Below are 144,179 nucleotides of genomic sequence, written 5' to 3'. Positions count from 1 at the left end.
AGCTGTATACATGTAACACTATATATCTACAGAGCTGTATACATGTAACACTATATATCTACAGAGCTGTATACATGTAACACTATATTATCTACAGAGCTGTATACATGTAACACTATATATCTACAGAGCTGTATACATGTAACACTATATATCTACAGAGCTGTATACATGTAACACTATATATATCTACAGAGCTGTATACATGTAACACTATATATCTACAGAGCTGTATACATGTAACACTATATATCTACAGAGCTGTATACATGTAACACTATATATCTACAGAGCTGTATACATGTAACACACTATATCTACAGAGCTGTATACATGTAACACTATATATCTACAGAGCTGTATACATGTAACACTATATATCTACAGAGCTGTATACATGTAACACTATATAATCTACAGAGCTGTATACATGTAACACTATATATCTACAGAGCTGTATACATGTAACACTATATATATCTACAGAGCTGTATACATGTAACACTATATATCTACAGAGCTGTATACATGTAACACTATATATCTACAGAGCTGTATACATGTAACACTATATATCTACAGAGCTGTATACATGTAACACTATATATCTACAGAGCTGTATACATGTAACACTATATATCTACAGAGCTGTATACATGTAACACTATATATCTACAGAGCTGTATACATGTAACACTATATATCTACAGAGCTGTATACATGTAACACTATATATCTACAGAGCTGTATACATGTAACACTATATATCTACAGAGCTGTATACATGTAACACTATATATCTACAGAGCTGTATACATGTAACACTTATTAATATCTACAGAGCTGTATACATGTAACACTATATATCTACAGAGCTGTATACATGTAACACTATATATCTACAGAGCTGTATACATGTAACACTATATATCTACAGAGCTGTATACATGTAACACTATATATCTACAGAGCTGTATACATGTAACACTATATATCTACAGAGCTGTATACATGTAACACTATATATCTACAGAGCTGTATACATGTAACACTATATATCTACAGAGCTGTATACATGTAACACTATATATCTACAGAGCTGTATACATGTAACACTATATATCTACAGAGCTGTATACATGTAACACTATATATCTACAGAGCTGTATACATGTAACACTATATATCTACAGAGCTGTATACATGTAACACTATATATCTACAGAGCTGTATACATGTAACACTATATATCTACAGAGCTGTATACATGTAACACTATATATCTACAGAGCTGTATACATGTAACACTATATATCTACAGAGCTGTATACATGTAACACTATATATCTACAGAGCTGTATACATGTAACACTATATATCTACAGAGCTGTATACATGTAACACTATATATCTACAGAGCTGTATACATGTAACACTATATATCTACAGAGCTGTATACATGTAACACTATATATCTACAGAGCTGTATACATGTAACACTATATATCTACAGAGCTGTATACATGTAACACTATATATCTACAGAGCTGTATACATGTAACACTATATATCTACAGAGCTGTATACATGTAACACTATATATCTACAGAGCTGTATACATGTAACACTATATATCTACAGAGCTGTATACATGTAACACTATATATATCTACAGAGCTGTATACATGTAACACTATATATCTACAGAGCTGTATACATGTAACACTATATATCTACAGAGCTGTATACATGTAACACTATATATCTACAGAGCTGTATACATGTAACACTATATATCTACAGAGCTGTATACATGTAAACACTATATATCTACAGAGCTGTATACATGTAACACTATATATCTACAGAGCTGTATACATGTAACACTATATATCTACAGAGCTGTATACATGTAACACTATATATCTACAGAGCTGTATACATGTAACACTATATATCTACAGAGCTGTATACATGTAACACTATATATCTACAGAGCTGTATACATGTAAACACTATATATCTACAGAGCTGTATACATGTAACACTATATATCTACAGAGCTGTATACATGTAACACTATATATCTACAGAGCTGTATACATGTAACACTATATATCTACAGAGCTGTATACATGTAACACTATATATCTACAGAGCTGTATACATGTAACACTATATATCTACAGAGCTGTATACATGTAAACACTATATATCTACAGAGCTGTATACATGTAACACTATATATCTACAGAGCTGTATACATGTAACACTATATATCTACAGAGCTGTATACATGTAACACTATATATCTACAGAGCTGTGATACATGTAACACTATATATCTACAGAGCTGTATACATGTAACACTATATATCTACAGAGCTGTATACATGTAACACTATATATCTACAGAGCTGTATACATGTAACACTATATATCTACAGAGCTGTATACATGTAACACTATATATCTACAGAGCTGTATACATGTAACACTATATATATCTACAGAGCTGTATACATGTAACACTATATATCTACAGAGCTGTATACATGTAACACTATATATCTACAGAGCTGTATACATGTAACACTATATATCTACAGAGCTGTATACATGTAACACTATATATCTACAGAGCTGTATACATGTAACACTATATATCTACAGAGCTGTATACATGTAACACTAATATATCTACAGAGCTGTATACATGTAACACTATATATCTACAGAGCTGTATACATGTAACACTATATATCTACAGAGCTGTATACATGTAACACTATATATCTACAGAGCTGTATACATGTAACACTATATATCTACAGAGCTGTATACATGTAACACTATATATCTACAGAGCTGTATACATGTAACACTATATATCTACAGAGCTGTATACATGTAACACTATATATCTACAGAGCTGTATACATGTAACACTATATATCTACAGAGCTGTATACATGTAACACTATATATCTACAGAGCTGTATACATGTAACACTATATATCTACAGAGCTGTATACATGTAACACTATATATCTACAGAGCTGTATACATGTAACCACTATATATCTACAGAGCTGTATACATGTAACACATATATATCTACAGAGCTGTATACATGTAACACTATATATCTACAGAGCTGTATACATGTAACACTATTTATATCTACAGAGCTGTATACATGTAACACTATATATCTACAGAGCTGTATACATGTAACACTATATATCTACAGAGCTGTATACATGTAACACTATATATCTACAGAGCTGTATACATGTAACACTATATATCTACAGAGCTGTATACATGTAACACTATATATCTACAGAGCTGTATACATGTAACACTATATATCTACAGAGCTGTATACATGTAACACTATATATATCTACAGAGCTGTATACATGTAACACTATATATCTACAGAGCTGTATACATGTAACACTATATATATCTACAGAGCTGTATACATGTAACACTATATATCTAACAGAGCTGTATACATGTAACACTATATATATCTACAGAGCTGTATACATGTAACACTATATATCTACAGAGCTGTATACATGTAACACTATATATCTACAGAGCTGTATACATGTAACACTATATATCTACAGAGCTGTATACATGTAACACTATATATATCTACAGAGCTGTATACATGTAACACTATATATCTACAGAGCTGTATACATGTAACACTATATATATCTACAGAGCTGTATACATGTAACACTATATATCTACAGAGCTGTATACATGTAACACTATATATCTACAGAGCTGTATACATGTAACACTATATATCTACAGAGCTGTATACATGTAACACTATATATCTACAGAGCTGTATACATGTAACACTATATATCTACAGAGCTGTATACATGTAACACTATATATCTACAGAGCTGGTATACATGTAACACTATATATCTACAGAGCTGTATACATGTAACCTTATATATCTACAGAGCTGTATACATGTAATACTATATATCTACAGAGCTGTATACATGTAACACTATATATATCTACAGAGCTGTATACATGTAACACTATATATCTACAGATCTGTATACATGTAACACTATATATATCTACAGAGCTGTATACATGTAACACTATATATCTACAGAGCTGTATACATGTAACACTATATATCTACAGAGCTGTATACATGTAACACTATATATATCTACAGAGCTGTATACATGTAACACTATATATCTACAGAGCTGTATACATGTAACACTTTATATCTACAGAGCTGTATACATGTAACACTATATATATCTACAGAGCTGTATACATGTAACACTATATATCTACAGAGCTGTATACATGTAACACTATATATATCTACAGAGCTGTATACATGTAACACTATATATCTACAGAGCTGTATACATGTAACACTATATATATCTACAGAGCTGTATACATGTAATACTATATATCTACAGAGCTGTATACATGTAACATTATATATCTACAGAGCTGTATACATGTAACATTATATATCTACAGAGCTGTATACATGTAACACTATATATCTACAGAGCTGTATACATGTAACACTATATATATCTACAGAGCTGTATACATGTAACACTATATATATCTACAGAGCTGTATACATGTAACACTATATATCTACAGAGCTGTATACATGTAACACTATATATCTACAGAGCTGTATACATGTAACACTATATATCTACAGAGCTGTATACATGTAACACTATATATCTACAGAGCTGTATACATGTAACACTATATATCTACAGAGCTGTATACATGTAACACTATATATCTACAGAGCTGTATACATGTAACACTATATATCTATAGAGCTGTATACATGTAACACTATATATCTACAGAGCTGTATACATGTAACACTATATATCTACAGAGCTGTATACATGTAACACTATATATCTACAGAGCTGTATACATGTAACACTATATATCTACAGAGCTGTATACATGTAACACTATATATCTACAGAGCTGTATACATGTAACACTATATATCTACAGAGCTGTATACATGTAACACTATATATCTACAGAGCTGTATACATGTAACACTATATATCTACAGAGCTGTATACATGTAACACTATATATCTACAGAGCTGTATACATGTAACACTATATATCTACAGAGCTGTTATACATGTAACACTATATATATCTACAGAGCTGTATACATGTAACACTATATATCTACAGAGCTGTATACATGTAACACTATATATCTACAGAGCTGTATACATGTAACACTATATATCTACAGAGCTGTATACATGTAACACTATATATCTACAGAGCTGTATACATGTAACACTATATATCTACAGAGCTGTATACATGTAACACTATATATCTACAGAGCTGTATACATGTAACACTATATATCTACAGAGCTGTATACATATAACACTATATATCTACAGAGCTGTATACATGTAACACTATATATCTACAGAGCTGTATACATGTAACACTATATATCTACAGAGCTGTATACATGTAACACTATATATCTACAGAGCTGTATACATGTAACACTATATATATCTACAGAGCTGTATACATGTAACACTATATATCTACAGAGCTGTATACATGTAACACTTTATATCTACAGAGCTGTATACATGTAACACTATATATATCTACAGAGCTGTATACATGTAACACTATATATCTACAGAGCTGTATACATGTAACACTATATATCTATAGAGCTGTATACATGTAACACTTTATATCTACAGAGCTGTATACATGTAACACTATATATATCTACAGAGCTGTATACATGTAACACTATATATCTACAGAGCTGTATACATGTTATATTGTATATGTACACAGCTGTATACATGTAAGATCATATATACACAATGTTATGTACACATCAGGCTCATGTCAGGGCATATTCCTCCCTACACCTGGGCACAGGCTTCTCTGTATCCCCTGTGTATCCCCCCTCTTTATCTTCTGTGTATCCCCTCTTTACCCCCTGTGTATCCCCTGTGTATCCCCTCTTTATCCCCTGTGTATCCCCTCTTTATCCCCTCTGTATCCCCTGTGTATCCCCTGTGTATCCCCTTTGTACCCCCTGTGTATCCCCTCTGTACTCCCTGTGTATCCCCTCTGTACCCCCTGTGTATCCCCTTTTTAACCCCTGTGTACCCCCTGTGTATCCCCTTTTTAACCCCTGTGTACCCCCTTTGTACTCCCTGTGTATACCCTGTGTACCCCCTGTGTATCCCCTCTGTGTCCCCTGTGTATCCCCACCTGTATCCCTTGTGTACCCCTTCTGTATCCCCTCTGTACCCCCTGTGTATCCCCTCTGTACCCCCTCTGTATCCCCTGTGTACCCCCTCTGTATCCCCTGTGTATCCCCTGTGGATTCCCTCTGTACCCCTCTGTATCCCCTGTGTACCCCCTGAGAATCCCCTGTGTACCCCCTGTGGATTCCCTCTGTACCCCTCTGTATCCCCTGTGTACCCCCTGAGAATCCCCTGTGGATCCCCTCTGTACCCCTCTGTATCCCCTGTGTATCCCCTCTGTATCCCCTGTGTACTCCCTGTGAATCCCCTGTGTACCCCCTCTGTATCCCCTGTGTACCCCCTCTGTATCCCCTCTGTACCCCCTGTGAATCCCCTCTGTACCTCCTCTGTACCCCCTGTGTATCCCTTCTTCATCCCTTGTGTATCCCCTGTGTATCCCTTGTGTCTCCCCTCTTTACCCCCTGTGTATCCCCTCTGTACCCCCTCTGTATCCCCTGTGTACCCCCTCTGTATCCCCTGTGTACCCCCTCTGTACCCCCTGTGAATCCCCTCTGTACCTCCTCTGTATCCCCTGTGTATCCCCTCTGTATCCCCTGTGTACCCCCTCTGTACCCCCTGCGTATCCCCTGTGTATCCCCTCTGTACCCCCTGTGTATCCCCTTTTTAACCCCTGTGTACCCCCTGTGTATCCCCTTTTTAACCCCTGTGTACCCCCTTTGTACTCCCTGTGTATACCCTGTGTACCCCCTGTGTATCCCCTCTGTGTCCCCTGTGTATCCCCACCTGTATCCCTTGTGTACCCCTTCTGTATCCCCTCTGTACCCCCTGTGTATCCCCTCTGTACCCCCTCTGTATCCCCTGTGTACCCCCTCTGTATCCCCTGTGTATCCCCTGTGGATTCCCTCTGTACCCCTCTGTATCCCCTGTGTACCCCCTGAGAATCCCCTGTGTACCCCCTGTGGATTCCCTCTGTACCCCTCTGTATCCCCTGTGTACCCCCTGAGAATCCCCTGTGGATCCCCTCTGTACCCCTCTGTATCCCCTGTGTATCCCCTCTGTATCCCCTGTGTACTCCCTGTGAATCCCCTGTGTACCCCCTCTGTATCCCCTGTGTACCCCCTCTGTATCCCCTCTGTACCCCCTGTGAATCCCCTCTGTACCTCCTCTGTACCCCCTGTGTATCCCTTCTTCATCCCTTGTGTATCCCCTGTGTATCCCTTGTGTCTCCCCTCTTTACCCCCTGTGTATCCCCTCTGTACCCCCTCTGTATCCCCTGTGTACCCCCTCTGTATCCCCTGTGTACCCCCTCTGTACCCCCTGTGAATCCCCTCTGTACCTCCTCTGTATCCCCTGTGTATCCCCTCTGTATCCCCTGTGTACCCCCTCTGTACCCCCTGCGTATCCCCTGTGTATCCCCTCTGTACCCCCTGTGTATCCCCTGTGTATCCCCTCTGTACCCCCTGTGTATCCCCTGTGTACCCCCTCTGTACCCCCTGTGAATCCCCTCTGTACCTCCTCTGTATCCCCTGTGTATCCCCTCTGTATCCCCTGTGTACCCCCTGTGTATCCCCTCTGTACCCCCTGTGTATCCCCTGTGTATCCCCTCTGTACCCCCTGTGTATCCCCTGTGTATCCCCTCTGTACCCCCTGTGTATCCCCTCTGTACCCCCTGTGTATCCCCTCTGTACCCCCTGTGTATCCCCTCTGTACCCCCTGTGTATCCCCTGTGTATCGCAGTGTAGCCAAGTGTTGATACAAGGTGTGAGGATCAGACATGGGGACCCCGAGGCCTCTAAGACCACAACACAGACCTCACCCTCATCCATGGCCGCTGTCACTGATCCCCAATAGACATGGATCCAGATCACTACACAGGAGGGGGTTTTAACCCTTTGGCTCCCAGGCGCAGCTGGCACAACATGATGTGGGCACTGCCAAGGGGGTGGGCTGCGATGATTGGATTAGTAATATCGGGGGCAGGTGGGAATGGTGGGGTGGGGTGAGTCACATCCGTGGGAGGTGTCCTGGGAGACTTACCATGGTGGGGAGCAGTCTCCTGCTGTCTCTCTCTTGCTGTGGACTGTCTCTGTGCAGTCTCTTCTCATCCTATTGAATGTGATGCAGTCTCTGATGTGCAGGGGGTCTCTGAGCTCTGGCAGGCTGGGATGTCAATGGCTGTCACTGGCTGCATCCCTGCAGTCTCTGGTACATGGTGTCTGTCTCCCCCATGCCTGTCGTCTCATGGTCCTGGTGGGGATGTGATGGTGCCCCTCTCTCCTGCCATCACTCTCTTTGTCCCCATCTCTATTCTCTCCTTCCTTCTCCCTCTGCGGTTGGAGGGGCTTTGTGAACAGAGACCTCCCCCCTTCTCCCCTCCCTTTCCCCTTCACCCTCCCTGTGTCTGCTGTCTCTGCCTCTCACACCTCCTGCCTTCCCTTTTGCACTTTCTGTAATCTTTTAGCAAAAAGTCTATGCCCTCTCTTACCCCTGGTATCCTGGCAGCTGATGCCCTCTCTTACCTCTAGTATCCTGGCAGCTGATGCCCTCTCTTACCTCTAGTATCCTGGCAGCTGATGCCCTCTCTTACCCCTGGTATCCTGGCAGCTGATGCCCCCTCTTACCTCTAGTATCCTGGCAGCTGATGCCCTCTCTTACCTCTAGTATCCTGGCAGCTGATGCCCTCTCTTACCTCTAGTATCCTGGCAGCTGATGCCCTCTCTTACCTCTAGTATCCTGGCAGCTGATGCCCTCTCTTACCTCTAGTATCCTGGGCAGCTGATGCCCTCTCTTACCTCTAGTATCCTGGCAGCTGATACCCTCTCTTACCCCTGGTATCCTGGCAGCTGATGCCCTCTCTTACCCCTAGTGTCCTGGCAGCTGATGCCCTCTCTTACCCCTGGTATCCTGGCAGCTGATGCCCTCTCTTACCTCTAGTGTCCTGGCAGCTGATGCCCTCTCTTATCTCTAGTATCCTAGGCAGCTGATGCCCTCTCTTACCCCTGGTATCCTGGCAGCTGATGCCCTCTCTTACCTCTAGTATCCGGGCAGCTGATGCCCTCTCTTACCTCTAGTATCCGGGCAGCTGATGCCCTCTCTTACCTCTAGTATCCGGGCAGCTGATGCCCTCTCTTACCTCTACTATCCGGGCAGCTGATGCCCTCTCTTACCTCTACTATCCTGGCAGCTGATGCCCTCTCTTACCTCTAGTATCCGGGCAGCTGATGCCCTCTCTTATCTCTAGTATCCTGGGCAGCTGATGCCCTCTCTTATCTCTAGTATCCTGGCAGCTGATGCCCTCTCTTACCTCTACTATCCTGGCAGCTGATGCCCTCTCTTACCTCTAGTATCCTGGGCAGTTGATGCCCTCTCTTACCTCTAGTATCCTGGCAGCTGATGCCCTCTCTTACCCTTAGTATCCTGGCAGCTGATGCCCTCTCTTATCTCTAGTATCCGGGCAGCTGATGCCCTCTCTTACCTCTACTATCCTGGCAGCTGATGCCCTCTCTTACCTCTAGTATCCTGGGCAGCTGATGCCCTCCCTTACCCTTAGTATCCTGACAGCTGATGCCCTCTCTTATCTCTAGTATCCGGGCAGCTGATGCCCTCTCTTATCTCTAGTATCCTGGCAGCTGATGCCCTCTCTTATCTCTAGTATCCTGGGCAGCTGATGCCCTCTCTTACCTCTAGTATCCTGGCAGCTGATGCCCTCTCTTACCTCTAGTATCCTGGCAGCTGATGCCCTCTCTTACCTCTAGTATCCGGGCAGCTGATGCCCTCTCTTACCTCTAGTATCCGGGCAGCTGATGCCCTCTCTTACCTCTAGTATCCTGGCAGCTGATGCCCTCTCTTACCTCTAGTATCCTGGCAGTTGATGCCCTCTCTTACCTCTAGTATCCTGGCAGCTGATGCCCTCTCTTACCTCTAGTATCCTGGCAGCTGATGCCCTCTCTTACCTCTAGTATCCTGGCAGCTGATGCCCTCTCTTACCTCTAGTATCCTGATAGCTGATGCCCTCTCTTACCTCTAGTATCCTGGCAGCTGATGCCCTCTCTTACCTCTAGTATCCTGGCAGCTGATGCCCTCTCTTACCTCTAGTATCCTGGCAGCTGATGCCCTCTCTTACCTCTAGTATCCTGATAGCTGATGCCCTCTCTTACCTCTAGTATCCTGGCAGCTGATACCCTCTCTTACCTCTAGTATTCTGGCAGCTGATGCCCTCTCTTACCTCTAGTATCCTGGCAGCTGATGCCCTCTCTTACCTCTAGTATCCTGGGCAGCTGATGCCCTCTCTTACCTCTAGTATCCTGGCAGCTGATGCCCTCTCTTACCTCTAGTATCCTGATAGCTGATGCCCTCTCTTACCTCTAGTATCCTGGCAGCTGATACCCTCTCTTACCTCTAGTATCCTGATAGCTGATGCCCTCTCTTACCTCTAGTATCCTGGCAGCTGATACCCTCTCTTACCTCTAGTATCCTGATAGCTGATGCCCTCTCTTACCTCTAGTATCCGGGCAGCTGATGCCCTCTCTTACCCCTGATATCCTGGCAGCTGATGCCCTCTCTTACCTCTAGTATCCTGGCAGCTGATGCCCTCTCTTACCTCTAGTATCCTGATAGCTGATACCCTCTTTTACCTGATTACACTAGCAACTCATGCCCACTTTGACTCATGGGCATCTCAACTAGATGTTCAAACTCCAGTCTATACCACAAGGCTAACAACTCATGCCCCTTCTTACCCCTGAGTATACCTGCTCTTACTGCTGGGTATCTATCAGCTTATGCCCTTTCTCACCTATTTCAGCTAGCTGTTTATGATTCTGCCAACCCACATAAGCCCATTCTCACCACTGGGTATTCCAGCTAGTCCCTTATGCCCAGCTTTGCTTTGGATAGCTTGTGCTCTTTCCCAGTCCTACTTACCAATAGGTATCTGCACATATCCACTATGTATCCCAGCTAGGTAACAGCTCATGCCCTTCTTACGTCTTAGTACCCTTTGTTACTTTTGAAGCCATGTGCACCCTAGCTAACAGTTTATGCCCTTTTATGTGCCTTGGGCATGCACTTCCCATGGATTCCCATACCACTAAGCTAACTGCCTAGGACGCCATGCTCTGTAGCTGGCAGCTCAGCCCTCTTATACCCTCCGGTATGCCTCCTCCCTGGTGCCTGTCACCCCCTCTCTGTGCCAGCTGCCCCCTCTCTTACCCCCTCTCTTACTCCGACACTCACTATCTGACTCTTTCTTTACCCCTTTGTTTTTCTATATTAGTCTATGATCTCCATGTAGCTTCAGGCCTCCTCCTCCTCCTCCTCCCTTCTTCCCTCCTGATGCTGCTGGACAGCTCCTAGACTAGAAGCAGCAGGCGGGACAAACCAACCGCTGACAGCAAAGGGGGGGGGGGGGGAGCAATCACTGGGAAGAAAAACACTTGGGCTGTACCACATCCAAGCACAGGGTAGCCTGTGGCTCTCTCTTGTGTAATGGAAGAGGCGCAGAAGCAGCTGTGAGGGACAGGAGCCCGTGACATCTTCATTGGCCTCCACTAAAAAGATAATAAAATAGAAGAAAAATAAGTGTTCAGACCTCAAGGAACAATACCCAATATTGGTTGTGTTTTTGGGTATATATATATATATATATATATATATATATATAAATTATTTAGGTATCTTATCTACTAAATGAAGTATCGAGAGATGTGGCTGGTTAAAAAAAAGTATAATTTATTAATTACGATGGTGATGTATCTGGCTGTGCTCTAAGCAGGGCCCTTGCTATAGAGTCATCACACTAAATAACAATTTAAGAGCAGTAAAATATAGCCAAATGATAGTACTGGTTTGATATATGTTAAAAATATATATATATATAGATAGATAGATAGATAGATAGATATACATATATATATATATATATATATATATATAATATATATATATATATATATATTAAAATATCATAAGAATTAGTAGCAGGAGAGATGACTGTATGGAGACATGCCTATAGACATAGATACCTAAATAATTTTATCTATACAGTCATGGCTGTAAATGTTGGCACCCCTGAAATTTTTCTAGAAAATGAAGTATTTCTCACAGAAAAGGATTGCAGTAACACATGTTTTGCTATACACATGTTTATTCCCTTTGTGTGTATTGGAACTAAACCAAAAAAAAGGAGGAAAAAAAGCAAATTGGACATAATGTCACCAAACTCCAAAAATGGTCTGGACAAAATTATTGGCACCCTTACCTTAATATTTGGTTGCACACCATTTGGAAAAAATAACTGAAATCAGTCACTTCCTATAACCATCAATAAGCTTCTTACACCTCTCAGCCGGAATGTTGGACTCTTCCTTTACAAACTGCTCCCGGTCTCTCTTATTGGAAGGCGCCTTTTCCCAACAGTAATTATAAGATCTCTCCACAGGTGATCAATGGGATTTAGATCTGGACTCATTGCTGACACTTCAGAACTCTCCAGTGCTTTGTCGTCATCCATTTCTGGGGGCTTTTTGACGTATGTTTGGGGTCATTGTCCTGCTGGAAGACCCAAGATCTCAGACACAAACCCAGCTTTCTGACACTGGGCTGTACAGTGCGACCCAAAATCCATTGGTAATCCTCAGATTTCATGATGCCTTATACACATTCAAGGCCCCCCAGTGCCAGAGGCAGCAAAACAACCCAAAACATCATTGACCTCCACCATATGTCACTGTAGGTACTGTGTTCTTTTCTTTGTAGGCCTCATTCCATTTTCGGTAAACAGTAGAATGATGTGCTTTACCAAAAAGCTCTTTCTTGGTCTCATCTGTCCACAAGATGTTTTCCCAGAAGGATTTTGGTTACTCAAGTTCATTTTGGCAAAATGTAGTCTTACTTTTTTATATCTGTGTCAGCAGTGGGGTCCTCCTGGGTCTCCTGCCATAGCGTTTCATTTCATTTAAATGCAGGACAGCTTGAATATCTTTGGAACTTGTTTGGGGCTGCTTATCCACCATCCAGACTATCCTGCATTGACACCTTTCATCAATTTTTCTCTTACGTCCACGCCCAGGGAGATTATCTACAGTGCAATGGGTTGCAAACTTCTTGAAAATGTTGCGCACTGTGGACAAAGGCAAATCTAGATCTCTGGAGATGGACTTGTAACCTTGAGATTGTTGATATATTTCCACAATTTTGGTTCTCAAATCCTCAGACAGTTCTCTTCTCCTCTTTCTGTTGTCCATGCTTAGTGTGGCACACACAGACACACAATGCAAAGACTAAGTGAACTTCTCTCCTTTTTATCTGCTTTCAGGTGTGATTTTTATGCTACCCAAACCTGTTACTTGCCTTAGGTGAGTATAAAGGAGCATCACATGCTTGAAACAATCTTATTTTTCCACAATTGTGCAAGGGTGCCAATAATTTTGTCCAGCCCATTTTTGGAGTTTGGTGACATTATGTCCAATTTGCTTTTTTTCCTCCCTTTTTTGGTTTAGTTCCAATACACACAAAGGGAATAAACATGTGTATAGCAAAACCTGTGTTACTGCAATCCTTTTCTGTGAGAAATACTTCATTTTCTTGAAACATTTCAGGGGTGCCGACATTTACGGCCATGACTGTACACTCCCTTTTAAGTTTCCTCCACTAAGATAAAGCCAGGCTTATAGAAACCCCAGAATCCCTGCACTCACAGCCCACCCACCGGAGTGTATTTATATCAGGGGCTGGGGGGGGGGGTGATGGCTGCTAATTGGATAAATGCATCTGTAGAATCATTAGAACCAGACATGAAGATTCTGACGCTATTTTTATACCAGATCCAAACTATGGCTGATGGCGGAGCAGCGTGACAACAAGGAGGCGTATCAGTATACAAATATACTATGTAAATGCAACAAAACAGCAGATCGTCATGTAAAACATCTGTTATGTTCTACATCGAAGTCACCGGAGGAGAGCGGCGATGACAGCTAAAAAACAAATACACGTGATAAACATACATTTCTGTTTTATGGTACAAAGTGTCCCTCTAACTGTTGCAAAACTACAACTCCCAGCATGCCCACACAAGGGGTTGGAGACTATTGCTTTTGATGAGTGTTTTACCAAATAGTGTGTCTCCAGCTGTTGCAAAACTACAACTCCCAGCATGCCCAGAAAAGGGGTTGTAGACTATTGGTCTAGATGAGTGTTTTCCCAAACAGTGTGTCTCCAGCTGTTGCAAAACTACAAATCCCAGCATGCCCAGACAAGGGGTTGTAGACTATTGCTCTAGATCAGTGTTTTCCCAAACAGTGGGTCTCCAGCTGTTGCAAAACTACAACTCACAGCATGCCCAGACAAGGGATTGGAGACTATTGTTTTTGATGAGTGTTTTACCAAATAGTGTGTCTCCAGCTGTTGCAAAACTACAACTCCCAGCATGCCCAGACAAGGGGTTGTAGACTATTGCTCTAGATGAGTGTTTTTCCAAACAGTGTGTCTCCAGCTGTTGCAAAACTACAAATCCCAGCATGCCCGGACAGCCAGAGGCCAGAGTTGTAGTTTTGCAACAGCTGGAGACCACATGTTCAGAAAACACTACTCTAGATCAGTTTTCTCCAACCTGGGGCTCAACTGCTGTTGCAGAACTACAACTCCCAGCATGGGCGGACAGCCTTCTGCACAATTCCTGCATTCTGCACTTTTACTGTATGGAAACAGAGGAGAATCAATATTATAGTATGTAGGCACAGGGGGATATTATTCTTATATAGGGCACTATTACTATATGGGGGCTCAGGGAGCATTATTACTATTACACAAGGGGCATTGTTATTATAGGGGGGCTCTTCTACTGTATGATGGTACAGGGGGCATAATTTCCGTATGATGCACTATTCCTTTACGGGGGTTCAGGGGGGCATTATTTCTCTATGGAGGCATTACACAGGGGGCATTATTACTATATGGGGGCATTATTTTTAGGAAAATATTACCGTATGGTCACTGATGGCATGTCTTGGGGCACGTATCATAGATCTTATTATCTTTTTACATCCTAGCACCGCCCCTGATTTACACAATTGCCTGAAGGTGGCTGATCTTTTTAACATTCGCTGATACACTGTAGCAAAAATATAAGAACAGAAGAAATATTTTGTGCAGCTGATGTTTTAGCTCACAGGGGAGGATTGTGTAGACTTTATACAATTGTAGCAATGTGATACATATGTTAGTTTGGCTGACGGTTATCTCTCGGTCTCCCCATACCTGTGCATGCTCAGCCTGGCCGAGCATGCATGTGTTCTGAATAGGGAAAAGCAGGACAGGCAGCGGCAGCCGCTTATCTCCCTGAGAACAACAGGATCGGAAATGTTAAAATCTATCATTCATAATCATTCATGAGACATTATTCTACTATGTATGGGCGGCTTTAGCTGTAAGAAGTATAAGGTCTGTATAAGACAGTATGTCACCGGATGGGTCCTCACATTTTTGGATATCACAGGTTGATAGGCTTAAAATATTTTACTTATCAGTTTACAATGAGTTCCTTATCACTATTCAAATACAGCAATGAGATATCCCACTATAAGAATGAGGGGCTCATGATGTAATCAATCCAGTAAACACACAGAAGGGATTAATGACCCCGTCTCACCCACCTCCCCCTCAGGTCTGGGGGGGGGGGCATCATTTATTCTTGTGTATGAATATTAAGTTGATATTCCATCTACAGCGCCACCCTGTCCACAGGTTGTATGTCATATTGCAGTTTAGTCCTATGAAGCTGAGCTGCACTACAAGACACAACCTGTGGGCAGTGGTGGCGCTATTTTTGTCCTGCACAACCACTGTCAACCTGTATCTTGTAACAGGCCATTAAACGTGAAGTTTTCTGAGGCTGGATACAGTGTTTCCCAACCAGAGTGCCTCCAGCTGTCGCAAAACTACAACTCCCAGCATGCCCGGACAGCCTTCGGCTGCTCATACAGATCAATGCGGGACACCTGCTGAGAGTTGCAGTTTTGCAACAGCTGGAGGCACACTGGTTGGGAAACACTAGGCTGGAATGTATATTTATTGATGCTCTTCCATTTTGTAAGCCATCTCCACTGTTCATGAAGGCAAAGAGGTAAAGCGCCAGTCTGGAGATCAATGCAGGTAAAGAGGATCCAGGTTTTCAGGTTCTAGAGGTAAAAAAAAAAAAAATAATGTTTCCATTCACTGACAGCAAGTGGACATCTGAACAAATATTAGAAGTTGAAAAAGGTTTTTGTGATATGTTATTATTATTATTTCATTGTCATGTATTATTATTTTTTATTATTACTTTTTTGTTATTATTATTTTAAGATTACTATTAATATTATTATTATCAGAATGTATTATTATTTTTTATTATTATTGTATAATAATAATTATTACATTATTATTACAATAATTATTACATAATTATCACTATTATTATTTTATTATTATTATAATTTAATTTTTTTATAGTGCCCTTGGTTTCTGGGCACTTTACATATGATAGGGGTTAGAGATGAGCGAACTTACAGTAAATTTGATTCGTCACGAACTTCTCGGCTCGGCGGTCGCTGACTTTTCCTGCATAAATTAGTTCAGCTTTCAGGTGCTCTGGTGGGCTGGAAAAGGTGGATACAGTCCTAGGAGACTCTTTCCTAGGACTGTATCCACCTTTTCCAGCCCACCGGAGCACCTGAAGGCTGAACTAATTTATGCAGGAAAAGTCATCAACTGCCGAGCCGAGAAGTTTGTGACGAATCAAATTTACTGTAAGTTCGCTCATCTCTAATAGGGGTTAAAATACATAAAACAGACACAAATGTGTTACAGAGTAAATTGCAGACTGATACAGAGGGAGGGCGTACAATCTACAAGGGGAGGGAAGGGAAATTGTAGGTGAGGGGTACAGCTTGTTGAGTATGAGAAGTTAGGGAAGTGGCCATTCCCAGTACAGGGGCGGCAGAGTTATTGTAGGTCATAGACTTGCTTGTAGAGATGGGTCTTCAGGATGCTCTTGAACGTCTTGTTGGGGGGGGTAGGAGCCGAATATGTTGCGTTAGCAAGAAATAGAGTCCGTTCCATGTTGGGGGTAGTAGTACAGGGCATAAGGGATTGATCGCACCGGGTCTCACTTCTGAGGCCGGATAGGATCAGAAGTTATTAAGCAGGTGAGCAGGCGGCATGCTCCGCTCCCCGGCGATGTATTGAGGGTTTTTACTTTCATATTTAAATCCCCCGCAGGGAGCCCTGAATGGCCGGTACCTAGGGGCGATTCAGGGCTCCCGACAAGGTTTTTAAAAAGAACATTGTGAGTGGCAGCGGGAGCCATATCTATATTAAAAGCACTGTGGGGGGCAAGATATATAGCACTGCAGGGGGGCAGACAAATAGCGCTATATATCTAGTCCCCCCGTGCATTTATACTATGCCCCCCCCCACAGCACATTTATAAAGATATGACTCCCGCTGGTACATTTATAAACATATACCCCCCGCAGAGCATTTATATTGTGCCCCCTACAGCACATTTATTATAATATGCCACCGCAGCGCTATATGTGAAAAGTATATCTATCAGCAGCGCATCTGCCGGCCATATGGAGCCACCGGGTCGTGTGGTAGGGAGAAGAAGCCGTCTCCTCAGTCCCGGACCTCACGGGTAAGTCAGGGGGGTAAGCGCCCCACTATTTAGCTGGTCCAGTATTCATCAGAAATCAGAGCCGCAATTTTAATGTATTTCTATAGAATATTTGTACTATCTCGGTCTGATTTTTGTACTTTATACACCGGTACTAATTTAAGTATGTTTTTATACAATTTTAATGTTCCAGACAGGAAGATCTCATGAGAGTATATCAGTATATATGTTGGTGATGGGTGCATGGAAGTTAGGTTGAGAAAGGGAGGCAACTCCTGAAACGTCCTGACTGATGCTCGCACGCCTCAGCAGCCAGGTACGGACTACCCCAGAAAGGGATGAAAATGTTGTGAAGACGCCGTGCTGACCATACTATCTGTGATATTAATGTACCTGGGGAATATGATGTTCATGTCCTGTATACTGCACTTTTGTATTAAGTGAACAAGCTTTTGGATAAAGTGGACACATAAACGCAATCCCTAAGAAAGTGTCATTTTTCTAAGTGGGAGTAGTAGTAGTCCCACAACACTGCAGGAGTCTGCTGATTTCACCTTCTGAGCATGCTCAGAAGTAATAACGGATATTATAAACCGGGTGCAATGGATGACATTAAAGGCTCATCCATTTGCCATAGACTTCATTTTAAATTTATAATACCCGCTTCTATTCCATTATTTTTGAGGGCAGAAAAAATACTGCATGCGCCGTCTTTTGTCCCGTAAAAGAAAAAAAAAAAAAAAACAGAACAGAAAGCAAACGTGTGCAAACGGGTGATAAAGGATTTTTTTTTTTTTAATCCCATTGTCATCAGTGGGATTATTTTACAGCCGTTTTCAACCTGTTTGAAAAATTATCTAACAGATTGATAATGGGCATTTATTAACGGGGGCAGATGGCCGCATGAAGGAGCCCTTAGTTGGGAAACAAGTTCCAGTGTGTGGGGGAAGCACAGGAGAAGTATTGGAGATGGTTGTGTAAGGTGCGGACAAGGGGGTCTTCAGGTTGCTCTTGATGGTCTTGATGGGGAGTTAAGAGCCGGATATGTCGGGTTAGGAAGAAATTGTGTATGGGGGAAGCACGGGAGAAGTCTTGGAGACGGTTGTGTAGGGTGCAGACGAGGGGAGGTCTTCAGGTTACTTTTGAGGGTATGATGGTGGGTGAGAGCTGTATAAGTTGGGGAACAAGTTCCAGTGTGTGGGGGAAGCACAGGAGAAGTATTGGAGATAGTTGTGTAGGGTGCGGACAATGGGGGTTTTCAGGTTGCTCTTGGAGGTCTTGATGGTGGATGAGAGCCAGATGGGGCAGTGCAGTGAGTTCCAATGTAAGGGAGAAGCTTGATAGAAGACTTGGAGATGGCTGTGTAAGGTGGGGACAAAGGGGGTCTTCAGGTTTTGCTCTTAAAGGACTTGATGGTGGGTAGGAGCCGGATGTGTTGGTAGTGAGTTCCAATGTAAGGGAGAAGCTTGATAGAAGACTTGGAGATGGCTGTGTAAGGTGGGGATAAAGGGGGTCTTTAGGTTTTGCTCTTAAAGGACTTGATGGTGGGTAGGAGCCGGATGTGTTGGTAGTGAGTTCCAGTGTATGGGAGAAGCGCAGAAGAAATCTTGGAGATGGTCGTGTGAGGTGCGGACGAGAGGAGAACACAGGGGGAGATCTTGAGAAGGTCGGAGATTATGTGAGGGGCGGTATCGGGAGATCAGGTCAGAGATGTATGGAGGGGACAGGTTGTGGACGGCCTTGTATATCATGTTGAACAGTTCACACCGAATTAGTTTGCCATGGGTAGTCAGGGAAGGGATTGGAGGAGGAGAGCAAGATTGTTTGATGGAAGGTCACAGAGGAGGATGTTGCAGTAGTCCAATTGGGAGATGATGAGGGCATGTACCAATAGTTTAGTTGAGTCAAATTTTAGGAATGAGCAGATTCGAGAAATGTTTTTAAGATAATATTAGGAACTAGGGACTATTCAACCGTTTCCGAGCACTGGTGGGAATAATATGGCGGAGGATCAGGACAAGTGAGTATAACTGTTTTGTAATGGCAGAATGTTGTGTTTCCAGACAGACAACCCCTTCATCACTACACCCCAAGGCAAAGACATCCTTTGGTTTTGTATTGCTTTGGGCATGAAGGTTTGTGTTATCCCACCAGGGTGCTGAAACTAAACACATGAGAAGCTATTCTAGAAGTTGCCATTTGTTGTGAATTATGACCCGATAAGTCTAAGGGAATAAAAATAGCGGTGAAATGCCACATCCCCTTGGAGACCATTAAGAGTGGAAAAGTGATATTCTAGTCATGTGATCAGTACTCATAATCAACTGGTCATAAACTAAAATAATAGGGTTCCTGTCCCTTTAATTTGCTGCCAGTTTGGAAGTATCAGGTCTGTAGGGGTTGATAGAACGGGGTTGTTTTCCTGAAGCCTCTAATATGGTAGGAAGAAGGAAGCAAAGATGTCAGGACTGTGCGACTTCATTACCATCTCAGTAATCTGCCACCTTGGGGGCTCATTCACAGTAGGGCGTCAACCTCATGTGTGGTCATTGATGGACATTTCTCCCTGCGGGTAAAATAGAAATCTAAAGCAGATATAGGTTCCTGGGTTGTTTTCCACTGTTGTCCACTTTTGGATTCTCTCACTTTCACAGACGAGAGGGTCCTGAACTGGGAGACAATGGGGGGTATTTATGAAGCATTTTACCCTTGTTTTCCTGGGTAAAATTGTCGCAAAATGTTGACGCAGTGTGCTTTTTGTGCCTTTTCATATATATACACATTCCTGTGTCTGGTACGCATGTTTTGAGTCAGGTTTTTGCATTGGTCAGGAATTTATGAAAATGCGTCTTTTTAAAAAGGCGCAAACCCTTTAATCACCTCCATAAAAAAGTGGCGCAAATCACCTCCATAAAAAAGTGGCATAGAAAACACACATTACAAAAATTAGTTGAAGTTACTCATTAATATAGCAAATTACCTTGTTATTTGATATATATATATATATATATATATATATATATATATATTCCCTATTAAAAATATTACTTTTTTTAAAACATTTTTTTATATATAAAACATTTTTTCAATATGGTTAGGATAGACATGTTTAAAAGTCTGGATATTTGGTACAATTAAGTTTAAAAACCCATCCAAATGATTACCTTAAAATTAAAATGACTACGTTTTTACTGATTCAAATGCATGAGCAGGTGCACCAATCACATCCCACCCCCACAAAGAGGGACACGCCCCCTTCCCCTCATAGGATTTATAACCCTGTGAACTAACGAAAAGATGTAAAATGAAGTGTAGAATAAAGGACATTGAAAATGAAGCTACTAAACTGCCCTGTAGTAACACACAAGGAATCGCCTCTGAAAGAGCTTCCTGGAACTGAAAGGTGGGTAAATTCACACGACATGAAATTGCACCAAATTTATAGCCCCACTTGCGCCTTTTTGTAAATTTGGTTCAGTGAGTTAAAAAGCCACCCATGAAAAAAAGGAGTAAAAAAGCACATACCACAACCATTATTTGTAAATACCCCCCTACATGTTCTGTGTTCCCATCTTGACATTAGTGTCATATAAACATGATAGATCCCACCTCTGGGACGGCACCGACCAATCTGCATTAGTCACCCGCCAAATCTGCACCCTCCATCAACCTCTTATTGGAGCTACTGTATGCAAGAATGTATGTACCATATCAGCAGATCATGCTTCTGCTATGGGGCCCTAGGGGAGAGGGGGCCCTGTTTTGGATGAAGCCATTTTTTTTTTTTTTGTGGTATGCCTCGGGGGGTGTAGGGTAGTTGGGGTGTTGCTGTAGTAGATGAGGGGTTAATTTAACCCTTGTCACTCGTGATGCCAGGGTGAGGGTTAAAACTCTGAGGTAATGCTGGGCCTATTGCCACCCTTCCCAAGAGCGATAGGTGAGTGTAGAATAACGGATTGTCCACAACCGGTGCTGAACTGGAAAACTTGTAGAAACTTTACTGAAGATTTTCTGTACATGCAGTAACGGTAACAGTCCAGATAACAGAGTCTATATACATCACGGCAATGACTGACAGTTGGTTGGGACCGGTAAGTTCTCTTTGGAGTAGGAGAATTTGATTGCACAGATCCGCTGGATTTAGGGGTTGGTTTAGGTCCAGTGATCTTGCGAAGATTTTGGGGGATAGTAATAACTCACAATTTGTATTATGGCCGAGGCCGCAAGGCTTTGGCCTAGTGGTTGCCGATGGCAGCTGCACAGATCCTACCTCATCAGCAGCCCACGAGGAAAGAGAAAGATTAATGGCCGCAGCTCCCTTATATGGGCAGGGGCTGATTCGTTTTAGATTGGTCCATGTCAGCTGTCACTCACCGTTACATAGGATTGTGGGTGATCACCTGACTAGAACCACCAAAGGTCCTTTAGCAAACCATAGAGTTCTGTGAAGCAAGTCACATGACCCGCAGGTCCTGCGACACTAAAAAGGTAGGCATCTTAAATATACATATTTACACTTTTATTTACACGAATTTTAGCTAACTGAGGGGTGATGAGGGGTTAACTAAAGAAGAGGACCCCCACTGTTCTTAGGGACTCTGACTTTGGGGACCCCACCAAAAGGTACGGTATGTAATTCGGTACCGGGACACCCCATTTTTATTGGGAAAGAAAACCTAGAGATATCCATATGCACTTATGGGACTTTTGGATGACTTTATATTCAATTTTTTTCTGGAATGTAATGTGACCAAAAATCAGCAATCTTAAACTTTGGTATTTGTTTACATTTACGCCATTCAACGTACAGGATCACTAATATTATATTTTAATCGTTCATGCATTCCCACAGGCATCTATACCAAATATGTTTATTTTATTTCCTACATTTTTTTTAACTGGGAAAGGGGGATTTTATTTTTTATTGGGGGTGGGGCTTACTACTACTTTTTATTTTTTAAGTCCCCACAGGTGACTATTTATAGCATAGCACTGATGGGTAATATCAGCGATCTACTTGTACAGTCTGCCAGGAGGCAGACCATAGAAGAAGATCGCCGGAGATGGGCGTAGAGCTGGTGAGTGGAGCTGTCATCTAGACTCATCAGACCCCCACAATCTTTCATGGTACGATAAGTCTCACCATATACCCCCATTGTTGCCAATGATGGCAATATCCTGATGTATTTTACTCGTGTAAAAACATTCCCAAACCCATTTAATTACATTCATAATAAGGTGACGGTCAGTACTTAAACGGGTACTTCGGATGGAAAAAAAAATTCAGATCAACTGGTGGGAAAAAGTTATACAGATTTGTAAATTCCTTCTATATAAAAATCTTAAAGGGGTACTCCGCTGCCCTGCTTCCGGAGCTCCGCTCCCCAGCGTCTGGAACTTTATTGTTCCGAACGCTGTGTGTGGGCTTCCATGTTCAGGGCTGCCCCTCGTGACTTCACGCCCGCCCCTTCGTGACGTCATGCCCGCCCCTTCAACGAAAGTCTATGGGAAGGGGGCACAATGTCACAAGAGGGTGGGCGTGACCTCACGAGGGGCGGCTCTGAACACGGAAGCCCGCACACAGCGTTCGGAACAATAAACTTCCGGACGCTGGGGAGCGGAGCTCCGGAAGCAGGGCAGCGGAGTACCTCTTTAATCATTCCAATACTTATCAGCTGCTGTATGCTCCACAGGAAGTTGTATAGTTCTTTCTAGTATGACCACAGTGCTCTCTGCTGACACCTCTGTCCATATCAGGAACTGTCCAGGGGGTATGCCGGTGGAAAACTTTTTTTTTTTTAAATCAACTCGTGCCAAAAAGTGAAAATGTAATCTTTCCAGTACTTATCAGCTGCTGAATACTACAAAGGAAATTATTTTCTTTTTGGAACACAGAGCTCTCTGCTGACATCACGAGCACAGTGCTCTCTGCTGACACCCCTGTCCATTTTAAGAACTGTGCAGAGTAGGAGAAAATCCCCATAGCAAACCTATGCTGCTCTTGACAGTTCCTAAAATGAACAGAGATGTCAGCAGAGAGCACTGTGGTCGTGATGTCAGCAGAGAGCTCTGTGTTCCAAAAATAAAATAATTTCCTCTGTAGTATTCAGCAGCTAATCAGTACTGGAAGGATTAAGATTTTTTAATAGAAGTCATTTCCATATCTGTACCCTTTTAAACCCCATTGTGAGGTAGATAACGAATAACTGCTCCCCCTGGGTGGTTGTGTAGCTTCATACACAACAATGATGAAGGCATACAAATAGTAGGTCGTCTGCTGCCCTCCGGTCACTGGTATATACAATGGACAAGGGTGGCTTTGAAGAGGGACCTGGCTGAAACGGCGCTGACCAACCATGACAAGGTATGGAGGATAAAAGAGGATTTTATTGACCAAGATGCAACGTGTTTCGCTGCACTTGCGCAGCTTCTTCAGGCACATGTATGTTTGCAATGGGGATTGGTTCCTGCTCTGGACAGTTCCCGACACGGACAGAGGTGTCAGCAGAGAGCACTGTGGTCAGACTGGAAAGAACTACACAACTTCCTCTGGAGCATACAGCAGCTGATAAGTACTGGAAAGATTAAGATTTTTTTATATAGAAGTAATTTACACGTTTAACTTTCTGGCACCAGTTGATTTTGAAAAATATATTTTTTCCCCTCTGGAGTACCCCTTTATTGCAGGAAATATTTGCCACGAAATCACATGACATCGGTGACTGTTCCCCTCACCCTGAAGCCAATTCCACTTATATTAGAGGCAGAAATGTAATCGTAGACATGTATAGTGGGAACAGGATTGTACGTCGCTGAGACTATAATATATTCGGTGGAATGATACGAGATTATGAGACAGTTCTGCCGCCCAGCCATAGTCTCCAGTGACAGCTCCGGAGGGAGCATTGATATACAGGCCGGCGGTGAAGGAGAAGAGCGCCGGAGCCGGAGGGCAGCGGTAGAAGACAAGTACATGCGGAAATGCAGATAACATGTCCTGTGCAGAAGGATTCAATTCCGCTCTATTACAACACTGCGATGACTGATAGCCGGAACACGGGAAATCTATGGCAATGTCGCGGTATGGTGAAGCGACCATTTTTCACGGCTGCTTTTGTAGATAGCGCTGCGCCCACTTTCATATATATAGTTTATAGACATTTCATTTCAGCTCTGTAGCTGCAGACTGGATTTATAGGCTCAGAGAGTATATTTAAATGTCACACAGTGTTACCTGGCAGGGAGGATGTTGTAAAACTACAGCTCCCAGCATGCCCGGACAGCCGTTGGCTGTCCGGGCATGCTGGGAGTTGTAGTTTTTTTCAAAATCTGGAGGCCCACAGTTTGGAGACCACTGCGATAGAGTATTTGGATGTATAGTGTGGTGTACTTGTGGTGGGCCCATTCACTTTATAGACTGACGCAGGCTGCTAGTGCCCCAATCATTTATTATTATTTCTTTTTTTTTAGCAGGAAGGTGTGATCTTCTTCACAATTCCAGAAGTTGTGCAGTCCGCTCATTGTCAGTATGGTGTTGTCTCAGCACAGCTTCTCCCTCTCTCCTGACAGGAAGTTGTGTAGTCCTGTTATTGTCAGTTTGGTGTTGGCTTGGCAGTTTCCCGGAGCCTCCCTCTCTCCTGACAGGAAGTTGTGTAGTCCACTCATTGTCAGTGTGGTGTTGTCTCAGTACAGCTTCAGCTTCTCCCTCTCTCCTAACAGGAAGTTGTGTAGTCCTCTAATTGTGAGTGGGGCAATGCCTCCCTCTCTACTTAAAGGACATCTGCAGCGTGATTAACACTTATCCCCTATCCACAGGATAGGGGATAAGTGTTTGATCGGGGGGGGTCCGACCGCTGGGACCCCCTGTGATCTCCTGTACAGGGCCGCAGCTGTCCCGTGCAGGGGGCGTGCCGGCCGCAGCATGAAGTTGCAGCCGGCACGCCTCCTCCATACATCTCTATGGGAGAGGCGGGGAGGCAGCGTTCGTGCCTCCCCCATAGAACTGTATGGGGACGGGGAGGAGACGGGGCATCACCGTCAACCTCTAGGTCGACGCTACACGCCTTAGCGCTCACCATGAGCGCTAATGGTGGCGCCCCGTTAGGGAGATCGCGGGGGGTCCCAGCGGTCAGACCCCCCGCAATCAAACACTTATCCCCTATCCAGTGGATAGGGGATGTGTCATACCGCTGCAGTTGTCCTTTAAAGTATTTTTAATAGTCCTCTCATTGTCAGTGTGGTGTTGGCTTAGCAGTTCCCCGGCATCTCCCTCTCTCCTGACAGGAAGTTGTGTAGTCCACTCATTGTCAGTGTGGTGTTGTCTCAGCACAGCTTCGGCTTCTCCCTCTCTCCTGACAGGAAGTGGTGTAGTCCTCTTATTGTCAGTTTGGCAATTCCTACACCAAAAGACAGAATTACTGTAAAGAGAGCACACCACAAATTATGTAATAAATGCATAGAAAATGTTATTTATTGAGTTCACAATATAACACACAAAACAAAAAAGGGCTAAAAACAATTAAAAAGCTCTAGCCGAGCATACCTCTACAACATGGGAGAGGGGCCATGAACCCCCTTCTCACCAAAGTCCCGTTCCTCTGATGGTCAATAATATGTCTGCTATGTAGTGGTGCTGACTATAGAATAATAGCACATACTGTAAATAAATAGATTGATTGAGCACCCCTGAAGAAGTCACAAACGGTGACGGAACGCGTGGGGCTTAGGGGTCCCGTCCCACCATCTATTATTTTGGCTCTTCTGTTCTGTGGTTGCTTTGCACTGGTGATATTAATTAATTAATTTATTTATTTTTCTGTATACTACTCATTTATTTAAATATTATTTGGTGTTTGTATGTATTGATGGTGTAGTGTAGAGGTTTATCTATTTATTTACAGTATGTGCTATTATTCTATAGTCAGCACCACTACATAGCAGACATATTATTGACCATCAGAGGGACGGGACTTTGGTGAGAAGGGGGTTCATGGCCCCTCTCCCATGTTGTAGAGGTATGCTCTGCTAGAGCTTTTTAATTGTTTATAGCCCTTTTTTGTCTTGTGTGTTATATTGTGAACTCAATAAATAACATTTTCTATGCATTTATTACATAATTTGTGGTGTGCTCTCTTTACAGTAATTCTGTCTTTTGGTGTAGTAATAGTGTTTTTTTTACTGAGTAGTAGCACCCACCACATATATATCTTGGTTAGCCCCCCTTTTGTTTACAATATTCAGTGTGGCAATTCCTCCCTCTCTCCTTACAGTATTTTTAATAGTCCTCTCATTGTCAGTGTGGTGTTGGCTTAGCAGTTCCCTGGCATCTACCTCTCTCCTGACAGGAAGTTGTGTAGTCCACTCATTGTCATTGTGGTTTTGTCTCAGCAGCTCCTTGGCTCCTCCCTCTCACCTGACAGGAAGTTTTGTCGTCCTCTTATTGTCAGTGTGGTTTTGTCTCAGCAGCTCCCCGGCTCCTCCTCTCTCCTGAGACAACACATTATCTGTTGCAGTCTCAGGAGATGTGGCTGGATCTTGTCTGTAAGCTCAGACCTTGCCCCCTGAGTGATGTCTTCACCTCTGACCTATGCCTACAGCTACATTACCAGCTCCCTGTCACATACACATATATCTTTATTGGGACATTTATATAGCATGTTACCTTGTGCTGAACAATGCCACAGGCAGAGAAACAGACGGAATGAATACAGCAGGCTGAATGTTCTGCAGCAGTTATGGGCGGGAAACTGGCAGGAGTGCTGTGGCGGGGGAGTAGGCAACAATGAGCTGCAATACTACATACACCCTGAAGAAATCAGCTCTGATTTTCTAATTCTGGATAACCCCTTTAATTCTTGGCCCGATAGAAGAACAAACATGGCTGATCTGGGGGCCTTCATTCAGACCCCATGGAAACAGACTAGCACTCAATAATTGTATCTCGGGGTGCCAATGGGGTGACAGAGGGATCCCCTTACCTTGGAAACCACTTAGATGCCGCGGTTGCTATAGAGAAAGCTGCGCTGTCATGAATAAGGCCTCTTAGTAGCCTCCGTAAAAAGGCACACAGTGCTGTCTGGGCATGCTAGGAGTTGCAGTTTTGAAACAGCTGGAGGCACCCTGGTTGACAAACACTAAAATAGTCTATACAAAGGCCCCTATAGATTTACATGGTCTCAGAACAAACACTGCCTTGTTGCTCATAGCAACCAACCCCAGCTGAGGACATAGAGACAAAAGCTGAACTCTGGTTGCCGTGGGCAACACAACCTGGAGGCCCAGAGTCCTTTATACAGGCAGGGCCCCTTTAAGGCTCCCTCTTTTTAAAGAAAGTAGGAAATGTCGGAAGGAGCTTTTCCGTAAGACATCAGTGACGGCTCAGGCGCCCGTTTCTTGCCTATCATAATGGACGATCCTGACACTTGTGCTGGCGCTGTTGGCGAGTGCAGCCGCCTGTGAAAAGATCTGCAAACTATGAAGAGGGTTTTGCTTCACCAACTTCTCCGCTTGTCTCCCAGACGGCAAACGGAGAGAAAAATATAATATATTAACCCTTTCTCATCCAGAGGCCACCCTTCCCCACTATCACACGTACGCAGCAGTAAATTGCGCGACCGGGTTTTATCTGAGAAAAACAATAATCATTGCTAAGCTCTAAACTGTAACCCCTTAAGGCAGTGTTACCAACCCAGTGTGCCTCCAGCTGTTGCAAAACTACAACTCCCAGCATGCCCGGACAGCCGTTGGCTGTCCGGGCATGCTGGGAGTTGTTGTTTTGCCACAGCTGGAGGCACACTGGGTGGGAAACACTGCCTTAAGGACTGGCCTATTTTAGGCCTCCGAGAACAAGTGAACAAGGGCGTAATGGCCGCAACGCCACCTCCCATAGCCCGGAGGTTTCCGAAACCTCAGACGCAGCTACGCATAGAATGCGGGCTGCTGCAGGGAGATGGCGGGGGGGGGGGGGGGGTTCCCGGGTGGGGGGGTTCACAGCGGCAGGCTCCCCGCGATCAGACATCTTATCCCCTATCCCTTCGATAAGATGTGCCCGGAATACCCCTTTAGAAAAGCATATGTATCCCAAAATGGTAGCAACTAAAACTACAGCTCACCTCCGCAAAAAACAAGCCCTCACACAGCAACATATACTGTATATAGGGAAAGTAAAAACAAACTAACAAAAAAAAATGTCAAAACCTATCCAGAGGAAAAGTTGCTGAGTTGCCCATAGCAACAAATCAGATCGCTTCTTTCATTTTTGAAAAGGCCTCTGAAAAATGAAAGAAGCGATCTGATTGGTTGCTATGGGCAACTCAGCAACTTCTCCTCTGGACAAGTGTCAATAAATCTCCCCCAAAGAGTAAAATAAAAAAAATATTCTCATATCTGGCATTTGTATAAAAAAATTATCTTAACCCCCTGCCGCAAATCTGCAGCTCCCGAGGTATGAAGCACGCTCAGCAGGTGAGCGCGCATCATACCCGGTGGGTCCCGGTTGCTATAAGCAACCGGGACCCACGGCTAATGCCGGACATCGCCGATCTGGCTGATGTTCGGCATTAACCCTATAGACGTGTCGATCAAGTTTGAAGTCTAAAACGAAAGTAAACATTGCCAGTTAGCTCAGTTTGGGACCGCCGCGGTGAAATGGCGGCGTCCCGAACAGCTTGCAGGACGCTCCGGGTCTGATTACTAGCGATCACAGGGACGGAGCATCTGTCACGCCCCCTCCATAGGCTTGCATTGAGGGAGCGGAGCCGTGATGTCACACGGGGGCGGAGCCGTGACATCACTATGCTCCATCCCTGTGATCGCTAGTAATCAGACCCGGAGTGAGCACGCTCCGGGGGCTGATGCTAACAGGGTGCTGAGTGGAAGATCACGGGGGTCCCCAGTGGCGGGACCCCCACGGTCAGGCATCTTATCCCTTATCCTTTGGATAGGGGATAAGATGTCTTAGCGCTGGAGTACCCCTTTAACCCCTCCCCTAATAAAAGTTTGAATCACCCCCCTTTTCCCATTAAAAGAAAAAACAGTGTAAATACAAATAAAAATGAAATATGTGGCATCACCACGTACCTAAATGTCCGAACTATAAAAATATATAGTTAATTAAACTGCACAGTTAATGGCGTATGCACAAAAAAATAAAAAATTCCAAAATAGCGTATTTTTGATCACTTTTTATATCATGAAAAAATTTATAAAAAGCGATCAAAAAGTCCGATCAATACAAAAATGGTACCGCTAAAAACTTCAGATCACGGTGCAAAAAAAAAATTAGCCCTCATATCGTCCCATACGCGGAAAAATAAAAAAGTTATAGGGGTCAGAAGATGACAATTTTTTATAAATTTTCCTGCATGTAGTTATGATTTTTTTCCAGAAGTCCGACAAAATCAAACCTATATAAGTAGGGGATCATTTTAACCGTATGGACCTAGAGAATAATGATAAGGTGTCATTTTTACCGAAAAATTTACTGCGTGGAAACAGAAGCCCCCTAAAATTACAAAATGTTTTTTTTTTTCTTCAATTTTGTCGCGCAGTGATTTTTTTTTTTTTGTTTCTCCGTAGATTTTTTGGGTAAAATGACTGATGTCATTACAAAGTAGAATTGGTGGCGCAAAAAAAATAAGCCATCATATGGATTTTTAGGTGCAAAATTTAAAGGGTTATGATTTTTAAAAGGTAAGGAGGAAAAAACGAAAGGGCAATAACGGAAAAACGCTGGGGGATCTGGCATTTGTATAAAAAAATTTACTTAATATTCCTACATATTTTTAGATGATGGTATACACGGGGTCCTTGTATGGGATCCCCCAAGTGCAGTGGTTTTGTTCGGTGTCGCCAGTGACATTACTGACCTCTTCTTCCTCTGTATCCAGGATATAGCTGCATTGCGGTAGCCATTTTTTAACATCTACATCAGTGGTCTCAAACTGTGGCCCTCCAGATGTTGCAAAACTCCCAGCATGCCCGGACAGCCAACGGCGCTCCCATAGAAATGAATAGAGCACGCTCAGTTTACCAATAGACGACACGCACTCCTCACTGAGAGAGCCGGGGTCCCGTCCTGGAGATTGTGACCGTGGATAGGGGATAAGTTAATTTTCACCTGAGATCTCCTTTAAAGGGGTACTCCGCCCCTAGACATCTTATCCCCTATCCAAAGGATAGGGGATAAGATGTCAGATCGCGGGGGTCCCGCTGCTGGGGACCCCCGGGATCTCGGCTGCAGCACCCACCTGTTGCAGCTTCCGGCAGCGCCGGAGGCTCTCATCCTAACGCCTCATGACCACGGTGATGGGAGATCGTGATGTCACGACTCCGCCCCCGTGTGCCGTCACACCCCGCCCCCTCAATGCAAGTCTATGGGAGGGGGCGTGTCACGCCCCCTCCCATAGACTTGCATTGAGGGGCGGGGCGTGAAGTCACACGGGGTGGAGTCGTGATGTCACGATCTCACGTCACCATGGTCGGGAGCCGAAGCCTCCAGCATTTGGTGGGTGCTGCAGCCGAGATCCCGGGGGTCCCCAGCAGCGATCTGACATCTTATCCCCTATCCTTTGGATAGGGGATAAGATGTCTAGGGGCCGAGTACCCCTTTAAATTTACACTAAATCATTCCTTAAATTCAGGTTGAATTTCTTTACGGTATTTTGTTGTCGGTCAGAGCAGGTACATTTCAGATTTATAAGTGATACAGCAATAATCGCCATATGCGCGGTAAGATAGATAATATCTGCAGTCGTAAATCCGGCCCTGTCCTTACACCATAGAATATATATTTAGGAATTATAAGTGAAAACTCTATTCATCTTCTCGAAAAGATCCTACAGATCCAATTACCCCGTCATTATTTACTTTGATTATACGCCATAAAGAGATTGATCGCTCAGCCCTGGCGCCAGTACCAAGCAATACAATGGTTTACAGCTATTGATTAGAATGATCACAAGTCAGAAGTCAGCAGATCCTATATATACAGTGTGTATATATATATATATATATATATATATATATATATAAATATATATAAATATATGTATGTGTGGTGGACCACTGGTGTATGGCGGGACCACGGTTGTAGCGGTGAAGGAGGTGGGATCTGATGGTATTAACCCCTGGGGGGAAGATGTTATTAACCCCTAGTGTTCGTGACGCCAGAGTGATTTTTGGTACCGGAACCACACATACGGTATCTCCGCTATTCCAATGGCTAGTTAAGGAAAGGAGAGTCCACAACCAGTTATGGTTTAACGGAGGCTCTTTACTGAGTATAAGACAGATGGAATTATCTTCCCAGCTAGGCCAGATTCCCAGAGAGGTGGCCAAGAACTCAGAAGACCTCACAGCTTGCTGGGACCAATTATACTTGTAATAAACTTGAGACAATTATCTTGAGGCTTGACTATGTGCAGGACTTGACTACTTGTAGTGACAGCAGACATAGACTTTTGACTTACTGGAATGACTGTAGCTTTGCGGCCTTCCAGGTAGCTGATCACTAGCACTGAGATCTCTGGTGGTTGCTGTCTCAGTAAAGACTGATCTCAAAGAGAGTGAATTGTAATGGCCGCCCCTTTATATAGTGGGGGGCTGGACTAAGGCCCATTGGTCAAGCTGCGGGTCATAGGTTAAGCTGGTGCTCTCTGGGAGAACATGTGACAACAAATCATGTGACTGCATAACATCACATGTGACAGACAGGTCCTTGAAACAAACTCTCACAGGTCCTCTGCTCTATCTATACATTAAAGCAGAATATAATACATTCTTGAAACAACAGGTGGAGACCCTGCAGGGGAGCCCGCAGGTCACGGAGGGTCTCAACCTGACAGGGCCTAAGGGTAGTAGAGGACCATGTCCTGTACTGGGCCATTACATATATATATATTGTATACGATGCCAGTTTAACAAATAAAATGGGGGAGCTTGAGGCCTTGATACAGGAGGAACATATTGATATAGTTGGGGTCACTGAGACATGGCTGGTGATATAGTTGGGGTCACTGAGACATGGCTGGTGATATAGTTGGGGTCACTGAGACATGGCTGGTGATATAGTTGGGGTCACTGAGACATGGCTGGTGATATAGTTGGGGTCACTGAGACATGGCTGGTGATATAGTTGGGGTCACTGAGACATGGCTGGTGATATAGTTGGGGTCACTGAGACATGGCTGGTGATATAGTTGGGGTCACTGAGACATGGCTGGACTCCTCACATGACTGGGCTGTCAATCTGCAGGGGTTTACATTGTTTTGCAAGGATAGAATGAACAGAAAAGGTGGTGGAGTCTGTCTGTATGTAAGAAGTGGTATGAAAGTCAGTGTGAACGATGCCATAGTGTGTGATGATTCTGAGGATGTGGAATCATTGTGGGTAGAATTGTGGCAAAGACTGAAAAGATGATTTTTGGTGTAATCTATAGAACCCCCTAACACCGCTGAGGAGATAAAAGGTCATCTGCATACATAACTAGAGAGGTCTGCCCGGGCAGGTACAGTGGTAATAGTGGGAGATTTTAACAATCCAGACAAAGCCGCTCCCGGCGAAACGCGTCGGAGTTGTGGAGGTGGAATGGGGTGAGTGTTGTTCTACTGTATATACCGAGCCTGCTCTTTATTGTTCTTCTTCTATTGCTACTACAGTGGTCCCTCAAGTTACAATATTAATTGGTTCCAGGACGACCATTGTATGTTGAAACCATTGTATGTTGAGACCAGAACTCTATGGAAACCTGGTAATTGGTTCTAAAGGCACCAAAATGTCATCCAAAAATAGGAAAAGGTGAGAATTAAAGAAAAATAAGTTGATGCAAGTCCTTACATATAAAAGTAAGAAATATATGCTGGGAGCTGTAAATCACTGTCTACGTCAGTGTTTCCCATGCATGGAGCCTCCAGCTGTCCGGGCATGCTGGGAGTTCTAGTTTTGCAACAGCTGGGGGCACCCTGCTTGGGAAGCACTGGAGCTTCTTCGGGGTTCTGTACAGTACACAGTGTCCTAAAAAAGTAACATGGAGAGACCCTTACCTGGTGTCTAGAGGAGCAGGTAACCCTGTCACAGGTAAAGTGTACAGAACATGTAATACCTCCCTGTACTGTAGAGGGTGCTACCAGACACCAGTCAGTGCATACACTTCAGTAATACAGGTAAAGAGTACAGAACATGTAATACCTCCCTGTACTGTAGGGGGCGCTACCAGACACCAGTCAGTGCATACACTTCAGTAATACAGGCAAAGAGTACAGAACATGTAATACCTCCCTGTACTGTAGGGGGCGCTACCAGACACCAGTCAGTGCATACACTTCAGTAATACAGGTAAAGAGTACAGAACATGTAATACCTCCCTGTACTGTAGGGGGCGCTACCAGACACCAGTCAGTGCATACACTTCAGTAATACAGGTAAAGAGTACAGAACATGTAATACCTCCCTGTACTGTAGGGGGCGCTACAAGACACCAGTCAGTGCATACACTTCAGTAATACAGGTAAAGAGTAGTACAGAACATGTAATACCTCCCTGTACTGTACGGGGCGCTACCAGACACCAGTAAGTGCATACACTTTAGGAATACAGAGCTTTTACCAGTGAAATATCCATTCTGATTGGTCAGTTCTTCCAGCCATTGACACGTTTCGCAGATTCCATAGCATTGTATGTTGAGTCTCGTTTCAAGTTACAATATTCCAGAAAAGACCATTGTATGTTGAAACTATTGTATGTTGAGGCCATTGTAAGTTGAGGGATCACTGTATATATATATATATATATATATAGATAGATAGATATAGATATATATATATATATATATATATAATTTTTTTTTTTACATTATTTATCTGAATAAAAACAAGTTTATACGTGTATACGTTTGCTATACGTTATTTTCATCTTGGGTATATTCACAGTGTTCTGTGTGGTTTTCCACACCTGTAGGTTTCTATCCAGATATAGATTGGGATCGGGTTTGGCTAAAACTACAAAAGGGGTGACAATTCCTAAATTTATTGCAGGATAATTTTATGGGCCAGTTTGTGGAGGACCCAACAAGAAGTGATGCTCTGGATCTGGTCATTTCCAACAACGCAGAGCTGGTTGGGAACGTAACTGTGCATGAAAACCTTGGTAATAGCGACCACAATATAGTTACTTTTGACTTAAAGGGGTACTCCACTGCTCAGCGTTTGGAACAAACTGTTCCGGACGCTGGAGCCGGCGCCGAGAGATCATGATTTCATAGCCCTACCACCTCATGATGTCACGTCCCGCCCCCCTCAATGCAAGTCTATGGGAGGGGGCGAGACATTGAGGGGATGGGGCTATGGCGTCACGAGCTCCTGGCGCCGGCTCCAGGGGAGGGCAAAACCATATAATTTAAAAAGGCAAATTTCCCTGGGCTGAGAGCCGCATTACAAAACGTAGACTGGGGGGAGGTGTTCAAATACTGATACAGACGGTAAATGGGACATTATCAAATCAACACTGAATAAATATACAGCTAAATTTATTCCTTAAGGGGAACAAGTATAAATGATTAAAAATAAATCCTACATAGCTGACAACTGATGTTAAAAGAACATTAAACAACAAAAATTGGCATAAAAAAGATACAAATCTGAGGAGTCAGCTATAACATTTAAACATTAGAAAGAGCTTAATAAAATCTCTAAAAATGTAATAAAAACAACAAAGATTCAAAAAGAGAGACAGGTGGCTAAAGAAAGCAAAACAAATCCTGTGGATAGGGGATAAAATCATTTTTATCACTAGTGTGATAAGAGCCTCCATTTTTTGACTAAGAGCGCTGCTGCAACTTTCTTTTTTGAGAACACTTACCGTATATACTCGAGTATAAGCCGACCCAAATATAAGCCGAAGCCCCTAATTTCACCCCAAAAACCCAGGAAAAGTTATTGACTCGACTATAAGCCTAGGGTAGGAAATACATCATCCCCCCCGACATCATCCAGACCCCCGTCATTAACACCCTCCTCATCACGCTGTCATCATCCCCCTCTTCATCATTACCCTGTCATCATCCCACACCCCCCTTCATCATCACCGCCTGTCATCATCCCACACCCCCTTCATCATCACCCTGTCATCATCCCCCTCTTCATCATTACCCTGTCATCATCACCGCCTGTCATCATTCCACACCCCCTTCATCATCACCGCCTGTCATCATCCCCCTGTCATCATCCCACACCCCCTTCATCATCATCCCCCTGTCATCATCCCACACCCCCTTCATCATCATTGCCTGTCATCATCCCACACCCCCCCTTCATCATCACCATCTGTCATCATCCCACATCTGTCCATCTTCACCGGGGGGGCCTCTTCTCCGCGCTTCGGGCCCGGAATAGTGATGTTGCCTTGACGACGACGCACAGGGATGTTGCGCATGAACATCCCTGTGCGTTGTCGTCAAGGCAACGTCACTACTCCGGGGCCAAAGCGCAGAGAAGAGGCCCCCCGGTGAAAATGGACAGCCCGCAACGACTATCCCTCCCCACCGGACGGTCCCTGCAGCACAGATGGCCCGGACCAGCTCACCCTTCCTTCCCACCGAGGGGAGGTGAGTACAAAACTAAAGGGGGGGGGGGGGGGGGGTCTGGATGATGATGATGATGATGATGATGAAGGCCGCAGTGGTCTTTAACCTGCGGACCTCCAGAGGTTTCAAAACTACAACTCCCAGCAAGCCCGGACAGCCTTCGACTGTTCGGGCATGCTGGGAGTTGTAGTTTTGAAACCTCTGGAGGTCCGCAGGTTGAAGACCACTGAGGGCGGAGAGTTCACTCGAGTATAAGCCGAGGGGGTTTTTTTCAGCACGAAAAATCGTGCTGAAAAACTCGGCTTATACTCTAGTATATACGGTATTTATACCTCAAAATGTCTGATGAGGCCCTGTAGTGTTTCGGGTCACCTTGTTATGCTGCAACAAAGTAAAATTTCCACAGATCAAAAGAAACACAAAAATTACACATGTCAAAATTCATTTATAAAACACAATAATTTTTTAATAATTTTGTACATGATATTTTAATAAAAATTGCATTAAAATTTGTAAACAAAAAATTATTTCAGTCACAAAATAGCGGATGCCCATGTGATAGGAATTAGTACACCCGTAGAATCATTACCAGAATTCACATACACGAACGTGGCAGAATCTAAGTGCCCCCTCGGTTGTACAGAACTTTCTATTAATTAAAAGGTAACTCTCATTAAAACTAATTTTTGCTTATTTATTTGCACTCCTTATGGTAAATAAAAAATATTTCTAATATACTTTGTTTTAAAAAAATGAAGTTTTCCAGGTTTTATTTGTGCTTAAAAAAGCTCAAGAGCACATTAACAGACTTTGGACCGAAGTCCAAACACAGGAAGTGCAACCTGGAGTGCTGATGGGGGTGTGTCCAGCCTCATCCAATCATAGACCATAACACGACCCCCCCCCCTCAGCACTCCAGGCTGCACTTCCTGTGTTTGGACTTTGGTCCTAAGTCTGTGTTTAAGATGGGGGAAAATGTGCTCTTGAGCTTTTTTAAAAGGGGTTATCTAGGAAAAAACTTATTTTTATATATCAACTCGCTCGAGAAAGTTAAACAGATTTGTAAATTACTTCTATTAGAAAAATCTTAATCCTTTCAGTACTTATGAGTTCCTGAAGTTAAGGTTGTTCTTTTCTGTCTAAGTGCTCTCTGATGACACGTGTCTCGGGAAACGCCCAGTTTAGAAGCAAATCCCCATAGCAAACCTCTTCTACACTGGGCGTTTCTCGAGACAGGTGTCATCAGAGAGCAATTAGACAGAAAAGAACAACCTTAACTTCAGAAGCTCATAAGTACTGAAAGGATTAAGATTTTTTAATAGAAGTAATTTACAAATCAGAAAAAAAATGAAAATGTAGCCAGCACCTAAACCCAATACACGGGTGCACGCTGCTGTGGCAAGTACAAAACATATAAAAAAAGAAAATGGCAGCAGCACACTTGGTCAACAAAATGGAGGCTCTTAGCGCACTTTTTGATCAAAACGTGTCCCCCATCCACCACGCGGAGGTGGCCTCTTATCGGATGGGTCCCTAAACACTCACCTACCTCAGGCTGGGTGACATGTTGGATCCACTAACGATCCAAACCACCTCCTGTGAAAATCCCTCTGTAGCCGTGCATCCCCTCCCCTATTTTCACAGGAGGTGGTTTGGATCGTTAGTGGATCCAACATGTCACCCAGCCTGAGGTAGGTGAGTGTTTAGGGACCCATCCGATAAGAGGCCACCTCCGCGTGGTGGATGGGGGACACGTTTTGATCAAAAAGTGCGCTAAGAGCCTCCATTTTGTTGACCAAGTGTGCTGCTGCCATTTTCTTTTTTTATATGTAATTTACAAATCTGTTTAACTTTCTGGAGCCAGTTGATATATATCAATAAGTTTTTTCCTGGAATACCCCTTTAAACACAAATAAAACCTAGAAACTTCATTTTTTTTAAACAAAGTATATTACAAATCTTTTTTATTTACCATAAGGAGTGCAATAGCAAAACATTTTTTAATGAGAATGACCATTTAACAATATTGCTCTTTGTTACCTGATGGGGGTCATATAGGTTATAAATATGGACACTGTGAGGCACCATTTTAATAAGTGGTCTCTAATTTGTAGTCCTGATGGAAGCAGCATGCTGGGAGTTGTAGTTTTATGACTACTGATTTAGACAGAGGTAGGAGACTTGTTATAAACAAGCACATCTGATAATGTATTGGTTTGCCGGTCACTTACAGCACATATAGCGGTAGACATAGTGGCGCCACAACTCATTTTATTACAGACATGATGGCTGACGGATACATTAGAGGCGGGGTTGCGCTTTATTCTCGTACAGTTTTATGAGCCTCTCTGCTTCCCGTATGCCGCTCATATAGGCGCCATGTGTAGTGGTGTAGAAGTTGGGGTGTGTCGCTTCACCGGCAAAAAGCACCTGCAAAGGCTGTAAACAAGGAAGACATCATCAGTATGAAGGATTATCATTGGCTGAAAATACTCTGGACATATGAGGCCTGAAATGAAGTTTCCTAATTATTAAAAAAAAAGGAGGGAGGTCAGAGGAAGCGGGTAACTGACCACCAAACAACTTGTGGGCAGTCATCACCCCGCTCAGCCTCGCCTTATTCATTTGCTCCTGACCGACCAAGAGCCATTTTTTTATGAAGAAATAAAGTGACTGGATTTCTACAAACCTTATTATACTAGTTATATTCTTATATATAGGAGCAGTATTATAGTAGTTATATTCTTATATATAGGAGCAGTATTATAGTAGTTATATTCTTGTATATAGGAGCAGTATTATAGTAGTTATATTCTTGTATATAGGATCAGTATTATAGTAGTTATATTCTTGTATATAGGAGCAGTATTATAGTAGTTATATTCTTGTATATAGGAGGCAATTTTTATTGTGCAAACAAACAAAATTACAATTAACATAATTTCTTACAATGCAAAACAAAAATAACAAGCATTGTACACACAATGACTACTCAACTAGAGTATGTACAGAGTAATATTAAACTTAGAAAGTCCACATTTGCTGGAAAAGGAAAAACACAAAAAATTTAATAAAATAACATGACATCATCTGTGTTAAACCAAAGAGACATTCCTCCATAATTTCCCATTATTTTGGTTCCTCCGTATCTCTAATGACTTTACCCACTGGAGCTCGGACATGATCTGTCTTACTGCTGTGATGTGGTGGAATGGCTCGTTGTGTATGGACACTCTAGTTCTCATGTGCCAATGGTAATATTTAATGATTGTTATAATTATGTACATTGTCTCTCTGTCTACAGTCCTGTTACTGGATGGTACAGCATATATGATGTCAGGATACGTCAGGTTCTGCAGTAATGGGATGTTCAGCTTACTGGACACTTCTTCCCATATCCTCCTCCCGGCCCTGCAGTCAGATATGAAATGCTCCATGGTCTCCTCCTGCTGACAACCCAGAGGACAGTTCCTATCTGAGACACTTAGATATTTCAGGTTACCCCTGACAAAGAGCCTCCCATGGAGCGACAGCCAAGCTATGTCAAAGAATTTTGCGGGGAGTCGTTTCCCATTGAGGAACTTAAGACTTTCCTGTAAAGTGCTGGTCACACAGTCCCTCAAGGCAAGTGGAGAGCAGAAGAAAGCCCTACAAACCCTTACGTATAGATCCTTCCTTGGCTTACTCTCTATATAGGACTTCTCAATGCGCCATCTCTTCAGACATCTGAGCCCGTATTCCAGGTACGGGGGGAGGTAGTCACGCGTCCATCTCCCCCTCTTGAGACTGCCGCCTCGCACCCAAGACTCTGCAAAAGGCAATATCCAGTCCCTGATACTATTCGCCCACAGAGAGCTGTTTGAGTCCATGCAACCAAAATTAACTTTTAGAAACATGGAGTCAAAGAACACCCTTGGATTCAGCATATCCAACCCACCCTCTCTCCTCTGTAGGTAGGTGACCCCTCTTTTTATCAGGTTCAACCTGTTCCCCCAGAACATTTGGAAGAACAGGCTAAAGAGCCGAGCAGAGAAAGATTCTGGCAAAGGAAAAACAACAGAGACATACAAAAAGACAGGGACCAGGTAAGTCTTCAACATTTTAACCCTTTCTCTATAGGTCAGCCTCCAGTTCTTCCATCGCTGAACCTTTGCATTTCCGGCTTCCAACTTCTCTTCCCAATTTAATTTGGCGTTATCGTCCCTCCCGAATTTGACCCCTAGGATTTTAATATAGGAGGAGGCTCTCACAAATTGGAGCAGATCAAAGTCTTGATCAGTATCTGATATCCAGAGAGCTTGACTCTTCTCAAGGTTGACCAGAGACCCTGAGGCCTCCAAGTAACTTCTGATGGCTGCAGACAACATCTCCACCTCACGAGGCTCAGATATCACTACAGTCACATCATCCGCGTAGGCAACAACACTCAGGGGTAGGCAGTGGGGGACCGGCACCCCCTGAAAACCACACTCCTGCAGTGACCTCAGAAACGGGTCTAAGGCAAACACATACAGCAGCGGACTCAGTGGGCAACCTTGTCTCACCCCCGCCTCAACCCTGAAGGTGTCACCCTGCCAACCATTGATCAGAGGAAAGCTCTCGGCCTCACAATACAAAGTCTTCAGCCAATCGATGAATTGTCCCGGAATACCGTACTTTGACAAAGTGGCCCATAGATACTCATGATCTACTCTGTCAAAGGCTTTAGCCTGGTCAAGACTCACAACATATCTCCCACACCTCAGGGCTTTACATCTCTCAAACATCTCCCTTATGGAGATCACTGCCCCAGAGATGTTCCGCCCTTTTACTGTGCCATACTGACAGCCTGCCAACAGTGCCGGGGACAGACAAACTAACCTAGAAAACAGGATTTTTGCCAGAATCTTCCTGTCGACATTCAAGAGGGCAATCGGCCTCCAGTTCTTGATGTCACTCGGCTCTTTACCTTTAGACAGCAGAATCAGCGAGGACACTCTCATGGATGGAGGCATCAGGTGACTTTCTAGACAATTTGTGTAAACATCCACGAGGATTGGGGCCAAGAGGTCTCTGAATGTCTTATAGAATTCTGCTGTTATCCCATCTGGACCTGGTGCCTTCTTCAGATGTAACTTATCAATGGCCTCTTTGACCTCTGCCACCGTCAATTCTGCTGTCAAAGGAGAAAAGTCCAAATCATTAGTATCAGGGAGCGGAGTTGTCTCCAAGAATTGGGTCATCTTGTCTCTATCCAAAACCTTCCTCTGAAACAAGTCAGCATAGTACGATCTCACCACCCCCAGGATACCCTCCCGAGATTCCTGCAAAACACCCTGGGAGTCAGTGAGACCGGTGACAGATTTATTTGCCACCCGCTCCCGGCAATTCTCAAAGGGATCAGGAGACCCTAAGGACCCATAATCCCGTTCAAGAACCAGGGAGGTATACCTGCTGTACTGATACTGCCTTATCTCAGATTTCAGCCGGTCTATCCTTTGTTGGTCCCCACCCGCCGAATACAGTGACTCCAATTCTTTGCGCAGCTTGAGATACTGGCCATACTTACTCTTCCCCTTTATAACTGACAGTCTCTTTAAGAGGGTTCTGATCTCATCCTTGACATCCTCCCACCAGGCGGCCATATCATCATAGAAGTCCACCCTCTCTAGTTGACCCTGTATAAGAGAGTGAACCTGCCTCTGCACAGAAGGATCCTCTAATAGGCTGGAATTCAGTCTCCACAACCCTCTACCTGTCTCAGGACACCGTGTGACACCCAAACAGAAATATAAGGCCAGATGGTCAGAATAAGGGACAATCTTCTCATCTTTCTCACCAATCGTCTCTGTAGGACTAACCAGAGCCAAATCTATCCTACTGCTTCTTCCACCACAAAAATAGGTATACTTTGCCTTCCGACCACCCTGCACAAACACATCTGACAACCCGGCCTGTAGAATGATTTGGTTTAAGACCTTGGAGTCTCGTGTTAGAGGTCTATTAGATGTTCTGTCACTAGATGTTCTGGAGGCATTAAAATCTCCGGCCAAGATGACAGGGACAGACGTGAAGAGATATGGCTTCACTTCATTATAAAGGTTAACCCTTTCAGTCACTGTCTGTGAACCATAGATATTAATGAGTCGGAGCCTTCTACCCCGAATAGTAACTTCTAGCATTAGGCACCTTCCCATCAATACCTCTGTCAGCCTATGTACAGTTACATCATTGGTGGTAAAGAGGATAGAGACCCCGGCACTTGGTTCCACAGCCAGTGACCAAAAGGATGGACCAGACCGCCATTCCCGCTCTGCCTCACGTAACAGTCCTTGAGTATTTAAACGTGTCTCCTGTAAGAAGAAGATGTCAGCATCAATAGACTTTAGATGGTCATATACAACGTGTCTGGTCCTCCTCACTCTGACACTGTTCACATTACTGGAGAACACTTTAAGGGTAAAGTCGGCCATCATAACAAAGGAAAGAAGAAGAAGCAGAGATGTCACCCCCATCATCACAGATCTGAGTCCGAGCCCTCCTGCTGACCACCTGTTTCCATGTCCGATTCGGACAGACGTTTATCCCGTGGGGGTCTCCTTTTTGTGGGGGGATCACCCTCTTGGTCTTCATTAAATTCCTCTATCACTCTCTTTAGCTCCCTCTCCATCTCTTCCTCAGCGTCTGACTCTGACAACACACTGTACCTATTTGTGATGGTCATTACACCTGACCCGGGGTCTACTTTCTTTTTGGAGGGCTTTTGGACAGTGGTCCATCCCTCCTCAGGCTTACGGCTGGTTTTGTCTTTTTTCCGTCTCTTCTGCGGATTTATTGATGCTGGGGCGGAAGAAGACATGGCCACAACCTGCTCAGTGACCTCCCTGTTCCCCTCAGTGGCTCCTGGCTGGGACTGGTCGGGCACTGTGTCACCAATATTGTCACCCATATTGTCACCCCTAGTGTCACCTACAGTGTCACCCATATTGTCACCCCTAGTGTTATGCTGAGGCTCGGGCTGTGTCACTGCTGACCCTGACACCAACGTCTCCTCCTCCAGGTCCTCTGCCCCCTCCAGCAGGTCCTCATCAGGGAAGTCCTTACAGATGTTATGCCAGGCGTCAGGACAGTCCCTGTGGGAGTGACCGGTCTTACCACAGAGGTTGCAGCGGATGTTCTGGCAGGTGGCGCTGACATGGCCGATCTCCCCACATAAATTACACTTCACCAGGGTGCACACACTCGCGATATGACCGGTCTTCCCACACTTGAAGCATTTTCTGGGCTGACCTGCATAGAAGCAAACCCCTTTCTCCCGACCAATGAAAAATGAATTGGGCAAATGTTGGGTTATGTTGTTTATCTGCCGTAACTTCACCAGGACCTTCCACCCTCCCGTCCATATGCCGTCCTCATCCCTGGTCTTAGTCAGGTCTGACATTAGGTCACAGTGTCTCTTTAACCATACAACAATATCCTGGGGGGGGACAGACTCGTTCCAGAATATAATGGTGACATTCGCTGTGTCCGGTCTGGAGATGGGGACAAAGCTGAACTTATTCCAGCCATCAGCATCTCTCACCCGGGTGACATGGGCCCAGAAGCGATCCAGGTCAGACATGAGTTTGAAGCTGACGTCATAGCCCTGCCTGTCAGGAAGGTTTATCACTGCCAGGATGTTAGATGGCAGGAAGCCCATTTGGTGGCACAGAAGTTCACGGACCACAAACCTCCTGTCAGGCAGCTCCTCCTTGGCCCCTCTATGTCTGAACCTGACCACGTTCCTCCTCTTGAAAGCCTGACCCGTGTAGTTTACATTAGACATGAATGGTGACCCACGACTCCAGGCATTACCAGAGGAGGCGCCACTACTTCTACCCTCCTGCTGTACTTGGGGGCGCTGTGATGGCTGCTGACCAGCCGTACTAGGGGGGTCTGACACTTGTGTGACTAAAGGGGGGAAGTGTTGTCCATCAGACTGTACAGCCCCCTCCCCACCATCAACCTCTATACTCTGGGGGTCACAAGCCTCTGAAGGCTGAACTAATGGTGGACCTGACCCCAGAGATGACCCCAGATCCCACACAGACTGTGAAGCACCCCCCTCTGCAGACACATTATCAGTAATATCACATACATTCATATCAGTGCAGTCACTGGCAGTATGATCTTGCACTACAGAGCCCAGCAAGCCCTGCAGAGCCATGTCCTGTGAACTCTCTGCTGCACTGCTGCCTTCAGGTAAGAGTCCACAGTCCTGCTGCTCTCTACTGCCCCCAGGGGCTTGTGGTGACTGCACTACTGTTACAGAGTTACCTTCTGGTAGGAGTCCATAGTCCTGCTTCACCGTGCTGACTGCTGGGACTTGTGGTACCTCTGGAGGAGTCTCTGCAGGTCTCTGATGTTGCTGGACGCTTGCTTCTGCTTGTCTGTACAAATCCCCTTTTTCAAAAGGGAAGCTGGCTGGTCTGAGGAGTGGTCTTGCACAGGACTGCTGGATGTCCTCTTGTCTTGTACAGGACTGCTGGGTGTCCCCTGGTGAGGCTGAAGACTTGGGTGCAGCAGTAGATGGAGATGACTTTGTTGCTGGTCTTTCCTTATATCCCTCAAATCGCTGCTGGTTTCTGAAGGTCTCAGCGACTGGTCCCATCTGGTCCAATACGTCCTCCATGTCCTGCACAGTGTCAGCGAGCTGCACAGCGAGGGAGCTCAGCTTCTTGTCATGTACAGCCTGGTTATTGGGGTTTGCTGCCTTTAGCTTGTATATACAGTCTATTTGTTTCTGCAGCTGTAACTTAGTCTTTTTTAAAGTCTCAAGTCTCTTTACCAGAGCTGGGATCTGCTCGGCCAAACACAGTTCAGGCGCCCGCTGAGTATTGGGGGGCCGCGCTGGTGGGGTACTCACAGGACTCTGCTTCTGAGGTGGCATCTGTCTCGGTGCTGTGGTCACTGCTGCAGGGTCACAATCTCCAGACTGGGGACTGGGCCCCTGGTTCTTCTCAGTGACCGCACTTGTGGCCCCCTGAAGCCTTCCTGCTGTACTCCCTCTGGTCTCATCTGGCGTGCTTGTAACTTTTGCGCTGCTCCCGCTCCCGTATCGTGTGCGGTCAGAACGTATCAGGACAGGCTGCTGCAGATTCTCCTGCATGGTCTGCTTCTCCAGGGATGTTCTCCTCTGTCTGACTGCAGGAGGGGTGGATTGTACCTGCAGCCATTACCTTACTTGATGAAGTTTCTTTCCTCACTTCCACAGCTTTCTTCTCATCTGTGCTTCTTGCTGCACCAGAACTGACAACATTCTGAACATTTCTCACATCCATAGAAACTTTAGGATTTTCATCCATGGATTGTGGTGTCTGGGGATTAATTCCCAGAATAGGCCGAGAAGCCTGGGCCTTGCTTGGGGAGCTTCCCCGCCCAGGGTGGCCCCTCCCTGGGCTTTCTCCAGACATCAGGAGAGCAACACAGACACAACCTCTCAGCTAGGAGGCAGTATTATAGTAGTTATATTCTTGTATATAGGAGTCAGTATTATAGTAGTTATATTCTTGTACATAGAAGCAGTATTATAGTAGTTATATTCTTGTATATAGGAGCAGTATTATAGTAGTTACATTCTTGTATATAGGAGCAGTATTATAGTAGTTATATTCTTGTATATAGGAGCAGTATTATAGTAGTTATATTCTTGTATATAGAAGCAGTATTATAGTAGTTATATTCTTGTATATAGGAGGCAGTATTATAGTAGTTATATTCTTGTATATAGGAGTCAGTATTATAGTAGTTATATTCTTGTATATAGGAGGCAGTATTATGGTAGTTATATTCTTGTATATAGGAGCAGTATTATGGTAGTTATATTCTTGTATATAGAGGCAGTATTATAGTAGTTACATTCTTGTATATAGGAGCAGTATTATAGTAGTTATATTCTTGTATATAGGAGCAGTATTATAGTAGTTATATTCTTGTATATAGGAGCAGTATTATAGTAGTTACATTCTTGTATATAGGAGCAGTATTATAGTAGTTATATTCTTGTATATAGGAGTCAGTATTATAGTAGTTATATTCTTGTATATAGGAGCAGTATTATAGTAGTTACATTCTTGTATATAGGAGCAGTATTATAGTAGTTATATTCTTGTATATAGGAGCAGTATTATAGTAGTTATATTCTTGTATATAGGAGCAGTATTATAGTAGTTACATTCTTGTATATAGGAGCAGTATTATAGTAGTTATATTCTTGTATATAGGAGCAGTATTATAGTAGTTATATTCTTGTATATAGAGGGCAGTATTATAGTAGTTATATTCTTGTATATAGGAGCAGTATTATAGTAGTTATATTCTTGTATATAGGAGCAGTATTATAGTAGTTATATTCTTGTATATAGGAGCAGTATTATAGTAGTTATATTCTTGTATATAGGAGCAGTATTATTGTAGTTATATTCTTGTATATAGGAGCAGTATTATAGTAGTTATATTCTTGTATATAGGAGGTAGTATTATTGTAGTTATATTCTTGTATATAGGAGGCAGTATTATAGTAGTTATATTCTTGTATATAGAGGCAGTATTATAGTAGTTATATTCTTGTATATAGGAGGCAGTATTATGGTAGTTATATTCTTGTATATAGGAGCAGTATTATAGTAGTTATATTCTTGTATATAGGAGGCAGTATTATGGTAGTTATATTCTTGTATATAGAGGCAGTATTATAGTAGTTATATTCTTGTATATAGGAGCAGTATTATAGTAGTTATATTCTTGTATATAGGAGCAGTATTATAGTAGTTATATACTTGTATATAGGAGGCAGTATTATAGTAGTTATATTCTTATATATAGGAGCAGTATTATAGTAGTTATATTCTTGTATATAGGAGCAGTATTATAGTAGTTATATTCTTGTATATAGGAGCAGTATTATAGTAGTTATATTCTTGTATATAGGAGCAGTATTATAGTAGTTATATTCTTGTATATAGGAGCAGTATTATAGTAGTTATGTTCTTGTATATAGGAGTAGTATTATAGTAGTTATATTCTTGTATTTAGGAGGCAGTATTATAGTAGTTATATTCTTGTATATAGGAGCAGTATTATAGTAGATATATTCTTGTATATAGGGGCAGTATTATAGTAGGTATATTCTTGTATATAGGAGCAGTATTATAGTAGTTATATTCTTGTATATAGGAGCAGTATTATAGTAGTTATATTCTTGTATATAGGAGCAGTATTATAGTAGTTATATTCTTGTATATAGAGGGCAGTATTATAGTAGTTATATTCTTGTATATAGGAGCAGTATTATAGTAGTTATATTCTTGTATATAGGAGGCAGTATTATTGTAGTTATATTGTATATAGGAGCAGTATTATAGTAGTTATATTCTTGTATATAGGAGCAGTATTATAGTAGTTATATTCTTGTATATAGGAGTAGTATTATAGTAGTTATATTCTTGTATTTAGGAGGCAGTATTATAGTACATACCTGTTGGATCTTCCTTTGATATGTGGATGGTAGTGGCTCTGCCAGGGCCATCTGCTCCTTCACCGCATCCACCCCTAAAGGCACATTAGTGTACGACCCTCGTATATAGGGATTACTATGCCACCTGGAGCGCAGCACCCCTCGCAATTCTGTCACTGGCCAACCTGTGAATTTCTTCAATAGACTTAAAAAAAAGTAAAATTAAATTAATAATAAATTAAGCAATTTAAATAACTGCTGAATACAGTCTACAAGTAATAAAGCAAGAACCTTAATGATTCGGCAAGAGCTAAGATGGAAACTCTGTGAATTACTTACCGCAGAGCGGTGGCTAATTCAAAGGAAGTGGGGCTATTAATAGCCTTATCATGGCAAATCCCTCACTTAGCGTTCCCCAGATAGCAGCTGGAAACATCTATAATGGGCGCTCCGAGGAAAAGCGCTGGAGACGTGATAAAACCTGCAGCCTCCAGCTAAGTGCTTAAGAGACGGACAGATCAGGTGGAAGGCAGGAGCCATTTCGAGGGTCCCGGAAGGGCTGGGCAGTTACTTCTAAGTGTTGTTTTTCCTTATTTTAGAAATGGCTTCAACTCTAAAGGGGTACTCCACTGAAAAAAAACTTTTTCTTTTAACCAACTGGTGCCAGAAAGTTAAAGAGATTTGTACATGACTTCTATTAAAAAATCTTACTCCTCTAAGTTCTTTTCCTTTTGAATTTCCTTTTACTTGACCACAGTGCTCTCTGCTGACACCTCTGTCCATGTAAGGAACTGTCCAGAGCAGGATAGGTTTTCTATGGGGATTTGCTCCTACTCGGACAGTTCCTGACATGGACAGAGGTGTCAGCATAGAGCACTGTGGTCAGGTAGAAAGGAAATTCAAAAGGAAAAGAACTTCCTCTGGAGCATACAGCAGCTGATAAGTACTGAAAGGATTAAGATTTTTAAATAGAAGTTATTCACAAATCTGTTTAACTTTCTGGCACCAGTTGATTTAAAAAAAAAAAAAAAAATGTTTTCCAGCGGATTACCCCTTTAAAGGAGCATACATCTCGTAAGTGTATACCAGTATTTCCATACCAGGGTGCCTCCAGCTGTTGCAAAACTACCACTCCCAGTCTTTGGCTGCCTGGGCATGCTGAGAGTTGCAGTTTTGCAACAGCTGGAGGCACACTGGTTGGGAAATTTTGCTAAAGAGTGTTCTGGCATACTGGGAGTTGTAGTTTTAGCTGGAGGCGCCCTGGTTGGAAAACACTGGCCTAGAGGACTTCTATGAGCAACCGTCTGTATATAGATCAATGCAGGACACATGCTGGAACTTGTAGTTTTGCAACAGCTGGAGGCACCCTGGTAGGGAAACACTGCCCTAGGGGACTTGTATGAGCAATCGTTTGCTTGCTCATACAGATCAATGCAGCACACAATCTACCCTGTAAACGTGTGTGTGTATTTAACTATCTGCACTGACTCACATCTGGCGACTTCGAGCCTTGGAGCCTGATTCTTGGAGGGCAGCGCCATATCATTTTTTGTTATATATTGTGAATCTATTTCAGCTATACTTGGCAGAGCAGCTATCTCCTGAGGTTTCCTATTCCCACGCAAGGGGTGATATGATATGATATATTTTTATATGCCGTTGGCTGTCCGGGCATGCTGGGAGTTGTAGTTTTGCAACATCTGGAGGGCCACAGTTTGGAGATCACCTATACTATACTACCAAGGCGCAAGGTGCTGTCCTTTTATCTTCTCCTTTTTCTTCTATTTGTTCAGGGATATAGAAAAGCTGGGTGTAAGTGTAAAAGAAGCCATATAATGTGTCACCCAGCTTTTCCAGAAAAAGATATAACTGAGAAACAGCTAATTTATTTAACGCTACACTGATGTTTTTTTGTTTCGTTTTTTTTTTTTGTCTTCTCTCATTGCACAATATATAATGGAAAATAGACAAATGCAAAAAAAAACTGCGCTGCAAGTGTGACATCATTTGGTTACCTAAACACAGGATTACAATATGGATTTAATCTTTCTGTTTAAGGGTGCGTTCACACGCTAGTAACTAGCAGCGGATTTTCCGTTGCGGGAAATCCACTGCGAGTTACGCTACCATTCATTTGAATGGGTCCGCGGACAGTCCACAAATCTGACACTATTGCGGACTGTCTGTGGACTCATTTATATCAATGGTAGCGTAACTTGCAGCGGATTTCCCGCAATGGAAAATCCGCTGCTAGTTACTAGCGAGTGAACGCACCATCAAGGGGTACTCCGCTGGAAAACATTTTTTGTTTTAAATCAACTGTTGCCAGAAAGCTAAACAGATTTGTAAATGACTATAAAATAAAATCTTAATCCTTCCAGTACTTATCAGCTGCTGTATGCTCCGCAGGAAGTTCTTTTCTTTTTGAATTTATTTTCTGTCTCTCTGCTGACACCTCTGTCCATTTTAGGAACTGTCCAGAGCAGGAGCAAATCCCCATAGCAAACCTCTCCTACTCTGGACAGTTCCTGACATGGACAGAGATGTCAGCAGAGAGAACTGGGGTCAGACAGAAAAGAAATTCAAAAAGAAAAGAACTTCCTGTAGAGCATACAGCAGTTGATAAGTACTGGAAGGATTAAGCTTTTTTAATAAAAGTAATATACAAATCTGTTTAACTTTCTGGCACCAGTTTATATAAAAAAATTAAAAAAGTTTTCCAGCGGAGTACCCCTTTAAACCTGCTGGAGAGACATTTCTACCACCAGTTTCCCCCAACCTGTGGCTTTCCACCTGTTGCACAACCACAACTCCCAGAATGCCTGGACAAGCCTTCTGGAGAGTTATGGGTTGGAGTGTATTGCTTTAGATCAGGGATTCCCAACCAGGGTGCCTCCAGCTGTTGCAAAACTACAACTCCCAGCATGCCCGGACAGCCGAAGGCTGTCCGGGCATGCTGGGAGTTGTAGTTTTGCAACAGCTGGAGGCACCCTAGTTGGGAAACACTGCTTTAGATGAATGTTTTCCATCCTTTGGACCTCCGGCTTATCATGCTCTGACAGCCCTTCAGTGGGTTGAAGACTTATAATTTGGATTGGTGTTCTCTATGGGGGACATTTATCATTAGCTTTACACCACTTCAGTTTCTAAATGTCCCGGCAAATTTTGCGCAATTGCATTTTATGCACATTTTTCTTTGCGCAATTTTTGGTAGAACATCATTCAAAGTGGTCTACTGTTTGGTGCACCGTTCCCCACTTTTTTGTGCAAATTTAATAGGACATGTACAAAAGTGTCAGATGCCAGAGCACAAAGCTTAAAGGGGTACTCTAGTGGAAAACATTTTTATTTTTTATTTTTAAATCAACAGGTGCCAGAAACTTAAACAGATTTTTAAATTACTTGTATTAAAAAAATATATACCCTTCTAGTACTTATTAGCAGCTGTATGCTACAGAGGAAATTCTTTTCTTTTTGAATTTCTTTTTTGTCTTGTCCACAGTGCTCTCTCTGCTAACACCTGATGCCCGTATCAGGAACTGTCCAGAGCAGGAGAAAATACCCATAGAAAACCTATGCTGCTCTGGACAGTTCCTGACACGGACAGAGGTGTCAGCAGAGAGCACTGTGGACAAGACAAAAAAGAAATTCAAAAAGAAAAGAATTTCCTCTGTAGCATACAGCTGCTAGTACTGGAAGGGTAAAGATTTTTTAATAGAAGTAATTTAAAAATCTGTTTAACTTTCTGTCATCAGTTCAAAGTTTTTCACCGGAGTACCCCTTTAAAACAATATCTGAAGCTCACTGGTTTCTATAATTGTACAAAATGTATCAAGTCCTTTGCTTCTTTTTGGTAAATTTTGAGCAAAACTGCAAACAATACACCAAGCAAACGGGTAAAATCTTTACTACCTTACACCAATATTGATAAATCTCCCCCTATAAGTCTAAAGAAGGCTGTCCGGGCATGCTGGGAGTTGTAGTTTTGCAACAGCTGGAGGCACCTTGGTTGGGAAACACTGGGTTAGCAGGAAGAAGTAAGAATTTTAAAGAGGTATTCCAACTTTCTCCCCTCTCCCCATTCAGGGGCAAAGCTAAACATGTATGTAAATGAGAATTGGGATGGCTGAATGTTCATTGTAATGTGTATGGTTGGCTAAAAGGGTAATTCCGAAATGTTTTTAGATTATTTTTTTAACGATAAAGCTAATTAAATAGAACTGGTTTCTCACCTGACACATACTTCCCCCACTTCACTTTCAGGGAGGGTCTCCATATGCTCCGCAGCCAATCCAGTGATCCAACCACACAAGGTGCTTTTATGCATGGGAACGCAGTCAAAACCTCCAATCTTTTTGAACCACTCGGAGCGCCATGATTGTTTTTTGCACCCATCAGAATAACCCTTGGGGCTCTCAGGGCCTTGTTCCCACACCAGCTGTATTCCCGCACAGTCATCTGGCCAAAAAGGTTCTGAGAACTCCAAGAAGATCTTGGCCACTGTGCCAAATCCCAATCGCTGGATGGCCTCCGTCTTTCCATTTGGCAATGGAGGGTCAAACAGAGTAGACGCCCGCTCCTTCAAGCATCCTAGAGAGACCGTGACAATGGCGTGATCGGCTGGAAACTGCTCACCATCTGCACAAACCACGTTGACCGGATGTTTTGATTCCTTCGAAATGGAAGAAGATCCTTCCCAATGGATGCACTGAACCGGCTTATGACAGCGAAGAGTGTTAGAAGGCAGCTGGTCTATTAAGACGTCTAGTACCCCCTGGTAACCCTTACTGCCCAAGGAGTTGTAGAAGGGCCCATCAAGAGCTGTGTATAAGCTAAGCTGATTCAACGAGAATTCATACATGGAGTTACAGGCCTCGTCCACGCACTCTAGTCGCTTACACCACTCATAAATACTTTCACTACCTTCAGCCTTCGAAAGGTTGGACAAGGCAAATTCACTATCTAGATATTCCCCGACTGACCATGACTCACATTCTGGTTTATAGTCTTCCTGGTTGATTTGAGACATCAACCTATTAAAAAAGCAGGTAACCTTTTCCACCTGAGATGGAGGCAATTGCTTTCCTTGCTCATTGAAAAAATAGTCCTCGGGGGTTACAGATGCCGGTTGGCAAGACACCATATTGGACCCTTCTTCGGCCAGTAGCCCTCTCTCTTTGGCCATTTTGTAGAGTGGGTTGCCCTTTTGGCCATGGATCCAGGTGGCTCCTAGCTCCAGAGCAGCAGCTCCGAAAGGTTTATGTGTCAAAACCCGTCCACCTGCCCGATCTAATGCCTCCAGGATGACGAGATTGGTTACTCCATGTTTCACCAAGGTGGCCGCAGCACCAAGTCCTGCAAAGCCGGCACCGATTATAACCACTCTGGGTTGGTGGTCGCTGTGATAATCCATGGAGGCGGCAGAACTTCAGGAGCACCTAATGCAATAAAATCACAGTAAGTTACTGCTCAGAAGCCACCCACATATATATAGGAGATACTTAACAAAAACATTCCAGGCAAAATGTGCACACCCTAAGACTTAAAGGATGACATGTGTGACAAGTATGTTGTGCATTGTCCTACAGGCACCAGTGGCATTGCTACCTGGGTGCGGACCCATCCATCCCCATAGAGCAGAGTTGTCATACCCCTCCCGACCTCCGTCATCACTCTGGTCGCTGGACTCTGGAGAGACGAGCTGTCTGGGGATAAAGCCGGAGCTGGGCTACATCAAATGTCACTGGTATGTCACGTCGGTGACTAAGCATGGGCGGAGTGTGACAAAGCTGAGCTGACATGCCTTATGTCAGTGCAGCGATGGAGCCAGTGGAACATAGTCTGAAGAGCAGCAGTGAGGGGTGCATCCTACTTGGTGAGCTAAGGGATGCTCATGCTGAGCTTGACAGAGCGTTGGAGGGGGTGATAAGGCAAAGTATGGTGGGGTTGGAGGGGGTGATGAGGCACAGCATGGTGGCGTTGGAGGGGGGGGGGGTGATGAGGAACAGTATGGTGGGGTTGGAGGGGGGTCATGAAGCACAGTATGGTGGGGTTTGAGGGGGTGATGAAGCAGAGTAGGGTGGGGTTGGAGGGAAGTCATGAGGCACAGCATAGTAGGGTTGAAGGGGGTGATGAGGCACAGTATGGTGGGGTTAGAGGGGGTAATGAGGTACAGTATGGTGGGGTTGGAGGGGGGTGATGAGGCACAGCATAGTAGGGATGGAGGAGGGTAATGAGGTACAGTATGGTGGGAGGTGATAAGGCACAGTATAGTGGGTGTTGGAGGGGTGTGATGAGGGACAGCATGGTGGGGGTTGGGGGGTTATGAGGCACAGTATGGTAGGTTTGGGAAATGATGAGGCACAGTTTATATTATACAGTCAGGGCTGTAAATGTCGGCAGTTTTTCAAGAAAATGAAGCATTTCTCACAGAAAAGGATTGCAGTAACACATTTTTTGCTATACACATGTTTATTCCCTTTGTGTGTATTGGAACTAAACCAAAAAAGGGAAGAAGAAAAGCAAATTGGACATAATGTCACCAAACTGCAAAAATGGGCTGGATAAAAACTATTGGCACCCTTTCAAAATTGTGGAAAAATAAGATTGTTTCAAGCATGTGATGCTCCTTTAAACTCACCTGGAGCAAGTAATAGGTGTGGGCAAAATAAAAATCACACCTGAAAGCAGATTAAAAGGAGAGAAGTTCCCTTAGTCTTTGCATTGTGTGTCTGTGTGTGCCACACTAAGCATGGACAACAGAAAGAGGAGAAGAGAACTGTCTGAGGACTTGAGAACCAAAATTGTGAAAAAAATCTTAACAATCTCAAGGTTACAAGTCCATCTATAGAGATCTAGATTTGCCTTTGTCCACAGTGCGCAACATTACCAAGAAGTTTGCAACCCATGGCACTGTAGCTAATCTCCCTGGTTGTGGACAGAAGAGAAAAATTGATGAAAGGTGTCAATGCAGGATCGTCCGGGTGGTGGATAAGCAGCCCCAAACAAGTTCCAAAGATATTCAAGCTGTCCTGCAGGCTCAAGGAGCATCAGTGTCAGCGCGAACTATCCGTCCACATTTAAATTAAATGAAACGCTATGGAGGAGACCCAGGAGGACCCCACTGCTGACACTGAGACATAAAAAAGCAAATTTTGCCAAAATGAACTTGAGTGAGCCAAAATCCTTCTGGGATGTTTGTGGACAGATGAGACCAAGCTAGAGCTTTTTGGTAAAGCCCATCATTCTACTGTTTACCGGAAATGGAATGAGGCCTACAAAAAAAAAGTACACAGTACCTAGAGTGAAATATGGTGGAGGTCAATGATGTTTTGGGATTGTTTTGCTTCCTCTGGCACTGGGGGCCTTGAATGTGTACAAGACATCATGAAATCTGAGGATTACCAATGGATTTTGGGTCGCACTGTACAGCCCAGTGTCAGAAAGCTGGGTTTGCGTCCAAGATCTTGGGTCTTCCAGCAGAACAATGACCGCAAACATATGATAAAAAGCCCCCAGAAATGGATGGCAACAAAGCGCTGGAGAGTTCTGAAGTGGCAGCAATGAGTCCAAATCTAAATCCCCTTGATCACCTGTGGAGAGATCTTAAAATTGCTGTAGGGAAAAGGCGCCTTCCAATTACCAAGGATCTGTGCTTGTGTTGGTGATAAATGGTCATGTCCTGTGTCCCTCATCACATTGCTGGCTTGTTGCCTATTTCCTGATTCTGTGCCCTCCCTCCAACTACAATCCACAGGACCTCTTGTTTCTAGGTAGAAGGTAACTTATCTCCTTCCACATATCAGCCACCCCACCCATTGCAGCACAGCTAGGCTCCCTTCCATGCATGCTGCGCTTGAAACTACAATTCCCTGCAGCCCTGTAGAGAATGTTCTCCCTATCACCCAGCACTTGCTCCGCCCATTAAAGCACAGTCACACTTCCTTTAAACACCTGGCTAGTGATGCTTAGTCTCGGGCCGCACTGCAACTTGGGAATGTGGGCCATTGGGCAGACAACACTCATGCTGATAAAAATGAATATCCGGGGCAAAGATAACATAAGAATTGAGAACAGCCATCAAACACAGGTACAGACACTATATTATGAACTACACTAACTGTGCAGCCCCTGTAGCATAGTCAAATTTAAAAATAATAATAATCCCGGAATACCTCTTTAATGGCCAGCTTTACATAATCTGTAAGCCTACACCTCTGGTAGCCTTCACACAGCCTAGTCCAGTGGTCTCCAAATTGTGGACCTCTAGCGGTTGCATAACTACAACTTTCAGGCTGTCCGGACCTGCTGAGAGTTGTAGTTTTGCAACAGCTAGAGGTCCACACCTTGGAGATCTAGGGCCTAGACCATGACTAAATGACTCAGAGTCACAGTGGGTGCCCTTGACAAACTTAGACTTTTTTTTGCCTAGACCGTCAGGGGACCCATCTACCTATATAATATCTATTATGTAATAGACTAATGTGCATGCACAAGACACACCCTACTCTAGAATACCTCAAACTTTTGAGCAATTATTTGACCAATGTACTTTGCTTTTAGGAGGTTTATTATTTTACAGCCACTTTATCATTGGTTATGATGTCACATACAGCGGGAAATCATAATATATTAACCTTGGATATGAATTTTGCAAAGACCTTACTGGAAATAAAGCAGATAAACCTGGAATGTGTCTTTGTAGTCACTGCATCTCCTCCTGAGGACATAGTCCACTACCATTGAGCAAGAACAAGTTGGCCCTATAACTCCAAGTATGCCTCTTTTACCCATAAAGCTTTGTTCTCCAACGAGTGGCATACCAGCTGTTGCAAAACTACAACTTCCAAAACAACCTGCAGCTTGCTTGGCATGATGGGAATTGTAGTTTTGCAACAACTGGAGAGACACAGGTTGGAAAACACTTGACATAAATGGTGTGTCCAATCAGAAAAGGGGTTGTCTTGTTTTAGACTGGTTTGGTTAGATTGGAGAATGGTGTGTGTGTGGGGGGGGATTATTCATTGATGAGGAGACCGAGATGGGGTGTGTGTGTGTGTGAGGGGGTTATTCATTGACGAGCCCGGGGGGGGAGGGATGTGATGGATTGATGAGGACACCATAGATGGGGGGGGGGGGGGGGCGTGGTGGGGGTACCTAACAATGAGGAGACCGAGAATGAGGTGCAGGGGGGATTGAATTGTGAGGAGACTGAGGATGGGGTACGGGGGGGCTGGGTGGTGTAGTATAAGATGATGAGGAGACTGAGGATGGGGTACGGGGGGGGCTGGGTGGTGGTGTATAAGGTGATGGGGAGACTGAGAATGGGGTGTGGGGGCGGGTAGCTGGATGGCGGTGTATGAGGTGATGAGGAAGAGACTGGGGATGGGGTGCCAGGGGGGGTCGTGGGTGGCGGTGTATGAGGTAATGACTTGTGTAAAGAATCAGGTGTCCTGGGGGGGGGGTGGATAGAGAAGCCTGGAGGAGGATAGATGGGTCTGGAGGAGGATAGATGGGTCTGGAGGAGGACAGTGCAGGAGTGGGATTCAGCTGGACTAAGAAGACAATTAGTGACAGCATTATTATTATGGGAACAGTGTGTGGCAGGGATATATTTGGAGGGTACAGTGTATGGCAGGGTTATATTCTGAGGATACAGTTTGTGGCAGTATTTTCCTCAGGGGTTACTGTGTGTAGCAGTATTATATTCAGGGGGTACAGTGTGTGGCAATAATATATCTAGAGGGTACAGTGGGTGGTAGCATTATATTCAGGGGGTACAGTGGTTGGCAGTATTATATTTAGAGGGTACAGCGAGTGGCAGTATTATATTCAGGGGGTACAGTGTGTGGCAATAATATATTTAGAGGGTACAGTGGGTGGTAGCATTATATTCAGGGGGTACAGTGTGTAGCAATAATATATTTAGAGGGTACAGTGAGTGGCAGCATTACATTCAGTGGGTAGAGTGTGTGGCAATAATATATTTAGAGGGTACAGTGGGTGATAGCATTATATTCAGGGGGTACAGTGTGTGGCAATAATATATTTAGAGGGTACAGTGGGTGGAAGCATTATATTCAGGGGGTACAGTGTGTGGCAATAATATATTTAGAGGGTACAGTGGGTGGTAGCATTATATTCAGGGGGTACAGTGTGTGGCAATAATATATTTAGAGGGTACAGTGCGTGTCAGCATTACATTCAGGGGGTACAGTGTGTGGCAATAATATATTTAGAGGGTACAGTGGGTGGTAGCATTATATTCAGGGGGTACAGTGTGTAGCAATAATATATTTAGAGGGTACAGTGAGTGGCAGCATTACATTCAGTGGGTAGAGTGTGTGGCAATAATATATTTAGAGGGTACAGTGGGTGGTAGTATTATATTCAGGGGGTACAGTGTGTGGCAATAATATATTTAGTGGGTACAGTGAGTGGCAGCATTACATTCAGTGGGTAGAGTGTGTGGCAATAATATATTTAGAGGGTACAGTGGGTGATAGCATTATATTCAGGGGGTACAGTGTGTGGCAATAATATATTTAGAGGGTACAGTGGGTGGAAGCATTACATTCAGGGGGTACAGTGTGTGGCAATAATATATTTAGAGGGTACAGTGCGTGTCAGCATTACATTCAGGGGGTACAGTGTGTGGCAATAATATATTTAGAGGGTACAGTGGTTGGTAGCATTATATTCAGGGGGTACAGTGTGTGGCAATAATATATTTAGAGGGTACAGTGGGTGGTAGCATTACATTCAGGGGGTACAGTTTGTGGCATTAATATATTTAGAGGGTACAGTGCGTGTCAGCATTACATTCAGGGGGTACAGTGTGTGGCAATAATATATTTAGAGGGTACAGTGGGTGGTAGCATTATATTCAGGGGGTACAGTGTGTGGCAATAATATATTTAGAGGGTACAGTGGGTGGTAGGATTACATTCAGGGGGTACAGTGTGTGGCAATAATATATTTAGAGGGTACAGTGGGTGGTAGCATTACATTCAGGGAGTACAGTGGTTTGCAGTATTATATTCAGGGGGCACAGTTTCTGGCCTGGTGCCCGGACAAGATGAGAAAGAAAAAGACAATAGAGAAGATGTCACTCAGGTCCCTGATATCACTGTGTGTTCTGTCTGACCCAATTTGTGGCTCTCCAGCTGTTGCAAAACCACAACTTCCATAATGCCTGAGGATCTCCAGACACGATGGGAGTTGTAGCTTTATAACAGCTGGAGAGACACTTGAATCAAGGTGATTTGGGGGGGGGGGGTCTTACCAATTATCTTTGTGCGGTCCAGGCCGGGTAAGGGGTTCGTCAGGGATTGGGGAAGCGGGTCATCGAGGGGTAGGGGGGCCCAGGAAATTTTTCTGTATCAGGGCCCTGAGATTTCTAGCTACCCCCCCCCCCCCCCCCGTATATAACAATATATTATATATATATATTTTATTTATTTTTTACATATTTTTATTGGATATATTTTTCTTTATAATGTATCAATATAATATATATATCTTAATTAAATTTATATGTATAAATATTTAAAACTCAATGTATGTGCTGCTACAGTGAGGGGTGCAGTGAGGACAAGCAGCGTATCACTGCTGGGGCTTCAGAAGACTGGGAAAGCTGGGTGGCACGTAGTATGCGTGCTACCCAGCTTTTCCAAAGAACTCCAATATGACTGTTTTACCAGACAGATATTGTATTCAAGAGATGGGAAAGCTGTCCGGCAGTGCAGAGCTCACAGTACTCCAACAATAATGTGATCTTAATATATCATTGTTGCTTTTCCTTTCCTACAAGGTTTAGGTAGGAAGACCGGATACTCAGCTTGTACAATATAAAAATGTATTATACAATATAATGTTCTGTAACTCTGGCAATGATTTACTTATGTCCTCACTTATGTTTTACAATCCATTCACAATTCTGTTAGTTGCTACTTGGGATCGGTCAGCATTGTGCTAACCCAACAAACAGCAGCCTGTGCGAGCTCCTACAATAAAAACAGTAAACACTACAACTCCCATAATGCACCTTGGGAGATCACGATGTGTATAGATACATCATTTACATGTAAATCAAAAAATGTGATTTATCTTATCAAATGCCCATGTGGTCTCTTGTACGTTGGAGAAACATCCCAGGGTATAGGGGAGCACATTATTAGGCATAAGTCTACAATCCCCGGCAATGATCTTTTATTCCCGATACCGGCACACTTTAAAGCTTTGGGGCATAATATCGCACAACTGAGATTTCAGGTAATTCAAGAAGTTCTCCCCCCACGAAGGGGTGAGGGCATTAAAGGGGTATTCTGGATTTATACATCTTGTCCCCTATACAAAGAATAGGAGATAGGATGTATGATTGCAGGGATCCCGCCCACTGGGGACCCCCGCGATCTCGGTGCAGCCCCCGGCATTCTGTGCCGGGCGTTGCTTCCGAGACAGGGACGTAACGTCATGGCCACGCCCCCACCATTCATATCTATAGGAAGGGGCAGGACTGCTGTCATGCCGCCTCCCATAGACATGAATGGAATTGGCGTGACATGACATCACAAGGGGGCATAAACATGATGTATAAACCCGGAATACCCCTTTAATGCTCTCACCCCTTCGTGGGGGGAGAGGTTCTTGAATTACCTGAAATCTCAACAGTGCAATATTATGCCCCAAAGCTTTAAAGGGGTTATCCAGGGGGGGAAAAAAACAACTTTTTTTATATATCAACTGGCTCCAGAAAGTTAAACAGATTTGTAAATTACTTCTATTAAAAAAATCTTAATCCTTTCAGTACATATGAGCTGCTGAAGTTGAGTTGTTGTTTTCTGTCTAAGTGCTCTCTGATGACACCTGTCTCGGGAACTGTCCAGAGTAGAAGCAAATCCCCTTAGCAAATCCCCTTTTACTCTGTGCAGTTCCCGAGACAAGCAGAGATGTCAGTAGAGAGCACTGTTGCCAGACAGAAAAGAACAACTCAACTTCAGCAGCTGATAATTATTGGAAGGATTAAGATATTTTAATAGTTTAAAGTAATTCATAAATCTTCAAATGATAGGAGGAGAATAGAGTAATTCGGCACAGCTTACTTCTGATCCTCTGGACTATGTAGCTCAATAGCGGGTATGGCGATGAGGTGTGTGTGGTGCTCAGACTGGCGCGTAGTTAAATCCAAACAGTTCTTAAAGAAGAAGAAAGAAGCAGTCGGCAACTCACCAATCCTCGGTTCAGCAAACTTCTTTATTGCACATACTCACAAACTGGGTTGCCCAGGGAGAAGACATGAAGATGGCACAAGCGGGGGGGGGGGGGGGGTCGGGGGGGGGTACCATCTTCATGTCTTCTCCCTGGGCAACCCAGTTTGTGAGTATGTGCAATAAAGAAGTTTGCTGAACCGAGGATTGGTGAGTTGCCGACTGCTTCTTTCTTCTTCTTTAAGAACTAATTTATAAATCTGTTTAACTTTCTGGAGCCAGTTGATATGTATATATTAAAAAAAAAAGTTTTTTCCTGGAATACCCCTTTTAATGTTTACAATTTTTTGGGGACAAAGCCCATTTTGACATTAAAGGGGTACTCCGCTGCTCAGTGTTTGGATCAAACTGTTCCGAACGCTGGAGCCGATTCCGGGAGCTTGTGAAGTGATAGCCCCGCCCCCTCATGATGTCACGCTCCGCCCCCTCCCATAGACTTGCATTGAGGAGGCGGGATGTGATGTCATGAGGGGGCGGGGTTATGACGTCACGAGCTCCCGGCGCTGCCTCCAGCGTTTGGAATAGTTTGTCTGAGCAGCGGAGTACCCCTTTAAGGAAGAGGCCAATTTTAGTTTTTGCACTTTCATTTTTTCCTCCTCCCCTTCTAAAAATCATAACACGTTCAATTTTCCACCTACAGACCCATATAGGGGCTTGTTTTTTGAATCACCAATTGTAATTTGTAATGACATCACTTATTTTATAACAACCTGTAGTGAAACAAAAAAAAAAAACACGCATTTGTGGGGTGAAATAAAAAAAAAACTTAATTTTGTAATTTTGGGGGCTTCCGTTTCTACGCAGTGCAGTTTTCGGTAAAAGTGACTCCTTATCTATATTCTGTAGGTCCATACGATTACAAGGATACCCAATTTATGTAGGTTTTATTTTATTTTACTACTTTAAAAAAAATTCTAAGTGCAACTACATGCACTAAAATGAATATCTTTAAAATTGTCCCCTTCTGACCCCTATATCTTTTTTTATTTTTCCGCATACACGGCTGTATGAGGATCATTTTTTGCGCCGTTGTCTGTATTTTTCCTCGGTACCATTTTGGTTTTGATGGGACTTTCTGATCGCTTTTTATTTATTTTTTTTTTTTTTATAGTATATGAAGTGACCAAAAATGCACAATTTTGGACTGGTATTTTTTTACGTGTACGCCATCGACCGTGCGGTTTAACTACCTTATTTTTCGTCCTATAGGACGCACCGGCGTATAAGACGCACCCAATTTTTAGGGGCAAAATCTAAAAAAATAAAGATTTTGAACCCAATAGTGGTTTTCAACCTGCGGACCTCCAGATGTTGCAAAACTACAACTCCCAGCATGCCCGGACAGCCGTTGGCTGTCCGGGCATGCTGGGAGTTGTAGTTTTGCAACATCTGGAGGTGCGCAGATTGAAGACCACTGCAGGAGGAGGTAATACTCACGTGTCCCCGCCGCTCCGGACCCGTCACCGCTGCCCTGAATGTCGCTCCCTCGCTGTCGCCGTGTCCCCGTCGCTCCGGAACGTCTCTGCTGCCGGCCGGGTATCCTCGCCCTCCGTCGCCACCATCACGTCGTTACGCACGCCGACGCACGTACGCGAGGACGTGATGACGAGGAAGGAGAGCGCCGGCCATACAGGGGATCCCTGAACGGAGAAGACACCGAGGAGGCAGGTAAGGTCCCTCCCGGTGTCCTGTAAGCACTAACCCGGCTATTCAGTCGGGCTGTTCGGGACCACCGCGGTGAAATCGCTGAACAGCCGGGTTAGTGTCACTTTCGCTTCAGACGCGGCGGTCAGCTTTGATCGCCGCGTCTGAAGGGTTAATACAGGGCATCACCGCGATCGGTGATGTCCTGTATTAGCCGCGGGTCCCGGCCATTGATGGCCGCAGGGACCGCCGCGATAGGGGTGTATTCGCCGTATAAGACGCACCGACTTTTTCCCCCCAGTTTTGGGGAAGAAAAAGTGCGTCTTATACGGCGAAAAATACGGGTACCTTATATTTTAATAGTTCAGACATTTTTGCACACGGTGGTACCTTATATGATTATTTTAATTTCATTATTTTATTTTAAAAATTGGAAAGGGGGGATTCAAACTTTTATTAGGAAGGGGTTAATAAACTATTATAAACTTTTTTTAACACTTTATTTTATTTTTTATTTTTTTAGGTAGCTATACCATGCAATCTTTTAATGGCATATTCTGTTCAATGCTGTGCCATAGCATAGCATTGATCAGTGTAAGGGTGCATTAACACCACGTTTTTGCTATACAGTTCCCGTATACGGTTTCAAGTTAAAAAACTGTACGGAACCGTATAGAAAACCGTATGCATTGACTTAACATTGTAAACCGTATGTCAAACGCATCATCTGGTTTAGTCCGTTTTGCGTCTTATTATACGGTTTCGTCCGTTTTTTTTACCCATACTCAAAACCGTAAACTACCACGTTTATTGGTCCAGGTGAAAAACCGTATTAAACCGTATACGTTTTTTTAAACATGGGAGTCAATGGGAACCGTACAGAACCGTATGTACGTACAGTTCCATCTGGTTCTCACCTTACGGTTTTTGACTTTGCACAGTTTTTTTTCTTTGAATATCAATCAAACGAGTGAAACTTTATTGAAAATGGAGTGAAAAGTTAAAAACGGATACGTTTTTTTCTTAAAAAACAGATGCATTTTTTCAAACCGTATATGGTTTTTAACTGTATAGGGGTTGAAATTTGTACACACGTTTTGATACAGTTTAGTCAGGTTTTGAGGAATCCGTTTTTCATCAAAAACCCGATACGGGAACTGTATTGCGTAAATGTGGTGTGCATGCAGCCTTATTGGTGCTCTGCGGTTATGTGTGTGTATATATATATATATATATATATATATATATCAGGTGTATGTGCAGAGTTAATTTAGCAGTTGAGAAAGGCTACCTAGCCAGAACGGAACGCGTGCTGCAAGAAGAAGTATTATTTCCATTGAGTGTCGGGATTTATTTGATCTACTATTGATACATGCATCCACGAGCACCAGACACAGCAGTGCCGACCAATACTGAATTATCTGTATACTGCTGCTATCTCTATAGGATCAGGAAATATAGTAGTTATACACCCCTCCTAGCTCTATCTGTATACTGCTGCTATCGCTATGCGAAAAGAATATATAGTAGTTAGTTATACACCCCTTTTAGCTCTATCTGTATACTGCTGCTATCGCTATGGGACAAGAATATATAGTAGTTATACACCCCTTTTAGCTCTATCTGTATACTGCTGCTATCTTTATGGGATCAGGCTATTTTAACATATGAAGTTTCTTGCTGCATTTTTGTTTTTGCTGCGATGGTCCCAAAATCGCTGCAAAAATGGTGCTATTTTGCCGCAATTGTAAAAATTACAATAAAAATGTGTCACGTTTAGTGCAATTTTAAAATTTGCAGCATAATACAGTAAAAAACGCATGAAAAGTAATAATTCAGTATGTGAACAAACTTCAAATATTCATATAATGTTGCCTTATATAGCAATATTTCTCTATAAAAGAAATGCACTTGGAATAAGAAAATGCATGAAAACTTCACATAATGGGAACTGACCTCAACCAACCTATGAGTCTAATCAGTTCACCTAGGTGACCTCCAGCACCAGCAGCCTGATTAGATGACCAGGTGTAGTGATCAAATGCCAAACACCCTCTTTGTGTAAAGCCAGAGAATTTGTTTTCAATGGTGGAATTGCAATCAGCAACTAATTCCTGCCACATCAGCTAAAACAGGTAAGCACGAGGCATACTTTGTCCTGCTTAATTACAGTCTCACCCCTGCTCTCCCCTCCCTTCCCCTTTTTCTCATCCTTATCTATTTAGTCTATGTTCCTATAGCAGGACAATGTATGGCCTAGTGTGAATTCTCCACTTAACCCCTGCATATTTGTGAGATTGTAACCTGTGTCTTCTGCTTGTGAGCTTAGATTTGCTTTGGACTTGATAAAGATATATATACACATACAGTCATGGCCGTAAATGTTGGCACCCCTGAAATTTTTCTAGAAAATGAAGTATTCCTCACAGGAAAGGATTGCAGTAACACATGTTTTGCTATACACATGTTTATTCCCTTTGTGTGTATTGGAACTAAACCAAAAAAGGGAAGAAAAAAAGAAAATCGTACATAATGTCACCAAACTCCCAAAATGGTCTGGACACAATTATTGGCCCCTTTCAAAATTGTGGATAAATAAGATTGTTTCAAGCGTGTGATGCTCCTTTATACTCACCTGGGGGCAAGTAATAGGTGTGGATAATATAAAAATCACACCTGAAAGCAGATAAAAAGGAGAGAAGTTCACTTAGTCTTGGCATTGTGTGTCTGTGTGTGCCACACTAAAAAATTACTGAAATCAGTCGCTTCCTATAACTATCAATACCGGAATGTTGGACCACTCTTCCTATAACCATCAATAAGCTTCTTACACCTCTCAGCCGGAATGTTGGACCACTCTTCCTTTACAAACTGCTCCCGGTCTCTTATTGGAAGGCGCCTTTTCCCAACAGTAATTATAAGATCTCTCCACAGGTGATCAATGGGATTTAGATCTGGACTCATTGCTGCAACTTCACAACTCTCCAGTGCTTTGTTGTCATCCATTTCTGGGGCTTTTTGACGTATGTTTGGGGTCATTGTCCTGCTGGGAGACCCAAGATCTCGGACGCAAACCCAGCTTTCTGACACTGGGCTGTACAGTGCGACCCAAAATCCGTTGGCAATCCTCAGATTTCATGATGTCTTGTACACATTCAAGGCCCCCAGTGCCAGAGGCAGCAAAACAACCCCAAAACATCACTGACCTCCCCCGTATGTCACTGTAGGTACTGTGTTCTTTTCTTTGTAGGCCTCATTCCATTTTCGGTAAACAGTAGAATGATTTGCTTTACCAAAAAGTTCTGTCTTGGTCTCATCTGTCCACAAGACGTTTTCCCAGAAGGATTTTGGTTACTCAAGTTCATTTTGGCAAAATGTAGTCTTGCTTTTTTTATGTCTCTGTGTCAGCAGTGGGGTCCTCCTGGGTCTCCTCCATAGTGGGGTCCTCCTGGGTCTCCTCCATAGTGGGGTCCTCCTGGGTCTCCTCCATAGTGGGGTCCTCCTGGGTCTCCTCCATAGTGGGGTCCTCCTGGGTCTCCTCCATAGTGGGGTCCTCCTGGGTCTCCTCCATAGTGGGGTCCTCCTGGGTCTCCTCCATAGTGGGGTCCTCCTGGGTCTCCTCCATAGTGGGGTCCTCCTGGGTCTCCTCCAGAGTGGGGTACTCCTGGGTCTCCTCCATAGTGGGGTCCTCCTGGGTCTCCTCCATAGTGGGGTCCTCCTGCGTCTCCTCCATAGTGGGGTCCTCCTGCGTCTCCTCCATAGTGGGGTCCTCCTGGGTCTCCTCCATAGTGGGGTCCTCCTGGGTCTCCTCCATCGCGCTTAAGTTCATTTAAATGTCGACGGATAGTTCGCGCTGACACTGATGCTCCCTGACCCTGTTGTCCATGCTTAGTGTGGCACACACAGACACACAATGCAAAGACTAAGTGAACTTCTCTCCTTTTTATCTGTTTTCAGGTGTGATTTATATATTGTCCACACCTGTTACTTGCCCCAGGTGAGTATAAAGGAGCATCACATGCTTGAAACAATCTTATTTTTCCACAATTTTGAAAGGGGGCCAATAATTTTGTTCAGACCATTTTTGGTGTTTGGTGACATTATGTCCAATTTGCTTTTTTTTCCTCTCTTTTTATTTTTGTTTAGTTCCAATACACACAAAGGGAATAAACATGTGTATAGTAAAACATGTGTTACTGCAATCCTTTCCTGTGAGAAATACTTCATTTTCTAGAAAAATTTCAGGGGTGCCAACATTTACGGCCATGACTGTATAAGCAAAAACATTTAATTAAATGTAACTACAAATGAGTGTAACTTCATAATTCAGACCCAGACAGTCAGGGCCTTTACTTACCAGAAATAATAATCCGTAAGATGTGAGGTTTTCCCCTTGTGGTTTAACTCGCTGTTCATTCCCGACCAGTGAAGACCGTCATACAGTGACTGCGGGTTATATACATGGTGAACGCTTTATCCTCAAGTATATGAACCTTTGCCCGCGCTCAGCGCAATGAGGATGTTCTCAGCGAAGGTGAAAAACAGTGTAAATGTCCATATTCTGTTCTCCCAGAGACCTTTGATCAGTAGTGGAAAAAATATATAAAAAATAAACATTTCAGGTAAATAATAGATGAGATATAATTGGAGACCCTGATAAATAAACATGATTATGGGATTGTTATAGAAGTGATTGTATATACACGTAATGATCAATGTATGGCTGGCCTGAGGGACGGGAGTCTACACATATTCATCTTTCCTTAAAGGGGTATTTCAAATCAACTGGTGCCATTAAGATACAATTAACAGATTTGTAAAAACTTCTATATAAAAGATTTAAAGGGGTACTCCGGCCCCAAGACATCTTATCCCCTATCCAAAGGGAAGGGGATAAGATGTCTGATTGCGGGGGGTCCCAGAGCTGGGGACCCCCACAATCTAGCATGTAGCACCCACCTGTAAGCACTGCAGAAAGCGCTGGAGGCTCTCAGTGTTATGCCTCACGAACACGGGGACGGAGTATCGTGACATCACGCCCCTCCCCCTCAATGCAAGTCTATGGGAGGGGGCGTGACGGACGTCACACCCCCTCCCATAGACTTGCATTGAGGGGGCGGGGCGTAATGTCACATGGGGGCGGAGTCGTGACATTACGCCCCTTCCTATAGACTTGCATTGAGGGGGCGGGGCAATGGTTACACGGGGCGGAGTCGTGACATCATGCCCCCTCCCATAGACTTGCATTGAGTGGACGGGGCGTAATGTCACACGGGGGCGGAGTCGTGACATCACGCCCCCTCCCATAGACTTGCATTGAGGGGGCGGGGCGTAATGTCACATGGGGGCGGAGTCGTGACATCACGCCCCCTCCCATAGACTTGCATTGAGTGGGCGGGGCGTAACGTCACACGGGGGCAGAGTCATGACATCACGCCCACTCCCTTAGACTTGCATTGAGGGGGCGGGGCATGACATCACACAGGGGCGAAGTCTTGACATCATGCCCCCTCCCATAGACTTGCATTGAGTGGGCGGGGGCGTAACGTCACACGGGGGCAGAGTCATGACATCACGCCCCTTCCCTTAGACTTGCATTGAGGGGGCGGGGCATGACAACACACAGGGGCGGAGTCGTGACATCATGCCCCCTCCCATAGACTTGCATTGAGGGGGCGGGGCGTAATGTCACATGGGGGCGGAGTAGTGACATAACGCCCCCTCCTATAGACTTGCATTGAGTGGGCGGGGCATAACATCACACGGGGGCAGAGTCATGACATCACGCCCCCTCCGTTAGACTTGCATTGAGGGGGCGGGGCATGACATCACACAGGGGCGGAGTCGTGACATCATGCCCCTCCCATAGACTTGCATTGAGGGGGCGGGGCATGTTGTCACACGGGGGCGGAGTCGTGACATCATGTCCCCTCCCATAGACTTGCATTGAGGGGGTGGGGTATGATGTCACATGGGGACGGAGTCGTGACATCACTCCCCCTCCCATAGACTTGCATTGAGGGGGCGTGATGTCACACGGGGCGGAGTCGTGACATCACGCCCCCTCCCATAGACTTGCATTGAGGGGGTGGGGCGTGATGTCACACAGGGGCAGAGTCGTGACGTCACGATACTCCGTCCCCGTGGTCGGGAGGCATAACACTGAGAGACTCCAGCGCTTCCTGCAGTGCTTACAGGTGGGCGCTGCATGCTAGATTGCGGGGGTCCCCAGCTCTGGGACCCCCGCGATCAGATATCTTATCCCCTATCCTTTGGATAGGGGATAAGATGTCTTGGGGCCGGAGTACCCCTTTAATCCTTCCAATACTTATCAGCTGCTGTATACTACAGAGGAAGTTGTGTAGTTCTTTCCAGTCTGACCACAGTGCTCTCTGCTGACACCTCTGTCCATGTGAAGAACTGACCAGAGCAGGAGCAAATCCCCATAGTAAAGCTCTCCTGCTCTGGACAGTTCCTGACACAGGCTGCGGTCAAGGAAAATGACAGAACACCATCATAACTAAACTCAAAGGTTTCCCATTAAATGGGTTATCCAGCATAAGAAAAACATAGCTCCTTTTGTCCATAAACAGCACCACTCCTGTCCTCAGTGTGTGTGTGGTATTGCAGCTCATTAAAGTGAATAGAACTGTAACACCACACACAACCTGAGGACAGGAGTGGCGCTGTTTTCGGAGAACAGTAACTATGATTTTCTATGGAACAAGGAGGACATCTTTTTCCTTTATATCACTCAGGTGCTAACCTCAATGTAACCCTTTAGTGAATGGATTTTATTGCTGGGTTAATATTTGATACCAGGTCAATGTATCACCTGCCTGTATGTGTATTTACCACGTCGGCATTTCTCACCGGAATGAGATTAGATATATCACATTTTACATGACGCATATTAATAATCATAGAATTGTGCTCATTGGACCCAACTAGTCCCATAGACTGCAGCCGCAAATCCCCCTCCTACCAAGACATAGGGGGAGATTTATCAAAACATGTCCAGAGGAAAAGTGTCTGAGTTGCCCATAGCAACCAATCCGATCGCTACTTTCATTATTAACAAGGCCTCTGCATAATGAAAGCAGCGATCTGATTGGTTGCTAGGGGCAACTGGGCAACTTTTTCTTTCACAGGTTTTGATGAATCTCCCCCATTGACTCCAATATCCTCCATTCTAAGGCTGCGTTCCCGTGGTATATTCCACCGAAAAATTCTGCTCGGAATGTCTGTAAATTTTAGTGAACAATGGGGGAGATATATCAAAACCTGTGTAGAGGAAGAGTGGTGCAGTTGCCCATAGCAACCAATCAGATTGCTTCTTTCATTCTTAACCCCTTAAGGACACATGACGTACTGGAACGTCATGTGTCCACTCCCGATCTATAACGCGGGGCTACGGCGTGGCCCCGCGTCATAGCGGTTCGGGCCCGGCCTCTAACAACGGCCGGGACCCGTGGCTAATAGCGCGCGGCATTGATCGCTGTGCCGCGCGCTATTAACCCTTTAGACGCGGCGTTCAAAGTTGAACGCCGCGTCTAAAGTGAAACCGAAACCATGCCGGCTAGCTCAGTGGGCTGTTCGGGATAGCCGCGGTGAAATCGCGGCATCCCGAACAGCTGACAGCGGGAGGGTCCCTACCTGCCTCCTCGCTGTCCGATCGCCGAATGACTGCTCAGTGCCTGAGATCCAGGCATGAGCAGTCATGCGGCAGAATCATCGATCACTGGTTTCTTATGAGAAACCAGTGATCAATGTAAAAGATCAGTGTGTGCAGTGTTATAGGTCCCTATGGGATAACAATGATCAGTGTGTGCAGTGTTATAGGTCCCTATGGGACAATGATCAGTGTGTGCAGTGTTATAGGTCCCTATGGGACAATGATCAGTGTGTGCAGTGTTATAGGTCCCTATGGGACCTATAACACTGCAAAAAAAAAGTGCAAAAAAAAAGTGAATAAACATCATTTAACCCCTTCCCTATTAAAAGTTTGAATCATCCCCCTTTTCCCATAAAAGAAAAAACACAGTGTAAATAAAAATAAAAATAAACATAAATGGTATCGCCGCGTGCGGAAATGTCCGAATTATAAAAATATATCGTTAATTAAACCGCACGGTCAATGGCGTGCGCGCAAAAAAATTCCAAAGTCCAAAATAGTGCATTTTTGGTCACTTTCTATATCATGAAAAAATGAATAAAAAGCGATCAATAAGTCCTATCAATGCAAAAATGATACCGTTAAAAACTTCAGATCACGGCGCAAAAAATGAGCCCTCATACCGCCCCATACACGGAAAAATAAAAAAGTTATAGGGGTCAGAAGATGACAATTTTAAACGTATAAATTTTTCTGCATGAAGTTATGATTTTTTCCAGAAGTGCGACAAATTCAAACCTGTATAAGTAGGGTATCATTTTAATCATATGGACCTACAGAATAAAGGTAAGGTGTCATTTTTACCGAAAAATGTACTACGTAGAAACGGAAGCCCCCAAAAGTTACAAAATGGCGTTTTTTTTTTTCAATTTTGTCTCACAATGATTTTTTTTCCCGTTTCACCGTAGATTTTTGGGCACAATGACTGACGTCATTACAAAGTAGAATTGGTGGTGCAAAAAATAAGCCATCATATGGATTTTTAGGTGCAAAATTGAAAGAGTTATGATTTTTTAAAGGCAAGGAGCAAAAAACGAAAATGCAAAAACGGAAAAACCCCCGGTCCTTAAGGGGTTAAACAGGCCTCTGAAAATGAAAGAAGCGATCTGATTGGTTGCTATGGGCAACTGCACCGCTCTTCCTCTACACAGGGTTTAATAAATCTCCATTATCTTCAATGGGGATTCCACTGTCCTATTCACACAGCGGAATTCTGTTCAGAGCCCCCATTAAAGTTAAAAGAGTAGTCTAGTGAAAAATAACTTATCCCCTATCCAAGGATAGGGGGATAAGCTATAGATCGCTGGGGGTCCGAGCGCTGGGACCACCATTATATATAACTTATCCCCTATCCTTGGATAGGGGATAAGTTATTTTTCACTAGACTACTCTTTTAACTTTAATGGGGGCTCTGAACAGAATTCCGCTGTGTGATCTCCTGCATGGGGCCCCGGCAGTTTGCCGGAAGCTGACATCTAAATCCCTGCAGGAAGCCGCGGCCGGCACACCCCCTCCATGTATCTCTATGGGGTACATGGAGGTGCGTGTCGGCCGGTGCTTCGTGCGGGGTTCCATCCGACTGCCGGGACCCCGCGCAGGAGATTGCAGGGGGGTCCCAGCGCTCGGACCCCCCCACGATCTAGAAGTTAATTTTTACCAGACAACTCCTTTAAAAGTAGTACTCCGGAGGAAGTTGTGTAGTTCTTTCCAGTCTGACCACAGTGCTCTTTGATGACACCTCTGTCCATGTCAGGAACTGTCCAGAGTAGGAGAAAATCCCCATAGCAGACCTCTCCTGCTCTAGACAGTTCCTGACGTGGACAGAGGTGTCAGCAGAGAGCACTGTGGGCAGACTGGTGAGAACTACACAACTTCCTCTGGAGCATACAGCAGCTGATAAGTACTGGAAGGATTAGGATTTTTCAATAGAAGTAATTTACAAATCTGTATAACTTTCTTGAGCCAGTTGATATTAAAAAAAAAACCTTGTTTTTCACCAGAGTACTCCTTTATGGGACTCTGCTAGAATTCCGCTGAAATTCTGAAAAGCTCTGAAAAATCCGGTCAGTCTGCTTTTCTATACGGAATATGAGGGCAGTAGCAGAAATTCCACCATGTGAACATAGCCTAAAGGTCAGTTTATCCTAATTTTAGAATGCAAGGGAAGTGCGACAGTAAAGACTGACACAATGGGCAGGGCAATGGCTATTGCAGCATGTCAGAAGGGTTAAACACTCATACAAGTACTTAAGTATGTCCACAACAGATGTCCGGGCATGCTGGGAGTTGTAGTTTTGCATGGGGGAGAGAGAACACTGATCTGATGCAATAGTCCCCAACTCACTGCTGTCCAGGAGGCTGTCATAGCATGCTGGTAGTTGTAGTTTTGCAACAGCTGGAAGCACCTTGGTTGAGAAACACTGTTCTAGTTTTAAAGGGGTATTCCAGGAATTATTATTATTATTTTTTTTTTTTATATCAACTGGCTCCAGAAAGTTAAACAGATTTGTAAATTACTTCAATTAAAAAAATCTTAATCCTTCCAATAATTATCAGCTGCTGAAGTTGAGTTGTTCTTTTCTGTCTGTCAACAGTGCTCTCTGCTGACATCTCTGATTGTCTCGGGAACTGCACAGAGTTTGCTATGGGGATTTGCTTCTACTCTGGACAGTTCCCAAGACAGGTGTCATCAGAGAGCACTTAGACAGAAAAGAACAACTTAACTTCAGCAGCTTGTAAGTACTGAAAGGATTAAGATTTTCAATAGAAGTAATTTTACAAATCTGTTTAACTTTCTGGAGCCAGATTATAGATTTTCCTGGATAACCCCTTTAAGTCGGTATAGAGGAGATCATGCCTTGGCAGCTCGATCCAGCTGTGGCAAAACTACAGCTCCCAGCATGCCCTGACAGCTCTTGAGCTGCAGAAAAACTACAACTCTCATCATGGGTATGATGGGAGTTGTAGTTTTGCCACAACTGGAGAGCTACTGGCTGTGGCACTTTACTCTAGAGCAGCATTTCCCAACCAGGGTGCCTGCAGCTGTTGTAAAACTACAACTTACAGCATGCCTGGACAGCCAAAGGCTGTCCGGGCATGCTGGAAGTTGTAGTTTTGCAACAGCTGCAGGCACCCTGGTTGGGAAACACTGTTTTGGGCCGGTATTGAGGAGATGAAAAGTTGTGTTTTCTATACCTTGTGCTTTTCCCAATAGTATTCACACATACAGGATTTATGTGTCAATGTGTCCCTAAAGGTCTAGTCCCGCATTTCCCAACCAGCGTGCCTCCAGCTGTTTCAAAATTACATAGGCTTTCTGGGCATGCTGGCTGTTTTAGTTTTGCAACAGCTGGAGGCAGGCTGGTTGGGAAACACTGGTCTAGCCCATTTACAGAGACTTTCATCATAGCAGGAGGGCTCCTACCCCCGATCTGACGACCAGACATCTTGGCCTCAAGTCCATTTACAGTCCCTGCAGGGAGCCTTTCAGGTCCTAAAGATGTTACCAATAAAAGGACAAGAGGTTACAATGAGTGAGATAAAGACCCCAGTGTGAGCCGCACACCAGACTATTGTGTATCCAGTCTATAGAGATAAAGACCCCAGTGTGAGCCGCCCCACAGACTATTGTGTGTCCAGTCTATAAACCTATTAACAATATGGCCCCAAATATATAGAGAATATAGAGATCATCACATAAGGCGGCAGAACACGTCAGATACATGAATGGTCTCCATACACCTTATACTAAAGTCCGCTGGGTCTGCCCCCGCCGGGTAATGCGAGGCACAGATTACCACAGGACAGTGGTACAGATCATTAGGGGCATGGCAGCATAGATTATTGGGGGAAAAGTTTTTATTGGGGCACAGTGGCATTATTCATTGGGGTTATTCAGGGGCATGACGGCACAGATCATTATGAGCCTTGTGGCTCAGATCATTAGGTGCATGGAGGCACAGATTACCACAGGACAGTGGTACAGCTCATTAGGAGCATGGTGGCACAGTATACTAGGGCATGGTGGCACAGTATACTAGGGCATGGTGGCACAGTATACTAGGGCATGGTGGCACAGTATACCAGGGCATGGTGGCACAGTATACTAGGGCATGGCGGCACAGTATACTAGGGCATGGTGGCACAGTATACTAGGGCATGGTGGCACAGTATACTAGGGCATGGTGGCACAGTATACTAGGGCATGGTGGCACAGTATACTAGGGCATGGTGGCACAGTATACCAGGGCATGGTGGCACAGTATACTAGGGCATGGCGGCACAGTATACTAGGGCATGGTGGCACAGTATACTAGGGCATGGTGGCACAGTATACTAGGGCATGGCGGCACAGTATACTAGGGCATGATGTCACAGTTGATTAGGGGAATGATTCATTGAGGCACAGCGGCACAGATCATTAGGGGCATGGTGACACATTTTATTAGGGGCATAATGGCACAGTTCATTAGTGGCATGGTGGCATAGTTTATTGGGGCACAGTGGCATTATTCATTGGGGTTATTCAGGGGCATGATGGCACAGATCATTAAGAGCCTTGTGGTACAGATCATTAGGGGAATGGTGATGAAGTTCATTGCAGGACTGTGGGAAAGATTATAAGGAGAATAGTGGCACCGATCATTAGGGGCATATTGGCAGAGTTCATTTGGAGCACTGTGACACAGTTCATTAGGGGCATGGTGGCGGAGTCAATTAGCACACAGCTGTATGTACCATATCTGAGCATCCAGTTGTATGTACCATATCTGAGCACCCAGCTGTATGTACCATATCAGAGCACCCAGCTGTATGTACCATATCAGAGCACCCAGCTGTATGTACCATATCTGAGCACCCAGCTGTATGTACCATATCAGAGCACCCAGCTGTATGTACCATATCAGAGCACCCGGCTGTATGTACCATATCAGGGAACCCGGCTGTATGTACCATATCAGAGAACCCAGCTGTATGTACCATATATGAGAACCCAGCTGTATGTACCATATCTGAGCACCCAGCTGTATGTACCATATCAGAGCACCCAGCTGTATGTACCATATATGAGAACCCAGCTGTATGTACCATATCAGAGCACCCAGCTGTATGTACCATATCAGAGCACCCAGCTGTATGTACCATATCAGAGAACCCAGCTGTATGTACCATATCTGAGCAGCAGTTCCACAGGAGACACCATGTCTGCTCCGTGATGTCCTCACTCAGCAGACAATGAGGCCACTTAACACATTGATTGCCAGCCCCCTCATACTCCTTTTGTCTCCTATCTACATAAACAAAAGTTGCACAAACCTAGTTTATTGAAATTAGAATGCAACACCCCCCCCCCCCCCATGGAATTAACCCCATCAGTGCATGGTCTGGCTTCCCAGAGAGAATAACAACAATGGGATCATTTAATTAGAGTTAAAGTAATGGGAGAAAAAACCCCTCAGGTCAGGTAGGAGATACCAGCAATCGGGGGGCTGCACCTATTATTCAGCTGCTAATGATGGAGGCCCCATGGAGGGAACCAAGATGGGCTTTATAATAGGGGAACAGATACCCAGCGCCGATGAATGATCCACCGGCACCAACAAAAACGCTTTTGTACAGTGAGGTTGGAATTTCTCCAGCAGATACACCTGGGGGAGACCGAAAAGATGCAAAACAAGTCATAGTACAGAGTACCCCCCCCACACCAATCCCCCTCGAAATGAGCAAGAAATTCACAAAAATTGTCACATTCAAATATTACATATCTATATCTGAAATAATCCACATCCGTTTCCAATCCAATCTGTTTCCCAACCAGGGTGCCTCCAAAAAAAGATTACTATACCCATAGTATTACTATACCCATATTATTACTATACCCATAGTATTACTATACCCATATTATTACTATACCCATATTATTACTATACCCATATTATTACTATACCCATAGTATTACTATACTCATATTATTATTATACCCATAGTAAAAAGATTACTATACCCATAGTATTACTATACCCATATTATTACTATACCCATAGTATTACTATACCCATATTATTACTATACCCATAGTATTACTATACCCATATTATTACTATACCCATATTATTACTATACCCATATTATTACTATACCCATAGTATTACTATACCCATATTATTATTATACCCATAGTAAAAAGATTACTATACCCATAGTATTACTATACCCATATTATTACTATACCCATAGTATTACTATACCCATATTATTACTATACCCATAGTATTACTATACCCATATTATTACTATACCCATAGTATTACTATACCCATATTATTACTATACCCATATTATTACTATACCCATAGTATTACTATACTATACCCATAATAAAAAAAAATTACTATAACCATATTCCTATCAGAAATAGGTCAAACGTGTTCCTTATTATGTGTAACCATGATATTCCTCCGATAATCCCCATGTGAAAAAAATATATTCCAAGATGATGATAATCAAAACAGATAAAATCAATAATCTAGCCCTACAAATGTTTTGACTCCTTTTTCTATTTCTATAGAATTTACTATGATTCCATTATACAACTGTAAATATTTCAGCAAGTAAATGGTTAATCATTTTGCAGCTTCTTTTTGCAACATAGTATCAAGAACTACAGAAAAGAACATTCTGTCATTTACCATGAGTGTAAAAAGTGCAGTGACCTCTAGTGCTAGGTATGAGAATTGCAGTCAATCATCCCATCATCCCACTATGCTGTTTAGTATGTCCCCATTTCAGTTTAAAGGGGTACTACCGTGATGACAACTTATCCCCTATCTCGCACGCAGCACCCCCCTCTCATCAGGCCCCGGAGCGAACATCCGCTCCGGGTCTGATGACGGGGCTGGTGATAGTGACATCACAGCTCCGCCCCCCTGTGACATCACGCTCCGCCCCCTCAATGCAAGTCTATGGCAGGGGCAAGACAGCTGTCTCGCCCGCTGCCATAGACTTACATTGAGGGGGCGGAGCGTGATGTCACATGGGGGCGGAGCCGTGACGTCAGGATACTCCATGATCGGCAGTCATCAGACCCAGAGCGATGTTCGCTCCGGGGCCTGATGAGAGCGGGGTGCTGCTTGCGAGATTCCGGGGGTTCCCAGCGGCGGGACCCTGCGCGATCAGGCAACTTATCCCCTATCCTTTAGATAGGGGATAAGTTGTCAGCACGGTAGTACCCCTTTAAATGGGCACTGTCAGATACAAAAACTTTTGATATGTTGTAAAGCATGTATAACCAATAGGTTTTGTAATTGCTTTCATTAGAAAGTTTTTAGTATTTCATTTTGAAAAATCCCCCCTGCCTGCTTGGACACATACTAGTCCTGCTGTGTCCATGAGTCATCTCCTATGTCATGGACACAGTTCCTTGATTGACAGCTGTGAGTGCAGGAAAAATCCTCCCACTGTCAGCTTGTGTCCCGCTACTGTCAGTGAGGACAAGCTGGGAGTTGTAGTTTTCCTAATGCTAGGGGAGATGTGAGCAGACAGCATACTGAGGGAGGGGGCGGAGACCTGCACAGTGAGGCCACGCCCCCTCCCTTTGAGAGGAATTCAGACTAGTGAGCTAAATTAAAGGGGTTATCCAGGAAAAACTTTTTTTTTTTTAAATATCAACTGGCTCCAGAAAGTTAAACAGATTTGTGAATTACTTCTATTAAAAAAAATCTTAATCCTTTCAGTACGTATGAGCTTTTGAAGTTGAGTTGTTCTTTTCTGTCTAAGTTCTCGCTGATGACACGTGTCTCGGGAACCGCCCAGTTTAGAAGAGGTTTACTATGGGGATTTGCTTCTAAAGTGGGCGGTTTCCGAGACACGTGTCATCAGAGAGCACTTAGAAAGAAAAGAACAACTCAACTTCAGAAGCTCATAAGTACTGGAAGGATTAAGATTTTTTAATAGAAGTAATTTACAAATCTGTTTAACTTTCTGGAGCCAGTTGATATTAAAAAAAAAAAAAAAGTTTTTCCTGGATAACCCCTTTAAGTGTAATAAAAAAATAAAATAAAGATGTTAGACACATAAAAATTAGATGTACATGGTCAGGATTAGGTACTGGGTGATAGATCCAAAAAAACATTTTTTTTTTTTTTATATGACGGGTACACTTTAATTTTAGTTTGTCAGACATCTCAATAGATCTGAGGAATGGAAATAAAAAACACTGACATTAACCCATGTGTTACCAGTAGGGGGTGCATCTGTTTAGATCAGTGTTTTCCAAACTGTGCATCTCCAGCTGTTGCAAAACTACAACTCCCAGCATTCCCGGACAGCCTTTGGCTGTCCGGGCATGCTGGGAGTTGTAGTTTTGCAACAGCCGGAGAAACACTGTTCAGAATACCCTGGTGCAAATCAGTGTCACTCCAGCTGTTGCAACAACAACTCCCAGCATTGCATTGAATTTTTTGAATGAGAGATGCAGGTTGGGAAACACAGATTTAAAGCAACAGCTCTCCAGAAGACTGTCAGGGCATGAGGGGAGTTGTAGTTATAAGGGTTATCAAGGATTAGAAAAACAGAACTAATTTCTTTAAATAAATAAATAAATAAAGAACAGCGCCATACATGTACTCAGGTCGCTTGCGGTATTGCAGCTCAGTTCCATTGAAGTAAATGAAGCCAAACTGTAATACCACACATGTCCTCATGACAAGAGTGGCGCTGTTGTTGTTTAAATAAATAAATAAAGAACAGCGCCATACATGTACTCAGGTCGCTTGCGGTATTGCAGCTCAGTTCCATTGAAGTAAATGAAGCCAAACTGTAATACCACACATGGCCTCATGACAAGAGTGGCGCTGTTGTTGTTTATTTCTTTCTTTTTGTTGATATTTAAATCCCCATTAGTTTCCTACTCCTGGATAACCCCTACATACAGCATCAGGCTGAGGATCACTAAATCAGAGCGACCGTTACAATCTTTGATACAATGTATCAAGGCCATGTTGCCGCTCACCCTACCTTGCTGTCCAACGCCACGCCCCCCGCGCTCGGCAGGCAAATATCACAAAGCACTTCAGCCGTTCAGCCCCGCCCACTCCTCACTTTAGACCAATCAGCTCTCGGCGCTTCCGACAATTTGCGTACCGCGCCTCGCAATGAAGGAGGAGGGCGTGGAAAATAAGGTGGGCGATGACGTAGAACTTGGACGGAGTGACGAAGGCGGGAAGGGGCGGGGCCGAGAGGTGACACGTCAGGGGGCTGCTGGGAGCTGTTATTAGAGGAGGAGGAAGAGGAGTGAATGGGGTCGGGAGAGTGCAGGGGGCGACACTGACTGCGAGAGGGAACTGTACGAGGAGCGGACGGAGCGGAGTGGAGACTCCCTCGAAGAGTGACCGGAGCTGGTGGGCAGCAGAGCGGAATCCCTGTCCTCTCCATTACCACCTACAGCCCCCGGGTAGATTATCTATATTCTGCTGCAGCTTTGCTCCTTTGTTGCACCTCCGTTACATTGATATTGTCCTCTTAATCTTTCCACTCTCCCCCAGCCCTAATCCATCACATAGTCTATGTCCTCCAATCTCTTCTCCCTAATCTGAAGACCACCCTAGACCCCTCACCCCATCCTGAGGATCATCTAGACCCCTCACCCCATCCTAGACCCCTTACTCCATCCTGAGGATCATCAAGACCCCCCCCCCTTACTCCATCCTGAGGATCATCAAGACCCCCCCTTACTCCAATCTAGACCCCCCTCACTCCATCCTGAGGATCATCTAGACCCCTCACCCCATCCTTAGGATCATCTAGCCCCCCCCTTGCCCCATGCCGAAGATCTAGACCCCCTCACTCCATCCTGAGGATCATCTAGCCCCCCTTTGCCCCATGCCGAAGATCTAGACCCTCCTCACTCCATCCTGGGGATCATCTAGCCCCCCCCCTGCCCCATGCTGAAGATCTTGGCCCCCCCTCACCCCATCCTGAGGATCATCTAGCCCCCCCCCCCCCTGCCCCATGCTGAAGATCTAGACCCACTCACCCCAGTCTGAGTATCATCTAGCCCCCCTTGTCCCATGCCGAAGATCTAGACCCCTCGTTCTCTTCTAAGAATCACTCGGACCTCTCTCTTCATCTTGACCCCTCTCCCAACCTGAGGACCCTTCTAGACCCTCTTTATTTTATAGTGGTGATGACCTGGGATCACTGAGGCAGTGGTGTCTTCTCATCGGTCCAGTGCCCGTCCGGTGCTGGTTGGCATCTTCTGGTGCCCTAGGTTGGCAATGAGACTATCCATGGTCCTTTCCTTGCTGCGGCCCGCGGGCCCCGTGGTGGTCGGGATCTCCCTGGGCTTCACCCTCAGTTTGCTCAGCGTCACCTGGGTGGAAGAACCATGTGGAACCGGCCCAAGGCTACCAGGTGGACTCCCAGATTCCGGACACGACTTGAGCATCAATAGGAAGCCCAATTCGGTCCAGACCGGCTCGGATAATAATGAGAACTTTGAACCCAAGATCATCCCGTACACTCCGCCTGATCCCCAAAAAGTGCAGAAGAAGCCTGTCCGGTGAGTAGGACTCTTTGTTTCCACCCTGGAGCGTGTGAGTCAGGGTTTCCAAACCGGGGGGACTCCAGCTGTTGCAAAACTACAATTCCCAGCATGCCCGGACAGCCTTTGGCTGTCCGGGCATGCTGGGAGTTGTAGTTTTGTAGCAGCTGGAGGTACCCTGGTTGGGAAACACTGGTGTGAGTAATAGTTACAATGACACCATTCTTTTTCTTCTTCCATGATTTGGGGTCTTTGTAACTTTCTATGGAAGGAAAGTCAAATTGTCTGTAATGGCCGTGTAAGTGGCGGTGGGGGCGATGACTAAGGCCGCGCCGTATTATTAGGCTGGGAACAGACCTGGCCATGTGTTCAGGCAGATGTCAGACCTATTATCTTCTTATAATGTGCGGGAAGTTGAGAGACTTTCTTGGCTTCTGGTTTTGCAGACGTGGTGATCTCTTCTGGGAAAGATCTCTGCTGCTTTTTTTTAAATTTTTTTTTAATTTTTTTTCCTATCTATCTCATATATATCTATCTCATATATACACCAAAACAGAAATGCTGCGGCACTCCAAAAAATGTGGTGAAAAAAGAATTTATTGACCTGACGTCAGAAGCAACGTTTCAGCTGCCTGATTGCAGCCTTTCTCAAGCTTGAGAGGCTGAAACGTCGCTTCTGATGTCAGGTCAATAAATTCTTTTTTCACCGCATTTTTTGGAGTGCCGCAGCATTTCTGTTTTGGTGTGGATTTTTGTACATCCCCCTCACCTGGGGTGTTTTTTCTGCTGGCACCCACCGCCTTGCATCTCTGGTTGTGCTGCTCCATTGTTTCTATTATCAGATATCTATCTCTCGTATCTATCTATCTATCTCTCGTATCTATCTATCTCTCGTATCTATCCCTTCAGGACAATGTCCAATGTTCGGATGATATTTGTCGACTTTGTTGCCCGGACTTCTCCCAGTTAGACGTTACTTGTACCAGTGCAGTGTATTCCATAAACTCCTCCAATCAGGACTTCTATGCGGTGGTTAGATGGAGATTTGAAGGGGTATTCCGATGGAATAAATTTTTTTTTCAAATAATGTTATACAGATTTGTAAAGGACTTCAATTTAAAAATCTTAATCCTTCCAGTACTTACCAGCTGCTGTGTGCTCCAGAGGAAGCTGTGTAGTTCTTTCCAGTGTGACCACAGTGCTCTCTGCTGACACCTCTGTCCATGTCAGGAACTGTCCAGAGTAGGAGCAAATCCCCTTAGCAAACCTCTCCTGCTCAGGACAGTTCCTGACATGGACAGAGGTGTCAGCAGAGAGCACTGGGGTCAGACTGGAAAGAACTACACAACTTCCTCTGGAGCATACAGCAGCTAAGTGCTGGAAGGATTAAGACTTTTAAATAGAAGTAATTTAGAAATCTGTTTAACTTTCTTGAGGCAGTTGATATAAAAAAAAAAAATGTTTTTTCTTTTCCCACTGGAGTACCCCTTTAAAGCAAAGTTTCCCAACCTGTGGCTTTCCTGCTGTTGCTAAACAACGACTCCTATCATGATGGGAGATATGCCGCACAAAATCCACAAATAATGCGCCATTGTGAACGTATCCCAAACCAGTGTTTTCCCAACACACTGCAGCGGAAAATCCACAGCGGATTTTGCTACCATTGACTTCAATGGGCCCGTAGGAAAATCTGCAAATCTGCCGGGTGGATTTATTTGCGGGTTTCCCGCTGCCTATTTGAAAGGGGACAGGCTCTTCTCGGCTGTCCGCGGGGGAATTTCCGCTGTGGAAAATCTGCTGCAGACCCTACTGACTTTAATGGGGCTTGCTGCGGACAGCCAAGAAGAACCCACCCCCTTTCAAATACGCAGCGGGAAACCCGCAAATAAATCTGCCCTGCGGTGCGGGAATCCTGCGGCAAGTTACGCTACCATTGATTTAAATGGGCCCACAGACAGTCCGCGATGGCGTCAATTTTGCGGACTGTCTGCGGACCCATTCAAATGAATGGGTAACTTAACTCGCAGCTGGTTTCCCACAGCGGGAAACCCGCTGCTATTTACTAGCGTGTGAACGCCCCCCTTTTTTTGCAGCAGATACTCTTAGAGTAAGGGTACGTTCACACAAGCAGATTTTTTTGCTGGTTTTCTGCTGCATATTTGAAAGTGGGCGGGCTCTTCTCGGCTGTCCCCAGCAGATTTTCCGCAGCGTAAATTCCACCGTGGAAAATCTGCTGCGGACAGCCAAGAAGAACCTGCCCACTTTCAAATACGCAGGGGAAAACCCGCCAAAAAAGTGTTTTGACTGACACATATTTTGGGGGTACTTTCAGTCTCCTATACCCTATAATAGCGGTGGTGACCAACCTGCGGCTCGCTGGGAGTGTAGCAGGAGAGCCGCAGGTTGGACACCGTTACTAAGTAGAAAAAGCTAATTCTATACAATTTAAAGGGGTTATCCAGGAAAAAACTTTATTTTTTTTTTTTTATGTATCAACTGGCTCCAGAAAGTTAAACAGATTTGTAAATTACTTCTATTAAAAAATCTTAATCCTTTCAGTACTTATGAGCTTCTGAAGTTAAGGTTGTTGTTTTCTGTCTAAGTGCTCTCTGATGACACCTGTCTCGGGAAACGCCCAGTTTAGAAGAGGTTTGCTATGGGGATTTGCTTCTAAACTGGACGGTTCCCGAGACAGGTGTCATCAGAGAGCACTTAGACAGAAAAGAACAACTCGACTTCAGCAGCTCATAAGTACTGAAAGGATTAAGATCTTTTAATAGAAGTAATTTACAAATCTGTTTAACTTTCTGGAGCCAGTTGATACATAAAACATTTTTTTTTTTCCTGGATAACCCCTTTAACTTCCTATAATCTGATAACACATAATCTAAAATAGATAAATCTGATAATCTGGTATAGAACTGCTACATAGTGCGGAAGCTGACCGGATCAGGGGACGGAATATGGAGGAGAAATTCCTTATAATTACGGTAAATAAGTAAAAAGTTACTTAAATAAATAAAAAAATTCTATAAAATATATTTTATATTTTAAATTTTTTCATATTCTGTAAGTGATACCGTAAACCACAATCTCTAATCTATTGGAAATGTCTGGCGCTCAGTTGGACCCTACAGTCCGGTGGTGTCACCAGCTCCGGTCCCGATAATACAGAAGTCTGTATAGTGTCTGTTATGCAGGTTTCTCCCTGACCTCGGGGTCATGCTCATAGACTTTATAAGTTTGACCTCTGACCTGGCTCAGAAGAATATCTACTGTCCTGAGTGCCTGCAATTCGTCTGCTGTGTACGGTGTAAACAGACACTTCCTGTATACAATGGGCTCTTAAGTTACAATGTGCGGCCTAGAAGCGATTAATACATCGTACCTGGAGACTATTGAATCCAGATCTCTATGCGAAACTAAGAGTGGGTGCAAAAGTCTCCAAAATGTGATTGAGGAATAAGAAAAAAAAAATGAAGATTTTTAAAGAAAAATGAGCAGATATATAATACAGATAAAGCCGGTCCGGCCCTTGTAGTCCGTTGCTAGGGGCGATCCCCAGCATAAAAATACATACAATGGAGGATGCCTGCAGCGGACTACAAGTGCCACAATAGAATCCTACACCAGATAGACGGTGTGGATGTGTAACAATTAGAATGTTAATATATAGGGATAGGTGCACTACTGTGGTGGATGTATACAATGACATTGGCTAATCCCTCAACACTGATGTTAAAATTGAGACATTCACCAGTGTATCCTTATATGACGGACACACCAGAGCCCGCACACCAACGCCAAGGTTTCTCAAGATGGTGCGAGACCTACGCTAATCCTACCTGTGCGTGATAAGCAAAACGGGCCAGTGGGCAATTACAGCAGCACTAGGTCCTCCCAGGTACCCTCCAGTGTGACTGAGCACACATACAATGGGAGGAGAGAGGCAAACTGCAAGCCCCACCTGAGTTGTCTAATATAGGTGTGTGTGTGTGTGTGTTTGTTTGTTTAATTTTTTTTTTTTTTTGAGATCTGAAATCACTGGCCCAAAGTTCGAGGATTCACAACTAAGGACATTGGCCCTCATTTACTTAGAAAATCGGGTTGTAAGTCTATCTTTCTTTCTTACCCGACTGCTTTTTTCCCCTGGTATTTATTATGTCGCATCCTGTTTGTCGCACGTGGGTTTTGTAGGTTTTGGTTTCCAACTCCTCTGAGTTGTCGGGAAAAAATCCACAACAATTCCACAAATTCAGGTTGGAAACCTTTATAAATACGCGGGAAAGCTCAGAAATGTCGGGTTACGCCCCTTTTTCGGGTTTGGGAGAATCCACATCGGGTCCGTCGGGGAAAAAATGACGCATCGTGTCGCAGACTGGCGCACGGTGTCTGCAACATGTCGCAGACAAAGATGCGACAAAAAAACCCGACAAAAGAAGTCGGGTTTAGAATAGTAAATGAGGGCCAATGTGATTTTTGTCATGGGGAAAGTTGACTGAATCCAGATCAATATCTATGTAACACTTAAAAGGGGGTTTTTATCACGTCCACCATTTAATTTGTTGGAGATCTGAATCTGTAAAGCAGTGTTTTCCCAAACAGTTTGTCTCCAGCTGTTGCAAAACTACAACCCGGGCATGCTGGGGGTTGTAGTTTTGCAACAGCTGGAGACACACGGTTTGGGAAAACACTGCCATAAAGTGTTCACGTGGCCTAAATCGTCGGAGGACATGTTGTCCTCAGAATGTCTCGTAGTGGAGCCTTGGGCAGGAGCTTTTTTTTGGGTCCTGTACAGTGCACCGGAGATAGTCCTCCTGGCACAGATAAAGTGCAGTACAGCATTGTACTGTAGGGGGCGCTACAAGACAGAAAATCAGTGCATGCAGGAGTTCTACCAGTGAAATGGCCACTCTGATTGGTCAGAACCCCTGTAGGTCAGTGGTCTCCAAACTCTAGACCCCCAGCTGTTGCAAAAACTAAAACGCCCAGCATTGCCGGACAGCCGTTGGCTGGGAGTTGTAGTTGTGCAACATCTGGAGGGCCGCTGTTTGGAGACCACTGCTCTAGGGGATGAGTCTAGACCGGTGTTTCCACACCAGTATGCCTTCAGCTGTTGCAAACCTACAGCTCCCTGCATGTGTGCTGCATTGATCAGTATGAGCAATCAAACGATTGCTCATACAGGTCCCCTAGGGCAATGTTTTCCAACCGTTCACAGCTGTTTCGAGCATGTTGGTAGTTGTAATTTAGCAACAGCTGGAGGCACATTGCTTGGAAAAACTTCTGGCCTAGACAGTCACAATTGTCACCCAGCTTTCCCAGAAGCAGCTTCCTCAGGGATACCCTTTCAGGTCGTAGGATCGCTTATCTTCCCATGAAGCACAATGCGTCCATTCACAATATGTCCCGGGCCGTCATGTCCTCCTCCGGCGGTGTCACTCTCCCTTTTCGTGGCCCCTGATGTATGTATTTGTCCTGCCTTCAGGAAGCCATTTGTGGATGATACTTTCCTTGTATTAACTCCTTCAGTGTCCAATAGGGAGATGTTAAGTGAATTGGGGAGGGGGGGGGGGGAATGTACTCCTGGTAAATGGGAACTACGTGTCGCCATCATCGGGGGGCCTCAGAACCTTCTGCTACATGAAGATGTTTCCCATTAGTTTTAATGACTTCCTGCTGGCAGTTTCCTTAGTGTACAGTAGGGGCCCCGTCCATATCGGTGACCCACGTTTCCTGGGGCCCCTTTTACCTACTGACTGTTACCAAAATGGACCCCATATGTTCAGGTCAGGACTTTTGGGGGTCTCCTGATTGTAAATGAATCCTTGTAGAATTTTTACCTGCACCGATACATTGTAACAGAGCAGCAGATCGGCTATAGCTGGGACAAATACTCCGTTTTCAGCCTCGATATGCGGCTTTCTATCTGTTGCTGAACTACAACTCTTATCATGCCCTGACGGCTCGATCAAGCTATGGGAAAACTACAGCTCCCAGCATGCCCTTTACCAATTGTGAAACATTGCTCTAGAGTAGAGTTTCCCAACCAGTGCGCCTCCAGCTGTTGCAAAACTACAACTCCCTGCATGCCCGGACAGCCGCTGGCTGTCCGGGCATGCTGGGAGTTGTAGTTTTGCAACAGCTGGAGGCACACTGGTTGGGAAACTCTACTCTAGATGTAAGCAGGACTGTTGGCATTCACTGACAGGAAGCAGAGATATTCAAAATGCTTTAAAAAATAAATAAATTAATTAATATATTTACGCACCAAAAAGTTTGAGAGCACTTTTTTATTCTATTAAATAAACTCTAGTAACACTAAAACTTGATGGGGTACTCGAGTGGAAAACTATTTATCATTATTATTATTATTTTATTATTTTATTTATTATTTTATTTATTATTATTTTTATTATAATTTTTATATAATAAAATAATAATAATATTTATATAATTTTTTTATTTTTATCAACTGGTGCTACAAAGTTAAACAAATTTGTAAATGACTTCTATTAAAAAAATCTCAATCCTTCCAGTATTTATCAGCTGCTGTATGCTCCACAGGAAATAGTTTTTCTTTCTGGAGTCCTTTATCACTCTAACTACAGTGCTCTCTGCTGACACCTCTGTTCATTTTAGGAACTGTCCGGAGCATAGGAGAATAGGTTTTCTATGGGGATTTGCTCGTACTCCGGACAGTTCCTGATACGGACAGAGGTGTCAGCAGAGAGCACTGTGGTCAGACAGAAAATAATTGCAGAAAGAAACTTCCTCTTTAGTATACAGCAGCTGATAAGTACTGGAAGCATTAAGATTTTTTTTAATAAAAGTAATTTACAAATCTCTTTAACATTCTGTAATCATTTGATTTAAAATAAAAAAAATATAAAAAAAAGTTTTCCGCCGAAGTACCCCTTTAAGTATTGCTAGAAAATAGAGGTTATCCTGGGACGCAGCATTCGCAATAGGTTAGGGGATCAATTAGGGATCGAACGATGATTATTTTTTTTTTTTTTTTTTTTAGAGCCGATATTGATAACCTGTGAACTTTCAGGCCGATAACTTATCCCGATTTTCCGTGCATTTTAAATCCATGAACTGCAGCGGCTTTTGTGGGGCAAGAAGAAATCCGGGCACTCACTGGATATGCTGAATCACAAATGTTTGTTTATCCATATGCAAGGCAATGCAAAGTAGCAACTCGCAGGACGCGTTTCGGCAAAGTGGCCTTTGTTAACTTATCAGTTGACAAAGGCCGCTTGGCCGAAACGCGTCCTGAGAGTTGCTACTGTGCATTGCCTTGCATATGGATAAACAAACATTTGTGATTCAGCATATCCAGTGAGTGCCCGGATTTCTTCTACCTACTATTTGTACCTCTGGTCCATGTGCACCACCACCTATACGAGTGCCGACTCTCTACTACTTCTTTTATGGGGCAAGAGACCGCCGCCGCCACCCGCTTCTCTCCCCCTGCCTGTCCTGAGTCCATCCACCGCCGCTGCCAGAGACCGCCGCCAGTGCCCCATTGCCTCCCCCAATCCCCAGTTTTATAATGACCTGTTCCCGGGTTCTGCGCTACTTCTGGCTCTGGCGGCATCCTGAGCTGTCACTGTGCGCCGGGCCACTGAGAGTGACGTCGCGTTGAGGACATCACTTGTCATTGCGCAGCGCACACCAACAGCGCAGGAGCCAGAAGTAGCGCGGACCCTGGGAACAGTTAATTATAAAACCAGGGATGGGGGAGGCAATGGGGCACCGGCGGCGGCGGTGGTTGGATTCAGGACCCCAGGACAGGCAGGGGGAGAGAAGCGGGCGGCGGTCTCTGACCTCGCAAAAGCCATTGCAGTTCATTGATTTAAAGCGCCCGCGTTATCGGCAAGGAAATTGCTGATACCGATAACTTAAAAAAATCGTGAATATCGGCCGATATGGCCAAACCGATAATCGGTCGATCCCTAGGATCAATAGTGCAGCTGGCCCTTTAAGAACCGATGCATCAATCAGCAAGCAGGGGAAACAATTCAACCTCTTCAGTCTATACAAATGTATCATATAATTGTATCAGAGGTTCTGGGAAAGCTGTAATGGATGTCCACGTTTTATTGGCTGCGGTCTCCCTTGTGCTTCAGATGCTGGTGACCCCTGACACCCACTTAGTGGGGGCTCAGGTTCACAGGCAGCGGCTGATGTGTTACATATGGTGCAGTGTGAGGACTGAGTCATTAGTAGCAGACCCTCAGCTGTTTCCAGCAGGGGCTCACATGTAAGTGAAAACACACGGGGGGGGGGGGGGGGGGGGGTGGTGTGATTGCCAGGTGATTCCAGGAATCCATCCGGCGCCACCGCGGGAACGAATCTGCTACAACTCATCAGCTGAGATTTTTCATTTTTTCTTTCTGTCCTCCGCTTCGGCCACAATGTATTCTGATTCCAAAGAGAGAGCCGCAGCAGTATACAGATAGAGCTGGAGGGGAGGTGTACAGCTACACTGTTCAAAAAAATAAAAGGAACACTTAAACACAATGTAAGTAAATGACACTTCTGTGGAATCCCACTGTCCACCCAGGAAGAACACTGACTGACAATCAATTTCACATGCTGTTGTGCAAATGGAACAGACAACAGGTGGAAATTATAGGAAATTAGCAAGACACCCCCCAATAAAGGAGTGGTTCTGCAGGCAGTGACCACAGACCACTTCTCAGGTCCTATGCTTCCTGGCTGATGTTGGCTGTAGGAGGGCAACAACCCAGCAGCAGGACCGCTACCTCCGCCTTTGTGCAAGGAGGAGCACTGCCAGAGCCCTGCAAAATGACCTCCAGCAGGCCACAAATGGGCATGTGTCCACTCAAACGGTCAGAAACAGACTCCATGAGAGTGGTATGAGGGCCCGACGTCCACAGGTGGGGGTTGTGCTTACAGCCGAACAACAATCAGGACTTTTGGCATTTGCCAGAGAACACCAAGATTGGCAAATTCGCAACTGGTGCACAGATTAAAGCAGGTTCAAACTGACCACATGTGACAGAGTCTGGAGACGCCGTGGAGAACGTTCTGCTGTCTGAAACATCCTCCAGCATGACCAGTTTGGCAGTGGGTCAGTAATGGTGTGGGGTGGCATTTCTTTGGGGGGCCACACAGTCCTCCATGTGCTTGCCAGAGGTAGCTTGACTGCCATTAGGTACCGAGATGAGATCCTAAGACCCCTTGTGAGACCATATGCTGGTGCGGTTGGCCCTGGGTTCCTCCTAATACAAGACAATGCTAGACCTCATGTGGCTGGAGTGTGTCAGCAGTTCCTACAAGAGGAAGGCATTGATGCTATGGACTGGCCGCCCGTTCCCCTGAATCCGATTGAGCACATCTGGGACGTCTCGCTCCATCCACCACAGACTGTCCAGGAGTTGGCGGATGCTTTAGTCCAGGTCTGGGAGGACATCCCTCAGGAGACCATCCTCCACCTCATCAGGATCATGCCCAGGCGTTGTAGGGAGGTCATACGGGCACGTGGAGGCCACACACTACTGAGCCTCATTGGGACTTGACATGAAGTTGGATCAGCCTGTAGTGAGTAGGGATCGACCGATAGTTTTTTTAGGGCCGATACCGATAATTGGTGCAGGTTAGCACCGATAACTTATGCCGATATTCTGGTATAAGTTATCGGCTATTTATCCCCCCGTGACACCGCTGCAGATGATTGATTTAAAGCGGGCGCTTTAAATCAATGAACTGCAGCGGCTTTTGCGGTGCCATAGACCGCCGCCACCCGCTTCTCTCCCCCTGCCTGTCCGGGGGTCCTCCTGAGTTCTCCTTTTAAGGCATTTGATTCCTAATTCAGTTTACGACAGTGCATACACCTAAACCCCCCCCCCCCCCCTCCCCCCCTGTAGGGTAAATGCACTTGCTTTCCGCACTATAGTGGGTATATCGCCACCCAGTGGCATTGTGCAGATGCCCATACTGTAGTCTGTCTGTGCCTTCAGGTTGGAGCTCTGTCCGTTTTCTTCCCTTTTCATCTGCAGAGTCTTCAGTATTCAGGGTAATAGTTGTGGGATGAAGCGGAGAGGCACTTTCTCTTGCACGTTGCTGCACTCCCCCTCATTCTGTATGAGGCCTGGACCCTGGCACTTAGTGGGTCACCTAATAAGCACTTTCCTGGCGCTGGTTGCTGTTTCCCCAGGCAGGGACACTCCGGCAGCCATTCTTAAGCCCATTGTATCTGACTGACTGACCATCACACACTGTAATTTCACTTTTTTATATATAATCCACCTACAGGATTAACCTGGCGTTGCCCTTGTCTTTGAAATCTCAGCTCCTATTGTTAGAGCGCCGTCCCTGCCAGTCTGCCCGCTGATCAGATGTTCCTGCTGTTCTGGAGAAATGCGGAGACCTAAAGTCTATACTAGCAGCCTCCAGCTGTTGCGAAACTACAACTCCCAGCATGCTGAAAGTTGCAGTTTCACAACAGCTGGAGAGCCATAATTTGAAGCTCACTGGTGTACAGCAATATAAACCATAGCTTCTGTAATCTACCTTTGCTGAGCTGCATTATAAAAAATTTATTTGGGTAAAAATTTTGTACCTAATTTTTTTTTTTCATCATTTTAAAAAATTTTTTGGAGATGGAAGCAGCCATGTTTTTTTTCTCAACCTGGGTAACCCCCTGTCCAGGCATGCTAGGACTTGTAGTTTTGCAACAGCTGGAGGCACACTAGTTGAGGAAATTCTAGTGTCTTGTGAACTGGAGGACCCAGCATGTCCATACATTACACACAGTCTGTTGATTTCAATGGGAACTGCGCAGTACTTGATTTCCCCTGTGGTGGTGCTGTATAGAAACTGAACACCTATTCCCAGGTTCTCCCAAGGATAAACACAGACAGACTGCAAGTCCTAGAGGAGAGTCCCTTATTTAGGACCCTTATCTATTCGCCAGCCTGTCCGTATTCACTCTTGGGAGTAGCTGGAAATAGATTTGATTTCCCTTCAGCACCCCCACAGGGGAAATGAAGTATTGCACACTTCCCATTGAAATAAATGAACTGTCTAATGTGTAGGCGTGCGGAGTCCTCCAGTGCAATAGACATCCTTAGCTAGTAGATCAGGGGGTCCTGAGTAAGGGGCAAGAGTGTTTCTTGCTTTAGGAGGACCAAACATGTCCACACGTTTCCTAGATTGCCCATTAATTGACTTCAATTGGAACTGTGTAATTCTTAAAGGGGTATTCCGGTGGGGGGGGGGGGGGGGAATACATATATTAAAAAAAAAAAAAAAAAAATTCTTAATCCTTCCAGTGCTTATTAGCTGCTCAATACTACAGAGGAAACTCTTTTATTTTTGGAACACAGAGCTCTCTGCTGACATCACGAGCACAGTGCTCTCTGCTGACACCTCTGTCCATTTTTAAGAACTGTAAAGAGTAGGAGAAAATCCCCATAGAAAACATTATGCTGTTCTGGACAGTTCCTAAAATAGACAGAGATGTCAGCAGAGAGCATTGTGTTCCAAAAAGAAGAAAAAATTCCTCTGTAGTATTCAGCAGCTAATAAGTACTGGAAGGATTAAGATTTTTTTTTTTAATAGAAGTAATTCACAAATCTGTGAAGTCAGTCAGGAAGGAAGTCATCTGTGGTTTCTGAATGTCAGCAGATAAGCGTTACGCAGCCGCCCTTTATCATGTGACACCCCCACCCCCCAGTACAAAGACTCTTTTTATATAGTGCAAGTTTAAAAGAAATAATTAACTTTCTCTGAAGCGACGGCAGAACATAGATACATAAATAAATAAATGGCCCTTGGGGGCCCCGCATACTTTCCTATGGGATGACTACAGAGCATAAATGTGCAGTGGCCTGTGTCAGTCTATACTGTATCTCTGGAATTCTTTCCATGAACCAGGAAGCTCTGGATGAACGTTGTTAGATCAGTGGTCTTCTAACTGGCCCTTCAAATGTTGCAAAACTACAACTCCCAGCATGCCCGGACAGCCGTTGGCTGTCCGGGCATGCTGGGAGTTGTAGTTTTGCAACATCTGGAGGTCCACAGTTTGAAAACCGCTCGGCTAGGTATATAAAATATATATTTTGCAAACTAAATTTGTGTTAATATTTGGCAGAACCCACATCAGTCCTTCCCTTGTGTCTGATACGGTTTATCTGAGGCCTCAGATTGTATCACACAACTGCTGGCAGGAGTTCACAGGTTGGCAGAGGTGGCCGTCATGGCGCAGGATACGGTATATTGGTTACAGGGAAACACTCGCTGCCTGTGGATGCCTTTATCTGCTGCAGATGTAGAGCTGAGCCGTGTATCTTCGCGCACTGTTTACCCCATCAGAGCTACCAGCGGCTGCTTATCTGCTGGAAGAAAACGTGGCATGGAGGTGCCACCGCCTGCCCGCATAACACAAGGATGCACTGGTGATGAGGAGAGAACTGGAGTATAATACAGGAAATAACTCAGGATCAGTACAGGATAAGTAATGTAATGTATGTACACAGTGACCTCACCAGCAGAATAGTGAGTACAGCTCTGGAGTATAATACAGGAAATAACTCAGGATCAGTACAGGATAAGTAATGTATGTACACAGTGACCTCACCAGCAGAATAGTGAGTACAGCTCTGGAGTATAATACAGGATATAACTCAGGATCAGTACAGGATAAGTAATGTAATGTACACAGTGACCTCACCAGCAGAATAGTGAGTACAGCTCTGGAGTATAATACAGGATATAACTCAGGATCAGTACAGTATAAATAATGTAATGTATGTACACAGTGACCTCACCAGCAGAATAGTGAGTGCAGCTCTGGGGTATAATACAGGATATAACTCAGGATCAGTACAGGATAAGTAATGCAATGTATGTACACAGTGACCTCACCAGCAGAATAGTGAGTGCAGCTCTGGGGTATAATACAGGATATAACTCAGGATCAGTACAGGATAAGTAATGTATGTACACAGTGACCTCACCAGCAGAATAGTGAGTACAGCTCTGGAGTATAATACAGGATAGAACTCAGGATCAGTACAGGATAAGTAATGTAATGTATGTACACAGTGACCTCACCAGCAGAATAGTGAGTGCAGTATAAGTAATGTATGTACACAGTGGGGGAGACTTATAAAAACCTGTGCTGAGGAAAAGTTGCCCATAGCAACCAATCAGATCGCTTGTTTCAGTTTCCAGAGGCCTTGTTAAAAATGAAAGTAATCTGGTTGCTATGGGCAACTTTTTCCTCTGCCAGGTTTTGATAAATCTCCCCCGGTGACCCTACCAGCAGAATAGTTAGACTCCACGGCTGCGTTTTTTTTGTTCAGCACATATTCCGGTTTTCCAGCAGCTGCTTCCTATATCGCCTGCCGGTAATTGGAACAATAAGCGATTAACCTGAAGATCAAAGGCAGAGTTTTTTTTATTTTTTTTAACTCCAAAACCCCCTGGGCATTAACTTCTCTCGGGATTTATGAGAAGAACGTTATTCATGAGACCCTGTTACATTTATTGGACATGATGAGGTGATTTGTGAGGTCTGTCACCTAGAATTGCTTTACAAAAATCTGATTAATAGGGCGAGAAGAGTCGGCTCCAGCTGGTGCGAAAACTACCAACACGCCCCCGACACTGTTGGGGCATGCTGGGAGTTGTAGTATGCCGGCAGTATGTTTGAAGGGGTACTTTACTACCCTAACGTTCGTAAAATTGTGTTCCGAGCGCTGGGTGAGGGCTGCGGGGGTCGTGATGTCACACCACACCCCCTCAATGCAAGTCTTTGGGAGGGGGCGTGGCTATGCCACGCCCCCTCCCATAGACTTGCATTGAGGGGGTGTGGTGTGACATCACGACCCCCGCAGCCCTCACCCAGCGTTCGGAACAAAATGTTCCGAACGCTAGGGCAGTGGAGTACCCCTTTAAATTCAGGGAAAAAAAACTAAATAAAAGGAGCGGACAGTCCACTTATCCTTGACCATAACACAGGTTAAAACAGTAGAAAACTTCAGATGACTGACTTCAACGAGGGGAGCTGTGTCCAAAACATATTTTATTTTCATTTTTTAATCAACTGGTGCCAGAAAGTTAAAGATTCTATAAAAAAAAAAAAAAAAATCTTTACCCTTCCAGCACTTATTAGCAGCTGTATGCTACAGAGGAAAATCCATTTTTTTCTTTTCTTTTTAATTATTTTTTTTTTGTCTTGTCCACAGTGCTCTCTGCTGACACCTCTGTCCATGTCAGGAACTGTCCAGAGCAGCATAGGTTTGCTGACATGGACAGAGGTGTCAGCAGAGAGCACTGTGGACAAGACAGAAAAGAAATTAAAAAAAGAAAATAATTTCCTCTGTAGCATACAGCTGCTAATAAGTACTGGAAGGGTTAAGATTTTTAAATAGAAGTAATTTACAAATCTGTTTAACTTTCTGATCACACTGTATGCACTTTTGTTGTGTTTTCTTAAGACATGAGAATCCACCAGTCATAACAAAATGCATGTTAAAAAAAAAAAAAAAAAACTTGCATTCAGCTGTTGCAAAACCACTACTCCCAGCATGCCCGGACAGCCACATGCTCGAAGTTGTAGTTTTGTACAATCTCCATAGTCTCCCCTCCAGCTTTGTGTATACTTTAATCTCTATGGGATCAGGATATATAGATGTACACCTCCCCTCCAGCTCTATCTGTATACTGCTGCTATCTCTATAGGATCAGGATATATAGTAGTTATACACCTCCCTGCGTTAAAGGGGTTCTCCGCCATAAGGTGATTTTAGTACGTACCTGGCAGACAGTAATGGACATGCTTAGGAAGGATCTGCGCTTGTCTTGGGGCTAAATGGCTATGCTGTGAGATTACCACAATACTGTGTCTAGCTGTTTGTGAACTGGTGTTTCCTGTTTTACTTTTTCTTTGACTACAAATCCCACAATTCCATCTTCCTCCCTCCCACACATCAGCCACCCCACCCATTGAAACATAAATGAGCTGCATCCATTCAAAAGACCTGTGGTTTTCAATCAGGGAGCCTCCAGCTGTTGCATTAGTTGCAGATTGATCCCTCCACCCATTGAAGCAGACAGGCTCCCTGTCATCAGCTGACTAGTGATGTCAGGTCTCGGCCGCATTGCAACCTGGGAAAAATCTGAGACAACAGTCATTTTGTATGCGGTTAAAAATAAATATTTGGGTGAAAATCACATAAGAATTGTGAGAAAACCGTCGCACACAGGTACAGACACTATATTATGAACTACACTAACTTTACAGCCCCTGTAGCATAGTCAAATAAAAAATAAATAAAAAATTCCTGTAATACCCCTTTAATTCTGCTTAGTGCACATTAGAATTCTATTGAAAACAATCGGAAGCTGCTACATCTTAATTTCTGGGCAGAATTTCTCAGTTTGTAAATTGCGTAGTGCGAATGCTCTTACGGTGAAGTTGGATTCGGACTACTCCTTCTTGTTCTTCAGTGCCCCCCTGTATAGTGGTATTAGCCCTTCTGATCAGGCCTCTGCACATCTATAGGTTGTGCGTCCCTTTAATTTCGCCCGTCTGCTTGTGTCCAGATGTGTTGTGGCTGCAGTGTTGGATATATACCGTAATCTCGCTGTCATCCGCGCCGGCGTATTTTTGGGATGAAGCGGCCAAGATAGTTTTTGTCAGATTTGACCTTCTTCTTCTAAGTCGCCTTAAGCTGTTTTTTGTCTAAAAATAACCATGTGTGCAGCTGTGCCACGTAGTGAGTGACGGGCGCCGCGCACGCAGCCAGATGAGCCGCACCGGGGCCTTTATTATACACTGATTTATGGAATCCTTCTCACAATGTTCACACCAGTCATTTGCAGCCAGTGGCTCTACTACTCTGGAAGAACCGCAACTCCCAGCATGTCCTGAGTGATAGTTCTGCAGCAGCTGCCACTGGTTTACTTTCCTGCATCGTTTTAAAGGGGTACTCCGGCGAAAAACATCTTATCTCCTATCCAAAGGCGCTGGGTCTGGAACACGGAAGCTTGGAGCCTCAGTGTTTGTGACGTTACACCACGCCCCCTCTATTCATGTCTATGGGAGGGGGCGTGGCGGCTACGTAGTAGCCGTCACGCCTCCTCCCATAGACATGAATGGAGGGGGCGTGGCGGCAGTAGTCGCCAGTCATCGGGCAAGGAATGGAGTTCGCTCCGGGACCCCCGCAATTAGACATCTTATCCCCTATCCTTCGGATGGGGGATAAGATGTTTTTTTGCCAGAGTACCCCTTTAAGCCATGGTAAGCCAAGTGCAGGTAAACTTGGTCATAAAAAAGCACTCCAGCCAACTTCCTGTAAGTTTCGGGAGGACATAATCACCCTTCGGATCCCTCCTGCTTGCTGCCTGACCCCTCCCCTCCAGCTCTATCTGTATACTGCTGCTATCTCTATGGAATCGGGATTAGAGATGAGCGAACTTACAGTAAATTCGATTCATCACGAACTTCTCAGCTCGGCGGTTGCTGACTTTTCCTGCATAAATTAGTTCAGCTTTCTGGTGCTCCCCTGGGCTGGAAAAGGTGGATACAGTCCTAGGAAAGAGTCTCCTAGGACTGTATCCACATTTTCCAGCCCAGGGGAGCACCGGAAAGCTGAACTAATTTATGCAGGAAAAGTCATCAACTGCCGAGCTGAGAAGTTTGTGACGAATCGAATTTACTGTAAGTTCGCTCGTCTCTAGTGAACACCAACAGCCTAACTAGATGCAGTGATGAGACTCCACACCCCCAGAGGATTCATGGGAAATGTAGGCAGCATTAGGAAATCATTTCAGCGATGAAATTAGTGGCTAAAAACCAATGCCTGCCACATCAGCTAAAACTGGTACGGTATATGTACAAGGTATACACAAGAACCTCTACATTATTCTGTTTATAGCCTATGTTACACTATATAAACAAAAATAAACATTTCCTGAAGTATTTTACCCATGAGGCATCACCCTCCTATTAATTGGATGGCCTTCCCATTTCTAGACTGGAAATTGTGTCCTTTATTGCTCATTACCCAGCTTTTCCTGGAGACAGATTTTAACAAATTGTTGAATAGATTAACAATGTGCTGTAAGGGGGCGACTCGCTGACCCCTATTTACAGGGTAGTTCCTTAATGCCATATTTGTGGGATGGAATTGTAGAAGACTCCTTCCTATACGAGCTGTGTCTATATATAACTATGCGGGGGTTAAAGTTTACCCAAGGTGCCGGTCTGTCTCCATTACAGATGGGTGATTGTTCTGCTGGTGGCGGGATAGGTCTTGGTATCTTACACTTCAGCTTCTGTCTCTGCGCGGTCTAATCCGGTCTCCTCCTCCCTCTCTGGGGTACGTGCAGCGGCCTTGGCAGAGACTGGAACAAAAAGACTTTATATATATGTATATATATGTGTATATATATATATATATATATATATATGTATGTATGTATGTATGTATGTATATATATATATATATATATATATATATATATATATATATATATATATATAATGTATGTGTGTGTATATATGTATATATATATATATGTGTGTGTATATATGTATGTGTGTGTATATAATTATATGTGTATATAATTATATGTGTATATGTATGTGTATGTGTATGTATGTATATGTATATGTATATATATATATATATATATATATATATATATATATATATATATATATATATATATATATATATATATATATATATATATATATTATAGATATTATAATCTATTCAGTGCAACGAGATGGACAGAACGCATATGTGAGAGCGGAACGTGCGCAGGGCCTATGGGTGACTCGCAGCATGAAGTGTATAACTACTATATATACTTTTCCCATAGAGAGAGCAGTAGTATACAGATAGAGCTGGAGGGGAGGTATAGAACTACTATATATCCTCATCCTAGCAGCAGTATACAGAGAGAGCTGGAGGGGAGGTGTATGAATACTATATATCCTCATCCTAGCAGCAGTATACAGAGAGAGCTGGAGGGAAGGTGTATGAATACTATATATCCTCATCCTAGCAGCCGTATACAGAGAGAGCTGGAGGGGAGGTGTATGAATACTATATATCCTCATCCTAGCAGCCGTATACAGAGAGAGCTGGAGGGGAGGTGTATGAATACTATATATCCTCATCCTAGCAGTAGTATACAGAGAGAGCTGGAGGGGAGGTGTATGAATACTATATATCCTCATCCTAGCAGTAGTATACAGAGAGCTGGAGGGGAGGTGTATGAATACTATATATCCTCATCCTAGCAGCAGTATACAGAGAGAGCTGGAGGGGAGGTGTATGAATACTATATATCCTCATCCTAGCAGCAGTATACAGACAGAGCTGGAGGGGAGTCTATGCGCATTGTGCAAAACTACAACACCCAGCAAGCCCGGACAGCCAAAGGCTGTCCGGGCATGCTGGGAGTTGTAGTTTTGCAACAGCTGGAGGCAAGGTTTTTTTTTTTTTTTTTCTTTTTTTTTTTTTTTTAACATGCATTTTTTAGTTGTGACTGGTGGACTCTTCTGTCTTAAGAAAACACAACAGCGTTCCGGACTCTATGTTCCGCAATACAGGGCTACGCTAAAATGCAATCTCACTACAAAGATGGCGCTTATCAGTTTTGCCTTTCTGGGTGCGTTCAACTTTTGTAAAATGACAACTCCCAGCAAATGCTATTGTGGGTGATATTTTTTTATTTTTATAATTTTTTAATTTTTTTTTATTTTTATTTTTTTAATGTATTTAATTTTGTCTTTAACCCTTTCACAGTTTATTACTGCATTCAGAGTACCACTCCACGGGTTGGATGCAGAGCGCCCGGCTTACAGAGTGTAAGTTGTGTAGCCATAGAATCACATTGCTCCTTGCCTCCGCCAGCCATATGAGAGCGTGCAGAGTGCACTCTTGTATACAGTACCGGAGGCCGGACTCCCGTCACTTTACTGACTGGAGTCCCTGCTCCTAGCTGGGGTAAGCTGTGCCTGCGTCATACTGCGTGGGTATGGCCAGGGCTGGGCAGAAGGTATATATACCGCTGTACAGGATAGACTTAAAGGGGTACTCCGGGGGAAAAAATTTTTTTTTTTTTTTTTTTTTTTTTTCTGGTGCCAGAAAGTTAAACAGATTTGTAAATTACTTCTATTTAAAAAATCTCAATCCTTCCAGTACTTATCAGCTGCTGTATTCTCCACAGGAAGTTCTTTTCTTTTTTTTTTGAATTTCCTTTCTGTCTGACCACAGTGCTCTCTGCTGACACCTCTGTCCATTTTAGGAACTTTCCAGAGCAGAAGCAAATCCTCATAGCAAACCTATCCTGCTCTGAACAGTTCCTGATATGGACAGAGGTGGCAGCAGAGAGCACTGTGGTCAGACAGAAAAGAGATTCAAAAGGAAAAGAACTTCCTGTGGGTCCTACAGCAGCTGATAAGTACTGGAAGGATGAAGATTTTTAAATAGAAGTAATTTAGAAATCTGTTTTGACTTTCTGGCACCAGTTGATTTAAAAAAAATAAAAATAAAATACTTTTCCACCGGAGTACCCCTTTAAGTAGTGAGACACACTTGGGAAGATTTATCAAATCCTGTGTAGAGGAAAAGCTTTGCTGTTGTCCATAGCAACCAATAAGATTACTTTTATTTCATTTTTTTAAAAATAGAAAAGTAATCTGACCGGTTGCTATGGGCCACTGCATCCCTCTTCTCCTACCCAGGTTTTGATTTTTGATTAACTCGCGCGCGCGCCCCCCCCCCCCCCCCCCTTTGGAAAACACTGCCATATAGTCCAACCTAAGTAGTCAGAGGACATCTTGTCCTCAGAATGTCTCAGTAGTGCAGCCTCAGCCTTTGGGCTTTTTCGCTTTAAAGGGGTATTCCAGGAACTTTGTATATATTATATTATATTCTCAATATATCAACTGGCTCTAGAAGGTTAAACAGATTTGTAAATTACTTATATTAAAACATCTTAATCCTTTCAATAATTATCAGCTGCTGAAGTTGAGTTGTTGTTTTCTGTCTGACAACAGTGCTCTCTGCTGACATCTCTGCTTGTCTCGGGAACTGCACAGAGTAGAAGGGGATTTGCTATGGGGATTTGCTTCTACTCTGGGCAGTTCCCGAGACACGTGTCACCGGAGAGCACTTAGACAGAAAAGAACAACTCTACTTCAGCAACTCATAAGTACTGAAAGGATTAAGATTTTTTTTAATAGAAGTAATTTACAAATCTGTTTAACTTTCTGGAGCCAGTTGATATATTTTTTTCCAGGAAAACCCGTTCAGTAGAGGGATTTACCATATTATTTTTTCTCTAAAGCCACCCATCGCTATCCCTGACAGAGATTAGAAGGATGGAGGGGTCACCTGTCAATCACACGGCTGAAGCTTCTGTCGGGCAGGACTTACTGTAAGCGCGCCTCATCTAGAAGACGCAGTATTAAGGATCCTTACAGAACAAGGTCGTCTTGCTTAACCAAGGGTATAGGGGGTATTTGCTGAAAATTTGAGCACTTAAAGTAATTGGGCTCCGTAATTGACAGCATGGGCGACTGTCTGTAATCCACTCTGCTGGACGTGTGGGATCAAATGTAGTAAGCGGCTTCCTCAGTCGCACTTGTCAATCATTTAGGGCAGTGGTCTCCAACCTGCGGACCTCCAGATGTTTCAAAACTACAACTCCCAGCATGCCCGGACAGCCAACGGCTGTCCGGGCATGCTGGGAGTTGTAGTTTTGAAACATCTGGAGGTCCGCAGGTTGGAGACCACTGCCCTAAATGATTGACAATGCTGGGAGTTGTAGTTTTGCAACATCTGGAGGTCCGCAGGTTGGAGACCACTGATTAAGGGAATGGTATTAGACTCCATATGGACTCTGTATGTTCACATCATGGCTATCATGATGTGAACATAGTCCTGGTTACCCCGGCCTCCTGATAATGCGCATTTTATTTGTTGATGACCAAATGATCAGTGATTGGGCTTATTGTGGTGGCAATTTCTCTCCAGTGCCGCCGCAGGTGAAATGAGGTATTAAAACCCAGTAATCATTAAAATCGGTGAGCTGTCTGTGCTATGTACGGTCATATAGGGTCCTCCGGAGCAGGGCACTCTTCGAATAAGTACGGTAATAGGTTTTTAGATCTGACTGGATATCAGGGGAAATTTTAAATGCAATGTGTAATCAAAAATGTTATTTAAACAATTGGTCTATTTCTATCATTTCGGATTTTTTTTATATTTTAAAATTTTTACTATCCTATCGAAAGCCACAAGGAGGGTCCAGCAGCACACCAAGGTAGAAGCAAAACGTGCTTTATTTAGCCCATATACAAGTGGATGCGACGTTTCGCCAACCTCTCGCTGTCTTTATCAAGCATGTTCAAGGGATCACAACTCTCACACACACATATATATATATATATATATATATATATATATATATATATATATATATATATATATATATATATATTTATTATTATTCTTAAAGTGCATCAAATATGATAAATACAAAAATCACATAAAAATCCAAATAGTAATCTCTTTTATAAAACATTCTGTGCAAAATACAACAGCAGAAAAAAACAAGAGGACAGCGCCTAGCGTAATTCTGTGTAAAAAAATAAAAAAAAACAAGGATCCAAAGTGCAGGTGTTGTGCTCACCTGGCTGGATACTTGGGTTCATGCATGTAACCCCTCCGTATGGGGTACAGACGTATGGATCTCGAGCGGCAGCCTGCAAACTGTAGGACTGATCACCTTGCAAAGGGCGGTCAGTATTCGTAGACAACTGGATACGGCAGGAAAAACTTTTTGCGCTGGCGCTGCTTTCATGCGATCTACTTCAGACTCCGTATAAGGGGATATAGTATAAAAAGGTTTTATTGTTAAATAAAAAAAAAAAAAAAAATGACGCTGTGCAAAACGCGTTTCAGGACTATTTTCCCTTTATCAATTGCTTAAAGACAGCCCATTTTTAAGCAATTGATGAAGGGAAAATATAGTCCTGAAACGCATTTTGCACACGGTCATATGTTTTCTTTTCTTTTTAAAGTAAAAATAAAACCTTTTTATACTAAATCCCGTGATACGGAGTCTGAAGTGGATCGCATGAAAGCAGCGCCAGCTCAAAAAGTTTTTCCTGCCATATCCAGTTGTCTACAAAATACAACAGTATACAGACAATACAGTGCAATGATCTTATCAATAAAGTTCAGCGGTGTGAGGTTAAAAACAATTAAAAACAAAAGTGGGGGGATAGAACATACCGTGCTAGCGTTCCTGTTGTGTACGAGCGCCATCACCGTCTGATGCGCCAAGTGATCAGTAATTCACAGTGACTGCAACCTGGCTCTGATGTATTATTATTATTTATTTATTTATTTAAAAAAAATAATTTGTGTATGTGTATATATATGTGTATATATATATATATATATATATATATATATATATATATATATATATATATATATATATATATATATATATATATATATATATATATATATATATATATATATATATATATTAATATATAGTGTGAAACAGACTCAAAGTTCTGTATAAATCATTTTGCAGCAGCCTCTTCGCTATCACAGACAGGATTACAGTGAAAAGTGGCACCAGTATATAGAAAGACAATAGATGATGATCACAGCTCAGCTTCCCCCGCCATGTGAAATCTCCTTAGCAAAGTTCACATAGCACGTCCAGACACCTTTTCCTATTCATGTCATTGGGACCGCTCCTGTCTATTGTTGCCTATCTCCAAATGCTGTTAAATATTTAGTACATTACAGGCGGTGGTCTCTGCTATTGCCCCTGAGGCGGTTACCAGTTCTGCCCTACTGAATGTTGTATGTGTAGGTAGGTGTAGAAGATGTTCGTGGTTCTCGCAGCCTTGGGGCTTGTATACTTGGCAGGTTGAGAAGCATTACCAGTGACAATGATAGCTTACTGGTTATTGGAAGGATAAACCTGCTTATTAAACCAGTTAAACTGTCCGGACGTGTACAATGTATGAGATTCCAGGGGAAGTTGGTGCCAATAATTCGGGAGTCCCTGTTATCCAGCGTCCATTGATTGAGTAAAAGTACTTGATTTACTCTGATCCCAAAATGTATGACTGTCAGTTCAACTTTTTTTGTTTTCTCCTCCAATGGTTCTAGATCTCGCTACATAAGCACAGAACTTGGCATCAGAGAGCGGCTCTTCGTTGGTGTCCTGACCTCCAAGACCACCCTGAACACCCTAGCTGTAGCGGTCAACCGGACCCTAGGCCACCGGCTGGAGAAGATTGTCTACTTCACGGGTATGCGAGGTCGAAAACTCCCTCATGGCATGACTGTGGTGACCCACGGAGATGACCGGCCCATCTGGAACATGTACCAGACCGTGAAGCATCTGTTGGATCACTACATCCAAGAGTACGACTGGTTCTATCTTGTCCAGGACGACGCCTACACCGAGGCCCACCGCATTACCAAGCTTGCCTCACACCTAAGCATCGATGCCGACTTATACCTCGGCCGGCCTGAAGAATTCATTGGCGGTGACACTGAGGGGAGGTACTGCTATGGCGGATTTGGGTATCTACTTTCTCGAAGCCTCCTGAAAAGGCTACAGCCTCATTTGGAAAGCTGCCGCAATGACATTCTTAGTGCCAGACCTGACGAGTGGCTGGGAAGATGCATCATAGATTACACCCATGTCAACTGCGTAGAAGAGCACGAGGTAAGACTTGGTGCTTGTGAATGGCGCTTATCACTTCTATTTCACCCCCCCCCCCCCAAAAAAAAAAATGGAAGAGGGGGGGGGGGGGATTATAGATAGAGAATTTTTATATATATATAATTAGTAATAATAAATATAAAATATTAATTATTTATTTTTATTAATCTTTTCTAAATACATTTTTAATCTTTTTTTATTTTTGAGATCTGAAATCACTGGCCCAAAGTTTGAGGATGCACAACTAAAGACAATGGGGGAGATTTATCAAAACCTGTGCAGAGGAAAAGTTACCCATAGCAACCAATCAGATCGCCTCTGCAAAATTAAAGAAGCAATCAAATTGGTTGCTCTGGGCAACTTTTCCTCTGCACAGGTTTTGATAAATCTCCCCCAATATGATTTTTGTCATAGGGAAGTTGGATGAATCCAGAACAATATATATGTACTACTTAAATAGTGGAGGGGATTAAAAAAACAAAACAAAAAAAAAAATAAACTTTAATTGGTTGGAGATCTGAATTTGTAAAGCAGCGTTTTCCAAACAGTGTATCTCCAGCTGGAGCTGTTGCAACTCCTGATGAGAGTTGTAGTTTTGGAACAGCTGGAGACACCACCATTAAAGGGGTACTCCGCTGCTCAGCGTTTGGAACAAACTGTTCCAAACGCTGGAGCCGGACCCGGGAACTTGTGATGTCATAGCCCCGCCCCCTCATGACATCACGCCCCACCCCCTCAATGCAAGTCTATGGGAGGGGGCGTGACGGCTGTCACGCCCCCTCCCATAGACTTGCATTGAGGGGGCGGGGCTATGACATCATGAGCTCCCGGCGCAGTCTGTTCCAAAGGCTGAGCTGCGGAGTACCCCTTTTAAGTGTTCACCTGACCTAAATCGTCAGAGGAATAGTCCTCAGAATGTTTCAGTAGTGCAGCCTCAGGCTTTGGGCCTTTAGCATCAAACACTCATGCCTAAGCACAGAGATTAAAATTGTAAAAAGAAAAAAAAATTTTTTTACTAAAGTTAAATACAAGAAATATTCGGCTAACATTGACAATCATTGTTCAGATATTTTTTTAATTTTGAATTAAGAACAGCTAAAATGCATTACTCTTTTTTTATTTGTAGTGATAAATATGTAAATTAATGCTGCCTGAGCTATGGTATTCACATGGTTAAAAATCTAACCTACTATAAAACTATGGTAAAGTGAATGTCTGTGCTCCGCTGTAAGGTATAGGTACGTGCACCGCGGAGGGTATGAAGAAGGCGGCTGCTGTCTTCTCAGCTTACAGCCTTGGAGCCTGAACCGTATGAGAATTTCTAAGGCGGCTTTGTATAACGTACGGACGGCCGCAGCACATACATTGGGGCCGCTGTACGAGAAAGAACAGCAAGGTCTGCAATCCTCAATGCTGGGCACGGAGTACCCACTACCCTGGTTTTTCGGGGAATGGGCTGGAAAACTATGAATGTAAAAAAAAACTAAACCAGAGAAAGTATTAGTTATTGTTTGTACAAGAAATATTTTCAACTTGTTTGTGTTTTACATTAATTTCATGCAGTGATGTGAGGTAAAAAAAATTCCAGCCAGGAAATATACGGTTAACATAGCGAGAGAGCCTGTAAAGGAAAATAAAGATAAGGTTTTACCCTCCCCACCTACAAGCTTTTCCAGGTGGAATATCTTCACCATCAGCAAAAAATTACTTCTAGAATACTGCCCCCTAGTTACATGAATAACTACTGTAATACCGCTTTTATATACAAGAATATAACTACTATAATACCGCTCCTATATACAAGAATATAACTACTATAATACTGCTCCTATATACAAGAATATAACTACTATAATACTGTCTCCTATATACAAGACTATAACTACTATAATACTGTTCCTATATACAAGAATATAACTACTATAATACTCCTCCTATTTACAAGAATATAACTACTATAATACTGCTCCTATATACAAGAATATAACTACTATAATACTGCAACTATATACAAGAATATAACTACTATAATACTGCTCTTATATACAAGAATATAACTACTATAATACTGCTCCTATATACAAGAATATATCTACTATAATACTGTCTCCTATATACAAGACTATAACAACTATAATACTGCTCCTATATACAAGAATATAACTACTATAATACTGCCTCCTATATACAAGAATATAACTACTATAATACTGCTCCTATATACAAGAATATAACTACTATAATACTGCCTCTATATACAAGAATATAACTACTATAATACTGCTCCTATATACAAGAATACAACTACTATAATACTGCTCCTATATACAAGAATATAACTACTATAATACTCCTCCTATATACAAGAATATAACTACTATAATACTGCTCATATATACAAGAATATAACTACTATAATACTGCTCCTATAAACAAGAATATAACTACTATAATACTGCGCCTATATACAAGAATACAACTACTATAATACTGCTCCTATATACAAGAATATAACTACTATAATACTGCTCCTTTATACAAGAATATAACTACTATAATACTCCTCCTATATACAAGAATATAACTACTATAATACTGCTCATATATACAAGAATATAACTACTATAATACTGCGCCTATATACAAGAATATAACTACTATAATACTGCTCCTATATATACAAGAATATATCTACTATATTACTGCCTCCTATATACAAGAATATAACTACCATAATACTGCGCCTATATACAAGAATATAACTACTATAATACTGCTCCTATATATACAAGAATATATCTACTATATTACTGCCTCCTATAAACAAGAATATAACCACTATAATACAGCTCCTATATACAAGAATATAACTACTATAATACTGCTCCTATATACAAGAATATAACTACTATAATACTACTCCTATATACAAGAATATAACTACTATAATACTGCTCCTATATACAAGAATAGAACTACTATAATACTGCTCCTATATACAAGAATAGAACTACTATAATACTGCTCCTATATACAAGAATATACCTACTATAATGCTGCTCCTATATACAAGAATATAACTACTATAATACTGCTCCTATATACAAGACTATAACTACTATAATACTGCCCCTATATACAAGAATATAACTACTATAATACTGCTCCTATATACAAGAATATAACTACTATAATACTGCCTCCTATATACAAGAATATAACTACTATAATACTGCCTCCTATATACAAGAATATAACTACTATAATACTGCCTCCTATATACAAGAATATAACTACTATAATACTGCCTCCTATATACAACAATATAACTACTAGTGACCCCCGTTTCTTTGCCTGCAGGGAATCCGCTATCGTTACTTTGAATTGGGGAAGAACGTGGACCCCGAAAGAGAGAGCGACCCCCGTTTTAAGATCGCCTTCACGGCCCACCCAGTCCTGGACCCGGTACAGATGTATCGCCTGCATAAGCATTTCGCTCTGCTGGAACTGGAGAGGACGTACCAAGAAATAGAGCAGCTGCAGGTAAGTGTCATGGTGGCTACAATACAAGTGATACTTACCTACCCAATCCCTTGCTACTGCTCTTCAGATCAGGGTTTCCCCCAACCAGGCGAGTGCATCCAGCTGTTGCAAAACTACAACTTCCAGCATGACCGGACAGCCAACGGCTGTCCGGGCATGCTGGGAGTTGTAGTTTTGCAACAGCTGGAGGCGGTATGCCACTTTAAGTTATGAACCCTTCCTCCCATAACCCATCAGCTGCTTTAATACACTGGGCCGAGGCCGCCTGTGAACCCTCTGACCCCCTTGTACTCGAAGGCTTCGAGCTGTATTCTCAGTAGTTCGTGAACAACCTGTACGACCGGTTTTGTGCGGCTGCCACCTTATAGAGGAATGCAAAGCAGATGATGGGTTCAGATTATCATCCCCTCCCCCACTACGTGTACGAAGAATGCGAGCCATCGGAAAAATTTTGGCGTAACACAGGATGAGGTTCTAACCATGTCCCCCAGCTTTTATATGGAAACTACTTTGTGCGAGTCACTAGGGGGTTAAAGTGTATCGACAAGCTTACAGCTCTGTGCGCACTGTCCAGAGGAAAAGTTGCCCATAACAACCAATCAGATCGCTTCCTTCATTTTGCAGAGGCCTTGTTAAAAATGAAAGAAGCGATCTGATTGGTTGCTATGGGCAACTCGGCAACTTTTCCTCTGGACAGGTTTTGATAAATCTCCCCCAGTATTCTGGCACGCGTTGTGAGTAGAGATGAGCGAATTTACAGTGATTCGATTCGTCACAAACTTCTCGGCTCGGCAGTTGATGACTTTAGCCTGAATCAATTAGTTCAGCTTTCAGGTGCTTCGGTGGGCTGGAGACTCTCCTAGGACTGTATCCACCTTTTCCAGCCACCGGAGCACCTGAAAGCTGAACTAATTTATGCAGGATAAAGTCCGCAAACGCCGAGCCGAGAAGTTTGTGACGAATTGAATTTACTGTAAGTTCGCTCATCTCTAGTTGTGAGCCTCAAAGGCAAAATAACAGGCAAAATAAATCTATACCTTGATTTGTTGTATAAGTACTCATAATAATTAATAATAGTAATAATAATAAAAATAATACAAATAATAATAATAGAAAAAGAAAAATACTAAAAGAAGAATGGAAGAAATATATTGTTGTTAATAATTTAATTTTTTATTATTATTATTATTATTATTATTATTATTATTATTATTATTATTATTATTATTATTATTTTATTATTAAGAATAACAGAAGAATAAAAGAGAATTATTATATAATTCTTTTCTTATTAGAGAAATAAAGAAAAATGTAATGATAAAATAAAATGAAGACTAAATATTTAATGATATAGATATAGATATATATAATATAATAAATATATAATATAATAAATATATAATATAATATAATAAATATATAATATAATAAATAATATATATAATATATATATATATATATATATATATATATATATTATATATAAATATATATTATATATAAATATATAAATTTATTATGATATTGCTTCCCCTTTTGGGCGTCATTATATAAAGCGTTTTTTGAAATCGTAATGCTGATCGGTAGTTTAATCTCGGAGATTCTGAACCTTTTTATTGATTTCTAGAATTTCAGGTTTGTTAAAGGTTCAATAGTGCCCCCTAGTGTCAGATTGTGGGTACTACACAAAACATTTTTTATCTAGCACTTGTATTAGCCCTGATTATGGGTGACTCTACAACTTGAAGATCTGCGTAGTGCGTGGTTCACATTGTAATACCTTTTTAAGGAATCCCATGGACATGTTGTATTGTACAGGCACCATGTTATTGCCCTTTGTTATCTTTTGTAGACTTTTATAGTAGTTTAGAGTCTCTCATGCTTCTCATGTTCTCTTTGCAGCGAGAAATCCAGAACACCAGCAGCCTGACCGTGGAGGGGGAGCAGTCTGCCACATGGCCTCTCGGGATCAACCGACCCTTCCAGCCCCGGACACGCTTTGAAGTTCTAAAGTGGGATTACTTCACCGAGGACCAAACCTTCTCCTGTGTCGACGACTCTCCAAAGTGTGAGCTCATCGGGGCCGATCTCGCCGATGTCAGCGATGTCATCAGCACAGCCGTCGATGAGTTAAACCGGAAATACCAGCCTGTGCTCCACGTGCGCAAACAGCAGCTTCTAAATGGCTACCGGCGCTTTGACCCGACACGAGGTATGGAATACACGTTGGATCTACAGCTGGAGCTGGTGACTCAGAAAGGCCATAGCCGCTCGATAACCAAGAGAGTCCATCTGGTCCGTCCGCTCAGCGAGGTAGAGATCATCCCGATGCCGTATGTTACCGAAGCCAGCCGCATCAACATCATCTTGCCTTTGACAGCACAGGACAGAGAGCATGCTGACCGCTTCCTTCAGGCCTTCGCAGACATCCAAGGCAATGAGAACTCTCTTCTCACCCTACTCTTCATCTACGACCCCTTCCAAGCTCAGCAGGTGAGCCAAAACGACATCTTTGGCCAAGTCAAGAGCCAAATCGCGGAGTACGAACGCAAGTACCGCGACATCAAGATCCCCTGGATCAGTGTGAAGACTGATGCTCCTTCTCAGATCCGTCTCATGGACATCATCTCCAAGAAGCACCCGGTGGACACTCTGTTCTTCCTCGCAGGTGTCGGCAGCCATGTCAGCTCAGAGTTCCTCAACCGTTGCCGGATGAACACAATCAACAACTGGCAGGTCTTCTTCCCCATCCATTTCCAGGGCTACAACCCTGAGGTGTCTGAGCACGGGCAACAGTCTCACTCAGGGACCCTTGAACTGGTCCGGGATGCCGGGCGCTTTGACAGGGATGTTTTCGATGAAGCTTGTTTCTACAACGCCGACTACATGGCTGCCAGGACAAAGATGGCGGCCGATGCTCAAGAGAACGAGGAAATCCTGGAGATGCTAGACATCTACGAGATGTTTATTCGGTACTCGGGGCTCCATGTCTTCCGAGCCGTGGAGCCGGCACTACTCCAGCTTTACCGCACACGGTCCTGTAACCCACGTCTCAGCGAGGAAATCTATCACCGGTGTGTGCAAAGCAATCTGGAAGGACTGGGTTCTCGGTCCCAGTTGGCCATGCTCTTATTCGAGCAGGAACAGGGAAATAGCACCTGACCATAATCTTAAGGCAACGCCTCAGACCAAGTGTGCTCATGGGGCCTCAAAGACCCTTTAAACTGTTAAATCCATACCAGCACACTGGTGAAGGTGCCAGGAACAAAGCCTTAGTGGCACCTCCTATAACTCTGCCTGGTACGATACAAGGTCTTTGGCCTTTCCGGACAAACTGACATAAAAACTGCCGCGCGGCTGGACGTGAGGGGACCTCCCCCCTCCAATAATGGACCCTCCAGCAGCCTCATGTTTTGTGCTTCCTGCACCCACTTTTGCCATCATTGCTGCTTCTACTACCTGCTCAGAAACTGAAGGACGCGTTACATGTGCCCACGTGCGTCTGTGGTGTTATAGATGCCCGGAATAGAACACTTGAATTTTCCAAACAAAAATTGTCACGTCTTTGTGAACCCTTTTTAATTTATCTCCATGGTCCGTTTGGTTTTCGAAGATTTTTTTTTTTTTTTTTTTTTAACTTTATGGACTCTTTAAGAATTAGAAGGTTTTCACGTTGTCCTGTCCCTGTGCTATAGACTATCCATCCCCCAACAGACAGTTGCCTATTTTTGGAACTTGTAACCATCGCCGTTGGTGGTAACCATTCTGCTGATCCATGTCTGTAGGCCTGCCTCCCATCTATCCAAATATTTGAAATAATAAAAAGGTTGCGCATTTCTTATCTGTCACTGCTTAACAAGTCAGTGCCCACATCCTTTATTTCGTAATTTTGTTTTTTAAGCTTAACCAATCATTTTTATATCATAAATCTATATTTAATGTTTGGGGTTTTCTGTCCTTTCCCTGTGTCCATGTGGTTTATTCTTCCTGGCCACATGCTCATACCCCACACCAGTGTTTTTCAACCAGGGTGCCTCCAGGTGTTGTAAAACTACAACTCCCAGCATGCCTGGACAGCCTTCGGCTGTCCAGGCATGCTGGGAGTTGTAGTTTTGCAACACCTGGAGGCACCCTGGTTGAAAAACACTTCCTCACACTGTCCTGTTTGTGGTCAGTTTTGCAATCCTCCTGTAGTTTTGTTCAGTCGGCCGGAAGGGTTGGCGCAGTGCCCCCCTATATGACCACATTGTGTCTCCTTTTAAATTGGTTTTGCATTTTATATAAATAAAGCTTCATCTTTTGTGATTTTTCTACAAATACTTTGTGTCCGTTACTATTTTTAAAGATCTCAGCTTGCTGTCGGTGAACGAGAACATTCTTGTGTACGAAACTGTCCTGGTTTATTATGGCTTCAGCAAGAAAGGGTAGGATTACACTGCGTTCCTGCCCCCCGTTAATCGGATCAGTCGGCTTCCCGCTAAGGGTGCATGCACACCCCGTTTTTGCTATATGGTTTCAAGTTAAAAACCATACGAAACCGTATGCATTGACTTAATATTGCAAACCGTATGTCAAACGCATCACCCGGTGTAGTCCGTTTTGTGTCTTTTACGGTTTTGTCTTGTTTTTTTTTTTTTTTTTTTTTCTTTTTTTTTTTTTTTTTTTTACCCGTGCCCAAAACCGAAGTCTACCACGTTTTTTGGTCCAGGTGAAAAACCGTATTAAACCGTGTTTTTTTTTAATTTATTTATTTATTTTTATTTTTTTAAACATGGGAGTCAATGGGAACCGTACAGAACTGTATGTGCGTACGGTTCCATCCGGTTTTCACCATACGGTTTTTTACTTTGATTGAAATTTATAGAAAAAAAAACTGCAAACAAGTGAAACTTTATTCAAAATGGAGTGAAAAGTTGAAAACATACGTTTTTTTTTTTTCCTTAAAAAACGGATGCAACTGGACATAATTTTTCAAACCGTATACGGGTTGAAATTTGTACACGCGTTTTTATACAGTTTAGCCAGGTTTTGAGGAATCTGTTTTTCATTGCAAAAACGTGGTGTGCATCCACCCGAACAGGGGCAGCGGATCCCGTTCAATTCTAAGGCTAAATGGAGTCACCCCTAGTGTGCGCTATTTCAACTGGCTCCAGAAAGTAAAACAGATTTGTAAATTGCTTCTATTAAAAAAAATCTTAATCCTTCCAGTAGTTATCAGCTGCTAAAGTGGAGTTGTTTTTTTTTTTTCTTTCTGACAACAGTGCTCTCTGCTGACACCTCAGCTTGTCTCAGGAACTGTCTGAAGCATTAGAGATTTGCTATGGGGATTTGCTCCTATTCTGGACAGTTCCTGAGACAGACAGAGGTGTCAGCAGAGAGCACTGTGGTCAGACAGAAAAGAACTCAACTTCAGCAGCTAAGTGCTGGAAGGATTAAGAATTTTATTTTTTTTTTTTTAAATAGAAGTAATTTACAAATCTGTTTTAACTTTCTGAAGCCAGTTGATTTTTCTTGGAATGCCCCTTTTAAGGGTACGGTCCCATGGTGTGCAAAATCTTCTGCACAGTGGGAAATACGCTGCATATTCTCCATTTCACATACAGCTGTTGGTGTGTGTGTGTGTGTGTGACCGTGACCGAGGCTGGGTTCACATCACGTTTTTCCCCATACGGGAGCGCATATGGCAGGGGAGAGCTAAAAACTTTCGCTCCCGTATCCCTGCGTATGCGGTCCTGTAGGTAATTGATTTCAATGGGCCGACCACATACGGGGAAAAATGAGCCAACCGGATCACTCCGGGCGGCTCATTGAAATGAATTACATACGGGACCGCATACGCAGGGATACGTGAGCGCACGTTTTTAGCTCCCCCCCCTGCCATATGGGGAAAAAACATGCTGTGAACCCAGCCTGAGATGACTGCCCTCAGACCTCACTGAACATACAGGGCCGCCCCCCGGGTAGCTATACTCGTATTTCCCGCTGTGCAGCAGATTTTGCGCAGCTTGACATGCGCTACGTAAGTGCTGCGTGGGACCGTACCCTAACAAAAAACTACTTGATGCAGTTTGTTTTCGTATTTGCTGCAGAAACTTTCTGCATCAAATCTGACCTGTCTGAACTTACCCTAAATGTCCCCCAGTGCACCAAAATACCTATGGAAGACATGCACTTGGGGGAGATTTATCAAAACATGTCCAGAGGAAAAGTTGCCCAGTTGCCCATAGCAACCAATCAGATCGCTGCTTTCATTTTTCAGAGGCCTTGTTAAAAATGAAAGAAGCGATCTGATTGGTTGCTATGGGCAACTGGGCAACTTTTCCTCTTGACAGGTTTTGATTAATCTCCCCCCTTGTGTGTAAACATGGCAGGATGTGGATTCGCTGCCCATGAATAAAGCAACACCGCATCCAAAGCTGCAAAAATAGTGAAATACACTGCAGAAATCTGAAAGTATACCTCTAATTCCTTGTATCGAAAAAATATGGCTTAGGGACATTGGCCTAGGGCAGTGGTCTCCAACCTGCGGACCTCCAGATGTTGCAAAACTACAACTCCCAGCATGCCCGGACAGCCGTTGGCTGTCCGGGCATGCTGGGAGTTGTAGTTTTGCAACATCTGGAGGTCCACAGGTTGGAGACCACTACCCTAGGGGCTTGTACTGCACGTTTAACCTTATGGATTCTATCCCTCATCCGAAATTCCACTATGGAACTGGCAACGTGTGAACTAAGCCGTGGACTTCTCAGTGATATCAATGGGAAGGTGCTGTAAGGGTATGTTCACACTGAGGAATTGGAGAGGAATTTCCACGAGTAAGGCCGGGTTCACACCACGTTTTTGCAATACAGTTCCCGTATACGGTTTGAGCGTCAAAACCGTATGGAACCGTATTGCAAACCGTACTCATTGACTTTGTATTGCAAACCGTATGTTAACCGTATCATGCGGTTGCATACGTTTTGTATCCGTTACGGTTAAAAGCGTTTAATTTCCCGTACTTCAAACCGTAGTCTACTACGGTTTGAAGTCCGTTTGAAAAACCGTATTTAAACCGTATCCGTTTTTTATATAATGGTGGTCTATTAGAACCGTATTCAACCGGATACACTTACATCCGGTTTTCACAATACGGTTTACGAATCTGCACATGCGCAGTTGGTTCCGAAAGTTCCACCAGCTTCTAGAATCTTCTATCTGGGAGTGTTTTTAGTGTAAAACCGTATGCAACCGTATATACGTTTTTTATTATAATGCGGTTTTTAACCGGAATCCGGCATATACGGTTGCATACGGTTTAGTACGGTTTTTAGCGATACGTTTCCTTAAAAAAAACGTGACACGGGAACTGGATTGCAAAAACGTGGTGTGAACCCACCCTTATTCTGCTCGCTCTTTCCAAATCATTCAGCAGTGAAACCCCCATAGAGCTGTGCAGAATTTCAAGGAAGACTGTTCCGCTTGAAGAAAGAACATGTTCTTTCTTTCAGGCGGAATCAGCGTCGTTCTCCCATAGAGATCAATGTTGTGTTTTTTTTTTTTTGTTTTTTTTTCAGTCAGAAGCATTTCTGCGCGGAATTTCCGCATGAAAAAAAAAATGTTATGAATAGAAATACTTGATACTCCTCCTCCGCATGAAACCTGCATTTCCGTGTGGAATTCCGCGCCAAATCTCTGTGAGTTCTTGTGGAAAAGTAACAATATTTTGAGGCAGAAAATTTCTGCTTGATTTCCACCCAAATTCCTCAGTGTGAACATACCCTAAGGTGGAATCCATGTGGAATTCTGCCTGGGTTCACACTACAGAATCTCTGGCCGGAAAAATTCCGGCTGTAGATTCCGAGTGCGGCCAGGGCCGACTGAATCATTCAGCGATGGGGACCACGTGCACATTACGGCCCCCATAGACGGCAATTTCTGGGGTACAGAATTCCTCCTAAAGAATGCAAGCAAGCTCATTGTTTTGGCAGCAGAGTATCTGCCGCTAAAATTCTAACCACGCCCCCTCCCATAGACTTGTATTGAGAGGGCGGGCTGTGACGTTGTGATACTCCGGCCCCTGTATCGGCAGTCATCAGGCTGGGAGCGAAGTTCGCTCTGTGCAGCAGATGACTGGGAAGCTGCAGGAGAGATTACGGGGGGTCCCTGCGGCAGGACCCCCGCGATCAGACATCTTATCTCCTATCCTTTTGGATAGTTGATAAGATGTTTAGGGGCGGAGCACCCCTTTAACATTTTTCAGTATGGCCGCCATTTATCATCACGATTTTTGCATTCATCAAATGTATTGATGAAATAGATGAGAAAAAAAAAATCAAATCGGATGCATCTAAAAAACTAAGTGTTTTTACAGGTTTTTTTTGTTTTTGTTTTTATATATTAAATCTTTTTTGCTTTTCCATCTTCCTACCCTATTCCTAATGTACTTTGATTAAACGGATCAAAACTAAATAATGTTAAATTGTGGTCAACCACTTTCTTCAGGACACCGTAGGCTCCTCGTCCTCCTTGAAAGCGATCACTTTGATATTATAAATCTATTTAATGTTTGGGTTATTTTTTTTTGTCATTGATTTAAATAATAAGAGTTTAATAAAAATGCAACAAATACCATGAGTCGTTTTCTTCATTTGTAAGGTTTGGGGACACGGGGGTGTTTTTATTTTATTTATTATTATATATATAATCTATATAATTTTTTTTATAAAGTTAAAGAACGTTGTGGGGAGGGAGATTCCTAAATCTTTGGTTGCTATGGGCAACAGGGACAGACAAAAACAAATTTGGTTGCCAAGAGCAGCAACCCCAATAACTTCATTTATAACAAATTGTGGTTTGGCTTTCATTTCGTATTCTGCTTTTGAAAAATGTTGCCCATAGCAACCAACCCCGTGTGGGGGGGGGTGGCTTTAGTTTTAAAGAGGTACTCTGGATGCTGCCGCTGCAGGCCTGGAGATCGCGCGGGTCCCCGTGATCCGAAATCTTGTTATTCCCGATCCTTTGGAAATGATATCAACCAGTCACTGTATATATAGTACATGGTGTCCATTCAGATTTGGAAGGCCCCATTCACACTACGGAGATTCCACTCAGATTTGGTCACAAGGAAATACAGAGGGGGAGATTTATCAAAACCTGTCCAGAGGAAAAGTTGCTGAGTTACCCATAGCAACCAATCAGATCGCTGCTTTCATTTTGATGGTTGCTATGGGCAACTCAGCAACTTTTTCTCTGGACAGGTTTTGATAAATCCGCTGGGAGATGAACATGTGGCCTAATCTGTTCGGTAAAACCTATTATCAATGGGTCTGTGAATTTCAGGGCCTATTTTTGTGGCATATGCCAAATGAAATAAGCGCCGATTCCAGATGACAAAGAGCCACAGAGGAATTTCCTCAGTAATATGCCCTAAAGCAGTGGTCGCCAAACTGGGACCTCCCAGATGTTTCAAAACTACAACTCCCTGCACGCCGCCCACTGGGACCCCAATCTTCCGTACGGTGCCCCGGCAGTCTGCTGGAAGAGGGCGTGTTCGACCACCGCATGAATCGGTGGCGGTCACGTGCTATTTGGACAGAAAGCCCGTGGGCCTGTACGGGAGATCACGGGGGGAACACAGCAGTCAACCCTCCCCGATCTGAAACGTATCCCCTCTTAGGCTGCATTCACACCACGTTTTTGCAATACAGTTCCTGTATACGTTTTCAATGTAAAAACTGAACAGAACCGTAATGAAAACCGTATGCCATAAGATGCATCACGTTGTCTGTTTTGCAACTTGTACGGTTTTGTCCTTTTTTTTTTTTTTTTTTTTCCTGTACCCAAAACTGTAGCCTACCACGGTTTTTGGTCCGGCTGAAAAACCATGTTAAACCGTATACGTGTTTTTTTTTTTTTTTTTTTTTTAACATGGGAGTTCATGGGAACCGTACAGAACCGTACGTACATCCGGTTTGCACCATACAGTTTTTGACTTTGCACAGTTTTTTTTCTTGGAATTTGAATTAAACAAGTGAAACCTTATTCATAATGGAGTGAAGAGTTAAAAACTTATACGGATTTTTCCTTAAAAAAAAAGGATGCAACCGGACATCATTTTTCAAATCGTATACGACTTAAAATTCGTACACACGTTTTGATACAGTTTAGTCCGGTTTTGAGGAATCCCTTTTTCATAAAAAACCTGATACGGGAAACTGTATTGCAAAAATGTAGTGTGGATGCAGCCTTAAGATAAGTTTTATATCCCGAAGTCTCATACTGCAGATAGGGGGATAAGTTATAGATCTCAGGGGATTGCATATGGACCCCCAAGGCTGGGGTCACACCTCTCTCTGGGCGTGGCCTGCTGTAGCCAGATACTAGCTGGAAGACAATAGAGAAACATAAAATGCTAAACCAGCAATACATTTCTGTGTGTGATTGTTTTTTGTGATAGTTTACCAAAATTGCAGGTGTGGAGATTTTTTCTCCCATAGACCCCTGTGCAACTGTGTGTTTTGTGCAATTTTTGTGTTTTTTTCCCCCCCTCATTCCCCCCCCCCCCCCCCATTTTTCATGAAAAAAAAAAACCTTGAATCATTTGATCAACTTGTAACAGGAAAAACAACCATAAAACACATATGTACTGAAAGAAAAGTGCTACAGAAAATTCATTAAAAAAAAACACATAGGGGAAGATTTATCATAACCTGTCCAGAGGAAAAGTTGCCCATAGCAACCAATCAGATCGCTTCTTTCATTTTGCAGAGGCCTTGTTAAAAAAAAAAAAAAAAAAAAAAAAAAAACACGATCTGATTGGTTGCTATGGGCAACTATTACTCTGGATAGGTTTTGATAATGTGGTGTCCCGGTACCGTATTGTTTACCTACCTAGTGTGGTGGTCTCCAAAGTCAGAGTAACTGCACTCAGGTAGGGTCCCCCAGGTGGGACAGCCCCTAGTCTCCTCTCTTCTACTGTAATTCTATAAGTGTTTATATATTTAATAATGTGTGTATTTAAGATAATATATAGAGTACTTACCTTGTTGGTGTCGCAGGACCTTTGGTCATGTGACCATGTTAATATCCTCTATGGTATGTTGGAGGACCTTTGGAGGTCCTTGGGTCACATGCTACTCATAACCCTTTGTAATTGTGATTGACACAAGTATTGGACCAATCAGTTCTAGTCCAGCCCCTGCCCATATAAGGGAGCTGTAGCCAATTGTCGCTCTCTTGGGTTGCTGCTCTCATGGATGCCGGACTAGCAGGACGGATCTGTGCAACTTTCAAAGACACGCTAGGACAGAAAACCTACCGGCCTCAGCTGAACTAAACCGTGAGTACTAAACTAATCCCCGCTAAAGCTAGCGTGACTACTGGACTGCAACTAAATCCCCTAAATCCAGTTGAACAGCGCATATCATCCTAAAGACTCTAAATAGCTTGAGGTCCCAACCTTTGTCAATCTCCAAGAGAATTTGCATGTATAGAGACTGTTCCGGTTATGAAGCTTGCATAAAATCTTCAGTAAAAGTTACAACTGTTTTCAGCAAACTCTCCGGTTGTGGACATTTAATTATTCTATACCCCCCTATCGCTCTTGGGAAGGGTGGCGGTAGGACAAGCATTACAGAGGAGCCCTCACCCTGGCGTCACAAATAGAAAGGGTTAACCAGACAGCCTTTAGTCACCGCACAGCTACACTCCATATACCCTACTCCCCCAGGCTATCACAATAAATCTCCCCCCATGAAGCGCAAATAAGATGCTGCAGTTTTCAGTGTTTTTTTTTTTTTCTCCAAACAAAAACATCCAAAAAATGCTAAAAAAAATGATTGTGGCTTTCTAGGGAACTGCATCTATACTTGGCTGGGTCTCTTGATCTGTATATAAATCGATGCCCCCCCATTATTGGTTTAGTCCAATCTGTATCATTGGCTTTGGGCTGCGCCGTACGGCTATTACGCCTGGATGTGATGTGCCAGTCTTCAGCCGCCGATTATGCGCTTGTTCTTTTCCAGGCAAGGATGTTCCTCTAAATGTTCCCATCTGTAAATGAAGTGATTTAGCCCAATCCCCCGGATTATCTGTATCTGATGCCTATTAGCAGTCGGCTGAGGGCACAACCTGCAAGACTGCATTCAAGGCAGAGTTATCATTTCAGGTCAATAGCTTAAGCCAGTGTTTCCCAACCAGTGTGCCTCCAGCTGTTGCAAAACTACAACTCCCAGCTTGCCCGGACAGCCTTTGGCTGTCCGGGCCTGCTGGAATTTGTAGTTTTTGCAACAGCTGGAGGGTACACTGGTTGGGAAACACTGGCTTCAAGTGGTAGTCCACTGGATTTTATTTTTAAATTAACTGGTGCCAGAAAGTTAAACAGATTTGTAAATTACTTCTATTTAATAATCCTTATCCTTCCAGTACTTACCAGCTGCTGTATGTTCCACGGGAAGTTCTTTTCTTTTTGAATTTCCTTTCCGTCTGACCACAGTGCTCTCTGCTGACACTTCTGTCCATTTTAGGAAATGTCCAGAGTAGGAGCAAATTCCCATAGAAAACCTATCCTGCTCCGGACAGTTCCTAAAATGAACAGAGGTGTCAGCAGAGAGCACTGTGGTCAGACAGAAAGAAAAAAAAAATATATAGAACTTCCTGTGGAGCATACAGCAGCTGATAAGTACGGGAAGGGTTAAGATTTTGAAATAGAAGTAATTTACAAATCTAAATTCAAATAGAGAAAACAGACACGGTCGCACATCCACAACATGCACAATGATCTAAGGTTTCTCAGCAACATTTATTAAACTAACAGGTCGTTAGTGTACATTAAAATCATGAAGTGCAAGTCTGCTAGCCACATCACGGCCACCTGTAAGTAGCGGGTCCCTAACGTCCCTGGCATAAAATGGCGCAGCACTGACTAATTTATATATGCCTGGGCTGAGAGGGAGGGGCAGAGTGCAGACCAAGTAAAAAAAAAAAAAAAAAAAGTGTTGGGGGGGGGGGGGAATAGAAAACACAAAACACAATGAGGGACATTTATCAATGTTTGCTTATGTATACCTTTTTTTTTAGTAATTTTTTCTTTACTTTTTTTTTGCTTATGTGCGACTTATTTACCAACTGGTTTCATCCTGTTGATGATTTTCTTTCACGTAAGCAATTTTTTCTTTTTTACTTTGGTTGTAGCTTTTTCTACTCCATGTTTGAGCTGGAGTAAATTTAGTCAGTTTTTAACCTTGTTGCGACTTATTTTTGCGCAGTTGCGACTGTCGCAGTTAATAAATACCTGACTACCCGTAGTCCATTTTAAAATTATTACTTCGTAGTTAAGTTTTGGAAAACTTGCTTTTCTCGCTTTCCAGTCAATGTCGCACGAAAAATCGCGTAGTCGCGGGTGCGAAATTTTTGCGACATTTTTAGTAAAGCCTGTAAATGTGAATTCAAATAGAGGAAACAGACATGGTCGCACATCCACAACATGCACAATGATCTAAGGCTTCTCAGCAACATTTATTACATTTTATGCTAGGGATGTTAGGGACCCGCTACTTACAGGTGGCCGTGATGTGGCTAGTGGGCTTGCACTTCATGATGATAAAGAACACTGATGACCTGTTAGTTTAATAAATGTTGCTGAGAAGCCTTAGATCATTGTGCATGTTGTGGATGTGCAACCATGTCTGTTGTCTCTATTTGAATTCACATTGTGTTTTCTATCCCCCTCTTTATTTATATTTTTACTTGGTCAGCACTCTGCTCCTCCCCCTCAGCCCAGCCCTATATAAATTTGGCAGGAAGCTGCATAGGGCCCCATTCTTCCTGGTAGTCTTCCAGTCTCTGACTGGGAGCACATGGTAAGTGAGCTTTTACACCTGTTCACGCTGGTGTAGTCCTGTGCGGCGTCCATTGCTGCCGCGGCGCTGTGTCTGTGAGGAGGTGCGGCCCTGGGAATGGTTTGAGTGGCATTGGGGGCTACTCTACCAGTGGGTTGTTCCCCCTGTGGGCACTGGTGTTGCGGCGGTGGTGGTTGCCGCTCAGTGCTGCACCATTTTATGCTAGGAACGTTAGGGGCCCGCTACTTACAGGTGGCCGCGACGTGGCTAGTGGGCTTGCACTTCATGATCATAAGGTACACTAACGACCTGTTGCTGAGAAGCCTTAGATCATTGTGCATGTTGTGGATGTGCGACCGTGTCTGTTTTCTCTATTTGAATTCACATTGTAATTTACAAATCTGTTTAACTTTCTGGCACCAGTTGATTTAAAAAACAACCAAACAAATGTTTTCCAGGGGAGTACCCCTTTAAGTTTAGTGCTAAACCATTAGAGCCCAGCTATGATCACTGTCTCGAGTATGACTGTATTGTTTGGTGGGTAATGTAGTCTAAAATCCACCTCCACTCCTCCATGCTCTACACTGCAGCACTTACTTCTTCAGCAGCTCCCGCAGGAGGTTGTGCATGGAGAGTTGATTTCATTTCAGAGCTGCTGCATGTAGACTGAGAGGAATGAGCCGTGATGGTGGTCACAGCCTCATATACTTAGAATTTCACAAGATTTCAGTTTAGGCGGCTGGGCAGATTGGCTGGAATTACATTTAGCTTTGCCGTGGTAATGGGTTTATGAAATTAGTCTTAAAGGGGTATTCCGGCCCTGAGACATCTTATCCCCTATCCAAAGGATAGGGGATAAAGATGTCTCCTCTCGGGGGTCCTGCCGCTGGGGACCCCCGCAATCTTGTATTTGCCACCCACCTGTTTGAGCTGCACGCCGCGGTGCCAGCTCACAAACAGCCAGGTGGCGACCACGGGGCCGGAGTATGGTGATGTCACCCCCGCTATGCAAGTCTATGGGAGGGGGCGTGACGGAAGGGGAAGGGGTTAATGGGCGTGACGGAAGGGGGGGGTGGTCCCAGGGATGGGATAAAGGTACCTTTAGATGCCGCTGTCTAGGCGATCTAAAGGGTTAATAGGCGACCGCGGCGATTGCCGTATGTCGGCTATTAATGCGGCCCTCAGCTACAGGAATCAGCTGGGGGCCGGCCAGTATGACGCGGGCTCGAGTCGGGAGCCCGCATCATACCCAGTTAACGGCACATGGAAGAGCATAGATGTCCTGTCCATGGTTGTTAATGGGTTAAAAAAAAATATTTTTCACCCCTTTAAGTCCACTATAAAAAGGACATACGGCCTGAATGGTGACTCCGGCCATTGAAATGAATGGCATCTGCTGCCCTGCGCTACAGTAAAAGTCAGCATCACGTTTTTAGCATGATGCCAATGGATACATCTAATGAAAGGTGGTAGCGCAAATTTGACCGACCCTTATACAAACTAAATTACTTTGTTTGGTGGGGCGGCAGCTCTAGGAAGAGGCCTGGTTGTTTTTTCTTCTTCCATGTAAGAATTATGGAGCCAAAGTCAGAAGTGGATCCAGCAGGAAGGAGAAGTATAAATCCTTCTTTTATATTTCCCAATCCGTTGGAATACACTTCGGACTTTGGCTCAAAAACTATAGTGGCTGTTTTCCAAAAAACACCCGTTTCCACACAGGTTTTTTTACTGGTGTTTTTTGAAAAAATTACCACTGCATTTTTATAGCCAAACCCAGAAGTGGATCCAGTAGTAAGGAGAAGTAGAAGTCCTTCCTTTATATGTCCTATTCCTTTTGAATATACTTCTGGCTTTGGCTCAAAAACTGCAGTGGCAGTATTCCAAAAACTGCCAGACAAGAACCAAGTGGAAACTTGTTTTTTTGTCCTGCGTTTTTTGGTTTGAAAAAAATGCCTGAAAAAAAGCCAGTGCAATAGCCTGCGTCTGATGTTTTTTCAGGCGTTTTTTCATTTGTGTGGAAATTACATTTTTGGCACCTTTGCAGTAGTGATGAAAAAAAATGTATTTAACGAAATTTTTCATTTTTTATAACTAAATATTAATAAATTTTTAATAAAGTGTGTGTTTCACATTTTTTTCTCTCTTTTTTTTTATTTTTTAGGTAGTACTACTACTCCCAGCATGGAACAGATTGTTCCATGATGGGAGTAGTAGTACCTGTACTAATAGACAAAGCGCCCCGGGTGTCAGTCGTGACACCCGATGCGATTGTCCATAATATAGCAGAGATGCGGAGTGGCTCTATACATCGCTCGCATCTCTGCTCTGTACTCCAGCCAGTGATGTGAATAGAACATCACTAATTTTCTGTCCAGAGTGGTGATTGGCCGGATGGTTGCAGCCAATCACAGCTCTCAGAGGGAAATATGAATAAGTGGCCGGCCGGAGTATAGTGCAGAGATACGAGCGATGTATAGAGCCGCTCCGCATCTCTGCTATAGACAGGACGATCGCAGCGGGTGTCAGTAGTGATACTCGCTGTGATATGTTCTTACCTGCAGGTACTACTACTCCCAACATGGAGCACACTCTGCTCCATGATGGGAGCTGTAGTACCTGCATTAATAGACAGATCGCAGTGAGTGTAACTTCTGACACCTGTTGCGATCTGTCTAATCGCAGAGAGCTGTGATTGGCTGCAACCATCTGGTACCCTACGAAATTTTATTAAAAAAGGTATCTTCGTCACTTTTTTGGATCGCTAGTCTAAAAGAGAATAAAAAACGCCTGAAAAAACGCCAAAGTTAAAACCCACATGGCGTTTTTCTTGGCGTTTTTTTACTCCCATAGACTTTTATGGGAGAAAAACGCCACGATTTCAGAAAAAAAAAACGCCAGTAGCTCAACCTTCTTGCGATTTTGCAATACCGCCAAGGAGCTGAAAAAGCGCCGAAAGGATTAAAAAAAACGCCAAGCTGAAAAAACAGCAAGTGGAAAAAGAATTTTGCGATTTTTCATTGATTTACAGCTAACATCTGGCTGCAGCGTTTTTTGGCCAAAAAAACGCCATGCGGCAGAATTGGCGTTTTTCTTGGCGTTTTTCCCAACAAAAAAACAAGTGTAAACTTCGCCTCATAGTAGTTTTATTCTTGTGCAGGGTGTCTCTCTCTCTGCAGGTGATTTCTGAGAACAGGAGGTCATTTCCCTGTATGAAAATAGTTCTGTATATTAGTTCCTGATCATTCCTGGAATGTCAGCGATGCTGAAGGTGCGGTCAGGTGGAGGTTCTGTCAGGACCAGATTCTTGTCACTTATTAGGGCTTGTTTGCCATCGTTAATTCATGCCCCTTCTGCAATCCATTCGATACTTTTGCAAACGGCTGTAAAAGGATACCATTGATGTTAAAGGGATACTCCGCTGCTCAGCGTTTGGAACAAACTGTTCCGAACGCTGGAGCCAGCGCCGGGAGCTCGTGATGTCATAGCCCCGCCCCCTCATGACGTCACGTTCCACCCCTCAATGCAAGTCATTGGGAGGGGGCGTGACAGCGATCACGCCCCCTCCCATAGACTTGCATTGAGGGGGCGGGTGTGACATTAAAGGGCGGGGCTATGACGTCACAAGCTCCCGGCTCCAGCATTCGGAACCCCTTTTAATGGGATTTTTTTTTACAGTACTTGTCACCTGTTCGCTTCCTGTTCCGTTTTTTTTTGCCGGAGAAATGACACGCAGTATTTTTTTTCCCCCGTCCAAAAAAAAAAATGGAACAAAAACGGATGTAATAAACTTAACATTGGAGTCTATAGCAAACAGATGAGCCTTTAATGTCATCCATTTGCATCCGGTTTTGAACCGTTATGATTTCTGAGCATGCTCAGGAGAGATGAAATCAGCGGACTCCTGCAGTGCTGGGGGACTACTACTCCCATCATGGAACACTCTCGTTTCCATGATGGGAGTAGTTGTAGTCCCGGCTCTGGGAGTCTGTAGACGGTTAATACTAACGGATGAAAAACTGATGTAAAAGGATTCCACTAAATGGCATCCCTTTGCATCAGTTTGCATCCGTTAGTAGTATAATCCGTTTAGTAAGCATTGACGGGAGGACAGCCGAGTGAGAGAGAACGGCCATGTGAACCTAGGCTTAGATGGTCCGAGCCTACCTGTATTAGAGGGCCCCAGTCCACCTGTAACCAGCTTTTTGCTGCAGTCAGCCATTGGCCGCACATCGCACGTGTGGTTCCAAGTGGTGGGGAGTGTCTTAATGATTGTAAAGTTACCAGCAATTATATTTCCCAGCAGTAAACAATGATCTCAATGAACCAAATATCACCCTGTAGCCTTGCAAGGTGTAATGGGGACATATAAGAGGACACCGGTATTAGGAATGGCACACGGTAGCTCCCCTTACAGAGTTTCCAGTTTGGCCCTGAACCCAAGGTTTCTGGAGATGTATAAGGGTTCGATCACACTACGTTTGTGCCCCCAGTTAATCGAATCCCGCTGAAAACAGAATGCTGATGTAAACTGATAATGGAAGCAGCGGACCCCTTTCACTTTTTATTGCCGAAAGGAGTCACCTAGTGCCTACATCCCGAAAGGAGTCGCTATCTCAAAGGCAGAACAGCTCCTGTCACAAGTCCATTTAAAACAGTGGATATATCGTGAACGAAATCTCTAGTGGTGACTCTGTTCTGCCATTGAAGTGATTGGGGTCCGCTGCTCCTATTAACAATATAGATCGACTTCCAATTTTCTCTTCCAGATGCCGACAGACACGATTAACCCCTTAAGGACTCAGCCCATTTTGGCCTTAAGGACTCAGACAATTTAATTTTTACGTTTTCATTTTTTCCTCCTCGCCTTCTAGAAATCATAACTCTTTTATATTTTCATCCACAGACTAGTATGAGGGCTTGTTTTTTGCGAGACCAGTTGTCCTTTGTAATGGCATTACTCATTATATCATAAAATGTATGGCACAACCAAAAAACACTATTTTTGTGGGGAAATTAAAACGAAAAACGCAATTTTGCTAATTTTGGAAGGTTTTGTTTTCACGCCGTACAATTTATGGTAAAAATGACGTGTTCTTTATTCTGAGGGTCAATACGATTAAAATGATACCCATTATTATATACTTTTATATTATTGTTGCGCTTAAAAAAAATCACAAACTTTTTAACCAAATTAGTACGTTTATAATCCCTTTATTTTGATGACCTCTAACTTTTTTATTTTTCCGTATAAGTGGCGGTATGGGGGCTCATTTTTTGCGCCATGATCTGTACTTTTTTTTGATACCACATTTGCATATAAAAAACTTTTAATACATTTTTTATAATTTTTTTTTAATAAAATGTATTAAAAAAGTAGGAATTTTGGACTTTTTAAAATTTTTTTTCGTTCACGCCGTTCACCGTACGGGATCATTAACATTTTATTTTAATAGTTCGGACATTTACGCACGCGGCGATACCAAATATGTCTATAAAAAATGTTTTTTACGCTTTTTGGGGGTAAAATAGGAAAAAACGGACATTTTACTTTTTTATTGGGGGAGAGGATTTTTCACTTTTTTTTTACTTTTACTTTTACATTTTTTTTTTACACTTGAATAGTCCCCATAGGGGACTATTCATAGCAATACCATGATTGCTAATACTGATCTGTTCTATGTATAGGACATAGAACAGAGCAGTATTATCGGTCATCTTCTGCTCTGGTCTGCTCGATCACAGACCAGAGCAGGAGACGCCGGGAGCCGCACGGAGGAAGGAGAGGGGACCTCCGTGCGGCGTTATGAATGATCGGATCCCCGCAGCAGCGCTGCGGGCGATCCGATCGTTCATTTAAATCGCGAACTGCCGCAGCTGCCGGGATCTGTATTGATCCCGGCACCTGAGGGGTTAAAGGTAGTGTGTTTGTACCCTAATGTGTCTTCTCAAACCCTAGATTAAAGGAGTACTCCAGCCCTAAGACATCTTCTCCCCTATCCAAAGGATAGGGAATAAGATGTCTGACCGTGGGGGTCCCGTCGCAGGGGACCCCCTCAATCTTGCGTTTGGCACCCACCTCTTTGAGCTGCACGCCGCGTTGCCAGCTCACAAACTGGCGGGTGCCGACCACGGGCCCGGAGTATCGTGACGCACCCGTGTGACGGCCGTCATGCCCCTTCCATAGACTTGCATAGCGGGGGCGGGGCATCACATGGGGGCAGAGTGGTGACGTCACGATACTCCGGCAGTTTGTGAGCTGGCAGCGAGGCGTGCAGCTCAAAGAGGTGGGTGCCGAATTTTGCCGAAAGGTTTCAGGGGTCCCCAGTGGCGGGACCCCCGCGGTCAGACATCTTATCCCCTATGCTTTGAATAGGGGATAAGATGCCTTAGGGCCGGAGTACCCCTTTAATACAATCCCTGGCTGGGAGGCTTCTTCACCATTCTGTCTGGATGTATTGTTAAGGGTACAATCACACTACATTCTGACCCTTGTCAATCGTATCCATCAGCATCCCACCAACAACCTGATGCCGATGTATACTGTTAATGGGAGCAGCAGACCCCATTCACTTCTATTGTTGAACGGAGTGACCCCTATTGACTCGGGACATATCTGCTATGTTAAGATGACTTATGACCGTGGCTGTTGCACTTTTGAAATAGCTCCGGTTCAGCTATAGGAGTGAATGCGGTCCGCTGCTCCCATAAACAGTATACGCCGGCATCCTGTTTTCGCTGTGATGCTGATGGATACAATCAATAGGGGCCAAACCGTAGTGCGATCGCACCCTCAAGGGGTTGTCTAGCATTAGGAAAACAGAGCTTATTTCTTTCAGAAATTGCACCACATTTGTCTGCAGGTTGGCTGTGGTTTTGCAGGTCAGTTCTAGAGACGAGCGAACTTACAGTAAATTCGATTCGTCACGAACTTCTCGGCTCGGCAGTTGATGACTTTTCCTGCATAAATTAGTTCAGCTTTCAGGTGCTCCGGTGGGCTGGAAAAGGTGGATTCAGTCCTAGGAGACTCTTTCCTAGGAATGTATCCACCTTTTCCAGCCCACCGGAGCACATGAAGGCTGAACTCATTTACACAGGATAAGTCATCAACTGCCGAGCCGAGAAGTTCGCGACGAATCAAATTTAATGTAAGTTCGCTCATCTCTAGTCAGTTCCATTGAAGTGAATGGAGTCAAGTTGTAATACCACACACAACCTGTGGTGGTATTATTGGATGAAATAAGCTTTCGGCTATAGCTATTGCTGGGTAACCTCTTTAAAGGAGTAGTCCAGTGGTGATTCAGTGGTGAGCAACTTATCCCCTATCATAAGGATAGGGGATAAGTTGCAGATCGCGGGGGGGGTCCGACCGCTGGGGCCCCCTGCGATCTCCTGTACGGAGCCCCGACAGCCCGCTGGAAGGGGGCGTGTCGACCTCCGCATGAGGCGGCGGCCGACACGCCCCCTCAATACAACTCTATGGCAGAGCCGAAGCGCTGCCTTCGGCAATCTCCGGCTCTGCCATAGAGATGTATTGAGGGGGCGTGTCGGCCGCCGCCTCGTGCGGGGGTCGACACCCGCTATCTCGGCGGAGAGCCGGGGCCCCGTACAGAGAGATCGCAGGGGGCCCCAGCGGTCGGACCCCCCGCGATCTCAAACTTATCCCCTATCCTTAGGATAGGGGATAAGTTTTTCACCACTGGACTACCCCTTTAAAGGGGTACTCCACTGCCCCAGCGTCTGGAACGTTTAGTTCAGAACGCTGGGTGTGGGGGTTGTGTCGTCATGGCCACGCTCCTCATGACATCACACCCCCTCAATGCAAGTCTATGGGAGGGGGCGTGACGTCCGTCACGGCCCTCCCATAGACTTGCATTGAGGGGGCGTGGCGTCACGACCCCCGCAGCTCGTACCCAACATTCGGAACTAAATGTTCCGGACACTGGGGCAGTGGAGTACCCCTTTAATGCCTTCCCTGCTATCAGGCTGACTGGATGAGAGAAGAGTGCGGTGAGCATAAATGGGGCTGACCTGTCTACTCCCTTGTGACTGGGGTAGAAGTAATTTGCATACGGCACAAACACCTTTTAAAGTTGTCTTTGAGGTCTTTGCAGCATCACAACACTGTTTTCCTCACCTGTCAGGTCCTGGGGCCGGTGTGTGGGTCACAGGTTCTCTTTAATAGGAATCACAAAATTACCAGGTTTTTATTTACATTTTGCAGTTCTCGCACTGACATTAGAGAACACAGAATAAGCTTGAATTTTTGGCAGATCATTTTTCAGCTTTACTGTGTTAACTGGGACAGAATCAGCTTTATGATTAGAAGGTGACAGCGCCATTGTATTTGTGGAGGACTAGATAATGGAGAATAGTAAAGCTGGCCATTAATTTTACATAATATATACATACATACATTTTTGTACAGCCAACATCCAGCTCTCCATCCACACGCTTGATTAGCTTGGCCTAGTATACAGAATGGGGAGAGAACGGCGGCTTATATCCTCAAGAACAAAAGCTTTGTGCTGAAGCTTCTAATATGCAAAACAGCTTTAAAGAGAACCTGTCACCAAACGAAACTTTTAATATATTGTTCCTTATGTAATTATAAGACACTTTGCTATTTACTTGCTGTTAAAATTCTAAACTTTTATATGTTTTTAATGTGATTGAAAAAAAAAAACGGCCACTAGGTGGCTCTGTTCTGTTCCCTGCGCAAGTCAAACAGTTAGTTTGGTCTTCTCCCGGCCTGGCAGGAGACCAAACTCAGGAAGTGGGTGCGGGGCATGGATGGCTTCAGTGATGTCGCGGGGGAACGCCCACTTTGGATAGGGGATAAGTTATTTTTCACCACAGAACTCCTCTAAGAGATGTCCCTTTCCAATAAGCAACGCCTCTTTCCTGCCAAGCTATACTTCAAAATTTAGAGGGGCGTTGCTTGTAGTTCATTTCCAATTTGAAGGGGTACTCCGGTGGAAAACTTTTTTTTTTTTTTTAAATCAACTTATGCAAGAAAGTTAAACAGATTTGTAAATTACTTCTATTTGGATTTCTTTTCTGTCACGACCACAGTGCTCTCTGCTAACACCTCTGTCCATGTCAGGAACTGTCCTGAGCCGGAGAAAATCCCCATATGCTGCTCTGGACAATTCCTAAAATCGACAGAGGTGTCAGCAGAGAGCACTGTGGTCGTGATAGAAAAGAAATCCAAAAAGAAAAGAATTTCCTCTGTAGTATACAGCCGCTAATAAGTCCTAGTAGTATTAAGAATTTTTAATAGAAGTGATTTACAAATGTTTAACTTTCTGGCACCAGTTGATTTAAAAAAAAAAAAAAAAAGGGTTTCCACCGGAGTACCCTTTTAACTCTATGATCTATGACATCTTCATTAGTCTATGTCCCTGTAATAAAGAGTGCCTGCCTCATCTATTATGCTAAATATTCCCGCAAACACTGTCTTAATTCTGTCCCCATTATAGATTTCCTGCACACAGAGATTTCATTATTTTCCCCACAGCAGCAGTAGGAACCCTCGGTGTATGGTTCCCGATGCATCATCCAACACTCAAATGCAGAACAAATGTCATCAGCTGTCAATAAATGTGGATCCTGAGGCCCTGTGGGTTCTTCAGGGTTACTTGTCCTATCAAGGACATGTCTGTAACCCAACATTTGTGATACACAGAGAATCAATGTTCCAATGCGAGACCCGTTACGCAGCCGTTCATTTTGTAACCAGAACAAAGGGCAGAGATATATGACGTCCTGTGCCTTGCCTCCAGGATAGGCGAAGATTGCTTCATGTCTTGGCCTACTGTCACATTTAAATGTTACCTTTTCCAATTTCATTATTAGTTTTGCCAGAAGGGTCTGGGGGATCAAGGGTAACATAACCGCACATCCCTGTAGGTGTATCAGATGTGAATCATCCACAATGAGTTCCTTGTTCAGGGCATCATACAGGATTGTCAGAGTTGCCTTTCTAGTGGTTTCCGCAAGATCCTTCTGCTCTTCATTCAGTGTACAATGTAGAGCAAACCTAAACAGAAAATATAGCTCAAATTACTTAAATGGGCACTGTCAAATCCAAAATAATTGTATATGTTGTTACTGATGTAAATTAAAGATGTTTTGTAATGTGGTTGCTTACATTTTAAAAAAATATTTAATAAAGAAAATGGCCCCTGAAAATCCCACCACTAGGGGTCCCCATACCTACTGGGACACTAACCAGTCCTGCAACAGCATCAGGCTTGTCCATCAGTCATGGACAAGAAATTACTCATGGACAAGGCACACACCAATCATCTCCCACCACCACAAGGGACGGACACGCCCCCTCCCACCACACACCAATCACCTCCCAACACCACAAGGGAGGGACACTCCCTCTTCCCCTGAAAGGATTTCTAACACTGTGAGCTAATGAAAAGAGGGATTTTTATAATAAACTAGCAGAGTACCCGGCATTGCCCGTTTTTTCCTGCCTAATCCTTGTGGGGGAGGAAAAGCAACATAGCAGGAAGTACTTGTCTTAATATCCCTTTCCTCATATCCTGACCTCATATCCCATCCTCATATCTCATCTTCATATCCTGTCCTCATATCTCATCTTCATATCCTGTCCTTATATCCCATCCTCATATCCTGTCCTCATATCTCATCTTCATATCCTGTCCTCATATCTCATCTTCATATCCTGTCCTCATATCTCATCTTCATATCCTGTCCTCATATCTCATCTTCATATACTGTCCTCATATCCCAACCTCATATCTCATCTTCATATCCCATCCTTATATCCTGACCTCATAACCTATCCTCATCTCCTGTGTTCATATCCCAACCTCATATCTCATCTTCATATCCTGTCTTCATATCTCATCTTCATATCCTGTCCTCATATCCCGATCTCATATCCCATCCTCATATCCTGTCCTTATATCCTGACCTCATATCTCATTCTCATCTCCTGTGTTCATATCCCAACCTCATATCTAATCTTCATATCCTGTCCTCATATCCCATCCTTATATCCCGACCTCATATCGCATACTCTTCTCCTGTCCTCATATCTCGTCCTCATATCCTGTCCTCATATCTCATCTTCATATCCTGTCCTCATATCCCATCCTTATATCCCGACCTCATATCGCATACTCTTCTCCTGTCCTCATATCTCGTCCTCATATCCTGTCCTCATATCTCATCTTCATATCCTGTCCTCATATCTCATCTTCATATCCTGTCCTCATATCTCATCTTCATATCCTGTCCTCATATCCCGATCTCATATCCCATCCTCATATCTTGTCCTTATATCCTGACCTCATAACCCATCCTCATCTCCTGTGTTCATATCCCAACCTCATATCTAATCTTCATATCCTGTCCTCATATCCCATCCTTATATCCCGACCTCATATAGCATACTCTTCTCCTGTCCTCATATCTCGTCCTGATATCCTGTCCTCATATCTCGTCCTCATATCCCGTCCTCATATCCCATCCTCGTATCCCATCCTCGTATCCCGACCTCATATCCCGTCCTGTCCACAGTGCTCTCTGCTGACACCTCTGTCCTTGTCAGGAACTGTCCAGAGCAGGAGAGGTTTGCTATGGCGATTTCTTCCTACTCTGGACAGTTCCTGACACAGACAGAGGTGGCAGTAGAGAGCACTGTGGTCAGACAGAAAAGAACAACTCAACTTCCTCTGTAGCATACAGCAGCTGATAAGTACTGGAAGGATTAAGATTTTTGAATAGAAGCAATTTGCAAACCTGTTTAACTTTTTAGTGCAAGTTGATTAGAATTTTTTTTCCCCACCAGAGTACCCCTTTAAAGCTTCTGGGTTCTATTGCAATATCTGTCACAGGGTCTCAACCTCCCATACACTTTCTATAACACTGGTGCCTTATGACGTGGAAGAGGGGACCCAGGACCCATGTGAAGCTGCTGCCTCTGCACCCCTATAATCGCTCAGATTTACCTCATATCAGAGTTCTCACAGACAGACTGTATAGACTTCTCACCACAACAGACAAAAGAACCATTGACATATTCTCCTTTGTGTCTCATCCAGACTTCAAATGCCTCAGAGATACGACTGGCCCCGAGAACAGGTCTCTGATTTCCTTCCATCCAGAACTTATCAGAATCATGGTACCCCAGGATATGTGCTCCTGTCTTGATTAATGACCCCGGACGGGAGCAGAAGCTCAGATTCTCATGTCTTTGCCAAAACTCTGAGCATAAGCCAATGACAGGAAAACTTGACGCTGGGTAGAGGGCACCAATACCAATTTCATACTTTGTTTTTTCATATTTGAGAAACTCGAATTGCTGCAGAGTCTGTATAAGATCTTCTACCAGCTCTGGGGAAATCAATGGAACGTTCCTTGCCTGCAAACCATAGTCTCTCCCTGGTTCTGCCAGAAGCCACCTCGTCTTCTTCAGTGCATCTTCCAGAATGCTTAAAGTTCTGAACTGAGCCTCCAACACCATCCTGTCTTCATCCTCAGTCAAAGGTCCCAGCTCGAAGCCGGCACTCATGTCTCCGAGTCAGAGAGACCAATGTCAACCACTGTCCTAAGTTCTTGCCTTTTACACAATCATAGCTTTCACTTTCCATACACATTCTCGTTTCTATAACACTGGGCATGACTACACGGAACTCAAAACCGAAACTGCGTCCTCTACATTTATATCAAGTAAATAACAATTCATTAAAGGGGCCATTCATCTTTATACAAAATTTCTAGTTTAATAGAATATAAACCTACATACAGTGTTAATACATTAACTTATTTACCTTTGTCTTATCTTGAGTTACATTCGGTTTTATACTCCAGAGCTGCACTTATTATTCCGCTGGTGAGGTCACTCTATACATACATTACTTATCCTGTACTGATCCCGAGTTATATCCTGTATTATACTCCAGAGCTGTACTCACTATTCTGCTGGTGAGGTCACTGTGTACATACATTACTTATCCTGTACTGATCCTGAGTTATATCCTATATTATACTCCAGAGCTGTACTCACTATTCTGCTGGTGAGGTCACTGTGTACATACATTACTTATCCTGTACTGATCCTGAGTTATATCCTGTATTATACCCCAGAGCTGAACTCACTATTCTGCTGGTGAGGTCACTGTGTACGTACATTATATTACTTATCCTGTACTGATCCTGAGTTATATCCTGTATTATACTCCAGAGCTGTACTCACTATTCTGCTGGTGAGGTCACTGTGTACATACATTACATTACTGATCCTGTACTGATCCTGAGTTATATCCTGTATTATACTCCAGAGCTGTACTCACTATTCTGCTGGTGAGGTCACTGTATACATATATTACATTACTTATCCTGTACTGATCCTGAGTTATATCCTGTATTATACCCCAGAGCTGTACTCACTATTCTGCTGGTGCGGTCACTGTGTACATACATTACATTACTTATCCTGTACTGATCCTGGGTTATATCCTGTATTATACCCCAGAGCTGTACTCACTATTCTGCTGGCGAGGTCACTGTGTACATATATTACATTACTTATCCTGTACTGATCCTGAGTTATATCCTGTATTATACCCCAGAGCTGTACTCACTATTCTGCTGGTGAGGTCACTGTATACATATATTACATTACTTATCCTGTACTGATCCTGAGTTATATCCTGTATTATACTCCAGAGCTGTACTCACTATTCTGCTGGTGGGGTCACTGTGTACATACATTACATTACTTATCCTGTACTGATCCTGGGTTATATCCTGTATTATACCCCAGAGCTGTACTCACTATTCTGCTGGCGAGGTCACTGTGTACATGCATTACATGACTTATCCTGTACTGATCTTGAGTTATCTCCTGTATTATACTTCAGAGCTGTACTCACTATTCTGCTGGTGAGGTCACTGTCTAGGTGTCAGTGGAAAGCACTGTTGTCAGACAGTAAAGAACTTATTTCTCTGTAGTATATCTGCAGTATACAGCAGCTGATAAGTACTAGAAGGGTTAATATTTTTTAATAGAAGTGATTTTACAAATCTGTTAACTTTATTGCACCAATTAATTTGAAAACATTTTCTTTCCACCGCAGTTCCCCTTTAACGTCCTCAGCTAGTGACTACATTCAGGACATTTCCTGCTTCTATATGTTTATTTGCTGGATTTAATAGTGCAGCAGACCTGAAAAGTAAACAGCAGTAAGCAGCCTGAACGTAGTCACTAGCTGAGGATGTTCAGACCAACAAAGTGATTGGGGTCCACTGCAGAGTGTTACAGTATATGTCGGCATCCCCGTTTTGATGGAATCTGAAATATATAAGGTGCACTGCTTTAATGCTGGGAGTTGTAGTTTTGCAACATCTGGAAGGGCACTGTTTTGAACCACTATACAGTGGTGTCCAAACTGTAGCGCTCCAGATGTCAATTCAAAGCATGCCGAGACTGTCCAGGCATGCTGGGAGTTGTAGTTCGGCAACATCTAGCCCTTCAGATGTTGCCGAACTACAACTCACAGCATGCCTGGGCATGCATGGAGTTGAAGTCTTGCAACATCTGGAGGGCTACAGTTTGGAGACCACTACACAGTGGTCTCCAAATTGTTCTCCTCCAGTTGTTGCATAACTACAACTCCCAACATGCCCTTCGGCTGTCTGGGCATGCTGGGAGTTGTAGTATTGCAACAACTGAAGGCGCACTGGTTGGGAAACATTTTCTGTTTCCTAACTCAGTGTTTCCCAAACTGTGTGCCTCCTGCTGTTGCAAAACTATAACTCCCAGCATGCACTGACAGACCATGCATGCTGGGAGTTGTAGTTTTGCAACAGCTGGAGGCACATGGGTTGGGAAACACTGAGTTAGGAAACAGACAGTGGTGCGGAAACACTGTGGTAGTCTGTTACCTAACTCAGTGTTTCCCAATCCCAACCAGTGTGCCTCCAGCTGCTGCATAACTACAACTCCCTGCATGCACATTCTGTCAGTGCATGCTGGGAGTTGTAGTCCCCCCCCCCCCCCCCCCCCGAATATACAGGGTACATTCACATGGGCAGGGGTTTACAGCAAGTTTCCCGATACAAGTTTGAGATGCAGCATATTTTCTGCTGCCACGGGAAACTCACTGTAAACCTCCGCCCGTGTGAATGTACCCTAAAAACACTACACTAACCCTAAATAAAAATTAAAAACGTCTTGCACGTCAGTTTTTCCAAAACGGAGCCTCCAGCTGTTGCAAAATAACATCTCCCAGTATTGCCGGACAGCCATTGATTGTCCAGGCATGTTGGGAGTTTTGCAACAGCTGGAGACACCCTGTTTGGTGAAAACTAACGTACAGAATTTTTGGTGGAGAAGGCAAGTGAAACGCTTGCATCCGGGTACACCCCTATAAAATCACTAATTTAGGCCTCAAATGCACATGGCGCTCTCTCACTTCGGAGCCCTGTCGTATTTCAAGGCAACAGTTTAGGGCCACATATTGGGTATTTCCGTACTCGGGAGAAATTGCGCTACAAATTTTGGGGGCTTTTTCTCCTTTTACCCCTTATGAAAAGGTAAAGTTGGAGTCTACACCAGCATGTTAGTGTAAAATGTTTTTATTTTTTACACTAACATGCTGGTGTTGCCCCATACTTTTCATTTTCATAAGAGGTAAAAGGAAAAAAGACCCCCAATGTGGGCGTAAAATGCTCTGCGGGCGCACAACAAGGCTCAGGAGTGAGAGCGCACCATGTACATTTCAGGCCTAAATTGGTGATTTGCACAGGGGTGGCTGCTGGTTACAGCGGTTCTGACAAACGCAAAAAAAAAATACCCACATGTGACCCCATTTTGGAAACTACACCCCTCACGGAACGTAACAAGGGGTTTAGTGAGCCTTAACACCCCATAGGTGACTGACAGATTTTTGAAACAATGGTCCGTGAAAATGAAAAATGTAATTTTTCATTTGCACAGCCCACTGTTAAAAAGATCTGTCAAACGCCAGTGGGGTGTAAATGCTCACTGCACCCTTTGTTACGTTCCTTAAGGGGTGTAGTTTCCCAAATAGTGTGCCATGTGGGTGTTTTTCGCTGTTCTGGCACCATAGGGGCTTCCTAATGGTCTATTCACACGTACAGTATTCTGTGCAGATTTGACGCGCAGATTTGATGCACAGGATTTTCTGCTGCAGATTTCAATGTAAACTGAACATAGCTTGAAATCCTGTGCATCAAATCTGCGCAGAATACTGTACGTGTGAATAGACCATTAATGTGACATGCCCCCCAAAAACCATTTCAGAAAAATTCGTCTTCCAAAAGCCCAATGTCGCTACTTCCCTTCTGATCCCTCTAGTGCACCCGCAGATCACTTTACATCCACATGTGAGGTATTTCCTTACTCAAGAGAAATTGGGTTTAAAATTTTGGGGGACATTTTCCCTATTACCCCTTGTGAAAATGAAAAATTTGGGGTAACATCAGCATTTTAGTAAAAAAAAATAAAAAAATTTCATTTTCAAGTCCAACTTCAACGCAAAGTCATCAAACACCTGTGTTAAGGCTCACTGTACCCCTTGTTATGTTCCTTGAGGGGTGTAGTTTCCCAGATAGTATACCATGTGGGGTGTTTTTCGCTGTTCTGGCACCATAGGGGCTTCCTAAAAGCGACATGCACCCCCAAATACCATTTCAGCCAAATTCGCTCTCCAAAATCCCATTGTCGCTCCTTCCCTTCTGAGCCTTGTAGTGCACCCACAGAGCACTTTACATGCACATATGAGGTATTTCCTTACTCAAGAGAAATTGGGTCACATATGTTGGGGGGCTTTTTCTCCTTGTAAAAATAAAAAAATATGGGTCTACAAGAACATGTTAGTGTAAAAAATTAAGATTTAGAATTTTCGCTTCCACCTTGCTGCTATTCCTGTGAAACACCTAAAGGGTTAACAAACTTTCTGAATGTCATTTTGAATACTTTGAGGGGTGCAGTTTTCATAACGGGGTCCATTATTGGGTATTTCTAACATAAAGACCCTCAAATTCACTTCAAAACTGAACTGGTCCCTGAAAAATGCAGATTTTGAAATTTACTTGAAAAATTGGAAAATTGCTGCTGAACTTTGAAGCCCTCAAAAAAAGTAAAAAAACATTTCAATGTTATGATGCAAACATAAAGTAGACATATTGTATATGTGAATCAATATATAATTTATTTGGTAAGTCTATTTTCCTTACAAGCAGAGAGCTTCAAAGTTATAAAAATGCTAAATTTTCAAATTTTTCATGAAATTATGGAATTTTTCACCAAGAAATGAAGTATCGACGAAAATTTACCACTAACATAAAGTAGAATATGTCACGAAAAAACAATCTCTGAATCAAATTTATAAGTAAAAGTAACTCAAGAGTTATTAATGCTTAAAGTGACAGAATTGCAAAAAATGCTCTGGTCCTTAGGGTCAAAATGGCCTCGGTCCCCAAGGGGTTAAGGACCAGGCCAATTTTATTTTTGAATTTTCGTTTTTTTCTCCTCGTCTTCTAAAAATCGTAACTTTTATATTTTTATCTGCAGACTAGTTTGAGGGCTTGTTTTTTGCGCGACCAGTTGTTCTGCATAATGACATCACATATTTTACCATAAAATGTATGGCGCAACAAAAAAAATACTATTTGTGTGGGGAAATTGAAAAGAAAACCGTAATTTAGCAAATTTTGTAAGGTTTCGTTTTCACACCGTACAATTTATGGTAAAAATGAAATGTGTTCTTTATTCTGTGGGTTAATACGATTACCCCCTTAAGGACATAGGGCGTATCCATACGCCCCCGTTTCCAAGTCCTTAAGGACCGAGGGCGTATGGATACGCCCTGAGCATTTCCGGCCCCCGCCGCTAGCCGGAGGGGAGCCGGTGCCCGATGCCTGCTGAAATCGTTCAGCAGGCATCCCGGCATATCGCCCAGGAGGGTCATTATATCGCCCAGGGGGGTCATTATGTCCCCCCATGTCGGCGATTGCGATGGCGAGGCACTGACATGTGCGGCGGCATCGTGGAGCAGCAGCAGGAGGTGAGTGACAGCCTCCTGCTGTTGCTTAGCAACAGCTCCCAGCATGCAAAATGGGCATGCTGGGAGCTGTAGTTATGAAAAAGCAGGAGGCAGACCACCACAACTCCCAGCATGCCCTTATGGGCATGCTGGGACTTGTAGTTTTGCAACAGCTGGAGGCACATTCTTTCTATGGAAAAGTGTACCTTCAGCTGTTGTATAACTACAACTCCCAGCTTGCACAAACAGCTAAAGTGCATGCTGGGAGTTGTAGTTGTGCATCTGGTGGTTGCATAACTACAACTCCCAGCATGCCCGTTGGCTGTCGGTGACTGCTGAGAGTTGTAGTTTTGCAACAGCTGATGGCACACTGAGTTAAGTAGCAAACCAGTGTGTCTCCAGCTGTTGCATAACTACAATCCCCAGCATCCCCAGCTAATGTAGTATGCCTTCGGCTGTTGCATAACTATAAGACCCAGCATGCCCTTCCGCTGTCCGTACATGCTGGGGGTTGTAGCTTTTGCAACAGCTGAAGGTACACTGGTTGCAAAACACTGAGTTTGTTACCAAACTCGGTGTTTCACAACCTGTGTGTCTCCAGCTGTTGCAAAACTACAACTCCCAGCATGCACTGACCGTTCATGCTGGGAGTTGTAGTTTTGCAACAGCTGGATGTTTCTCCCCCCAATGTGAATGTACAGGGTACACTCACATGGGCGGAGGATTACAGTGAGTATCCGGCTGCAAGTTTGAGCTGCGGCATATTTTCTGCCGCTGCTCAAACTGCCAGCGAGAAACTACTGTGAACCCCGCCTGTGCGACTGTACCCTAAAAACACTACACTAACACAAAATAAAATAAAAAGTAAAAAACACTACATATACACATTCCCCTACACAGCCCCCCTCCCCAATAAAAATGAAAAAACGTCTGGTACGCCACTGTTTCCAAAACGGAGCCTCCAGCGGTTGCAAAACTACAACTCCCAGCATGCACTGATAGACCGTACATGCTGGGAGTTGTAGTTTTGCAACAGCTGGATGTCCCCCCCCCAATGTGAACGTACAGGGTACACTCACATGGGCGGAGGATTACAGTAAGTATCCGGCTGCAAGTTTGAGCTGCGGCAAATTTTCTGCTGCAGCTCAAGCTGCCAGCGAGAAACTACTGTGAACCCCCGCCCGTGCGACTGTACTCTAAAAACACTACACTACACTAACAAAAAATAAAATAAAAAGTAAAAAACACTACATATACACATACCCCTACACAGCCCCCCTCCCCTCCCCAATAAAAATGAAAAAAGTCTGGTACGCCACTGTTTCCAGAACGGAGCCTCCAGCTGTTGCAAAACAACTACTCCCAGTATTGCCAGATAGCCACTGACTGTCTAGGCATGCTGGGAGTTTTACAACAGCTGGAGGCCCCCTGTTTGGGAATCACTGGCGTAGAATACCACTACGTCCACCCCTATGCAAGTCCCTAATTTAGGCCTCAAATGCGCATGGCGCTCTCACTTTGGAGCCCTGTCGTATTTCAAGGCAACAGTTTAGGGCCACATATGGGGTATCGCCGTACTCAGGAGAAATTGGTCTTCAAATTTTGGGGGGTATTTTCTGCTATTACCCTTTTTAAAAATTTAAAATTTTTGGGAAAACAAGCATTTTAGGTTAAAAAATTTTTTTTTTCTTTTACATATACAAAAGTCATGAAACACCTGTGGGGTATAAAGGTTCACTTAACCCCTTGTTATGTTCCCCCGAGGGGTCTAGTTTCCAAAATGGTATGCCATGTGTTTTTTTTTTTGCTGTCCTGGCACCATAGGGGCTTCCTAAATGTGGCATGCCCCCAGAGCAAAATTTGCTTTCAAAAAGCCAAATGTGACTCCTTCTCTTCTGAGACCTGTAGTGCGCCAGCAGAGCACTTTTCACCCCCATATGGGGTGTTTTCTGAATCGGGAGAAATTGGGCTTCAAATTTTGGGGGGAATTTTCTGCTATTACCCTTTTTAAAAATGTAAAATTTTTAGGAAACCAAGCATTTTAGGTAAAAAAAATAATTATTTTTTTTACATATGCAAAAGTTGTGAAACACCTGTGGGGTATTAAGGTTCACTTTACCCCTTGTTACGTTCCCTGAGGGGTCTAGTTTCCAAAATGGTATGCCATGTGTGTTTTTTTGCTGTCCTGGCACCATAGGGGCTTCCTAAAAGAGACATGCCCCCCAAAAACCATTTGTCGCTCCTTCCCTTCTGAGCCCTCTACTGCGCCCGCTGAACAATTAACATAGACATATGAGGTATGTGCTTACTCGAGAGAAATTGGGTTTAAAATACAAGTAAAAATTTTCTCCTTTTTACCCCTTGCAAAAATTAAAAAATTGGGTCTACAAGAACATGCGAGTGTAAAAAATGAAGATTTTTGAATTTTCTCCTTCACTTTGCTGCTATTCCTGTGAAACACCTAAAGGGTTAATACACTTACTGAATGTCATTTTGAATACTTTGGGGGGTGTAGTTTTTATAATGGGGTCTTTTATGGGGTATTTCTAATATGAAGACCCTTCAAATCCACTTCAAACCTGAACTGGTCCATGAAAAATAGCGAGTTTGAAAATTTTGTGAAAAATTTCAAAATTGCTGCTGAACTTTGAAGCCCTCTGGTGTCTTCCAAAAGTAAAAACTCATAAATTTTATGATGCAAACATAAAGAAGACATATTGTATATGTGAACCCAAAAAAATATATATTTTGAATATCCATTTTCCTTACAAGCAGAGAGCTTCAAAGTTAGAAAAATGCAAAATTTTCATTTTTTTCATCAAATTTGGGGATTTTTCACCAAGAAAGGATGCAAGTTACCATAAAATTTTGTCACGAAAAAACAATCTCGGAATCAGAATGATAACTAAAAGCATTCCAGAGTTATTAATGTTTAAAGTGACAGTTGTCAGAATTGCAAAAAACGCTCCGGTCCTTAAGGTGTAAAATGGCCTGGTCCTTAAGGGGTTCATTTAAAATAAATGGACTACAAATTGTGTATACTTGTACGACACATACCCAATGTGGAAATATAATTGCGCAACTTAATTTTCAGTGTATTAAGGTGGATATTAGTTCTAATACATTATTGAATATGTACTAATGACAGCCACAATTATTCAGATGACCACGGTAGGAAAAAATTTCTCGATTATTGATTTAAGAAACTAAGGAGTACATTTGGCCTTGAATTGGTACTCTGTGTTCAGCATTGCTGATCAGGCATTCACAGTGAGCTGAAAAAGATAATATATATTTGAAGCTGCAAGATTGTGACAGGCAAAAGTCTCCCCTGCTATGCCCCCCTCCTTTGCTTCCTAGATTATAGAGGGCTCTTTAGTTAGAGTACACAGCTCTGCCGCTATTGAAGATTTTTTACTTTATCAGGAATTATTTAGAAAGAATATATATATTAAAATATACCTCTATTTTTGCCTCACACTCTCATTTCCATTGTATCCAAGGTACAGTACAATTCAGTACAGTCAGACAAGGACATACTTATATTTGCCCACCTTAAGCAGTTAGAGGAAGTCTATTCATTCTCTGAAACAGGTAATATAAATAATTATGCATATTAATAAGTTCATAAAATGATCAAAGAGAAACAATTTTGCATATAAATAATAGTTTAGCACCTTGTATTGCTTGTCACTGTGCATGTGATTGCTGCTCCTGAAGAGGCTCAAAGCTGTCTGCATCTTGTCTGGATCTCACAGGTGTTCTCACACAGTTGAAAGCTGGATTATACACTGTACTGAAGTAAGCAGAGGAGAGAGAAAACT

At 43.5% G+C, this 144,179-nt stretch overlaps 4 protein-coding genes across 8 annotated transcripts in view; 1 reads left to right on the top strand and 3 right to left on the bottom strand.

Moving 5' to 3' along the window:
• Positions 1 to 8,719, bottom strand: part of TMEM198 (transmembrane protein 198) — a 92,672-nt gene extending 83,953 nt beyond the window's left edge. For both annotated transcript variants that reach the window (XM_056535878.1, XM_056535877.1), the window contains exon 1: positions 8,377 to 8,719. The gene's annotated coding sequence lies outside the window, so the exon portion shown is untranslated. The remainder of the gene's footprint in view (positions 1 to 8,376) is intronic.
• Positions 8,720 to 38,589: 29,870 nt separating this feature from the next.
• Positions 38,590 to 79,787, bottom strand: LOC130284918 (peroxisomal N(1)-acetyl-spermine/spermidine oxidase-like). Of its 2 annotated transcripts, none has more exons than XM_056535874.1 (5): positions 79,649 to 79,787; positions 67,316 to 67,535; positions 52,279 to 53,484; positions 48,068 to 48,251; positions 38,590 to 39,012 (listed from the first exon to the last, which is right to left on the bottom strand). In XM_056535874.1, exons 3-5 carry the CDS (start codon positions 53,457 to 53,459, stop codon positions 38,875 to 38,877), a joined length of 1,503 nt encoding a protein of 500 aa, XP_056391849.1. In that variant the 5' UTR covers positions 53,460 to 53,484; positions 67,316 to 67,535; positions 79,649 to 79,787; the 3' UTR covers positions 38,590 to 38,874. The 2 variants fall into 2 exon arrangements, with proteins under 2 accessions (XP_056391849.1, XP_056391851.1); XM_056535876.1 differs by lacking the exon at positions 79,649 to 79,787 and adding an exon at positions 79,253 to 79,274.
• On the top strand, positions 72,633 to 112,799 carry CHPF (chondroitin polymerizing factor). 3 transcript variants are annotated; one of them, XM_056535871.1, is made up of 5 exons: positions 79,970 to 80,084; positions 80,812 to 81,191; positions 104,378 to 104,942; positions 108,300 to 108,482; positions 110,385 to 112,799. In XM_056535871.1, the coding sequence occupies exons 2-5, from the start codon at positions 80,908 to 80,910 to the stop codon at positions 111,642 to 111,644; spliced, it is 2,292 nt and encodes a 763-aa protein (XP_056391846.1). In that variant the 5' UTR covers positions 79,970 to 80,084; positions 80,812 to 80,907; the 3' UTR covers positions 111,645 to 112,799. The 3 variants fall into 3 exon arrangements, with proteins under 3 accessions (XP_056391848.1, XP_056391846.1, XP_056391847.1); XM_056535873.1 differs by lacking the exons at positions 79,970 to 80,084; positions 80,812 to 81,191 and adding an exon at positions 72,633 to 72,766; XM_056535872.1 differs by lacking the exons at positions 79,970 to 80,084; positions 80,812 to 81,191 and adding an exon at positions 94,650 to 94,711.
• Positions 112,800 to 131,631: 18,832 nt separating this feature from the next.
• On the bottom strand, positions 131,632 to 134,936 carry LOC130284916 (uncharacterized). Its single transcript, XM_056535870.1, has 2 exons — positions 134,293 to 134,936; positions 131,632 to 132,341 (listed from the first exon to the last, which is right to left on the bottom strand). Exons 1-2 carry the CDS (start codon positions 134,853 to 134,855, stop codon positions 131,732 to 131,734), a joined length of 1,173 nt encoding a protein of 390 aa, XP_056391845.1. The 5' UTR covers positions 134,856 to 134,936; the 3' UTR covers positions 131,632 to 131,731.
• Between the last annotated feature and the right edge of the window lie 9,243 nt (positions 134,937 to 144,179).

The sequence above is a fragment of the Hyla sarda genome, chromosome 8 (genome assembly GCF_029499605.1).
Source record: "Hyla sarda isolate aHylSar1 chromosome 8, aHylSar1.hap1, whole genome shotgun sequence".
NCBI classification, from domain to species: Eukaryota; Metazoa; Chordata; class Amphibia; order Anura; family Hylidae; genus Hyla; species Hyla sarda.
The sequence above is the reverse complement of the archived record's forward strand: the minus strand, read 5'-3'. Positions and strand labels throughout refer to the sequence as shown.

Bases quoted from the DNA above. Each gene is read 5' to 3' on its own strand.
- LOC130284918 (XM_056535874.1), bottom strand. From the start codon at position 53,459: ATGGATTATCACAGCGACCACCAACCCAGAGTGGTTATAATCGGTGCC. The intron at 48,252-52,278 runs GTGAGAAACCAG...CTTTTTTTTAAG, and splicing joins GTGGGGGAAGTATGTGTCAG to TCTATTGAAGAAATTCACAG. The intron at 39,013-48,067 runs GTATGTACTATA...CCTTGTTTACAG, and splicing joins ATCAAAGGAAGATCCAACAG to CCTTTGCAGGTGCTTTTTGC.
- CHPF (XM_056535871.1), top strand. From the start codon at position 80,908: ATGAGACTATCCATGGTCCTTTCCTTGCTGCGGCCCGCGGGCCCCGTG. The intron at 104,943-108,299 runs GTAAGACTTGGT...CTTTGCCTGCAG, and splicing joins ACTGCGTAGAAGAGCACGAG to GGAATCCGCTATCGTTACTT. The intron at 108,483-110,384 runs GTAAGTGTCATG...TTCTCTTTGCAG, and splicing joins AAGAAATAGAGCAGCTGCAG to CGAGAAATCCAGAACACCAG.
- LOC130284916 (XM_056535870.1), bottom strand. From the start codon at position 134,855: ATGAGTGCCGGCTTCGAGCTGGGACCTTTGACTGAGGATGAAGACAGG. The intron at 132,342-134,292 runs GTAAATCTGAGC...TTTTCTGTTTAG, and splicing joins TGTGAGAACTCTGATATGAG to GTTTGCTCTACATTGTACAC.